General features: G+C 36.8%; 6 protein-coding genes, 3 long non-coding RNA genes and 1 pseudogene across 11 annotated transcripts; 5 read left to right on the forward strand and 5 right to left on the reverse strand.

The window, feature by feature from the left end:
- Positions 1-11296: 11296 nt before the first annotated feature.
- On the reverse strand, positions 11297-16389 carry LOC130465930 (uncharacterized). Of its 2 annotated transcripts, XR_008925952.1 has the most exons (6): positions 16143-16389; positions 15814-16053; positions 15420-15521; positions 15170-15314; positions 13854-13941; positions 11297-11561 (listed from the first exon to the last, which is right to left on the reverse strand). It is a non-coding gene; the product is annotated as an uncharacterized lncRNA (long non-coding RNA). The 2 variants fall into 2 exon arrangements; XR_008925951.1 differs by lacking the exon at positions 15420-15521.
- A 1953-nt stretch (positions 16390-18342) lies between these two features.
- Positions 18343-19373, reverse strand: LOC110793742 (pentatricopeptide repeat-containing protein At3g26630, chloroplastic-like; annotated as a pseudogene).
- A 6270-nt stretch (positions 19374-25643) lies between these two features.
- LOC110793743 (protein FAR-RED IMPAIRED RESPONSE 1-like) lies at positions 25644-27200 on the forward strand. Its single transcript, XM_021998645.2, has one exon. It carries the CDS (start codon positions 25644-25646, stop codon positions 27198-27200), a length of 1557 nt encoding a protein of 518 aa, XP_021854337.2.
- Positions 27201-27497: 297 nt separating this feature from the next.
- Positions 27498-28151, forward strand: LOC130465423 (protein FAR1-RELATED SEQUENCE 5-like). Its single transcript, XM_056834172.1, has one exon. It carries the CDS (start codon positions 27498-27500, stop codon positions 28149-28151), a length of 654 nt encoding a protein of 217 aa, XP_056690150.1.
- Positions 28152-52071: 23920 nt separating this feature from the next.
- Positions 52072-55220, forward strand: LOC130465424 (protein FAR1-RELATED SEQUENCE 6-like). Its single transcript, XM_056834173.1, has 3 exons — positions 52072-52125; positions 52604-54308; positions 54547-55220. Exons 1-3 carry the CDS (start codon positions 52072-52074, stop codon positions 55218-55220), a joined length of 2433 nt encoding a protein of 810 aa, XP_056690151.1.
- Positions 55221-69783: 14563 nt separating this feature from the next.
- On the reverse strand, positions 69784-70406 carry LOC130465931 (uncharacterized). Its single transcript, XR_008925953.1, has 3 exons — positions 70377-70406; positions 70216-70288; positions 69784-70120 (listed from the first exon to the last, which is right to left on the reverse strand). It is a non-coding gene; the product is annotated as an uncharacterized lncRNA (long non-coding RNA).
- Positions 70407-84825: 14419 nt separating this feature from the next.
- Positions 84826-85590, reverse strand: LOC130465425 (uncharacterized). The gene has a single exon (XM_056834174.1). The coding sequence runs from the start codon at positions 85588-85590 to the stop codon at positions 84826-84828; it is 765 nt and encodes a 254-aa protein (XP_056690152.1).
- A 4649-nt stretch (positions 85591-90239) lies between these two features.
- On the forward strand, positions 90240-100048 carry LOC110790474 (nudix hydrolase 16, mitochondrial). 2 transcript variants are annotated; one of them, XM_021995265.2, is made up of 4 exons: positions 90253-90730; positions 93561-93675; positions 98312-98395; positions 99483-100048. In XM_021995265.2, exons 1-4 carry the CDS (start codon positions 90660-90662, stop codon positions 99735-99737), a joined length of 525 nt encoding a protein of 174 aa, XP_021850957.1. In that variant the 5' UTR covers positions 90253-90659; the 3' UTR covers positions 99738-100048. The 2 variants fall into 2 exon arrangements, with proteins under 2 accessions (XP_056689363.1, XP_021850957.1); XM_056833385.1 differs by lacking the exon at positions 98312-98395 and having other exon boundaries at positions 90240-90730.
- Positions 100049-109450: 9402 nt separating this feature from the next.
- LOC130465932 (uncharacterized) lies at positions 109451-111789 on the forward strand. Its single transcript, XR_008925954.1, has 4 exons — positions 109451-109589; positions 109712-109950; positions 110599-110663; positions 111616-111789. It is a non-coding gene; the product is annotated as an uncharacterized lncRNA (long non-coding RNA).
- A 3878-nt stretch (positions 111790-115667) lies between these two features.
- Positions 115668-135113, reverse strand: LOC110790475 (E3 ubiquitin-protein ligase KEG). Its single transcript, XM_021995266.2, has 16 exons — positions 134093-135113; positions 128250-128612; positions 127899-128129; positions 127568-127693; positions 127155-127491; positions 126865-127022; positions 124939-125096; positions 123985-124103; positions 122554-122688; positions 121815-121939; positions 121157-121261; positions 120841-121074; positions 120069-120402; positions 119793-119981; positions 119410-119715; positions 115668-117289 (listed from the first exon to the last, which is right to left on the reverse strand). The coding sequence occupies exons 1-16, from the start codon at positions 134812-134814 to the stop codon at positions 116075-116077; spliced, it is 4857 nt and encodes a 1618-aa protein (XP_021850958.1). The 5' UTR covers positions 134815-135113; the 3' UTR covers positions 115668-116074.
- Between the last annotated feature and the right edge of the window lie 9066 nt (positions 135114-144179).

Genomic DNA, 144179 nt, shown 5'->3' on the forward strand with positions numbered 1-144179 from the left:
AGAAAAGGAGTATGTCCTAGATGAGGCGATGCCCGAAGCTCCTGGCGACGGGGTCACTCAGGCTGCCCTCAATCGTTGGATTGATGCCAACAAGGATGTGAAATGTCTAATGCTCGCCACCATGAGTGCGGATCTGCAGAAAACGTTCATCAACTCAGATGCTTTCACAATCATCAGTGAGTTGAAGAACATGTTCCAAGATCTGGCTCGAGTCGAAAGATTCGAGACTCATAGGCAAATTCTTGAGACCAAGCTTAAGAAAGGCGAGCCCGTAAGTCCACATGTTCTCAAAATGATTGGACTCATTGAGAATATGAGTCGGCTGGATCAGCAATTTTCTCAGGAAATGGCTATAGACACCATCCTCCATTCTCTTCATAGCGGGTATGATCAGTTCAAACTGAACTACAGTATGAATAGTCTGGACAAAACGCTCACTGAGCTTCACGGTATGCTGAAGACCGCTGAAAAGACGCTCAAAAGTGATAAGCAGGATGTGCTTATGGTGCGTGGGGGCAAGTTCAAGAAATCTGGAAAGAAGAGGAATGCTAAGAAAGGTGGCAACAAGGCCAGCCCAACTAAGCAAACTGGCGCCAAATCTGCAAAGAGGAAGGTCAGTCAACCCACTTCTGAATCCGAATGCTTCTACTGCAAGAAGAAGGGGCATTGGAAGAGAGATTGCTTGAAGCTAAAGGAAGATCAGAAGAACGGAACAGTCGTTCCATCTTCAGGTATTTTCGTTATAGACTGTATACTTGCTAATTCAACTTCTTGGGTATTAGATACAGGTTGTGGCTCACACTTATGTTCCAATCCACAGGGACTAAGAAGAAGTAGAAAGTTAAGCAAGGGAGAAGTCGACCTACGAGTGGGAAATGGAGCACGGATTGCTGCATTAGCCGTAGGAACTTACTATTTGTCGTTGCCCTCCGGGCTAGTTTTGGAACTGGAAGAATGTTTCCATGTTCCAAGTCTTACTAAAAACATCATTTCAGTTTCTTGCTTAGATGCTAAGGGATTTTCCTTTATAATAAAAGACAATAGTTGTTCGTTTTATTTTAAAGAGATGTTTTATGGATCTGCTAGATTAGTCAATGGACTTTATTTATTAGATCACGACAAACAAGTATATAACATAAATACCAAAAGGGCCAAAAAGGATGATTCAGATCTCACCTATCTGTGGCATTGTCGATTAGGCCATATAAACTTGAAACGCTTAGAAAGACTTCAAAGAGAAGGAATTCTAGAACCATTTGACTTAGAGGATTATGGTAAATGCGAATCATGTTTACTTGGCAAAATGACAAAGCAACCTTTCTCTAAAGTCGGAGAAAGAGCAAATGAACTATTGGGTTTAATCCATACAGATGTATGTGGACCAATGAGTACAAATGCTAGAGGTGGTTTCAGCTACTTTATCACTTTCACTGATGACTTCAGTAGGTATGGTTATGTCTACCTAATGAAGCATAAGTCTGAATCCTTTGACAAATTCAAGGAATTTCAGAGTGAAGTAGAGAATCAATTAGGCAAGAAGATTAAGGCACTGCGGTCTGATAGAGGCGGTGAATATCTGAGCTATGAATTTGATGACCATCTGAAAGAATGTGGAATTCTATCAGAATTGACTCCTCCTGGAACACCACAATGGAACGGTGTGTCAGAACGGAGGAACAGAACCTTGCTAGACATGGTCAGGTCAATGATGGGTCAGGCCGAACTTCCATTAGAATTTTGGGGACATGCACTAAATACAGCTGCACTCACTATAAATAGAGCTCCGTCTAAAGCTGTCGAAAAGACTCCATACGAATTATGGTTTGGAAAGCCTCCAAATGTGTCTTTTCTTAAGATTTGGGGATGTGAAGTATACGTCAAACGATTAATTTCAGACAAACTTCATCCAAAATCTGACAAATGTATCCTTGTGGGCTATCCAAAGGAAACAAAGGGGTATTACTTCTACAATACATCTGAGAACAAAGTGTTTGTTGCTCGAGATGGTGTCTTTTTGGAGAAGGATCACATTTCCAAAATGACAAGTGGGAGAAAAGTAGACCTCGAAGAAATTCGAGTCGAACAACAAACTCTAGAGAATGCTCAAGATGACATTCAGGATGAAACTCAGAGATCTTTAGAAGAATCTGGTGAGAATCATGGTCAATCTAGAAATGTTACCCCGCGTAGATCGCAAAGATATAGATCTCAACCGGAAAGGTACTTAGGTATTTTGACGAACGAGAGCTATGACGTTCTATTACTTGAAAGTGATGAACCTGCGACTTACAAGCAAGCTATGACGAGCCCTAGCTCCAAGCAATGGCAAGAAGCCATGCAATCTGAATTAGACTCCATGTCTGAAAACCAAGTATGGGATTTGGTCGATTTGCCAGATGGCTACCAAGCCATTGGAAGCAAATGGGTTTTCAAACTGAAAAGGACAAGGATGGGAAACTTGAAGTTTTCAAAGCTAGATTGGTTGCAAAAGGTTACAGGCAAATCCACGGTGTGGATTACGATGAAACCTTTTCACCAGTTGCAATGCTAAAGTCTATTCGAATAATGTTAGCAATCGCTGCATATTACGATTACGAAATATGGCAGATGGATGTCAAAACTGCTTTCTTAAACGGCGTTTTAACAGAAACTGTGTTTATGACACAGCCTGAAGGTTTTGAGGATCCAAAGAATGCTAAAAAGGTATGCAAGCTAAAGAAATCAATCTACGGATTGAAGCAGGCATCCAGGAGCTGGAATATACGTTTTGATGAAGCGGTCAGTGACTTTGGTTTCATCAAGAACGCAGACGAATCTTGTGTATACAAGAAGGTCAGTGGGAGCAAAATTGCTTTCCTAGTATTATATGTCGACGACATATTGCTTATCGGAAATGACATTCCTATGTTGAACTCTGTCAAGATTTGGCTTGGGAAATGTTTTTCGATGAAGGATCTAGGAGAAGCACAGTACATATTGGGCATCAAGATTTACAGAGATAGATCTAAAAGGATGATTGGACTTAGTCAAAGCACTTATATCAATAAGGTGCTTGATAGGTTCAAGATGGCGGACTCCAAGCGAGGCTACCTACCCATGTCTCATGGAATGACTCTAAGCAAGACTCAGTGCCCAAAAACACTTGATGAGCGTAGACGAATGAATGGGATTCCATATGCATCATTGATTGGTTCAATAATGTATGCTATGATATGTACACGCCCGGATGTTGCGTACGCACTCAGTGCTACGAGCAGATACCAGTCAGACCCAGGAGAGGCGCATTGGACTGCTGCCAAGAACATTCTGAAGTACCTGAAAAGGCACAAAGATGACTTCCTGGTCTATGGTGGAGATGATGAATTAATTGTTAAAGGCTATACGGACGCAAGTTTCCAAACCGACAAAGATGATTTCAGATCACAGTCTGGGTTTGTCTTCTGCCTCAACGGAGGAGCAGTAAGCTGGAAAAGTGCTAAGCAAAGCACCATTGCGGATTCTACAACTGAAGCGGAGTACATTGCTGCACATGAAGCAGCAAAGGAAGCTATATGGCTAAGGAAGTTCATAGGAGAACTTGGTGTAGTCCCCTCCATTAAAGGACCAATAGCCCTGTATTGTGATAATAACGGAGCTATTGCACAGGCAAAAGAGCCTAGACACCACCAGAGAGTCAAGCATGTACTTCGTAGATTTCACCTTCTACGAGAGTTCGTTGAAAGAAAAGAAGTCGAGATAAGCAAAATTGGAACTGATGACAACATATCAGATCCATTAACTAAACCTCTGCCGCAAGCGAAGCACAACTCGCACACTGCAGCTATGGGAATCAAGCATATTGGAGAATGGCTTTGATGTCTCTGTTTAATGTTTTAAAGTTTTAGAGTTTAAATCTTTGTAAAACATTATTGGTTAATCATTCACAATAAATGAAAGGAATTCATTTTTCCATTTAATTCGTGGTTTATTAAATGATGAGTCCCTTCAACTTGACGATATATTCAAGATAGACTGTCAGGACCAGTCCTGTGACTAAGAAATGTCTATCAAGTGAACTTGAATGTCAAAGGTTGAAAATGGTCCCTAATCGGAGTTTTCTATAAAATTGGACGCATAGAAAACGTTAGACGATTAGAATGCAAGATGACTAGTAGTTCTGTTTCTTGAACTATGTGGACATGGCAATGTCATAAACATTTGCATAGATACTTACTTTGGGAAGACTAGTATCGGACAAGACCTATGAAACTTTACTGTAAGAGATGAAAGTCTGTCATAAGTAAATTTCATTAAATTATTAGACACTAAATCCTCAATACCTGAGTGATTTGAGATTACTTGTTTGAGAACTGGTTGCTTTGACGTTGACCAACCGTCGCACCGTAAAAGGAGGCTATAAAGGCAACGCTCAGGTAATCACCTATCAAACGAAGTCTAATCTCAAGATCGCAAGATTGGGATTGTCCTCCCATAAATCGGGATGAGATGCTTAAAAGTTGTACAAGGCCACTCGGAGAGCTAGAAACTGTGAAATGCATGGCCGTGCTCGGATGAATCATAGGCTATGATTATCTGTTTATTTGATCAGTTGAACTCTGAAACCGAGGAACACCTCTGGACATAATAAGGATGACAACTCTTACCTTATGTTCAAGAGCAAGCATCGAGCGACAAAGGAATTAGGAAATGCACACTTGTCCCTAAGGACAAGTGGGAGACTGAAGGAAATAATGCCCTTGGTCCAAGTATGCATTCTATGTTAAGTCTAATAAATGCGGTTCAGTATTAATTAACAAGTTAATAATTCAGTGAGATCAAGTGAGCTGAATGCCTAGCTAGAGGCCGCTTCAGTTCAAGTGGAATTAATGATATTAATCCACAGCTTACTCTTGACTGAACCCGTAGGGTCACACAAATAGTACGTAAACGGATCAAGTATTTAATGGCATTAAATACTCCATCTATGAATATTCGGAACCGACGGATCTTGGTTTCAGTGGGAGCTAAGATCGTCACAGGCAAGAAATGAATACTCCGGAAACGATGATATTGCCGGAAACGGAAATATGGATCGTATCGGAAATATGAATATTATCCAAGTCGTAGATGTTGCCGGAAACGGAAACATGGTACGTATCGGAAAATATTATTGGAAATGGAAATATTACCAGAATCGGAAATATTGCCGGAAACGGAAATATTGTCAGAATCGGAAATATTGCCGGAATCGGAAAATAATTCCGGAAACGGAAATATTAAATATTTGTTCGAAACGGAAATTAATTCCGGAATCGGAAATATTAAATATTGTTCGTATCGGAAATAGATTCCGGAAATGGAAATTTAATCGGAAGCGTATCGTACGAATTAGCATCGGACGAGGCCTGCCGGACGAAGGCCCAGCACGAAGCCAGGCCGTCGCCCAGCAAGCACGCACGCCACAAGCCCAGCGCGCGCCAAGGCCACGGATGCGTGGGCCTTGCTGCGTGGGCTGCAGCTCGCACGCATGGGCAGTCCTTGTGGCTGCCGTGTGTGTGTGAGTTTGTGCTCATGCGTGATTCCTGAATCTGCAAGAGTCAGTGTATGATTAAATGTCTATTCCTAATTGGATAAATTAATTAAATAGAGTTCATGTAGGATTCTAATTCCAATTAATTCGCATCCTACTAGGATTACGATTCCTTTTCCATAACTCTATAAATAAAGGCCTAGGGGTCATAATTTATATACAAGTTTCAAAGTATTCAAAAGTGAGTTTTTGAGAGAAAATCAAACACACATCTTGCTCAAAAGTGCCGAAATTTTCTAGTACCTTAAGGGCGATTCTAGTTGGTCAATCTTAAGGCGGATCCGGACGTGCTGTGGACTATCTACGGAGGGACGACACTTGGAGTCCTAAAAGACTTGTTCTTGTTCGGTTCGGGCGCAGCTAGGGAGGGCACGCAACAAAGAGTATGCATCTAATTATGCTATATGATTATGTGTAAATAATATGTTTCCTGGGTTAATGGTTGTTTCCGCATGATCTATGTAAATGTCATATGTATCATAACCTAACATAAAGGTAATCATGTAACCCTTTTAATGTGTATCCTTTTTTCATAACTAGTGGTCGGGGCCGCGCGCGATGCGCGCGGTATGCTTAGGAATAATAAAGTTGGTATCAACTTTGTTCTAATGCTATATATATATTTGTACTAATGATATCTAGAGTGACAAGTTGTATCGACTTTGATTAATTTATTACTGCACAATATATGATATGTCATTTGTTTGCTATGTTATTAGTTTTTTGGAGAAAATAAAGGTGTAAAATTTGGATTTAGTTATCTATTTAGTTAAAATAGAACAATGCTCGATTAGTCGATCGTATTTGTTAGGTTAAAGAGTTTACATTAACATACAATAAAAAAATATTTGTATTTCATTGCCTGTGTAGAAAGAGCAATTAATTTTTTATCTTGACATAACAACAAATATCATTTCCAACTCTTAAACTTGAATAATAAATAAGTAAATAATGTTCTAAGCCATTTTCTTGTCAAATGTTGTTTATATACAAATTAGAGGAATATGTAGATAAATTCGAGAGTTACATCCCAACAATTAATACATTCTTTCGACATCACTCTGTAAATAGATTCCCTTTACACCTCTTCATCACAAACCAACACCTATCCTAGAAATCCATAAATATAGAGCTAGATCTACTAATTTCTCTATCGTTCACCATGCCTCTTGACAGTGATAAATTGACACTCATTCAGTTTTGAAGCAAGAATAACAACTACCTCCTCGCAAGACATTAACAATGTTGCAGCGCTTTAATCTTCACCCTCATGACTATGTTTTCTCACTCTGTGGGACTCATTGTCTTCTCCTTGCCACAATTGTTTGTTCACCTTGAGCCTTCATGCAAAATTTAGTTATTATAACCAGATGCTTGAAAGCCCAAAGGAATAATTAATAAACAAAGGGTATTTTTTCTTGCGAACTTTGAAAAATGCACTTGAAGTAGAATGTAAACCAACCTGATAATGAACACACTCAATTATTTGACAACATATTGAGGATCTATCAATAAATTTGGACTAAGTACTATATTAATGTTCTTCAAAACTGTCTTCATCCCTTTTTCCCTCTGCTTTCATGCGCACTCTCTCACAACTACAACCAATGTCATTTAAATATATCATCAAATGCAAGTGAACCAAAAAAATCTAGTTTAGAGACTTTAAGCGCGCAACTACCCCTCTAACTTGTTCTTTAACAAACCTAGATGAAATCCCTAGCTAATTGCAAAACCCCAATCCTATATTCCAGTGAGAACATTGGTCATAGATGATAATAATCACCCAATGATCCTTAATTTGAACAAAAACCAACCAACAAGTTCCATAGATATCAGCAATAAGACTCAGTAATAGACATCAGAAGATCCAAAGTAAAAGAATAAAGCATATTATCTACATACCAGGGAAGCAAACCCGCCATTTGAAAGATATAATTAATATCCTAGTTCATATCGCCTAGCTAAATAAGTCCCCTGACCTCTTTTCAGTTGTTGCCAAGTAAACATGCAATAAGTGAAGTTTCTGCTACAGAGATCAATATAATTATCAAAAGATACCTTATATTCAATTAGCTTTCTCTCGTCCTCCTTCTCAGCTCCATAGTCCTCTGTGAGACAGTTATCGTTGTTTCTTAGTCATAAGTGTACTCTAGTCGCAACATACGTTTGAAGATCTGGAGATGAATCACCTGTGGTTCAATCAAGTTATACAATAGGTTTCCTCCATGGAACATCAACATTTTTAGTATTGAATATCTAGTTGTAACGTTGTTTGTGTACTTCTGTAGGAAGCCTAAAGAAAAATAATGATAAAAGAAATAGATGCTCAAGATTGGGAATGAATACTCGGTATATGGTTAGTTTTGTGTGTCATTACATGCAAGCATTATTTTAACTAATACTGCATACCTCAGTTTATTGCCACAAGCAATCTGAGACTCATTCCCCTAGATGAGTTAATACTTCGTATGTCTTTTTACCTACTCATCATGTCGCGCCCAAAACCTAATCTTTACTTTATCACTTAAGTTGAGTCGCACAGAAAAATTGGTCAATTCATCAGATTAAATACAATTTGGACAAATACAAATCACACTCCTATATGTTTTTTAAGGTCATTGTTTCACTAAAATTGTTCCATTCATCAAAACAAAAATATGATTTTGATTTATGTCTTAATTGCTACTTTCTCTGACTATTGTAAATCAACAACAATAGGTAAAATTCATCAAAAAAAATGGAGAATTTTCATAGAAACAAAAGATTGATTAATACCCAAACAACAAAAATGTCACACTTTATTGGGATTTCAACTACTTTAATGACATCAGGAACAATGGTTGCATTACCATCTACCAGCATCGAGCGCATCAGGCAATATGAAATGTTTTTCTTAATCACCATACAATATCAAATCCTAATATCCACTTTTATAGGAGAGAGAAAACCCAATTTAAATTCTAACAAAGAAGAAAATTGTTTAATTAAAGATGGTGAATTAAAACCCAACTTGCATGTCTATGAAAAAAAGAATTCATGTTTCGTTTGCCACTTAGACAATTTTACAAACAGATGGTGGGCATCGAAGCGTAAACAAAGTGGAACACAATACTAATCAGTCCATAAATTACTAACCTGGAAATAAATTGCTATGGATGACAAAATCAAACCTGAAATTATCAAACAAAACAATAAAACGAAATTAAAAAAAGAGGTTAAAATTAGATGCAAACGCCATTTTTGAGCTGTCAATAATGTGAATTTATTTTGATTAATTTGTGTGGATTAGAGAACTGGAAAGAAAATCTTAACAAATCATCATGCGATTAAGCGGTTTCTTTTAGATGAGAGTAAAAGTGAAGAAATAGAGAAGTGATGACTACATAGTACAGAGAGCTGAGAGAGAAGAGATTGGGAAAGAAAAGAGAAACGGCAAAAGGGCAGCTGGGGATGAAAAAAATAAAAATAAAATGTACTCACACGTGGGAGCTGACACAGCCAACTACTGTTCATAAGCTACAGTACTTTAGCTCCCACTTTTAAAGGTTAAAGATACAAAAGGTAATCTAACTACACAAAGTTACCAAAAACTAGGTAAAAGTTACTCCGACATACAATAAATTTATTGTACACCAGATGCTTGCAAAAATTTTAAACTTTTTTTTTACTTTCCGGTTTTCAATTTTTTATTACCCAGATATGTACTTAATTATGTGATAAAAACGTCCTTAACATTGAAATTTTTAGTTGTTCATGACCATAAATAATTTTTAGGTTTAAACAATGAACCTTTGAACAAACGTTTACACGTGTACATGGATGATGTTTATTAACTTACTCGACCAATCTACAATTGGCACGTGTACATGAATGAGACAAAAATTAAAAACCTTTTTTTCAAGCTAGCTTGTACATTTTAAAAATTACAACTCAAAAAATAAAAAATAAAATAAAGAAATTTATTTTTCAAACTCATACAAATAGACATCCATTATGATATATGTTCGACAAATATTTATTTATGTGGTATATGAAAAAGACAAGCAAAATATGAATGCAATTTAAATTTTAAGTTCATGATTGATAAATAATAGCATCTTGCCTAATTGTTTACTACATAACTAAATTCCTTTCGATCTTTTATACATACCGTGCATTTCTCTTTCTTTATTATACTTGTTATTTTTTTTTCATCCTAAAAAGATTGTTCCATTACGATAAATGCTCATGAGAACTACAACTTTATTCTCACGTAATATTGATTTGATCCTAATCAGTTTTATCTCTTCTCCATTCCATTCAACCAACTCTTAATACATCACTTTTGGTGCGTGAGTAAACAATAAGGGACAAAAAGAGTAGTTTTTTCCCTCATTTGCAAGACTATTTGTATTGCAACTAAGTTACTTACGAATTTTTGATACCTTTTCTAAAAATATTTTTTCTTAATATAGGAAAGTTTTGTTTTTAATTTTACAAAAAAAAAATTAAAAAAAAATTATAATTGGTTTGTTTAGAGTCTCACCAATGGCAATTAGAATCTCAAGTAAGTCCCAAAAAATTAGATATTATGACTCACCATTGGAGATATAAAAGCATTTATGAAAGGTTTTTGAACCTCAATTAGAGGTTCACCAATTACTATGCTCTAATTGAGATATTAAATTATTCAAAGAAAATGAAATGAGAGCAGAGAGTGAGGACAATGAGAGAAGAACTGTATTATTAAAATGTAAGCATACAAAAAATGAAATATAACTCATACTTTGTATTAAAATGTTACCGTTTATAGTAATTGTAACTAATATTAAAATACAACCCGTGTATTGTGTTTGGTAAAAAAAAACACATTACATAAGAGAATTGGGAAAGGGGGAAGAAATAAAGACAATAGCATGTTTCTAGAGTATGGTAATGTTAAATGTTCTTGGGCTCTCTCCTTAGCAACATCTCTCTCAACTTTTTCCTAGGAATGGTCTAGAATTTTGCTTTCCACCCTTGAAAATGCTTCATGTACTATGATACTTTTTCCGTCCTTTTTTATTCTTTACATAATTTGTTTTGGGTATCCCCTTTCAATCTTTACGTTTTGAATATTTCCTTTTACTTCGTACATTTTAACATAAATGCATGATTCAATAATCTGTCAAAATTTGTGCCAATTGATTATTTTAGAAAGTTCAATTTATTTTGGAATAAATTCATCATACTTTTTCCGTTTAGTGGAAAAGTATATAAAGCATTTGTATTGGTTGTTAAATTAATTGTGGGATTCACTAGTGGAAAAACTACCTGTTGAGGGGGGCATTTTGGGCTTATTGAGGCGAACATTGCCCGCTTCGACAGACGGGGCTTCAACAGCTCACTGAGCTGTTGAGGCGGGCTTTGTTCGCCTCAACAGGCACTCTGTTGAGGCGGGCTTTCAAAAGTGAGCCTCAACAGCCCTAAACCAAAGGGGAAAAAAAGGACCTGTTGTGGGGGGCATTTCAAAAGCCCGCCTCAACAGACACCTCTGTTGAGGCTCACTTCTTAAAAGCCCCCCACAACAGACCTGTATTCTTGGCACCATAATTCATATGTTGTTGAGGCGTACATTAAAAGCCCCCTTCAACAACATTAATTTTTTTTTCCAAATTCTTTTAAAATATAAAATAGGTAGCAATACCTAAATCTAGATATATACTCCATTGAGTATTGAAACCTGTACACCAATCAATACCAGAATAGCAAAGGTATGAATCTGCTTATTTTTAATAAATAAATCATTACATTAACTTCATTTATAGTAACCCAAGCGTATAGTACGTACGTTTGCAATTTTAAACACCTAGCTAGTCTAACAAATTACAACTAATATTAACAAATAAAGACAAAAGGCTAGAGAGCTAGTCTAACAAATTTCTCTAATCCGGCCACTTAGCTCCCTTTAGATCATGCATTATAAACCTTAATTAAGGCAGTGTTGAATTTCTTCCAATCGACTCGATCCCTGCAAGATGGAAGGAAAATATACATGAGTACCAAAGTTTACACTCACGATATTATCTTTACATTCCACTGAAGCATAAAAACATATAGTTGCAGACTATAGAGATAATTAAGTTGTTGAAAACCATGCAGCTAAACATGTACTTCTAATTGCTCTGTGAGCATTCAAGTGTCCACGAAAGCTGATGCCTGTCAAACCATGATTAATTAGTTGGTGGAACAGCTCTAATTTAGACAGATCTAATGCATATTAATCATGTAATAAGAATCAAATGAGTCGTTAGGTTCTGTAGTTCAAAGTTGATAGCGGAAATGTCATTTTAGCTCTAAACATGACCTATAACGACATAATGAGCCTTAAATGTGCATAAATAGATTCGAATGAGTTTTAGCTAGTTAAAAATATGCATATTAGTCATGTAATAAGAATCAAATGAGTCCTTAGGTTCTTTAGTTCAAAGTTCGGAGCGGAAATGTCATTTTAGCTCTAAATATGACCTATAACGACCCAATGAGCCTTCAATGTCATACATAGATTGGAATGAGTTTTAGAAAGGTAAAAATATGCATACTAATCAGTTAATAAGAATTAAATGAATCCTTAGGTTTTTTACTTCAAAGTTGGGAGCGGAAATGTCAGTTTAGCTCTAAATATGACCTATAACGACTCAATGAGCCTTAAAATGTGCATACGTAGATTGTAATGAGTTTTATAAAGTTAAAAATATGCATAATAATCATGAAATAAGAACTAAATAAGTCCTTAGGTTCTTTTGTTCAAAGTTGAGAGCGGAAATGTCATTTTAGCTCTAAACATGACCTATAACAACCCAATGAGCCTTAAATGTGCATAAATAGATTCGAATGAGTTTTAGAAAGTTAAAAATATGCATATTAATAATGTAATAAGAATCAAATGAGTCCTTAGGTTCTTTAGTTCAAGGTTGGGAGCGGAAATGTCATTTTAGCTCTAAATATGACCTATAACGACTCAATGAGCCTTAGAATGTGCATATGTAGATTGGAATGAGTTTTATAAAGTTAAAAATATGCATATTAATCTTGTAATAAGAATCAAATAAGTCCTTAGGTTCTTTAGTTCAAATTTGAGAGCGGAAATGTCATTTTAGCTCTAAACATGACCTATAACGACCTAATGAGCCTTAAATGTGCATAAATATATTCGAATGAGTTTTAGAAAGTTAAAAGTATGCATATTAGTCATGTAATAAGAATCAAACGAGTCCTTAGGTTCTTTAGTTCAAAGTTGGGTGCGGAAATGTCATTTTAGCTCTGAATATGACCTATAACGACCCAATGAGCCTTAAATGTGCATACGTAGATTAGAATGAGTTTTAGAAAGGTAAAAATATGCATATTAATCATGTAATAAGAATAAAATGAGTCCTTAGGTTCTTTAGTTCAAAGTTGGGAGCGGAAATGTCAGTTTAGCCTAAATATGACCTATAACGACCCAATGAGCCTTAAATGTGCATACGTAGATTCGAATGAGTTTTAGAAAGTTAAAACTATGCATATTAGTCATGTAATAAGAATCAAATGAGTCCTTAGGTTCTTTAGTTCAAAGTTGGGAGCGGAAATGTCATTTTAGCCTAAATATGACCTATAACGATCCTATGAGCCTTAAATGTCATACGTAGAGTCGAATGAGTTTTAGAAAGTTAAAACTATGCATATTAGTCATGTAATAAGAATCAAATGAGTCCTTAGCTTCTTTAGTTCAAAGTTGGGAGCGGAAATGTCATTTTAGCCTAAATATGACCTATAACGATCCTATGAGCCTTAAATGTCATTTTAGATCATATGCAATTAGAGCCGAAAACCTGCCACTCTTGTTTACAGGTGGTGCAGGTCAAGAGAAGGGGCTAATCAATTTAAAGAAAGTGGAAGAAGCTTACAGAAGACATAGGACGAACATATTCAGCATATGCTTACTTTTTGGAAGCATAAATATTGTTTCCTGGTGTACTTGTTACTATGTTTTAAAGCTGACTTTAGAGAGAGAGTTCAATAAGTGATTCCAAAGAAAGAAAATTAGGAAAGGAAATGAGCGGTTCTGGTTCGTACATTCAGAAAACTTAAAGTGACTAACAGATAATCTATCAACCAAAATTTGATGATGATATATATGAAACCCGAAGTTTCTCATACTTCCTTGGACTGACTGTGCTGTGAAATTGCTAAAGTTAAAGACAATAACGAGCTAAGTGAATAGATTCCTCACTGTAACAACAATCTGTTCTAGCTAGTTCTAATCAGGAAGTGTCCTTACCTTGATGTCTGGATGAGTTAAAATATACTCTCCAAGGAGATGGATCTAGAGTGAAACCATTAACACCGCTTCCAGTACTCAAAACAAGCTGTAAAAACAACAAAAACTGTGATGTTTTAACCACCTCAATAAAGAAATAAATTAGAAAAAAGAAAGAAAACAGGAGGAGGCTGCCACATAATTTGATTTCTACAATTTTGCAAATTCAAACAGATAAAACAATTCAACACAATGACGGACCAAGCAAGTACGAAGGAAACAGTTAGCACACAAAATGATAATATTTTTTTCCTTGATTTGTTGCCATAGTTTACCAATCTGCTATAGTTAGCACCACAATACGTGGGCATAGATCACCGACAGTATATCTTAAGATCAGCTGAGGCCAACCTGAACTTATCGAAAAATGGACTATATTAGTGTTAAGTTAAACTGAACTAATTGGAATTCAACTGAGCAAAAGTGAAATTCTAAAGACCGTTACCACTACGGCACTACCTGACAAGCAGAATTGTAGCAGTTATTAATGGTTGTAAACAGCCAAGTAGTATAAGTAGAGGTGGAGAGGAAAGAGAAAGTTATTCAAAAAATTATAGAGAGTTAAAGAGACTTGTCACCTAATCAATCGAATTCCCCTTCTCCTATTTGTTTTGTTCAAAGTTGAGGCACGCAGATCAGTGCACAGAACTGCACAGTTCTGATCTGAGTTAAAGAGCCAATCAACCGAATTCCCCTTCTCCTATTTGTTTTGTTCTTGGTCTCGTTGTTTAGCCTTGTATTTGGGTGTTGCTACCGTGGTTCTTGTGTCTGCAGGAGAGAGTAAAGCTAGGGCTTTACACATTCTCAATCCAGAACAAGGGGAGTTTCTTTCAGATAAAATGGGTTAGAAAAAACATTCTCATCAATCTCTTCATTGCTCTCAGTTCTTCACCTATCCTATATATTGATTTCAGAGTTCAAACATTTGGAATTTCCTGAACACAACTTGTATTAAATGGCCTTTGCATGTCAGACTCAAAAACGGCTTGTAGCATAATATTCATACACATCAATAGATTTATGATAAGGTCAATTATTCACAGCAGCATATTAGTATTCACAGCAGCAGCAAGACCAGCAGATTAGTATTCAAAGCAATAAATTAGCAACATATCAGTAAATCACAACAGCAGCAGCAAGACCAGCATATTAGTATTCAGTAGCAAGACCAGCAGATCAGTATTCACAGCAGCAGCAAGACCAACAGATTAGTATTCAAAGCAATAAATTAGCAAATCCAGCAGACTTGTAATTATGGAAAAATTAAAGAACTTTACCAAATCCATGAAGATATAAACGCTTCCATCTTTGTGTCTAAACAACCTAAGTAAATAAATACTCGGTTGTAAAAAACTTAGCCCATTGCTCACGAACCACATCTATTTCCTCATCGGTATAAGGCGCATTTCTTGGAGTGTAAGCCTGAAATAAGTAACATGATAAGTAATGCTACTTGTAAATTAAGAATTCTACTACGTACAAGTACTAGTATTAGTAGTTCAACTAACATATGGTAAAAGAACGAACATTATCTAACCGCTCATCAGAGTTATGGTGTAACGTGACTATTTCATGCATGAACTTCATAATGTAATAGCCACACTCGCGGGCGCCGACTTGTTGAGCACACTGATTTGGAAACAAATCATAAATTACATGGGAATGCATGAAATGCATCGTGAGTTCTACGACACTCACGAATCATGAGCATTGAAGCAGACGGTTGGAAAAATCAAAGCAAAAGCCTCTGTTTGGGGAGGGGAGTACATGGGATTTTGTCTTCTTAGGCCAATACGGTGGGGATTCAAAGACAATGCATGCATTCTAATCATGAAATCCCCTGATAGTTTTGCAAGAAAAAAAAGGGTAACAATTAAGAAATATAGACCAAAAACAAAAAACAAGGAATCCCCACACTTACCGTCACTGAGGACCAACACAAAATCACTATCCATAACTGTTGGTATTCTGTGTGCTATCATCACAACTGTGCAGTCCCTGAACTCTGCCCTTATTAGAGTCTGGATAAGATTATCTGTCGCTGTATCAACAGAAGCAGTGGCTTCATCAAGAACAAGTATTCTTGCCTGCTTAAGCAAAGCACGGCCCAATGAAACAAGTTTTCGTTGTCCCACACTCCAATTTTCCCCATTTTCAAGCACTTCATGTAAAGCAAAATAAAATTTGGTGTAAAAAAGGCTAATTATGAATAACAGATCATAGATACTCTCAACGTATATGATTACAGACCTGGTGAATCAAGCTTTTCGCCTCTTTGACGAAGAAGGGCTCCAAGCTGCGATTTATCAAGTGCCTGCACCAGATAAAACATGTATTTAGAATAGCACACAAGTATATAAAGTTTCAGATTCCTCGAGATTCTGCTTCATGATATACAGCTATGTAGGAAGATACTATAATGGACCTAGAAATGAAATTAAACAGTGAGCTGAAAAAGGATACACACAATATTCAACCAAAAAGAGAACTCGTTGAACCTGGCAATACTAGAGCTTGTTGCACTTGTAGTAAAACGCAAACAAAACAGGAATATGTTTTATCTATCTAATCCCAAAAATATGCTTTTGGAAGGAACAATATGCAAGGTTCATCAACAGCCAATGGAAGCAAAGTATTCAATCAATAATTCAGCAATGAAAGTTCCCCTTTTTATCCCCGGTTCAATATTTTTTTCCCGAAGGTCCAAAACTGGCAGTAACTAATGAACAAACTATAGCACATCTTGTTAGGACAGTAGGATGTTTCTATAGAAGGCCACTAAATGAAATGTGTTGATCATTCATTAAGCTTCTGTTGGAAGCTGAAATCTTAGTAAACGGATGCACTATATTTCTATCTTTTGGCATCTTATATATCTGGAAATGTTTCACATATGTATCAGTTAGCAAATGCCTATATACAGTAACCTTACCAACAATACAAGTTACAAGTTTACAACCCAAATCTATAGGTTTTTGTTTGTTGACCTTCTAGCCTATCATATTGTACAATTACTCTAGTGCCTCAAATGAGTCTCGCGCGTAGTCTGTTCTGATGGGTCAGATGACCCGCGTTAACTAAGTGGTTATTGTGGCTCGCTTATATATGCCCCCTCAACAAGGGGGCTACAACAGGGGTTTTTTCCACTAGTGATTCTTTCTTTTAATAAAGAATAAAATTAGTTTAACTTTATCCAAAAAGATAATAAAAAATTGAATACATTATCGAAAAACGTAATTTTCATTGTTTAATTAAACAAATGATGAATCTTTACCGATGTTATTACTTTGTATTTAGTTGTTAAATCGTGTGTATGATGCCAAACTTAAAGTTTTAAAAAACAGTGGGAGTAGTTAAATGCGTTGCATGGTTTTTTTTTTTTTTTGTATGTAGGGTAATGCTCATTAAGTTAAGACTAATACTTCAGTTTTATTTTTTATGCATTTCATAATTTTTCATTTAGGTGTAATATTTTTTAAAACTAGTGATTTGGTCGCGCGCGTTGCGCACGATATGCCTTGGAAAACTAATATGACGGTAATTTGGTATAATTCTCTACATGTATTTATAACACATTAAGTCCTAATTTTCTTTATCTATATACCCCGGGTTCATGATCCTCCAAGCCTTCCATCATAGGAAGTTCATCAAAAAATTGAATATACACCGGGTCGGGATGTCAGCCTGGATGGCATTATATAGTTCATGAAATCCATGCTTGCAGGATGAAGTCACCAAAAAACTTTACCTATGTACAATTGATTTGTTTTGCACCCCAGAAAAATGTAACCTCCATACTAAGTAGATGTTCGAACTATCTTCTACTTTCTCCTCTGTTTCTGGATACAAGAAGTGCATGTCATCATGTAAAGGTTGCATTATCTAATGATGGCAAAAGCAGATCATAGCTGCAGCCAGGAAATGATATATGCTGACTGATATGATCTACATCACAAACTCAACTAAATTATAAGTTATGATCACAAATGTGTTGATATAGTTAAATTGAAATGCTTTCACCATTCATCAACCAATAATAATGATCCAAGACATTGATGCTGCTATCAGATAGTTTGAGTGATTAAGTCATTTAAACTATTTCCATGTTCTGAAATCACTTTATAATCAAAATTCTATTTCCTAAGAACATCATTGTTTGCCGATTAGTTACACATACACTACACAACACTACTACCACATAATCAACTTGACTACAAGCATGCACTAATTCCAGCCAGCTAAATTCATAATCATAAATTAGAAGCTAGAAGCCAATTGTATGTTGCTGGTCATTGACATGGTACACACACAAGGCATTCACCAATGAAACATTAGGCCACTCTAAATATATATGGAACTCATCTAGCATATAGGCTTTCCTAAAACATCAAAGCTCCAATCCTCAGTACAAACCTTTGACCACCATATGATCTGGTCTTGACGTTAACCTTTACACAACCCCCAACTCAAACATACAAACATAATTCTCTAAAACAAGAACAATACCACACACTTCAGTCATAAATTTAAAGTAATTTAAACCTTCATCCACTCTATCTGTTTAAAAGCAACCACTCGATACCCCAACAAATGTTATTGAATCAGGCATTACCTTTTCCTCCATCATTTCCTTAGAAACTGCCAATGCCTCCTCCCCATACCCGTGCACACCGAAGCTAGATCATGGAAAGCTAAGCTCCTTATTTCCATCACATCAAACACTTTCCCCGCCTCTTCTAAACTACCACACTTACTATACATATCAATGAGGGCAGTCCCAAGGTAGACACCCAATTGAAACCCATTATTCAAAGAATAATGATGCACCCAATCCCCTAAGTTAAGACTCCCCATCTATGTACATGCTCTCAGCAAGCTAACAAAAGCGAACTCATTACACTCCTTCCATCTGCATCTTGGAGAACAAATCCAACGCCTCTTGGGGCCTTCCATTCGACACATACCCATTAATCGTAGTAGTCCAATAAATCACATTTCTAACATGCATTTGATCAAATATTCTCCTAGCACAATCCAACTCTCAAAACTCAATCAAACCCGAAACCAGTGTATTCCAAGATACAACATTTCTCACAGGGATTTTATCAAACACCTTGCGTGCATAGTCCAAAACCCCACATTTTACATACATGTACAAAAGGGTATTCTTAACAAACATATCATTACCATAAAACCCAGTTTTAACAGCAAGATCATGAACCTCCTTCCCCTTCTCGACATTCAAAGAAGAGGAATAAGCTTTGATCACGAATGGAAAGGTGAATTTATCAGGTGTAAGGCCGACGCAGATTATAAGATTGTACAAGGTGAAAGACGGAAAACGAGAACCATTGATTATATGAGATCTGATGATGAGATTCTTGGTGAAGGTTGAAGGAGACTGAATATGTGGAAAATTGAAGTGGTGTAGTTGAGATTTCCATAGGAAGAATAAAGGGGGAGTGTTGATAAATTCAACATTCAAGAGCAGAAATTTGTAGGTTCCATTTTAGAGTAGAGAGAGAGTTTCAATGAAAGGAAAGGTGGGATAAGGAGAAAGAAGGGAAGCACTGAGCACGTGAGAATAAGAAACAAATTTTTGATGTGGAATTCACTGTTCACAAGCTACACTAAACGATCCTCCCACTTTTTTAAAGAGTAAAGATCTCTTTATGGAAGTGAGTATGTGGTATTAATTTTCCTAATTTATTCCATACATTAGTTTTTATTTATATTTTCCATGTAATACTATTTAATTATTATATTAAAAAACATACAGAGTAATACCTTTTAATTAAATGTAACTTTCTTTATACATATGGTAATTTGAATAAAGTTTATTACAGAGTATTTACTTAAGTTAGTACATTTTTATTGTGTATAAGATGTAATTGAAGATGGGGTATGTAAAATGTCATATTCCGGAAGGAAAAAAGGGGTTAGAATGAGATGTACTCCGTATGTCAAGTTATTGGGAATGAGGTAAATGGAGGAGAAATATGAAAGAGAAGTTGTTTTATGTTTGACCAAAGTCAAGAATGCAGATGGTCTAATACAAAGTACATATGATTATGTACATGAATTAGTAATATCGTAAGTTAAGATCATCAAACTTACAATTACATCATACCTATATACTTCCTCCATTTTTTAATAATTGCACCATCTTGGTTTTAGCACTATTCACATAATCTTATATAGTTATTTTTTGTGATTTATATGTAAGGAAAGATATATTCATGTGGGATCTTGTTAGATTCATCTCGAAATATATACTTTCAAATTATCAAATTTTAATAATTTTTGAAAATGTATAATGAGAGATATTAGTGATTAAATTAGTGCATTGGCAAGCGTGAAATCCCAGATGGTGCAATTAAAAAAAATGGAGGAAGTATATAATTGGACTAGGGAGGGAAGGAGGAGAGGGAGGAGGAAGGGAGGGGATCTATCCTACAAGACTATGCCTATAAAATAAGGTTATAAACACGAGAAAATCTTTAATTAAAAAAAATATAGATTTACTCTATATTCTCGAAAAAAAAAACTCTTTTTAGATAGACTTATATGCAGTTATTTCATTAGGTTAGTATTTAACTTTATTAGTCATACGAAGCATATGCTTATTACTATAATAATCTTCTCTATATATGCTTGATTTTTATCTCTATTAGGACTTCATTTATGTTTAAGATTTACTTCAACAATACAGTTACTGCGTTACATAATTAACTTAATTTTCTCGAAATCAACTTTTTTTTACTGAATATTATATTTTAAGGTGAAAAAAAAAAATCAGAGCCTAATATGGACGAACTCAAGGGAAGAACATTATTAAGTATTTAACTTAAATAAAATTAAGTTTTATTTCGTAGATAATTCGAATTAATTAGGTTTAGAAAAGATAAATTCAAATAAGCATTTCAAGTTTAGGAAAATAAGTTAACTTCACGAAAAAAGGGCTCCCTAAGTTCAATTCTTAACTAATATAAGTTTCAATAAGTTTATATATATTTAACTGCGTATACATAATTAACTTAAATATTTTGGAGAGCATTCGGAGCACAATGTAAGATTTAAATGTCATCAAACAATAATATTATTTTAGATATATTAAAAAAAATAGATAAATAAAGACCCGATAAAAGAAAATAAGAGATAAAGATAAATAAAAACCAGTAAAAGACAGTAAGAGAAAAACAAAAATAGATAAATAAAGAGCCTATAAAAGATAATAAGAGATAAATTTTGCTAGGATGTAAAAAAGATAAATAAAACTCAGTAAAAGATAATAAGAAAAAAATAAAAATGGATAAACAAAGACCTGGTAAAAGATAATAAGATATAAATTTTGAAATTTTTTAAAAGATAAATAAAACTCAGGAAAAGATAATAAAATAAGAATAAAAATAGATAAATAAAGTCCCGTTAAAGATAATAAGAGAAAATTTGTGAAATTTTTTTAATAGATAAATAAAGACCCGTTAAAACTGTTATACTAATTGATTATATAAACATTCACTGTTATAACTATTGCTTAAAGTTGAAAAAAAAATCATAAAAAAATGAATTTAACCCATGCATCGCACGAACTTTACATCTAGTTAAGTATAATTCTTGTGAAAAGAATGCACGGATGAACCCTTGAAAAACATGTGGATAAAAAAATAAATAAAGAGGTGAATGTTTGAATAATAATTAATGGGTGCATAGGTATGCATCTATCTCTAGATGCATATGAGATAAAACACACTATTATATACTTCCTCTGCTTTTAATACTCCTCGCAACGTTTGTTACTTTCACGCATGCCAATGCACAACTTTGTTCATTTATATCTTAAATTCTCTTTATGCAAAAATGATAAAAAGTTGATATTTTGAAAATACACATTGAGACGAATTTAAAAAGATCCCACATGACTATGTTTTATCTTATATAAAAAACACCATGAATAGTCAAAGTAGATTATATAAATAGTGTAAAAAATCCAAACGTTACGAGTATTAAAAAACGGAGGAACTATATTATATGCCCATTTTTCTCTCTCCTCTAACCTCCCCATTCTCTCTCATCAAATTACATATTTCTCTCTCTTTAAACCTCCAATTTCACTCTGATGGATTCCACGTCAACGGTTGTTCATGCAATTCCGACGGATTCATAGACGGATCCGTCAAATTTCTGGTCAGATCTGTCGAATTTCTGGTTGTATCTACTGAATTTTTTATTTGGTCTGTCAATTTTCTGATCCAATCTGTAGAATTTTTTATTTGGTCTGTCAATTTTCTGATCCGATCTGTAGAATTTCTGGTCGGATCTGTCGATTTTTTATCGATTCGGGCGAATTTTTAATCGGATCCGTCGAATATCTCTCTCCTCTCTTTACGCCAATCCATGTTTCTTTTTGTGAAATTCGTGAGTTTTCTTTATAAATCGATCTTTAATTTGCAGTTATTCGATGTTCATTTGCTGCGAATTCGTGTTTAATAATTTGTTAGTTTCATCACCAAATTTGATTGTGATTTTAATTTACATATTGTCGTTAATTGATTTCGTGGTTGGAGATGTTCAAATTAATATGTGGATGTTCATTTTTTTTTTGAACAATAATTTTATGTTGCGATTTTAGATCTATCACCATGCATGTTTAATAACTTGATATTGTTGTTTTGTTGGTATTGTGGTTGGGATTGTTGTTCTTGGTGGTTGTGGTAGTTATTGCTGAATATTAATTCTGAATTTGTTATGTTCAGTTTATAATTTATCATGTTCAACTTATAAAAGATGATGTTCACAAATAATAACACTTTTGTGTGATGTTCATTTTTTCAACTTTCGTGTTCAACTTATAAATAATCATGTTCAACTAAATTCAACTTATAAAACTGTGATATGTTCAACACTTTGGTGTGATGTTCTTTCTCAAGTCTTATGTTCAATTTATACAAAATCATGTTCAACGAAATTTAACTTACAAAACTAATACATGTTCAATACTTTTGTGTGATGTTCAGTTTCTCAAATCTCATGTTCAACTTATAAAGAATTATGTACAACTAAATTTATAAAGAATTATGTACGACTAAATTTAACCCATAAAACTATGATATCTTCTACACTTTGTGTGATGTTTAATTTCTCAAGTCTTATGTTCAACTTATACAGGATCACGTTCAACTAAACGACATGCAACAACATTAATAAGAAAGCAGTATACCACCAAACAACAAGCCGAAAGCATTTTTTAAAACAAATATTCATTATTCTTTACTAAAAGATTGTGTTCAGATTGTATAAGCATGTGTTCATTACGCTCTACTAAATATCAAAATTGGCACTGTCTAAATATTGTCATGTTCAGTTTATAACTCATCATGTTCAACTTATAAAAGATGATGTTTATAAAAGATGATGTTCACAAATAAGAACACTTTTGCGTGATGTTCAGTTTTTCAAGTCTTATGTTCAACTTATACAAAATCATGTTCAACTAAATTCAACTTATAAAACTAATATATGTTCAATACTTTTGTGTGATGTTCATTTTCTCAAGTCTCATGTTCAACTTATAAAAAATTATGTACAGAATCATGTTCAACTAAAAGGCAAGCAACAACAGTAATAAGCAGATGTTCACTATTCTTTACTAAAAGATAAAAAGTGGCGTTGTCTAAATATTGTCATGTTCAGTTTATAATTCATTATATCATGTTCAACTTATAAAAGATGATGTTCAATTTATAAAAGATGATGTTCACAAATAAGAACATTTTTGTATGATGCTCAGTTTCTCAAGTCTTATGTTAAACTTGTACAGAATAATGTTCAACTAACAACGTTATGATTTTTCTACAGAAAGGAAAATGTTAATATGAATGCGCCAACAATAGAAAAAAAAAACGATTTAGAAATGGAAGATGTGGTATTAAGAGAGGCTGCAAGAATTGAAGAAGAATTAAAGGCAAAATCAACAAGAAAAAAATATGCAAATAAGGAAGCAGATAGAAAGAGAAGAGAACGGTGTAGCGAAAAAGTGGAAGCCGAAAGGAAGGAAGCAGAAAAATTAAAAGCATATAGAAAGATAAAATAGGCAGCAACAACTAAAATAGAGGAAACAGATAGAAAATAAATGACATGTTCATTTTTTCACCATGAATGTTCACTAAACTACTTTAAACGTTCATTTGTTTGTTTCGTATGTGTGCTTGCAGCTTAATCAAATAATGAGATTTTTTTTATGTTTTTTTGGAAAACAAGTGTGATAAAAAAAATTAAATTTAAATTTAAAACTAAAAATAACTTTAAAAAATTAAAAAGAGAAAAAGAATATTGCACTAAAAAGGAAGACTGAAACTTCTAAAACGAAACATTTGAAGCTCATATGCATGCAAAATTGCATGCATACCTATGCAGCCAAAAATTTGGGAATGTTTGAACTCCAAAAACCAAACCGTTTTGCGGTTTAGCCCAAGAGTAATGGTGGCCCACAAGTTAGAATAAGTCTTGATTGATACTCCCTCTGTATTTATTTAAGGGATACACTTGCCTTTTCCGACCGTATTTATTTAAGAGATACACTTGCTATTTTTAGTAACTTATTAACTACACTATCTAATTAAATAATATATCTACAACCAACCCCACCCCCCACTGAGGATGTCTGAATCTATAATTATTATAGATTGCAAAACCTATAATGGCAATTAAATAATGGTATATATTCATATGGTACAATTGTGGGGCTACTAAACTGAGAAAATAAAAGCAAAATGGTATATTACTTGGCGCCAACTGAAATGCTAGAGAGAGTGAAATTTTTACCAATTGCGCCAAAGTTCCGTGAAATTTTGTTGGCAGCAAAACCAAAGGTTCCCACTTCCTCTTTCATTTGTTAGTTCTTCATTTTAGCAGTTCTTCTTGTTCCTTCCTCCAAAAATTTGTTTCTCTTAATTTCCGCGATCCAAAAAAAATTATTACAAATTAATTTTCTCTACTCCAAATTAAAACAATTACAAATGAATTTGCTCCAATTAAAAACCATTTATTAATTCTACCATTTATTAATTCTACGAAATTATTTTGTCCAAAATCTTGAAATAGTTCTTCATTTGCAAATGGGCACTGAAATAGTTCTTCATTCGCAAATGGGCACTTAAACGGCATCCAGATCCGGTTCAGTTTCCGTTATTCCTATTAATTTAAATCCAGAGCTGGGTTGGGTTTGGACACTTAAAGGGCATCCAGATCCGGTTCAGTTTACAAGCTATGGAGGGAAGCAGGACAGTGGAGGGAAGAAGGAGAAGATTACAACTAGACGAGGTAAATTTGCAATAATTTGAAAGATTTTCATCTTCCTAGAATTGTAAGTTTACAAGCATGAATGAATCATTTTAGGAATTTAATAATTAGGGTTATGGTTAATAAATTTATTGATATGATTTGCTTTGGAACATAATCAGATTAGGAACACAATGAAATTAGGAACTGAAATGAAATAGTTTTAAAGCATAATGATGTATTGTTACTCTATACGATTGAATTATGATGAATGAACGATTTTATTAATGAGTGATTATACGATTAATGATTTATTATTACTGATTAAACGATGTTTGATACATTATACATTATTATTATCGAGTTAGGATGTTATTGTTACTGTACCAAACTATATACATTTATGGAATATATATAGTTTAGTACTTCTGTTGTTTATTATGTTTAGTCAGTAAGTAAGTTGTGTTGGTAATGAAGGTTGTTGATAATCAACTGGATGAAGATTCTTTAGATGAGCATTGGGATTTACTTGGTGATGAGGATGATGAGGTTGAGGGTGATGAGGGTGATGAGGGTGAGGGTGATGAGGGTGATGAGAGTGATGAGGGTGATGAGGGTCATGAGGTTGATGAGGATGTTGATGAAGATGTTGATGATGGGGTTGAAGATGGTAATGATTACGAAGTAATTGATGATTATGATGAGGAACTGGATGCAGGTGATGAATTGGATGAAGAAGTATTTGTGGAAAATGATGATGACCTTAATGAGGATACGGAGTTGGATGAGGTTGTTGGAGATTTAGGTAATGGGGAAGGTGGAGAAGGAAGAAGTTCTGCAGTTTATTGTACCCCTATTAAGAAGACAAAAGGTACAAATGGTCCGGTCATGGCGACCCTTGTTGTTGGTATGAGTTTTAGTAGTTGGGAAGCTATGAATAACTATTATCGTTTGTATGGGGAGCAACAAGGATTTGGTGTAGTTTGTGTTGGTGGAAGTATATCTAGCAAAGAAAGGAAAGAAAGTGGCAAAGAAAGTGGGAAATCAAAATCCCTTAAGAGCTATGTATGGAGGTGTGAATGTTATGGGAGAACCACTTACCGGCGCGTGATTAATGGGAAAAAAGTGACTTGTTTTGAAGAACCAATGGTTAAGAAGAAGTCGAAGAAGTGTAATTGCCCTGTGATGTTGTATGGTTCTCGTACCAATGAGAATAACTGGGTTGTGAAGACTGTTGTAAACGAACACATGAACCATAACCCTACGCCAAGCAAGTCTAATCATATTTCGATGTATAGGGTGAAAAAGATTACAGATGTCTTATTGAAAAATATGGAAAATGATCATGATTCAGGGACGCCGGTTGCACAGATTTTCAACAACTTAGCAGGAAGAAGGAATGGGGTTGAGAATATAGGATTTTTGAAGAAAGATATTCATAATGTTTTGAATAAGAGGATGAGACTGGGGCTTAGGGATGGTGATGCTGCAGCAATGATCAACTACTTAGATAAAATGACCAAGGATAACCAAAACTTTTTCCATCTGCACCGGTTAGATAAAGGAGGAAAGTTGCAGGACGTAATGTGGGTGGATGCTCGTAGCAGAGCGGCGTATCAGTATTTTGGTGATGTTGTATGTTTTGACTCGACCTACTTGACAAACAAGTATGAGTTTCCGTTCTCAAACTTTGTGGGGGTAAATCATCATGGGCAAACTATATTGTTAGGATGTGCGTTATTGTCCCTTGAAAATGCAGAGACCTTTGTGGGGTTGTTTAGGGCTTGGTTGTCATGTATGGGAGGAAAAGCTCCAACCGCAATAATGACTGACCAAGATGCAGCAATGAGGAAGGCAATTCGAATAGTGATGCCAATGCCACATACCCGACATCGGTGGTGCATGTGGCACATTATGCAGAAGTTCAGCCGGAAACTTGGTTCTCTTACAGATTATCCCCAAATTAAAGTGGCGTTACAGAATGTAATCTACAACCGTTTATCACCAGAAGAGTTCGAGGAAGGTTGAGCTGAAGCAATTAAAAAATATAAGCTGGAGGTATGTGTTGATGACACAAACAAGGACATAAACAAGGACACAAAGCAATGCTCTAAGTGGCTTCAAGGTATGTGTTGATATTATCAGTTTCAGTGATGCTCTGCTAATCCGTTTGGTATAATTACTTTATATATTTGGTACTTATTTAATCAATGAATCATACCATAGGTAGTAACAGTAGTTTAATTGAATAAGTAGTTTAATTTCCTGGAGGACACAAAATTGTTCATAGTGTATGTTAAATTGAATATATTTCATAATTTGTAAATGGCAGTTCTGTACAAGCAGAGAGATATGTGGATACCGGCGTATGTCAAACATATATTTTGGGCAGGGATGCAGACGACTCAGCGGGTTGAAAGCATAAATAGTTTTTTCGACGGGTACCTGAAGAAGAACACGAGATTCTATCAGTTTGCTCCTAGATATTGCAAGGCCATGGAGAGTAGGGCGAATGATGAAAGAGCTGCGGATGTGAATTGTAGCCGTTTTACAAGGCCTTTGGTTGGGGAGTTTGCGTATGAGAGAAAATGTCATAAAGTATATATGGATGCGAAGTTTGTTGAAGTTCAGGTCCAGTGCACACGGGTATGTTATGTGACCCCTGTTAGTAAAAAAGACATTTCTGATGTAGAGGTAGAGCATACCGTCTCCGATAGAGTGTGGATATGGTCGAAGTTTTTAAAAAAGGAAATATCTTTGGGTGGCCCTAAGCGTACTTATGTGGTATTGTTCAACAAAGAAACCTTATTTGGGAAGTGTGACTGTAAATACTTTGAGTGCCACGGCATTGTTTGTAGGCATATAATAAAAGTGTTAGACATGGAGAATGTGGTAACAGTTCCTGCATCATACATTATGGATCGATGGAGGAAAGATATTCAACGTAAGCACACCCTTGTGAAAGGTAGCTTATCATGATCCTGAGAAAACAGAGGAAATTAATCGGTATGACAAAATTATGAATGCAGTAGAACCTGCTGCTTTACTTGGGTCCCAGAATGAGCAAAAACTTGATATAATGCTTGAGATGGTTCGGGATGCTATGTTACGGATGGATGTAAGTGACGTAGTGACAGCAGAAGTGGCCGATAATGAAGGCGGTGCAGCATCCGTCCTTAACAGAAGGGGCAGTGACGGACCACCAACGCCTGGGTCGGTTAATACACCGCCTAATAGTTCTGGAGAAGAATGCCCTTGTCAGTCACCACCCATTCTTGCCAAAGATCCTGTTCCGCGAGGTGGGGTAAAGGCTCATAGGCCTCGTGAGAAACGTTTTATCCCTCCTGGTGAGAATACAAAGCCAGCTAAAAAGCAAGTACGGAAAAACAGGAAAGGCGTGGCTGAAGATGCTCCTCCTGAACAACCTGCTACTAATCCTCCTGTACCTTTTAAACAACCTATGGATCCGGTAGCTATGAATCCTGATTACACCGGGCACCAAGGAATAAAGTACGGTAACGCACAGAACAACTTCCATCCTGGCTGGCCAAATCAATTTGTAAGTTCCTGACTGCGCAACATATTGTTCTATGATTATTTGTTGTTTGTTGTTTGTAAGTGATATTGTCTTGTCCCCTCCCCAACAGCAGGTTATGGCTGGGTATAATACGGTGAATGTAGTGGATCCGCAACATCAAGTTGGAGGAAACAATGTCCGTGCTTGTGTAGGTCAGATGAGTGGGACTCTTATATATCCGCAACACAACTACAACAATGGAGCACCCATGCAAAACTATCAGGTGATTTTATTCATCATGTATTATGCAGTATTATGAACTACTTCACGTTTTTTAGTCAATGACTTAATGCACTGATTCAGGCATCTGCTACTAGAGTAGGAGGTGGTGTTGCTACAAATTTGTTTCCACAGTCTCAAGTTCGCATGTCCGTCGGTGGGATTCGTATGTCCCAAGATGGGGATGATTTGATAGGGTCTCAAGATCCATGTGTTATGCCCCTGTCACAAAACACGAGTGGAGTTCAAATGTCCCAAATATCTTCAAATGTAGGTGGTGTTCATATGTCACAAAACCTAAGCGGACAGCGAATTTTTCATATGTCACAAAACCAAAGTGGAACTCAAATGTCCTAAAACGCAGGCAACATTGGGTACTTCACCAGCAACGTAGGTGGAACCTTTGAAGGATCCGGAAATCAATTTATACAGGGAGGCAATGGTAACCACAATTTTCAAGGTACTCCAGGTTTTCAAGGTGACGGTAGTGACAGAAACTATCAACGCACAGATAATATCAATGCTTTGCTGGAAATAAAAGCAACCAGGTTCAACGCAACGGAAATCATACATTTCATGGAAGTCGTACTCCTATATTCACACAAGACCTATTGAGTTGTCATGACTTGACGAAGAACTAATACAAATAAGACTCAAATTCAGAAGTCCTCTCAGAAGTTCTGTTATACCTTAATAAACGTTGTAGTTGAGTTGTCTAATATTTGTGATTATGTACCATTCTGTATGAATATGTAAGTTTAATTGTTGTTTGGTTTAAGTGTGTAACTGTACCATTCTGTATGAATATTGTACGTTTAGATAAATGTATGTGAGACTAAGTACCTGATTTTTTTACTCAACACGTTTTTGACTGATTGAATAAAGTAAAATTAGCAAGTACAATGCAAGTGGATGAGGGTAAAATAGTCAATGTACAAGGAAAAAGATGAGGGTAAAATAGTCAATGTACAAGGAAAAATTTTCCAAAAAAGGAAATGGTGCAGTGTTTGTATATATCGTGTTAACCATGTATTAATACGTTGATGTTGTTTAGGTAAAACAATTAGATAGATAACAATAATAATTAAAAAAAATCATAAAATAAAATTCATTCAAAATCAAACACTAATAAAAAATAAAATAAATAAAATTCATTATCCAATATTAGAGCGTCATGTAGGGAATCTAATGGTTTCGGCCAATGAAAAATAAGATTTTAAAATTAATTTTGAATTAAAAAAGTCGAGTGCCACGTAGATAAATAATTAAATGCCACGTATATATTTTAATTCATTAATTAATTTACAATATTACGCATATACAATTTCATCAATTATTAATTTTTTACATCTAAATGAAATTTAATACAAAATCAAAAACTAATTTAATCTAATACGAAGTATATAAAATTGGTATATACATAACAATTTAATAGAATCCATGCATCGCACGGGCTAAAATCTAGTTAGAAATATAATAAGATGGTAATGAGAGTTATTTTTCAAACTCGAGGTCTAGGGAAACCACCAAACATTGTTGTATGATTTTTGGTTGTCAATAATATCGCGTAAGCATTATCGTTCTACGTGGCATATGAGCGTAAGCATGATCGTTCTACGTGGCACCCTAAATATCATAACCCTAAATGACCAAACGTCACAGTACATAGTACCATGTCTTGGCTTCACGCATACCAAACCAATCTTATGTTTTATTGGAATATAATAACTATAATAACATGAAAGTTGAAATATTTATGTTTTTTAATTCTAATTTTTTTTATTTGTAATGTTTGTTTGTTAAACCCTAAATTACCAAACTGTTAGGTTATGATACATATGACAATTCATAAATCATGCGGAAAAACCATAAAGCCAGGAAAACATATTATTTACACATAATCATTTAGCATAGTTTAGATGCATACTCTTTGTTGCGTGCCTTCCCTAGCTGCGCCCGAACCGAACAAGAACAAGTCTTTAGGACTCCAAGTGTCGTCCCTCCGTAGATAGTCCACAGCACGTCCGGATCCGCCTTAAGATTGACCAACTAGAATCGCCCTTAAGGTACTACTTATTTTCGGCTAAATGGGCAAGAGTTATGGCTGATTTTTCTGCTTAAAAATCCTAGCTTTGAATACTTGAAAAACTAGGCCCTTATTTATAGAGGTATGGAAAAGGAATTGGAATCCTATTAGGATACTAATTTATTTAATTAGAATCCTGCTAGGACTCTATTTAAATAAACTTTATCTAATAGGTTTAGGATTTAATCTTTTATCGAATCCCGATAGCTTTAGGATTCGCACACGAGCATCGCACGAGCACCGTACACCCGCGCAGGCCTTGCGGCCCACGCTGAGCGCACAGCGCTCGGCCCATGCTACTGTCCGCGCGCGCCCATGGCTTCGGCTGGGCCTGGCTTGCGCTGGGCCTGGTCGAGGCTTTGGCGTGTGTTGGTGATGCGTGTGGCTTGCTGGGCGATGGCCTGGCTTCGTGCTGGGCCTTCGTCTAGCGAGCCTCGTCCGATGCTAATTCGTACGATACGCTTTCGATTAAATTCCCGATTCCGGAATTTATTTCCGATACGAACAATATTTAATATTTCCAATTCCGGAATTAATTTTCGTTTCGAACAAATATTTAATATTTCCGTTTCCGGAATTATTTTCCGATTCCGATAATATTTCAGTTTCTGACAATATTTCCGTTTCCGGCAGTATTTCCGATTCCGGCAATATTTCCATTTTCGATAATATTTTTCGATACGTACCATGTTTCCGTTTCCGGCAACATTTATGACTTGGATAATATTTATATTTCCGATACGATCCATATTTCCGTTTCCGGCAATATCATCGTTTCCATAGTATTCATTTCTTGCCTGTGACGATCTCAGCTCCCACTGAAACCAAGATCCGTCGATTCCGAATATCCATAGATGGAGTATTTAATGCCATTAAATACTTGATCCGTTTACGTACTATTTGTGTGACCCTACGGGTTCAGTCAAGAGTAAGTTGTGGATTAATATCATTAATTCCACTTGAACTGAAGCGGCCTCTAGCTAGGCATTCAGCTCACTTGATCTCACTGAATTATTAACTTGTTAATTAATACTGAACCGCATTTATTAGACTTAACATAGAATTCATACTTGGACCAAGGGCATTATTTCCTTCAGTCTCCCACTTGTCCTTAGGGACAAGTGTGCATTTCCTAATTCCTTTGTCGCTCGATGCTTGCTCTTGAACATAAGGTAAGAGTTGTCATCCTTATTATGTCCAGAGGTGTTCCTCGGTTTCAGAGTTCAACTGATCAAATAAACAGATAATCATAGCCTATGATTCATCCGAGCACGGCCATGCATTTCACAGTTTCTAGCTCTCCGAGTGGCCTTGTACAACTTTTAAGCATCTCATCCCGATTTATGGGAGGACAATCCCAATCTTGCGATCTTGAGATTAGACTTCGTTTGATAGGTGATTACCTGAGCGTTGCCTTTATAGCCTCCTTTTACAGTGCGACAGTTGGTCAACGTCAAAGCAACCAGTTCTCAAACAAGTAATCTCAAATCACTCAGGTATTGAGGATTTAGTGTCTAATAATTTTAATGAAATTTACTTATGACAGATTTTCATCTCTTACAGTAAAGTTTCATAGGTCTTGTCCGATACTAGTCTTCCCAAAGTAAGTATCTATGCAAATGATTATGACATTGCCATGTCCACATAGTTCAAGAAACAGAACTACTAGTCATCTTGCATTCTAATCGTCTAACGTTTTCTATGCGTCCAATTTTATAGAAAACTCCCACTAGGGACCATTTTCAACCTTTGACATTCAAGTTCACTTGATAGACATTTCTTAGTCACAGGACTGGTCATGACAGTCTATCTTGAATATATCGTCAAATTGAAGGGACTCATCATTTAATAAACCACAAATTAAATGGAAAAATGAATTCTTTTCATTTGTTGTGAATGATTAACCAATAATGTTTTACAAAGATTTAAACTCTAAAACTTTAAAACATTAAACAGGGATATCAAAGCCATTCTCCAATATGCTTGATTCCCATAGCTGCAATGTGCGAGTTGTGCTTCGCCTGCGGCAGAGGTTTAGTTAATGGATCTGATATGTTGTCATCAGTTCCAATCTTGTTTATCTCGACTTCTTTTCTTTCAACGAACTCTCGTAGAAGGTGAAATCTACGAAGTACATGCTTGACTCTCTGGTGGTGTCTAGGCTCCTTTGCCTGTGCAATAGCTCCGTTATTATCACAATACAGGGCTATTGGTCCTTTAATGGAGGGGACTACACCAAGTTCACCTATGAACTTCCTTAGCCATATAGCTTCCTTTGCTGCTTCATGTGCAGCAATGTACTCCGCTTCAGTTGTAGAATCCGCAATGGTGCTTTGCTTAGCACTTTTCCAGCTTACTGCACCCCCGTTGAGGCAGAAGACAAACCCAGACTGTGATCTGAAATCATCTTTGTCGGTTTGGAAACTTGCGTCCGTATAGCCTTTAACAATTAATTCATCATCTCCACTATAGACCAGGAAGTCATCTTTGTGCCTTTTCAGGTACTTCAGAATATTCTTGGCAGCAGTCCAATGTGCCTCTCCTGGGTCTGACTGGTATCTGCTCGTAGCACTGAGTGCGTACGCAACATCCGGGCGTGTACATATCATAGCATACATTATTGAACCAATCAATGATGCATATGGAATCCCATTCATTCGTCTACGCTCATCAAGTGTTTTTGGGCACTGAGTCTTGCTTAGAGTTATTCCATGAGACATGGGTAGGTAGCCTCGCTTGGAGTCTGCCATCTTGAACCTATCAAGCACCTTATTGATATAAGTGCTTTGACTAAGTCGAATCATCTTTTTAGATCTATCTCTGTAAATCTTGATGCCCAATATGTACTGTGCTTCTCCTAGATCTTTCATCGAAAAACATTTCCCAAGCCAAATCTTGACAGAGTTCAACATAGGAATGTCATTTCCGATAAGTAATATGTCATCGACATATAATACTAGGAAAGCAATTTTGCTCCCACTGGCCTTCTTGTATACACAAGATTCGTATGCGTTCTTGATGAAACCAAAGTCACCGACTGCTTCATCAAAACGTATATTCCAGCTCCTTGATGCTTGCTTCAATCCGTAGATTGATTTCTTAAGCTTGCATACCTTTTTAGCATTCTTTGGATCCTCAAAACCCTCAGGCTGTGTCATAAACACAGTTTCTGTTAAAACGCCGTTTAAGAAAGCGGTTTTGACATCCATCTGCCATATTTCGTAATCTTAATATGCAGCGATTGCTAATATTATCCGAATAGACTTTAGCATTACAACTGGTGAAAAGGTTTCATCGTAATCCACACCGTGGACTTGCCTGTAACCTTTTGCAACCAATCTAGCTTTGAAAACTTCTAGTTTCCCATCCTTGTCCTTTTTCAGTTTGAAAACCCATTTGCTTCCTATGGCTTGGTAGCCATCTGGCAAATCGACCAAATCCCAAACTTGGTTTTCAGACATGGAGTCTAATTCAGATTGCATGGCTTCTTGCCATTGCTTGGAGCTAGGGCTCGTCATAGCTTGTTTGTAAGTCGCAGGTTTATCACTTTCAAGTAATAGAACTTCATAGCTCTCGTTCGTCAAAATACCTAAGTACCTTTCCGGTTGAGATCTATATCTCTGCGATCTACGCGGGGTTACATTTCTAGATGGTTCTTGATTCTCACCAGATACTTCTAAAGATCTCTAAGTTTCATCCTGAATGTCATCTTGAGCATTCTCTAGAGTTTGTTGTTCGACTCGAATTTCTTCGAGGTCTACTTTTCTCCCACTTGTCATTTTGGAAATGTGATCTTTCTCCAAAAAGACACCATCTCGAGCAACAAACACCTTGTTCTCAGATGTATTGTAGAAGTAATACCCCTTTGTTTCCTTTGGATAGCCCACAAGGATACATTTGTCAGATTTTGGATGAAGTTTGTCTGAAATTAATCGTTTGACGTATACTTCACATCCCCAAATCTTAAGAAAAGACACATTTGGAGGCTTTCCAAACCATAATTCGTATGGAGTCTTTTTGACAGCTTTAGACGGAGCTCTATTTATAGTGAGTGCAGCTGTATTTAGTGCATGTCCCCAAAATTCTAATGGAAGTTTGGCCTGACCCATCATTGACCTGACCATGTCTAGCAAGGTTCTGTTCCTCCGTTCCGACACACCGTTCCATTGTGGTGTTCCAGGAGGAGTCAATTCTGATAGAATTCCACATTCTTTCAGATGGTCATCAAATTCATAGCTCAGATATTCACCGCCTCTATCAGACCGCAGTGCCTTAATCTTCTTGCCTAATTGATTCTCTACTTCACTCTGAAATTCCTTGAATTTGTCAAAGGATTCAGACTTATGCTTCATTAGGTAGACATAACCATATCTACTGAAGTCATTAGTGAAAGTGATAAAGTAGCTGAAACCACCTCTAGCATTTGTACTCATTGGTCCACATACATCTGTATGGATTAAACCCAATAGTTCATTTGCTCTTTCTCCAACTTTAGAGAAAGGTTGCTTTGTCATTTTGCCAAGTAAACATGATTCGCATTTACCATAATCCTCTAAGTTAAATGGTTCTAGAATTCCTTCCTTTTGAAGTCTTTCTAAGCGTTTCAAGTTTATATGGCCTAATCGACAATGCCACGGATAGGTGAGATCTGAATCATCCTTTTTGGCCTTTTTGGTATTTATGTTATATACTTGTTTGTCGTGATCTAATAAATAAAGTCAATTGACTAATCTAGCAGATCCATAAAACATCTCTTTAAAATAAAACGAACAACTATTGTCTTTTATTAAAAAGGAAAATCCCTTTGCATCTAAGCAAGAAACTGAAATGATGTTTTTAGTAAGACTTGGAACATGGAAACACTCTTCCAGTTCCAAAACTAGCCCGGAGGGCAACGACAAATAATAAGTTCCTACAGCTAATGCAGCAATCCGTACTCCATTTCCCACTCGTAGGTCGACTTCACCCTTGCTTAACTTTCTACTTCTTCTTAGTCCCTGTGGATTGGAACATAAGTGTGAGCCACAACCTGTATCTAATACCCAAGAAGTTGAATTAGCAAGTATACAGTCTATAACGAAAATACCTGAAGATGGAACGACTGTTCTGTTCTTCTGATCTTCCTTTAGCTTCAAGCAATCTCTCTTCCAATGCCCCTTCTTCTTGCAGTAGAAGCATTCGGATTCAGAAGTGGGTTGACTAACCTTCCTCTTTACAGATTTGGCGCCAGTTTGCTTAGTTGGGCTGGCCTTGTTGCCACCTTTCTTAGCATTCCTCTTCTTTCCAGATTTCTTGAACTTGCCCACACGCACCATAAGCACATCCTGCTTATCACTTTTGAGCATCTTTTCAGCGGTCTTCAGCATACCGTGAAGCTCAGTGAGCGTTTTGTCCAGACTATTCATATTGTAGTTCAGTTTGAACTGATCATACCCGCTATGAAGAGAATGGAGGATGGTGTCTATAGCCATTTCCTGAGAAAATTGTTGATCCAGCCGACTCATATTCTCAATGAGTCCAATCATTTTGAGAACATGTGGACTTACGGGCTCGCCTTTCTTAAGCTTGGTCTCAAGAATTTGCCTATGAGTCTCGAATCTTTCGACTCGAGCCAGATCTTGGAACATGTTCTTCAACTCACTGATGATTGTGAAAGCATCTGAGTTGATGAACGTTTTCTGCAGATCTGCACTCATGGTGGCGAGCATTAGACATTTCACATCCTTGTTGGCATCAATCCAACGATTGAGGGCTGCCTGAGTGACCCCGTCGCCTGCGGCTTCGGGCATCGCCTCTTCTAGGACATACTCCTTTTCTTCCTGCATAAGAACTATTTGCAAGTTCCTTTGCCAGTCAAGGAAGTTTTTCCCGTTCAACTTCTCCTTTTCGAGAATTGATCGAATGTTGAATGAATTGTTGTTTTCCATATTTAAAACTACAATTGAAAAGAATAAACAAATAAATAACCATTCACAGTTTCTCTTAATAAACTTAAATTCTAGCATACATGCATAATTCAATGTTCATTAAGCATTTTATTCAAGTTATGTGTTCCGGCAGGTGTGAATAAAATGATTCCAAGATCCTAAAATCATTGAAGAACTAAGCACAGTTTGTCGACTTAATCCTAAAACATCTTAGGTAAGCAAAAGCCTTTTGCTAATAGTCTAGAAACTATTCTTGGTTGATAGGTACGTCTATGAACTTATTAGGTAAACCTATCGATTTTGCCACGACATAAAAGGACTCCTTACTTATATCGTTGAGTTTCACCAAAACTAACATGTACTCACAATTATTTGTGTACCTTGCCCCTTTAGGACCAATAAGTAACACCTCGCTGAGCGAAAACTATTACTAGATTGATGTAAAGGATATCCAAGCAAGTGTATATTTTGGCATGGCACCTTTTAACTCAATTTTTAAGTTTGGAACTTAAGGCTCTTACTATGTTGGTTAGATTTTAAGTGAACTAAAATCCTTAATCATGCAACATAATCAAGCTTTTGATCTCATGCATTTTAAGACATATTTAAAAGCAATAAATAACTTAAAACATGCATAAGATAAATGTGATCTAGTATGGCCCGACTTCATCTTGAAGCTTTAACTTCAAAGTCCGTCTTGAAAATCTCCGTGGGAGGCACCATTTTCTTCAAATAGGATAAGCTATAATTAAAACTACGGATATTTCATGAAATACCCCTGAGTTTTGAAATAATTCACCAAATGCCCATCAAGTTCCAATAATTCACCAAATACCCCTGACAATTGACTTAATTCCCCAAATACCCTTACTGATAACGGTCCGTTAGTCCGCCGTTAGCCTAGTTTCATAATTCACCAAATTCCCCTTGTTTAAAATTTTTTTCACCAAATGCCCCAAACTTAAAAATAGTTATTCTGATGTTTAACGGCTAGTTTTTTCATTTGAAAATTAGTCGTTGCTTATTATTTGCTTATGCCTTCTTGATCCATTGAAGTCGTGATAATATCTAAAAGCTAATTATGAACAAACGTAGTAAGAAGAGAAAATAATAATGTTGATTGTGTGTTTCACTCAATACAAAGCTACGCAATTTATAGGTATCAAAATAACAAACTAAGCCTTACAATAAGGGAGAAAGATACTTATGAAAAGAATCCAAGCATCAAAGAAAATCAATGTTCTGATTAACGAGTGAGATATCTTGAAATGAAAATTTGTACATTAAACCCAAGGCATAATCCAAAGAGAAGCTAGTAGGAAAACTTATTCCTGATTTACAGCTACGATGCCAATTATGAGCTTTGGATCTATTGATGTCACAAGGAAATTTTACAAGCATCGACTCATCGTACACAAATTCAACTCAACTGCTTCAACCCAGGGACGGGAAACACTTGAGGAGAATCTCAGAACCTGTTTCGAGCTCCTGTTCTAATATGGTCAGTGGAGGAGCCAATCTCATTATTTTCCTTTTCCAACAGTTAATATTAACAATTTAACATTCCCGAATTTCGACAAGCATCAACTAGCGGGCCAGCTTGTACATCCAACTCTATACCAATAATAAGACCCTGCCCTCAGACTTCTTTCACATGTTGGTTGCCTCCCATTTTCTTTGCTAAGAGTTCTCTGAAGTCCTGACCTTTCTTTGCTAAAAGTACATGCGTGCTCTCCTGAGTCCTAAGTTCTTCATGTCCATCCCAAACCATGACATAAATAGGATTAGCCTTTCTTCATTTCAAAATCAAAGTAAGATGCCTTGTATTGACATTACAGTATCATCTTTTTCTTCATTTGCTTCAAGTCCTATTGCATCTTACTGTTTCCCCTATTTTCAGTACTTTCTCCTTCGTCTAAGCTTCCCCTGTATTGTCCTTCATGCTGCTACCCCCTGTTTTCTTTCTCAACTACTCCCTTGCACCACCTCAGATTGATGCAAGGATCACACTTGTAGTACAACCTTTGTGGATTGAGTGTTGTATCGGAGGTTCGGATGACAAATTTCCTACCACAATAGCAAAATTGGTTAGGTACTCTAATATATGTGGACTCATTGTGTGTGGATGATGATTTTGAAACAAAACTCATGACACAAATCTAATGAAATTAGCAAAGGAAAGAAAAACAACATCTAAATTACAAGAAACATTCAGAAAATGGGTTTTTATAGCCAAGCAAGACCAACAGCTACTTTTCACACGAAAAAACTAGCCGTTGGATCATCAGAATAACTATTTTTAAGTTTGGGGCATTCGGCGAAATAAGTTTAATAATAGGGGTATTTGGTGAATTATGAAACTAGGCTAACGGCGGACTAACAGACCATTATCAGTAAGGGTATTTTGGGCATTAAGTCAATTGTCAGGGGTATTTGGTCAATTATTGAAACTTGATGGGCATTTGGTGAATTACTTCAAAACTCGGGGGTATTTCATGAAATATCCGTTAAAACTAATTACAACTATTTGATGGTACGCAGACCATATTTGAATTGAAAAACAACTTTGGTACTTTAGACCAATTACATTCAAATTAATGGTACGCAGACCATATTTTCTATCCTATTTGGGCCATACTAGTCACTTCATAACATGCAAAACAGTACATATACAATACATACCATTCATCCATTCAATATCATGAATGGCCCACATAGCTGGTTAGTAAAACACATCATGCATCACGTAAACATTTGCAGCAATTAATCAAGGGCACCAATAATCTACAAATTATTCAGTCCTTATTAATTCTAATCAAGTTGTTTTAACCTTAAGGATTTGTAGACCTAATCAAGAGTTTATGACTAAAAAGGGCTCCCACTTAAACCAATAAATTCATATGCTTTACTAATTTTAAACATAAAAATGTATTCCTAGTCTAACCGGAAACATACAAATTTAATTAAAATTTAAAGCTCATATAAATTTATAATTGAATCCACAAAGTTTAATTTAATTTCAGTCGTATTTAAATTAATTCATGATTTTAATTTTAGTAAAATAATTAGAATAAATAAAATTTATTATAATTACAATATTCAAAATTAAAATCCAAGAAAATAATTTAAATTATTAATTTTAAAATTAATTAAAATTACGTAAACTGAAAATTTCAAATTAAAATTTCAAAACGATCTAATCGCAACGCAACAATCCCACGCAACGCACGCCCATGGGCCACACGCACACAGCCATCGCTGGCCATGTGCGCGCAGCCCATGCGCTGCCTCGCATCGCTGCTGCTCACCATCGCAAGGCATCACGCATGGTGCTCGCTGCGCGCGCCAGCGCTCGACGCACGAGCATGCTGCCGCAGCCCATCGCTGGGCGCAACACTCGTCGCACGTCGCAACACGCACTCGCACGCCATCGCTGGGCGCAGCGCTCGTCGCACGCGCAACAAGCGCTCGCACGCCATCGCTGGGCGCAGCGCTCGTCGCACGCACAATAGCGCTCGCACGCCATCGCTGGGCGCAGCGCTCGTCGCACGCACAATAGCGCTCGCACGCCATCGCTGGGCGCAGCGCTCGTCGCACGCACAACAGCGCTCGCTGCGCGCGAGCGATCGATGCTTGGCGCAGCACTCGTGGCACGCGAGCTTACGCTCGCTGCGCGCGAGGCTCCGCACGCTTGCGCGAGGCAGTGCGCGCTGTGGCGCAGCTCGCTTGCTGCCCACACGCGACTGCTCGTGCCTTGCTCTCGCCCTCGCCCATTCGCCCATTGCACACAGCCCACGACACAAGGCAGGGCTGCTGCCTTGTGCTCGTGCACCATGGCCTTGCTCATTGCATTTGTACCGCATGGGCGACGAGCTGCCTTGCATGTCGTCACATGCCCGCACTATACAACACCCCTTAAGGGTAACACGTAGCGTCCATTGCTTTGTGCGTGCAAGTTATATGAGCGAATCGCATAAAAATTTAAAATTTATATTCAAAATTAATGACAAATTAATAAATAATATTAATTTCATAATTTTAGGGCGAAAAATCGAAAATTTATTATTCAATTGATTTCCGATTAACATGGATTCAAGTCTAGGTCATAAAAATTTAAAATTTAACATAAATTTATAATTTTTATGGTGGTTTTTAATCATAGGCATCTAATTAAATTATAATTAATTATGAAAATCAAATTAATTCTAAATTATTCTAATTTTCAACAAATTAATCATAATTACAAATTAGATTGCATAATTAACAAGGCTAGGCATACAAATTTGTTAAACATATACAGTAGGTCAATCAAAAATTCAAGATTTATCAACAAGAATCGCAAATATTTAATTTAACATCTGAAATTTACGAAATTTTGCATTCGAAAAACTAAAACCTCCGAAAAGTCATAGTTAGGCTTCGAATTTGAGAATTCTGGGTTCGGCCGAAAAATAGTAGTTTTGTCAAAATTTTAGAATGCCTTTTACATGCGGAATTGACACAAAAATCACTCGATTTGGATGAGTAACGAAGAAACTGCCGAAAAACTGCTTACGTATAATTAAATAAACTCAATTTGCAATTAATTAACAATTACGAAAATTAATCACCCCTTTTAATTCTTGCAAATTTGTAATATTTAACCATGTTCATGAAATTTAGATTATGAAAATAATAAGAGGTTCGTGATACCACTGTTAGGTTATGATACATATGACAATTCATAAATCATGCGGAAAAACCATAAAGCCAGGAAAACATATTATTTACACATAATCATTTAGCATAGTTTAGATGCATACTCTTTGTTGCGTGCCTTCCCTAGCTGCGCCCAAGGACTCCAAGTGTCGTCCCTCCGTAGATAGTCCACAGCACGTCCGGATCCGCCTTAAGATTGACCAACTAGAATCGCCCTTAAGGTACTACTACCTCCGTTCCTAAAAGTTCTTTACGCTTTCCGTTTTAGTCCGTTCCTGAAAGTTCTTTACACTCCTACTTTATTCCATTTTTACTCTTATTTGGCCCACCATAACTTACCCACTCACAATACTTTAATATTATTTTTCACCCACTCACATTGTTGGACAATTTATAGCCACTCATTTTCCATTTGTTACCCCACCATCACATGTTCACCAAAATTCCTTAATTACCGTGCAAATAGTAACCGTAAAGATCATTTAGGAACGGAGGTAGTACTTATTTTCGGCTAAATGGGCAAGAGTTATGGCTGATTTTTCTGCTTAAAAATCCTAGCTTTGAATACTTGAAAAACTTGTGTATAAATAATGACCCTAGGCCCTTATTTATAGAGGTATGGAAAAGGAATTGGAATCCTATTAGGATACTAATTTATTTAATTAGAATCCTGCTAGGACTCTATTTAAATAAACTTTATCTAATAGGTTTAGGATTTAATCTTTTATCGAATCCCGATAGCTTTAGGATTCGCACACGAGCATCGCACGAGCACCGTACACCCGCGCAGGCCTTGCGGCCCACGCTGAGCGCACAGCGCTCGGCCCATGCTACTGTCCGCGCGCGCCCATGGCTTCGACTGGGCCTGGCTTGCGCTGGGCCTGGTCGAGGCTTTGGCGTGTGTTGGTGATGCGTGTGGCTTGCTGGGCGATGGCCTGGCTTCGTGCTGGGCCTTCGTCTAGCGAGCCTCGTCCGATGCTAATTCGTACGATACGCTTTCGATTAAATTCCCGATTCCGGAATTTATTTCCGATACGAACAATATTTAATATTTCCGATTCCGGAATTAATTTCCGTTTCGAACAAATATTTAATATTTCCGTTTCCGGAATTATTTTCCGATTCCGATAATATTTCCGTTTCTGACGATATTTCCGTTTCCGGCAATATTTCCGATTCCGGCAATATTTCCATTTCCGATAATATTTTCCGATACGTACCATGTTTCCGTTTCCGGCAACATTTACGACTTGGATAATATTTATATTTCCGATACGATCCATATTTCCGTTTCCGGCAATATCATCGTTTCCGGAGTATTCATTTCTTGCCTGTGACGATCTCAGCTCCCACTGAAACCAAGATCCGTCGATTCCGAATATCCATAGATGGAGTATTTAATGCCATTAAATACTTGATCCGTTTACGTACTATTTGTGTGACCCTACGGGTTCAGTCAAGAGTAAGCTGTGGATTAATATCATTAATTCCACTTGAACTGAAGCGGCCTCTAGCTAGGCATTCAGCTCACTTGATCTCACTGAATTATTAACTTGTTAATTAATACTGAACCGCATTTATTAGACTTAACATAGAATGCATACTTGGACCAAGGGCATTATTTCCTTCACAAACTACACAGTATAAAGTACCATATCATACACGCACGCGATTCGTGTGAGAGTACATTTGACCTCTATGTTATAATAATATCATTCCGTATCTCTCTTACTTCGTATCACCACTAATGCGCCCTTATTAGAAAATAAGCTCGTAAAATCTTTACCATGTGGTATGTTATATTTTCAGTATTAGAGTATTTGAAAGGTTTAATTATTCGAGTATTTGTCTTCCCACCCTTCTTAAATTCAATTTGATATTATATTTTTAGTATCATACTTAGCCCATATGTTACATTTATTTATGTTTAGTAAATATTTTTTAGTATTTATGTTTTTTAGTAAATACTCCCTCCGTCCCGGAATATTTGAAACTGTTTGACCGGCACGGGGTTTAATTCATTATAATTGACTTATTATTTAATTGAAAGGTAGGTAGTAGTGGGGTATTTTTTTAATATAGATAGTGGGATGTGGTGGGGGGTCGTGAATTTTCTAATGTTTATTTAGAAGGTGGGGTAGTAATTTAGAAGGTGGACCATGGTGCACATAGACCATGGTGCACCTTCTAAATTCACAGGTATATAATTGAAAGAACATCTGGTTACGAGAAAAGAACATGTTATAACAAAAAAGTGAAATATTATATCGCATGTTCTTTTGCTTATGCACATATGTTCTTTTGGTGCACCATGGTACACCATGCTCTATGTGCACCACGGTCCATAGTCCACGGATTGGTAGTAGGGTTGTTGGTGGGCCCTTAGATAAAGGTAAATAATAAAATATTATGTAAATTTCCCATTTTTAGAAGCGTTTCAAGTAATCCGGGACGGCCCGATAAGGAAAGCGTTTCAAGTATTCCGGGACGGACGGAGGGAGTATTAGACAACGATGTTAATTGAATTGGACAACCGTTCCTTTATGGAATAGGGTTTAGGGTTCAAGGGTAGTGTAGACGTCTACTTTGTCCCCATTCCCGAAAGGGAAGGTTCGATGTAAACATAAATCTCCACTTGGCAACGCATTCCTCCTATAAAAGAACGAATATCAATTCCCCTTTCATTTCAAGCAAAACTGCTATTTATGGAAACCTGCTAAAAATAGTAACTGTTTTACTTATTTAATTCTTGTTCTTTAATTTCGTGATGTATATTCTGTTTTGAGGGTTTTGTAGGCAATCAAATTAACCCTAAATTAAATTAACCCTAAATTACCATACTTCACAAAACAAAGTACCATATCATTGCCTATACGCATACCAAACTGTTTTTTCATGGTGTTTTTTATCACTGAGTACCATACATTGCCTATACGCATACAAAACTGACACTTATGGTATTTTTATATCATTCTGTACCATATCATTGCCTATACGCATACCAAACTGGACACGTATGGTATTTTTATATCCTTGCCTACAATTTTAAATTTTTATACTTCGTATTTTCTTTTCTTTCTCCTCTTCATTTGACGTTCAACAATCAAATTCTTGCTACTAATGTTCATGTTCATTTGACTACTACTTCATGTTCAATTGACGAATACTCTACTATGGTAAAACGTACTGTTAGTTGAATTTCAATGCTACCCAACAACGTTGAAAGTGGGTTTGTGAGATATTACAAAACAACGTTGATGATTACAATTATAAGGCATTAGTATTCGCAAAAAACATTAGTCTCCGCAACATCCAAAAAAAGATCTTAGTATTCGCAAGACATTTAACCCAAAAATACTTAATGTTTCAAAAACTTTTCAACTTCATTACTGGTAGATGCAGATCAGTGACAATGGGTCGCCATAATCTCCGGTAGCAGAGGGCGGCATGAGTTGTAGTCGGAATTCAAATGGGACAAAAACAGAGATTGACGAGCACTCCGAACATCACCCTAGGCGGTACAATAAAAATATTAGTATATAATACAATGTTAACTCACGAAATCGTACTTATTTTTGGAACAGATTAATAATACTCACGATGTTAATGGATTTCAGAAACGATTCTGCAGTCTCTCGAATTGCAATGAGCATCACCACCCCGCATGCACGACTGAGAAATAACATAACATATTACATGTTCAAACCCATTAAATTATTAAAATCCACAAGTATAGACATTAATACCAAGTTACCAAACCACTAACTTGTCATTATAATCGGGAAACTTTACAGAATCCACTGGCCAAATACCCATTTGATTCGGTTTCCAAGCTGGGACTGCGTTGAACTCCTTGTCATTTTCTTGCAAAACATAATCCAACGCCGGAATCTGGAAATTTAAAAGAATAGTCAATGACTGACATTGAATAATTACAAGAATTTGGAACCCTAAATTCCTACATATCTATCCTCCAGTCCATATACCAATTTCTTTACTTCCTCAGAATGCTCGCAAGCGGGATTATTAAACATGCTGTCAATGAACCATATCTTCTTGTCTTTCAATGCGAAAGCAACACACCACCAGTGTTCATTTTGTACAACTGGAACATAAACCTGGACCATCATATTACAAAAATATATAACATCTTAAGATACAGTAAACCAGTGTTTATACATAAGCCACAAAACCAGATATTTATTTATGTATATATCATTACTATGTGTAGCTTGTTTACTCCCTATGTGTTAGAAGAATTTAAAAACCTCATATGTTTATTTATTAATTAATTAATGTATCACATACACACAAACACCATTATGTTTCATACTATGTTTCATACAAGTCAACATGAGTCAACTTTGGTAAAAATATCATACCACAGAGATATCTGAAGAAACCACCTTCCTAAGGGGCTGCGACCACTTCTTCAACAAACCCGCATAGGTCTCCCTTGTGTTCAGCTTCTGATACTATAAATCAATATAATTAAAATGGATTGAATACCCAACACAACAATCAATTATGTATTAGTATAATTAAATTGTCAAGTATAGAACGTACTGAAAAGGAGGAGTCCAACATGATTCGTCGGGAAGAGTTCGGGTAATCAGCAGCCCATTCCTTGTTGTATAGATTTGCTATGGTCCGAACATACTGGGAATTAACACAGGCTCTAGGATTAACAACTGAATAGCACATCCTCTGACTAGCGTCATTCCCATCACATTCAATCAACATAGCTCCCCTTGAAAAACAATTAACAATCATTATTATACATTTCTTTCAAAGAAAATTAAGAAATTAATACAGTAGAATAACATACTCTGTCTTTGTTTTAGGGTTGCAAGACTCCACGTATTTCAGAATTGAACTCTCAACCTCATTCAGGGGCTCCTGTATGAATGCTTGTGTACGTGTTCGGATTGAACTGGGAATTTTAGCTGGTTTACTAGACCTTCCACGACCACGTGTGTTGGGTGGTGCATTTGTTTTACTGATCACCATCAGAACCTTGTTTTCTAGAGCCAGAACAATTTTTGTATTGCCTTCCCCAGAACCTTGACCATCTGCACTATCACGTTGTTCCTTGTCCTCACTCGGCGGTGGTTTCTGATTGTCACTGGGAGTACCAGTACCAGAATTAAGGTCCATCACAGGTGCCGTTCCACCAGTACTACCATCACCTCCGTCACCATCTTTCTTGTCCTTTTTTAGATGGCCATCGTCATCTTTCTCTTCATCATCTTTCTCTTCATCATCTATCTCTTCATCTTCTTTCTCTTCTTCTTGTTCGTCATCCTCCTTGCCTGTGTTCATATCAGCAGGGTTTGGCACAGCATTTGCCAGAGGCACCAACTTTGTCCCTACGCCAGTAGTGTCGTTGTTGCCAGCAGTATCAGTTGGCACATACACTTCAACAGACACTGCTTCAGCAGGCTGAGCCATTGCAAAAGGCACTGTCACAGGCACAGAGACTTCTGAGGGCACTTGGACAGGGATGGCTACTTGCACAGGCACAGGCACAGCCACGGGCACTTGTGCAGGCACATGCGCAGCCGCAGCCGGGATAGGTTGTACCTCTGAAAAAGAAGGAGTGTCAATACTAAAATCCCCTACATAATCAAGCATACTCATAAACGAATTTCCCATTTCACCTCGAAACTGTTCACTAGCATAAAAACCAGGATCACGGAACACCGGAACTTTTTCAGATTGCTGCCTTAAGAACTCAGAGAATCCGGGAAAATTTGGATTTCCTGAGGGGTGGAAACCACCCTCCGCAGAAACCTTTTCACGCAAACCCACCGTTGTGTGTACGTCTTCTTCATCACCAGAAACATCGTCAAAAACATGAACTAAGTCTACGTCTAACAGAACGTTTTTAACACACTTATTAACAGCCACTTGCTCCCCATTCACATCAACACGCGCATGATCGCTGATTACACGCTCACTACTGCCAGAAGTCTGCGTACATTGCTCAGGTTCCTTGGCCCCCAGTCTGCGTATAATGATCTGAACACTGCTTCGGAGTTCTTGAAGTTGTTGAAGTACAGGGGTAAGCTTTTCCATAAACCTAGATTCCACATGAGTATAAACCTACAGTACAACAACATTCACAGGGGTCACTTATGGTGTACTGTACACATAGAATACTTTTTTTCAGTACTATTTCAACGTGGTTTGGTACACATAGACTAGTAGTTCACAGTGGTTTGGTACACATAGACTACTAGTTTTCAGCATACAGAAACTTGACTGTACCCAAGTGTTCAGGGGAGTTTACTGAAGTATTTCTCCACCTTCTGAAGTCTTCATTCGCTCTTTAAGACCTCATAATAATACTTTGGGGGATTCTGCATTCCTTAAATAAATTAACTATCCATTCATTGTCATTGGACTACAGAATCCCCCCAAGGTATTATTATAAGCCTCAAGATAGCTAGATCCAGAGATATTAACGCAATTCGGAATCCTGCCTAATAAGTAATAAGCATACCAGTTCTAAATAACAACACAAGAAGACAGGTAATGAATGCAAATAATTATACCAGTTCAGCAATCTGTTCAGCAACCTCTTCTGCTATTGGTTGTTTCCCTTCTTTACCAAAAAGTGGATGAGGTTCTGAGTACACAACGTCATCAAGCGTCTGGTGAAAAACACATGAATTTAACAGATTAACTAAATAACTAACTACATTTCATTTATAAACTCAGGTGGATGGTAACAGATTACACACCATCAACTTCCCATAATCATGGGTGGGTTTCCTATCTTGATATTTCACCTTGTCCACTTCCTCTTCAGTCCAGACTTTAAGTCTTGGGAACTCTCCCCACCGGACAGGTTGCCGACACAAACGGTCAAGGTAGAATATCTGCACAACAACGGAAAGAACGGAATATGTGCTAAAACAAGTGGAAATATATTTTGTGCAGACACATAAAATATTTGCAAATACTCCAACACATTCAACAACAGATAAAAAACAAAACTACAGCTCTTACCAGCAAAAACAACACACAGCCACCCGTCCCGGCAGCATATCCCTGAACTTCAAACTTCCTCTGGCAATTAACGGCGTACTCCAACAGCCATTTGTGACAAAATTCACACCAATTATACTTATCGGCATCCTTCGCAACGCATACAGCCCCGAGCAGTTTGGTGGACATGTTGCCACCGTCAGTGGAAGGACACAAAATCTGTCCCAGCAGCACAATCATGAAGTTCTCCATGAACTCAGTTCTTTGACGATGATTTTCCAGGGGTTTTATCTTACCCCCCTCGTCCAAGGGACCTTGCAAAGCACGGGTTGAGTTTGATATACCTATAAATGTCTTGCTGTTTTTTGCATTTTTCTCACCGTATTTAACAGCAATGTCATGAGCCCCCCCAGGGTTGGGCAAATCATCAGCGCTTTCCGGAACAGGCAGCCCGCTGTTCTTCATTCCAAAAACATATTCCCAATGGGCAGGGGTGATAGGCATGAAATTCCCGTCACCACCAACAAGAAAGCTGTTGACTCCATCTAACCTGGTCATCAGCCAGTAGCAAAGCTGCCGCGGAAGCTTCGATATTTTCAGCTCCAAAAGTCCACCAAATCCCATCTTTTTCACACAGTCCTTCCTTGTTTGATCAAACCCAGCTATCAACTTCGAGAACGCATCGGTGCGACAAATAACACTTGGTTGCTACAAAAAATGGATTTATTATAAACACACAAGACAAACAGATGAAACATACCCATCCAACAACTACACAAACACTAAAACATAATTTTATACTTTACGCTCACAATTAGCCATTTGAGTGGCAACTACCAAGTCATGTTGTCTCGCATATTCACCCCTTGACATCCGCCGTGGGGGAATAGGAACCTGTTTCAACACAAGTTCATAACCAAATTAGTATATCAAATGGGGTATATAGTAAAATTTAAAATTTTTAAGTCACTCTACTAACCCGCAGAAAATCTTTCTTTTTCGGCCCTCTCTTTTGTTTCACGGGACACTCTCTTTTCCCTCCCTCTGTTACTCCTCCCTGTCTTATACGCCCACTTTCCTCAACCTTCCTACGCTTATTCTTCTCCAGCACCATCTTCTTCACAACTTTCCCCCCCTCATCCTCCTTTTCAACCCTACGCCTCTGCCTCAATAACTTCAAACGCTTCAATAACATCTCTTCTTCATTTGAATTCCCACCCCTAACAGTCTTCCCTGGATGCCTTAACAACTGTTCCTCCTCATAACCAGCATCCTCTGCATACTCTTCCACATCATCTACAGCAGCACGCCGGCTCTTAACATACAATTTCTTATTGTTCTGCTTTCTCTTATTTGACTTACCACCACCTTCATCTTCAGAATTTGTAAAATCATCATCATCTACATCTTCATCTTCCACTCCTTCATCCTCATACAGAGAATCCTCACTATCATCCCCTGACACAACCTCATCAGATTCATAGTGTTCTTCGTTTTCTTCATTTCCGGTTCCGGTTCCGGTATACGCCTCTTACGCTTACTGGTGCCAGCTTCCAGGGGTTGGCTACCAGCAGGCACAACTTCACTAACAGCAAAATTCTGCATCAAAAGCATCATATGCCACAGTTAAGGATTACACTACATCATACACTCCAAATTTAGACTTACACTGCATGATATATACACTCCAAATATAGAATTACACTGTGTGGGTACAACCCAAATTTAACAACTAATAACACTCACCCATGGTTGTTTGGCTCCAGTGTGTCCCTTTTTGAAAACCATCCTGAAATAATTTAGGTAAATAAATAATAAGATTAAGAACAGTACTAATTCAACATTCCTTTTAGATTGAATACCAAACTATATACAACTTTCCATTTAAAAAAACCACCATGTACCAAATTTATTATTTGCCACACATTCTATGTGGTTTGAACTCAAGGCAGTCACATACTCAATCAATTTTGAACAATACATTCGTAAAATACATAATAATACAAGTTCAACACCCGCCCTTTCACCAGAAAACAACAAATATTTAAATTCAACACCTGCCCTTTCTTTACATTCACCAAATATGATAAAACCGGCCCCAAAAAATTACAATATAATATCAAATTTGATAAATTCATACTCCAAATCGAACATTCTTTATCTAAACCCTAAACCCCAAAATAAATTCTTTGTATTGATTCATGCATCTCCAAAACATAAAACCCCAAAAGGTTGAAATTATTTGATTAACCCTAACTAAAACACACCGGTAATTGAAAAAAATTATGAAAACATTCCAGCATGAATTGATGAATTACCCAGAAACAAACGAATTTCTAGCAAGATAATCTACCCTAAAATAAACGAAACCCTAAACCAAAAAAAACAAACAATTCTTCATCAATCCAAACCCTAACTTCAACAAAATTCAGCAAAAATTCCCAATTATATACAAACTACAACAATGAAATCAAAAAATTACGGAATTAAAATGAAATATTTCATCTTTACCTGGAATTGAATGAAGGATTAGTCTTCGCTCCAACGAACTCGCCCAAACTTCAAGCTTCGTTAAACTCGCCCAAATTACTCAAATTCGAAAAAAAGTAAGTTTAAGAAAATCTGGGAGAAAGAAATCGTGGTGTAGCAATGGTGATTTTGGAGGAGATGAACAATCTTGCGGGAGAAGGAGTGTTTTTACAATTACGAAGGTGAGAGAAAATGAGAGAGTAAATGAAAATGAGATGAAAATTACGAAGTAGGTTTTACAATTACTGCTGTATTTTTTTAATTCAAAAAAAAAAATTGAATTTCAAAATTTTGGAACAGAAATGTAGAGAGAGAAGCAGAAATAAAAAGGAGAAAGGAAAAAAGGTGGGCCAAAGCACAAATGGTACTTGAAAGTACCATTTTACCCCATTATAGGTTTTGCAATCTATAATAATTATAGATTCAGACTTTCTCCCCCCCACTCCCTAAAATGACGAGAAAGTCTTGGACTATACCTACTAGAGGCTTTAAAAACTATACCAAGAATATAATAATAATAAACTTTAAAGTGGGGCAAAAACAACAGAAAAAAAAAAGGAAACCATGATATTACCTGGCGCTAACTCAAAGTTAGTAAGAGAAGTAAAATTTCGTCCAAAGCGCCAAAATTCCAGTCCAATTGTTTGGCGGCAAAAACAAGGTGAATTGTAATCCACATATTCTTCTTCTTCATCAATCTGATACAATCAACCATTTCTGGAACTCAAATTTCTCAAATTCCCTTAGATTCGTGATGAGGGTTTGTCACAAAAAAATCCCAAAACAATCGATGGAGGAACTCTTGATTTAGTCTCCTCGAATTCAATAAATCTATCGATAACCGTTCTGTGAGTGAACTCTGTGTTATCAATGGTGAATCACGCTGTGGGCGGCGGAAGGAGAAGATTACAGCTAGATAATCAGGTATGGATGAACAAATTAATTATATTTATGTTTCCATACACAACAGATATTACATCAGTTCTTTCTTGTTAATTATTGTTATTACTAATCAATAATAGGGTTTAGGGTTTGGGGTAACTGTAAATGTGTATTATTAGGGATAATTAGTACATACATAGTTGAAACATTAATTAAAATCATTTCGTTGGTGTACGAGTAAATGAATTGATAACTAATATATAATAATGATGACATTTATACGCTCTAAATTTGATGGAAATTATTTTCAGTGTTTGTACCAAGTAAAACCAAACTTGATTAAAAAGTGTAAGTTGGTATAGGAAAATTAATATGATCTAACTTATTTGGTATTGTTTAATCATATCAATTTTATGAATATTGCAATTTGGTATAGTGTTTGTATTGGGTGAACAATGTGAATTTGGTATTAGATTATTTTGATGTGCTATTGGTAACTTAAACTTCCATGTTCCCCAAGGCTGATGATAGTGAACTGGATGAAATGACATTCCAAGTGTTGGGTGAACAATGTGATATATCTAGTGATGAAGGTGTTGATGAAAGTGGGGATGATTTAGCCGATGAAAGTGGTGAAGGTGTTGATGAAAGTGGTGATGATTTAGCCGATGAAAGTGGTGAAGATTTAGCCGATGAAAATGGTAATGGATACAGAAATGTGGATGAAGAAGACGCTGAAGATGAATGTGGTTATGAATCTTATGATTATGATAGTGGGGATGATTATGATGAGGAACTGGATGTGGGAGAAGATTTGAATGAGGAAGTTTTCATGGGTAATGACGATGACCTTAAAGAGGATAATGATGTTGATGCTGAAAATCAAGCTGAAAATGATGTTGATGGAGAAGAAAATGACTCATTAGTAGGAGAAGGTGTGGGTAATGCTGTAGGACAAGGTAGTGGATTGAAAGGAAATATTTCTGGAGTGTATACAACCCCTACAAGGAGGAGAGAAGGCCCTGCATTAGCCAGCCCTGTAGTTGGAATGTCATTTCCTAGTTGGGAAGGTATGAATAACTATTACCGTTTGTATGGGGAACAACAAGGATTTGGTGTAGTCTGTGTAGGGGGAAGAAGTTGTCCCAAATTAAAACAAGAAAATGGGAAATCAAATTCCCTAAAAACTTATGTGTGGAGGTGCGAGTGTTACGGAAGAACCACTTACAGGCGCATGGTCAATGGGAAAAAAGTGAGTATGGCCTTGGATCCACTTGTGAAGAAGAAGTCCAAAAAGTGTAATTGCCCTGCTATGTTGTATGGTGCTCGTGAGCAGGATAATAGTTGGGTGGTGAAGAGTGTTCTAAACGAACACGTGAACCACAATCCAACACCTACAAAGTCTAATCATATATCGATGTATAGGGTGAAGAAAATTACTGATACAATTTTAAATCAGATTGTAAATGATCATGATTCAGGGGCGCCAATTACACAGATTTTCAACAACCTAGCTGGTAGACGGAACGGGGTTGAGAATATTGGGTTTACCAAAAAAGATATGCATAATATTTTGAATAAGAGGATGCGATTGAGGCTTAGAGACGGAGATGCTGCGGCAATGATAAACTATTTAGATAGAATGACCAAGGACAACCAAAAAATTTTCCATCTGCACCGCGTAGATAAATCAGGGAAGTTGAGGGATGTTATGTGGGTTGACGCTCGTAGTAGAGAAGCGTATAAGTATTTTGGGGATGTGGTTTGCTTTGACTCGACCTACCTCACAAATAAGTATGAGTTGCCGTTTTCGAACTTTGTTGGGGTAAATCACCATGGGCAGACCATATTATTAGGATGTGCTTTATTATCCCACGAAGATGCAGAGACATTTGTGTGGTTGTTTCGGTCGTGGTTGTCCTGTATGGGGGGAAAAGCGCCAGCAGCAATGATGACTGACCAAGATGCTGCAATGAGGAAGGCGATTCGGATAGCAATGCCAATGCCACAAACTCGACATCGCTGGTGCATGTGGCACATAATGCAGAAGTTTAGCCGGAAACTAGGGTCGTTGAATGATTTCCCCCAAATAAAAGTTGCGTTACAGAATGCCATATACAATAGTTTAACTCCTGTTGAGTTTGAGGAGGAATGGGCGGTTGCTATCAAAACATTTAAACTCGACACAAAGGAGGAGACAAAGAAATGCTATAAGTGGCTTGAAGGTATGTTAATTTCCAAAATTTTGAATTTCATGTGCTAAGTAGATGTACCAAACTCCGTTATTTGTGTTGTTTGGTACATATTTTTGTTGTACTCCCTTATATATATAAGAAGTTGGTACTTCAAATTGTGATTTATGAAAATGCAGACTTTGTCTCTTACATTTTGGATCCCTAGCAAGTTTGTACAACCAGAGAGAAATGTGGATACCGGCTTATGTGAAACATATATTTTGGGCAGGTATGCAGACTACTCAAAGGGTGGAGAGCATAAATAGTTTTTTCGACGGCTACTTGAAGAAGAACACGAGGTTGTATCAGTTTGCTCCAAGATATTGCAAGGCAATGGAAAGTAGGGCGAATGATGAAAGAGCTGCGGATGTGAACTGTAGTCGTTTCAGTAGACCGTTAGTGGGTGAGTTTGCTGTGGAAAGAAAGTTTCAGAAGATACACACAGACGCGAAGTTTGTTGAAGTTCAGCTACAGTGCATGCGCGTATGCTATGTTTCCCCCATAAGTTCGAAACCGATTTCTGACGTGGAGGTGGAACACCTTTTATCAGACAAAGTGTGGGTGTGGTCCAAGTTTCTGAAGAAGGAAATATCCTTGTCCGGTAGAAAGCGTACATATGTTGTACTCTTCAACAAAGAAACGTCAGTTGCGAAGTGTGATTGCAAACACTTTGAGTGCCATGGCATAGTGTGCCGGCATATAATCAAGGTACTGGACGTGGAGAATGTGGAAACAGTACCTGCCGCTTATATTGTTGATCGTTGGAGGAAAGATATCCAACGTAAGCACACCCTTGTCAAGGTTGCGTATCATGATCCAGAGAAGACTGAGGAAGTTAAGCGATACGACAAAATTATGAATGCCATAGAACCGGTTGCTCTGCGTGGTTCCCTCGCAGAGTAAAAAATGGACATTGTTATTGAGATGATTCAGAAAACTGTGCTACGTTTGGATGAGAGCGATGTACTTACATCAGCAGTGGGCGATAACGAAGGCGGTGGTGCTGCTTCTGTTGGCAACAGAAAGAGCAGCGATGCTCCTCTAACTCCTGGGTCTGTTAACAAACCTCCCAACAGTTACGGGGAGGATACACCATCTCTATCCCCACCTGTGGTTGTTAAGGATCCTGTTCCACGTGGTGGTGTGAAGGCCCACAGGACTCGTGAGAAACGATTCCTTGCTGCCGGTGAGATCAAAAAGCCTGCTAGAAAGCAAGTACGGAAAAATAAGGACGTTGTTGCGGAAGAAGTTCCTGGACCGAGTCTAGCGAATACCAACATACCAGGCCAAAATAATCAAGGTTGTATACAGAACAACTACCATCCTCGATGGGGGTCCAACCAAATTGTGAGAGCTGATTTATCCTCATCCAATTCTGTTATAAATTTGACAACATTGTGGAGTGTGTACAGAGTATAATGTTTGTTGTGGTTTATGGTTTCAGGGTATGCATGGTCAGCTTCGCGGGAATGGAGGTGAATTGCAACAACTCGTAGGAGTTCAGAACGGTCGGGAACCTGGTGGGCATATTTTATATCCGCAACACAATTTCATGAATGGTGCTCCCCTTCAAAGCTTACAGGTGAATTGTAATGTTAATATGAATTTTCTTTTGTGTGTAGTCTGTTTTGGTGTAAACTGATTCTGTGACATGTAGCCGCAGCCATCCGGTAGAGTTTGTGGAGGCGTTGCTACAAATTTGTTTCCAGTGGAACAACAACAAATCCGCATGTCAGTGGGGGGGATTCGTATGTCCCAAGAGGATGTAATGCTCTCTCAAGATCCATGTCAGATGGTTTTGTCACAGAACATGAGTGGTGTGCAACTGTCCCAAATTTCTCAAAACCAAGGTGGAGTTCAAATGTCACAAATCCAATGCGTGCGTCCATTACCTCAAATGCCGCAAAACTTGAATGCCTTGCAAGTATCGCAGAACGCAGGCTCCCTAAGGTATTTTACCAGTAATGTTGCTGGAACTTTCCAAGGTTCTGGAAATCAGTGCATGCCGGGCGTAAACCAGAATTATCAAGTCCATGGAAATCATACGTTACAAGGACACATAGATCATCCAAATTACCAACACACAAGCAATAATGTGTTTCAAGGTAATCAGTGCTTTGTAGGAAATACCAGCACTCAGGTTTACCAAGACAATGTTTCACGCAACCCAATTTTCACCAAAGACCTCCTTAGTTGCCACGACTTGTCAAAAAATCAATACGTAATTCATTTGATAGGGTACTTGTAGTCCGTAATAAGTTGTTGATTATTTATATTTAATTTATAACACTTGGTAATAATGTAACATTGTATAACATTGTTTATTAGTTGTTAAATTTAGAGTTCGTGAGATAGGTGTTGTTCGGCCTACATTTAGTGTCTGTCTATAAGGTGTCTGCCTATAAGGTGTTTGGTACAAAAAGTTTCTTAGATGATGGTGTAATTTAGAGTTCGTGTATAAGATGTTTGGTACACACAATAATAAATAGTTATTTGGTTGTCAACCTATCGGTGTAATTTAGAGTTCGTGTATAAGATGTTTGGTACACACAATAATAAATAGTTATTTGTTAAATTTAGAGTTCGTGAGATAGTTGTTTGGTACACAATAATAAATAGTTGTTTGTTAAATTCAGAGTTCGTCTATTAGCACTGACAAATAATTGTCCTTTAATACATTAAAACGTAGTTTAGATACAACACAAAGCACCTAGTACATGCCGAGATACAAGCCGAGAGATATTAAAGTTTAGACATTAGACTAATACATATTAAAGTTTAGACATTAGACTAACAGACATTAGACTAATAGACATTAGACATTAGACATTAAGCCGAGATACAAGCCGAGATAATCGAACCCACATGTAAAAATTGTGGTTGGTTGTGTTGGTAATAATTTTCGCTTAGTGTAGTTAATAACCTACTTAAAATAGTGTCAAAGTTGTTGCTGACACGACTTTCATCGTCTCCTTCTTATAGGTCCAACTTACGCGCAAGGGGTTGCTTCCGGGGCTTGAAGACTGGCTGCTCAACATAGATCATCCAACATTATTAGTGAAATATAAAAAGTGAGAACACAACAACAAAAGAATTAAAACTACAGTTGTAAAATTTGGAACAACATATTCGGTTACCAAATTTTACACCAAGGACTATACTATTTCCTTTTCAAACTACATATTATATTTAAACGGGGACTATACTTTTTGGATATCAAACTATCGTTGTTGGTACCTAGTAAGTAACCAAATTTTACACAAGGACTATACTAGTTCCGTTTCGAACTATCAACAATATATTCGATTGAACCAAATGAACACAGGGCCTGTACTATTTGGTTGTCAAACTAAGAAGTTGTACGTAAACAAATTTTGTATTAATAATGTTGGTTGATTAATATGCAAGAGGATATCCTAATATAGTCAGAAAGCAACGAAACTAGTAATTAATTACAGACATTTAGAGGTTGAACTAACCTTTGCAATGAGTTTAAACAGGGTCATTGGTTCTAAGTTCTCTTCGATGAACTTAACGACAATTTCACAGAGTTTCCAAATAACTACCACCCCACCACAGTCACGCAGGTTCTGGAACACACTGCATTTATAATTACCTGGAAGTCGATGAACAAGTTGCTTGCAATGTTGCCAAGTAATCCTAGCTTGTGTTATAACCAGGAGCGAGGGTTTATGAGCTTCATAAAGCATTTTGAAACCCTTTTCGAAAGAAGGCCTCGCCATGGATCTGGCGTTCCAAATAACAACCACTGTTCCCCTCGGGAAAAGGGGGTGGTAGTCCCCGTAGCCAATTGTATCTCCTTTAAAACTAATATCGACATACTCGCGAGGCCATCTCCAAAAGGATCTTGGTGTCACATTGATTTCCACATAATGGAAAAAGGCGTCAATGCTCGAAACGTGTACTGCGTCCGCGTCCGACGACATGAACAAGTGACGGTTGAAATCGGGGAAGCTAGAAATTGGTAGATTATCTATGTCGATGCCTGGGATGGGGTCTACTATTGGGATCAAAATGTCTGGGTACAACTGGGTAGACCCAGATGCTCTTAACTTCCTTGATGTCCAATCCAAGAATGCCCAAAATGCCAGATGTAGGTCTTGTTGGTCTTCAATTAAGGGTCGGTGCGGCGGCAAAGCGACTCCATCTGGCATCGCCATTAAATCGCATTGGAAGCTTTCACGATCATAAGACTTCCTCAACAGCTTGTCCTTCAACTGGTTTCTTAAGTCAAATCGGATCGCGTCACGTATGTACACATTACGGTGATAGTCTTCGCCGTCAACGTAGAACAACGTGTTATTGTAATCTACTTCTGGAACCAACTTAGAAGTGTATAAGGGTTTGAAATAGATAATATTTTTTGGATTCAATAGGAGAGTGGTCCTGCTATTATTACCCACTTCAATGTTGGCGATCTGTGAAGTAATAGATTTTCCTTTGGATGAGTGTTTGTGTTTTCGTACGGCGCTGAACATGGTGGAAGGATTAAATGTTGGGGAACTGTTTGTTTGGATGAAATGAACGGTAAGGGGTGGTTGAAAATGGTTGGGTCTCCCTTAAAAAGAACATATTTACTTGCACATTTATTTCATTTCCATTTCCAACCACCCAAGCCAGTAATTATGAATTTCAATTTGACGTAAAGTTGGTACACCATAACTGTACTAAACAACAGACGATCATGAAACTGGTACACCTTATTGTAACAAAATAAGATCATCTGAGTATGTGGTACACTTTAGTGTTATTTGGTACTAAAGAAGAATGAATTTTGATGTAATATGGTACGCAGTTGCAATTTTAAAATGGTACTTTTTAATACTAATGTGTACTCGGTAATAATTGTTAGGTACCTTTTTAACATGAAATTGGCACCATTCTAACATGTATTTGGCAGGTGTAACTTGACAACTTCGAGAAAAGAGAAGCGTTAGGGAAGAAAAGTACCTCAAACGTGACGTTGAACAACGCGTCTTCTATCATGAAATCTGCTTCTTTGTACGAGACGTAAAGCTCATTCACACGCCACATAAGCACCACCCCTCCACACAGATCAATGTTGTCGAATACGGTACTGTCGTACTTTCCCGGGAGGTTATTTATAAGTTCCTTACCGTCGTTGTTGCTGATCCTAGCTTCAGTTACAACTATGAGAGATGGGTGGTAGGTTGCAAAAAGTGAGAAGAATGTTTCCCTGAAAGAAGGCCTTGTCATAGACTTGGCATTCCACACAACCACAATCATTCCGCGTGGGATCATCGTTGGGGGGACTCCGGCGAACATCTTTTGCCCTTCTACGCGTATTTCCGCATACGCCCGTGAAGGCTTTGAAAAATTCTTGTCCATGACTCCCACTACCAGACTAGAGAAGAATTGTTCCACCCTCATAACGTGGATTGCGTCTGAGTAGGATGCAATGCATATCCGAGCTTCGAAGTCGGGAAAATTATAAATGGGCAGATCTTGAACATCAATATCTGGCTTGGGGTCGATTATTGCAATAAGCTCGGAAGGGAACAACTTCCAAGATATTTCGTCTGCTAAAATGTTGGAACACCATACTAGGAAGGCCCAAAACCCCTGATGTAAATGGGGGTGGTCGGTAATTAGAGGACGGTGTGAAGGAGCAGGTCCTCCTTCGGTTGTAGCCATCACTGCACACGGGAAAGCATCATGTATGTACGGGGTGTTTGTCATCACCGCTGTAAGTTGCAACTCCAAATCTGACTTTATTGCCTCTGGTACGGTGAATTCCGCTTCAAATTCTTCGAGGTCGACGTAGTAGCTAGTGGTGTTATAGTCTACCTCAGGTAAGTTTGATGCTTTTGGCTGGTCGAAGTAAAGAACAGATGTTGGGTGAAAAATAAAATTTTGAGATGGCCCTGAAACCTGGTTTTGGGCAACCCTACTAGAAATGGACTTCATCTTCTTCATGCTGAAAATCTGGTATAATGATGAAGTGATAACTACGGCTACTCAACTACGGCTACTCACTGAAGTTGAAAATATTTGTAAGAGGTAGGGTTGGAAGTTAAATGTTGTTAAGAATTCTCAAAAGGGAGTTTGTACCTATAAATACGAAGTCCCAGTTTAGGGTTCTGAACAGGTAGTTGTTAGCATTTACTTTTACTAACATCTTTGGTAGTTGTGTATTAAATTGGCCCTTACATTTTTATTACAATTGAACGACTAGTTTGGTACCCTAGTTTGGTACCCTTTTTAATTCATTGATCATAATTGGTACAACAGTGTTTACTATTTATATAGCAAATCCTATATAAATAATGTTCAACTACATTCGTTATAAATGTGGGTTAATTAAACCTTTTAATTAGTTGTGTGGTACGACCCCAATTGAATTTAGTCAATTAACAATTGAATTTAGTGATTCAGTTGTTGACAACGATTTGAGTGTATGGTACTTTAAAGTAAACCGTTTGGGTGAATGTATTATTCCGATTGGTAAATTAGGGTAGTGTAAGCCATTCACAATTTTGGGCAACATTAGATTTGTTAAAAAGGACCTTTTATAACCCAAATTTTGCGAGATACGACCTTATATAATGTTTTTGTCAAATCAGACATTTATGTAATTTTTTTGTTAAATCACACCGTTATCACACCCAATTTTCCTCCTAATTTATAAGCTGTAAAACCTAAAGTTGAAAAAAAAAATCAAAAGAAAATCAAATATGAAATTCAAGACTCGGGAAAATGAATGTCCTTAGCCAACGTAAGCCACGTGTGCTGCTCACGTGCAAGTCAATGGGCGCCGGGAAAGCTCAGACAATGCCGAAAACTTCCTTTTAGGTCCCTTAAGGTGTGTTTTCACAAAAAAAATTATAAAAGGTCCTTTCTCGCAAAATTTGTGTTATAAAAGGTCCTTAAAGGTCCTTTTTATTCGAACAAATGGTAAATTAGGGTTATCCATTCATACATAATATGGGTAAAAATAAATATTTGGACAAGTATTTGAGTGTTTGGTACGTATAAGTATACATGTTGGTACAATATACTCTCGAGAATGGTAAATTAGGGCTAGCCATTCATACAAGGAATTAACAATGGTTTTAGGAATATATCTTACTAGATTTATATGTTTTTACAATGGTTTTACTAGATTTATATGTTTTAGGAATTAAAAATGGTTTTATATATTTTATATGTATTAGGAAAATATATTTGATATATTTTATATGTTTTTTAAAATGATAAATATTACCAAACATAATAATCTTATACTTTGTTCTATTCATAGAAAAAATCGCATCAGGATTTGACACGTGAATTGATACGTGTCATTCCTGGTGTTTGTTTTAATATGATTATACGAAATTTAAAATATTTATAAATAACATATTCCCGAATGACCCGTTATCGAATACACGATTTGACCTAATATGAATCCGAACCCGTTGTAGTCATGTTTGATCAAATACACGATTATGTTTTATGGTATGTGGTTTAGTGGTTGCTAATATTAATATTAATAGTCATTTAAGTTCTGTTGGATTTATTTTTATTGAATTTAACCAATTTTAGTGGTTGCTAATATTAATAATTTGTTTTCAGATGTTGGGGTACCAATCGGTTGCGCACGTTGTACCATACAATAAAGTCCCCTGATATTTTTAGCTCAAAGTAGTTCAAATTCGGTGAGCGGGAAAATTCCCGCCCAACATATCCCCTACAGTGAAGTGTGTCGAATACGCTTCTACATACGTTTGGCACTATATATTTGAACTTGATTTTGTAGAATAGTATGTTGCAGAAGAAAAAAAATAAAATCCATCCTTCCACCCAATTGTCATAATGTCAAGATGTTCGACTGGCCACACGTCTCCTGCCGTCAATGTTGGTGCGACCGCCGGCCACCGGATTCTATGGTGTGAGACCGTAATGTGCCCAACGTGTACCAATTGTATTACCGAACTCCGCATTTCGCAGAGTACATCAAATCCGATGAAGCTGTATTACAAGTGCCGATTCTGTGGATGGTTTCAGTGGGTGGATGACCATAACTTAATTAAGGAAGACGATATGGTTCCTTCATCCCTAGTACAATTAGGGTTTGATGTAGTCAAAAATCACCTAGCTAGAATTGAAAAACGTCTAGATTTAGTGTTCCGAATTTGTGTAATATGCCTATTTGTAGTATTTGCAAAGTTGTTTTGGTAATTTGAATTTAATATCCCGATTAATTTGTGTAATCACTTATGTAAATCGTGTTCCGTCGGAATTGAATCTATTTATATTTCTTTATAATTATTCTGATGGGAACACTGGTTTTATTAATACAAACTCCATATGAGATTCGAAGCACATCAAAGACTAAATTGGCAAGTAAATAAAAAACTAAACGTTTACTAACCCGGATTTCATTCATACAGCCTTCTTTTTGCTTTGCACGGGGATCCTTGTATGACTGCCTGAAACATTAAATAAGTATACAAACAGATAATTATGTAAGTACATAAGGGTATACTAAACTATATCTGAAACCTACATTTGGTACCCTTTTTGTTATAGACCAAGGTATACTAAATTATACCTGAAAATCTAATTTGTTATATAACCTACAAGGTTTGGTATTACATGTCTGGAGGAAACTTACATGGAACTTCAACCCCACTAGATGATTCACTTCGTCGGGGAAGCATGAATTGGTAAACATTCGTTGGGTAATGGAAGGTTGAATGTCTTTAACACTCCAGAACATCACAACACCGCCCGCACGGCCGGTTGGACCAAACACATCGTGCTGGTATGCCCCAGGTAATTTTTGGGCAAGCAACAACAGGGGGGCTTCACCAATTCTGGACTCAGTAATTATAGTCAGGGCTGGGTTGAGTTTCTGAAATATCTCATTGAAGTGTATCATAAACGAGGGTCGGGTCACACCCCTTGCATTTCATATAACAACCACCAACCCCTTTACTAGCAACGCCTTTGTTAGCTGGCCAGAATACTGGTCTGTAGCACTTACTTGTATTTGATGATATCTCCTACTTCTTCGTTTGACCTCGTGGTAGAACACATCTAGGTCAACAGATTGTAGATGCTTTGAAATTCTCATGACATGTAAGGCATCAGTATAAGAACCCATGAAGATCGGAGTTTTACGGATAGGGACCGCATATATGGGTGTCTGGTCTATGTGAAGAACCGGACGTGGGTCGATAAGCGCAAGATAATTTGCAGGGATGGCATCAAACTCTTGCCAAGCTTCCCACTCGATGTACGACAACAAACCACCGTGAATGATCCCTGTAGAATCGTCTGGGGTGGGTAAATGGTAAGGATCAATCCGTGGTCCTTCTCTTAACATGAACGTACCAGGGAACCCGTCCCTGTCCCATGTTTTTGAAAATATGGCTGCTCTAACCCATTCGTTAGAAATGGGGTTGTAATCATCATCTTCGAGTAATTCGTCATATGTTTTAAAGAACATTGTATTGTTTAAATCAATCTCCGGTTCCGTACCTTTCGAAGGGGCGAAGTACATTGAAACACGGGGATGAAAGTGAATTTGTCGTGTTGGTGACATTTCATGCGACACAACTTGTTTAAGAACATTCTCGTGGGGAGAATTATTCTTGTGGGGAGTGGTAGAATTATTATTATGGGGTGTTTTATTCATCTTCAATTGTACGTGGAAAGAGACAGACAACCAAACTAAGTGTTTGTTATGCAAAACTGAACTTTCTGGTTTGTCTGAGATTGTGTGGTTGTGATGTTGTTATCAAATTCAAGTTAAGTGTACTATAAGCTGGTTTTCATTATTATGAGTAGGTGTTCTGCATTTATAAGCATTAAGTGAACTATAAATTTTAAATACATTTTAAAGTACAAAGGTACAAGGGGTTATCCATTCATTCTGTCAACATTCATACCAATATGGAGAGTTCATTTAGTTCGTATAACTACATCTATCATCCCTTCATTTACTTGCATTTACCACACCCACCAAACAAATACGGATACCCTAAAACCCTAAAAGAGGTATCCTCCTTTAAATAGTTAAACCAGAACTCCAAACTCCTAACTGCAAAACACAAACATTTCAAACCTTTTCATACGGCATAAGAGGTCACTCAATAGGGGACATACAACGTCCAGGTAATCTAAGTTTATCTACTGTAATTGTTTAAATATCTACTATTCACAGCTTACCTTATTGTCAAAGGTGGAGATTAAACGTGAACATTAACTTTAATGTTGTTCGTTCATGGTTCCACCTTTTGATAGATCACCATGTATCAAATTATGCATTTTAATTTAATTTGTCTGTTGTTTTGGGTTACACATATTTGTTTTCGGACTCATATTTTTTTTTTACAAGTAATAATTCAAAAAACTCAAATGTATAATTGTGTACTCATACACCATACACACACTATTATACCCAAAAGTGTTTCCCCGTTTAAATATGTCGTTTGGTACTAAAAGTAAATACATTACGCAAAGAGTCTGGTACATGTAAGTTATGTGAGGTCTGGTACATATAGAGTTTGGTACATGTAAGTTATGTGAGGTCTGGTACATGTAGAGTTTGGTACATGTAAGTTATGTGAGGTCTGGTACGTATAGAGTTTGGGTTCGGTACAAGTATGTTATGAGGGGTCTGGTAGTGTACGTTGTCATATATAATTAAGATTTTAATACAAATCCGTTCGCTGTTATTTAGCTAAGATTTTAATATAACTCATTGTAGGCCATGGCTTGGAAAGGAAAGGAAAAAGTAGATAATGGTATGGAAGAGGGGCAAACACCGAGAGGAAGGCGCTATACAGCGAGGGAGAAAGGGAAGGCTAAGGCAATAGACACTGACGACATAATGGCCACTTTAGCTGAGTCAGGTGAGCGGGATGTGAAAGACGTTGTCGGCATATTCACGGTACGCAGTAGGGCTAAAGGTCAATTCTTCCCACACTTACTTGCTGCGGTTTCTAGGCACGGGGATGATGCAATTGGGGGTATATTATTTAACCCTAAATGGCCCTTTTTAACTCCGCTTAAGATTATCAGTGCACGACGTTTTAGGAAAGAAGCGTACTGCTTTTTGTATTACTTAGTTGACTCCTACAACATGGCATTTAGCTTTAACTTGCACAAGCTGAAAAAAATATTAATGAAGTGCATGGAGAATAAGCTATTCTATCGCTATCTGGTGAAGTTCTTTGAGCTCTTTAAGCCTCTCCAGTATTGGTTAGATGATGTTGTACATAGGTTAGCAGTGCATGAAAAAGAGTCTGGTCATTTTGGACTTTTGGTGCTAGGTCGCAAATATATGGGATTCACTGAAAGGGAAATAACGTTCGACTGGATTAATTTTGGAATGTTTGATCTTTTTTACTACTTACAATACGATGATTGTAAGTATTTGAAGTTTAAGAACGAAATGATAGACATTAATGGGTTAGACACAATGAGCGAGCTTGATTTGTTACTAGAAAATCCGTTTTACTCTGAACATAATTATCCTGAGTCTTACGAAAGGCAGATGGCATTGGCAAATGCAATGCGCTACACGGGGAAATGGTACTTCGATGAAGAATACATGAAGCATGTTGTGGAGGATTCAGCTGACGAAGAAGATAGTTCGAACAGCGACGCTAGTGAGGAGATTTAAAGACTATCATCGGCATTCGATTCATCGTAAATGATATGTGTTGTATTAAATAGTCCCCAGTCTCTAGTACTATTTCTTCTTATGCTTAGAAATCCTTATGTTATACTTCATGTTACATAAGAGACGATTTGTATTCGTATGTTTAGAACTTCTTATGTTTAGAACTCCTTATGTATTCGTATTGGTAACCTTGTACTAAATATAACTTCCCTTATGTTGTTTTTGTTATAGTCTCCAATCTCTAGTACTAATTTTTTTTAACAGAAAGGGTAACATAGTCTAGTACTAGCCGGTTGGTAGTTAAAGGCAGTTTCATTATTTTCATTATTATAATAATAAAGGGTAGTTATTTATTTCCCCCGATTGGTAGTTAAAGGCAGTTTCATTATTTTCGTTATTATAATAATATAAAGGGTCATTATTTTCATTATTATAATAATAAAGGGTAGTTATTTATTTCCACATTATTGGTAGTTAAAGGCAGTTTCATTATTTTCATTATTAGGGTAGTTATTTATTTCCACATTATTTGGATAAGGACGGACCCAGTGATCGTCTACTATAAATAGGTCGGACTACGCCACGTTTTAAGAGTGCATATTTAGGAGAACACATTTGTTAGAAAAACGAAAATCAAATGGCATCATCCGCAAACTCAAGATGGTCTAGCGTCCCGCGTAGACCCACGGCGGAAGAACGTGCAATGGCAGAAATTAATGCAAAGGTTCAACAAATCAAGGACGCGAAAAAAAATCAGCGTGAACACATAAAATCAACAATGATAAGAATGAGGTGGGAAGGGAATAGTCGGGCTGAGACCCTTTTCAAGGATTTGCTACAGAGCTATGACGATGTGGAACAAGGCGTTGATGAAATGAACAAGGTAATGGAGAATGGGATACGAAATTGCAAAGAACATATACATCGATTGAAATCCATCCAACGTCAGTTCTTCACATCGCTTCACCAGGCGCTGCGTATTGGTGGTCATGGAGATCTATATGACCATATGAAAGAAATCATTGAGCAATATGATGACGCAGAACAAAGGGTGATTGATCTTAATATAGGAATTGAGCGTATCAAGTCCCCTACACTTGCTCCGTGAGACAATACATTGCTTTGGGAGTGCAATTTCGTATGTTTGCTAAAGTAAGGTGTGACGCATTATAAGTTGTACATATTAATAGTAAGTTAGTGTGACGCCAGTGTAAGTTGTAAATATTATGTTCAAATTTGTCATATTGTGTGACGCAGTGTATTTTGCACACATTACTAGTATTTTAGTGTCTCTTTGTTTATGAAATTAGCGTTTGAGATGTTTGTAAGTGTGTCTTATGATAATAAATTTATTATATTAACATTAGATAATAAATTTATCTTTTCATTGCACACTAATTTTTCCATTAAACATGTATTAATTTTAATATTAAACATGTACAACTAATTCTAATATGTATTAATTTTTAACATGTACAACTAATTCTAATATGTATTAATTTTAAATTTCTGGTACCTATGCAAGGCTTATTCATTAGTGCAGTGCAATTATTGTCTAGGCGTGTTTGGGTAGTAATTAGGGCACAATTATTAACTAGGCGTGTTTGGATATTCATTAGGGCACAATTCTAAAAAAAAAAGTAACAATTTTCAATACCATTTCGTATACCCAAAACGTATACCAACTAATTTAAATTTTCAAAACGACCATCTAACTCCCCTACTATCGTATGACGTACACCATCGAATCAAGGGAGTTTGGTATCTATAAATACCAAATACCATACTTAAACCACCATTTTCCAAAACCCATTTTTCCCTCCAAAACACCTTTGTGTAACCACATTTTCTCCTCTTCAACCACCATGGCTTCTTCGTCTTCAAGCTCGGGAGGTACCCCAATTCCCACTCCTCCACACACTCCACCAGAGGACGTCCTTACTTTCGAAGAACTTCTCGAGCATTATTGGCAAGTGTTTGAAGCTGAGGGCATTCATGAGGAACACCCCGACCCGTTGCTCCACCTACACGCTGAATTGGATGCCGATTTAGCAATTCTAGATGTTCCCCTAGGTGTTGCTGATGATCAGGAATTGGATGCCAATTTACCAATTCCAGATGTTCCCCTAGGTGTTGTTCCGGAAGTTGGTGCAGTGAACGTCGAAGAGGCGATCGAGGATGTTGATGTAGTGAACGTCGCTCAGGAGATCGAGGACGTACTTGAAGCTGATGTTGAACCTGATGCTGAGGAGATCGAGGAGGTTGTGGCTGAACTTGAAGCTGATGTGAACATAAGACCGAGAACTCCTCCTCAAGTGAATGAAAAAAAACGAAGGAGAGGAGATGAGACACCTTCCCCACCACCACACCCGCAAGGAAGAACCTGAATATGTTGTTTAAGGAGGGAAGATGCTTATTCAACAATACGTTGTTATCTGTTGTTTAAGGAGTTTATCTGTTTTTTTATGTTATGTGATTTATGTTATGTGATTTAAAGTTTAAGTTTAAGTTTAAAGTTTATCTGTTGTTTAGATGTGAATTATGGTGTTTGGTCGTAAATTTTAAATATTTTAATATATTATGGTGATTGAATGAACGTCATACGATAACCCTATTACATGAACGACTAACTAAAAAATCGGAAATTAAAAAATTACAGTTACATATTTCAGTTAAATATTTTTGTAAATACATACATTTATTTGGATTAACTTACAGTTATTTGGATATCATTACAGTTATTATACACTTAAACTAACTTACATATAATTACAGTTATTTTGGATCCAACGTTACAATGCATCCAACGTATAACTAAAGATTAACTCAAATCAAGGATGCCAAAAGACTAAAAGAACAAATGGAGAGACTAAAAGAACAAGACAAGTACCTTATTCAACAATAACATTGATAATAATAAAAAGAACACAACCAAGAGAACAAAGGATAAATAAAAAGTAAGAAGAAAAATAACACAATAACATAAAAACAACAAGTTATGAAACACAAATGAAATTGAAAATAATAAAAAATAAGAAAACAATATAATGAAAGAACAAATTATGAAACGAAAATGGTCTATTTTTCTACCATAAAGAAACTTTTCTTGTAATACGAGCATATATATAGAGGTAAAACAGTCCTTTTATGAAAAAAATCGTATTTACATAATCAAATTCTTCAAAATCAATCAGCGATTTCAATGAAATCAACGTGTTGTTACATAATTTGATTCATTAAAATCATCAAAAACACCAAAACTCGATTATTACAAAAACTAAATCATCAAACACACGATTATTACAAAATCAAATTCATCAAAACATTATTTGCAGAAGAAGATAATCGATTTAATTTGATGTTGAAGCAGAAAAATATATATCGCAAGAAGAAAGCAAATCGAATAAATAACGCAAAAAACAGAGATGAGAAGACTAGAGCCTTTAATATTCTTTTGTTCTAGGGTATTGTTCTTTTGTTCAAGATAAATGTTCTTTTGTTAAACACGCGCGTTATATGTGTTTTTTATGTCGTTTTATTTCAGGTGCACGCATTGGGTACCAACTATACATATATGACTTTGGGTACCACAGCTATAAAAGTTAATATTGTACCAAACCTATATGACATTGGGTACCAGGCTAATAACACATTTTCACACCAAATCATAAGAAGTTTGAAATGAACACAACTTGTAGTACACGAACTAAAAACACAAATGTAAAAGGGATCAACACCAGCGAGTGTTGGGGGTAACAAATCATAAGAAATTTGACTAAACCAACATTTAAAGGGATCAACTTGTAGAACTTGACGACATTGCAATATAGAACAATGTCGTTAAAATATTACACACATATATTGGTGCCAAAACTACAAAATATTCCATCCCCTTTAACCAAAATGCATAATGTAAGGGAAGTATTGGTCACCAAACAACAAAAGCACGGTATAGTTCATACGCAACCGATAAACAAAGTTGATGATTAAACACTCGAACTAAAATAAACATAAGTTCATGACACTAGACTATTATAAATCAACGGCAATGGGTAGCAATTATCTCCGGTATCAATGGACGGCAAGAGTTGTAGTCTGAATTCAAATGGGACAAGAACAGAGCCTTCCGGGCAGCGCCTATCTCCCCCTGCCATGGAAAGTAAATAACCAGTATGTTATGCTAAGTGTATTTTAACATAACATTATGTTCCAATCAACAAATTTGATTAACATAACACTTACCACATGCATTGACTTTTTGAAAGCATTAGCAGTCTCCCGGATCGCCATAAGCATCACAACCCCGCATGCATGACTGTGTAGGAGGAATAGCATAGTTAATTATATATTAAATGTACACAACTGAGGGAAAATAAACTAAGGGGATATCAACGGCCATATACTTGTCATTATAATCAGGAAAACCAACAACATCTAGGGGCCATTTCCCCATTTGCTTAGTCTGCCATGCCGGGGATGCGTTAAACTCCTTGTCAGTCTCCAGTAAGACGTAGTCAACGGCAGGTATCTGGAATTTAAAAAACTGGTTAAATGAAGCTAAAAACACTATTCAATAATGTTTACCACCGCAAAAATTAGTAAGGACTACAAATCTCTAGTCCGTATACCAATTTCTTTAATTCCGCAGAATGCTCTGCAGCGGGATTTTTATACATGTTGTCAATGAACCATATCTTCTGGTCTTTGAGTGCAAAAGCAACACACCACCAGTGTTCGTTTTCGACAACTGGAACAAAAACCTGTAATTTACAAAGTCTAATATCTCTTAAACCTGTCTTCATTCAGTAATAACAATGACACATAGGTGATGAGATATGGACTAACAAAACAGGTACACAATATAATGTTTGGTATTCAATATACCAATTCCTAACGACTTTTGGTACCAATACGGAACAACACCATCAACTGTTTGTATCAAACCTAAAGACAATGGGTCCCAATCACATGCCATGTGAACGTTTGGTACCAATGAATATGGATAATAGTCACATGCATGATGATGTTTTGGTTAGCGATCATGTGTTAAGTCAACATGAGTCAACTATTGCGAACATACAAAATATCTAATAATGAGGGATGAATAGTATAAGATGGTAATACCACAGAAATATCCGAGGAGACCACCTTCCTAAGTGGTTGCGACCACTTCTTGAACAACCCAGCATATGTTTCTTTCGTCTTTAGCTTTTGATGCTGCCAACATAGGATTTAGCATTCAATAAACTGGATCAAACATAACGTATATTAAAGACCTAGTTTTAGTACTCACTGCAAACATAGAGTCAAGCATAAGTCTGCGACAACTCTTTGGAAATTCACTAGCCCACTCCCGGTTGTAGAGATATGCAATTGTACGAACATACTGGGAATTCACATAGGACCTGGGGTGAACAACCGAGTAACACATCTGCTGGTTTGCGTCGTTCCCATCACATTCAATCAACATAGCCCCTCTGCAAAACAACAACGATTTAGTAGATTTCAACAAACAGTGGGGTAATTGTCATCTTTTAGAGAATCGAACATACCCTGCTTTCTTTTTGGTGTCGTAAGCCTCTACGTACTTCAAAATAGAACTGTCTGCCTTCGTCATTCTAATACCTAGTCGTTGACGAGCTGTTCTCATTGCTATTGCCTTCTCACTAGGCTTACGGGATCTCTTTGTCGCAGTGCGGGGTTTGGGACTAGGTTTAGGCCTCGCTGCCTTTATTCTTGTTCTCACCTGACCATCACCACCTGGTTCAGCTGTTAGGTTATGATACATATGACAATTCATAAATCATGCGGAAAAACCATTTAGCCAGGAACACATATTATTTACACATAATCATATAGCATAATTTAGATGCATACTCTTTGTTGCGTGCCTTCCCTAGCTGCGCCCGAACCGAACAAGAACAAGTCTTTAGGACTCCAAGTGTCGTCCCTCCGTAGATAGTCCACAGCACGTCCGGATCCGCCTTAAGATTGACCAACTAGAATCGCCCTTAAGGTACTAGAATTTTCGGCACTCTTAGGTAAGAAATATGGCTGAATTTTTCTCTCAAAACTCACTTTTAATACTTGAATTAATCTCTCAAAATATGTGACCCTAGGCACGTATTTATAGAGTTATGGAAAGGGAATTGGAATCCTAGTAGGATGCGAATTAATTAAACTTAGAATCCTACAAGAACTCTAATTAATTAATTTATCCTTTTAGGAATAGGAATTTAATCATATACTAATTCTAATAGTTTTAGGAATCGTGCATGAACACAAACTCACACACACACGGCAGCCACGATGGGCCGCCCATGCGTGTGCGTGCGAGCAGCAGCCCACGCAGCGAGGCCATGGCCTTGGCGCGCGCTGGGCCTGCCTTGCGGTGGGCCTGGGCGCTGCCTTGGCTGGGCGCGCGTTTGGCTTGTTGGGCGATGGCCCGACTTCGTGCTGGGCCTTCGTCCGGCAGGCCTCGTCCGATGCTAATTCGTACGATACGATTCCGATTAAATTCCCGGTTCCGGAATTCATTTCCGATACGAACAATATTTAATATTTCCGATTCCGGAATCAATTTCCGTTTCGAACAAATATTTAATATTTCCGTTTCCGGAATTATTTTCCGATTCCGATAATATTTCCGATTCTGACAATATTTCCGTTTCCGGCAATATTTCCGATTCTGGCAATATTTCCATTTCCGATAATATTTTCCGATACGTACCATGTTTCCGTTTCCGGCAACATCTACGACTTGGATAATATTTATATTTCCGATACGATCCATATTTCCGTTTCCGGCAATATCATCGTTTCCGGAGTATTCATTTCTTGCTTGTGACGATCTCAGCTCCCACTGAAACCAAGATCCGTCGATTCCGAATATCCATAGATGGAGTATCTAATGCCATTAAATACTTGATCCGTTTACGTACTATTTGTGTGACCCTACGGGTTCAGTCAAGAGTAAGCTGTGGATTAATATTATTAATTCCACTTGAACTGAAGCGGCCTCTAGCTAGGCATTCAGCTCACTTGATCTCACTGAATTATTAACTTGTTAATTAATACTGAACCGCATTTATTAGACTTAACATAGAATGCATACTTGGACCAAGGGCATTATTTCCTTCAGTCTCCCACTTGTCCTTAGGGACAAGTGTGCATTTCCTAATTCCTTTGTCGCTCGATGCTTGCTCTTGAACATAAGGTAAGAGTAGTCATCCTTATTATGTCCAGAGGTGTTTCTCGGTTTCAGAGTTCAACTGATCAAATAAACAGATAATCATAGCCTATGATTCATCTGAGCACGGCCATGCATTTCACAGTTTCTAGCTCTCCGAGTGGCCTTGTACAACTTTTAAGCATCTCATCCCGATTTATGGGAGGACAATCCCAATCTTGCGATCTTGAGATTAGACTTCGTTTGATAGGTGATTACCTGAGCGTTGCCTTTATAGCCTCCTTTTACGGTGCGACGGTTGGTCAACGTCAAAGCAACCAGTTCTCAAACAAGTAATCTCAAATCACTCAGGTATTGAGGATTTAGTGTCTAATAATTTTAATGAAATTTACTTATGACAGATTTTCATCTCTTACAGTAAAGTTTCATAGGTCTTGTCCGATACTAGTCTTCCCAAAGTAAGTATCTATGCAAATGATTATGACATTGCCATGTCCACATAGTTCAAGAAACAGAACTACTAGTCATCTTGCATTCTAATCGTCTAACGTTTTCTATGCGTCCAATTTTATAGAAAACTCCGACTAGGGACCATTTTCAACCTTTGACTTTCAAGTTCACTTGATATACATTTCTTAGTCACAGGACTGGTCCTGACAGTCTATCTTGAATATATCGTCAAATTTGAAGGGACTCATCATTTAATACTAAACCAAGATTAAATGGAATATGAAAATACATTTCATATATGATAAATGTTTAACCCCATTGTTTTACAACCATGGGCCTCAAACCCATCTTTAAAACAGTTCATGGAATTCAAAGCTATGCTTGATTTCCAGTGCTACAATGTGAGTGTTGCTTCTCACTTGTTGCATAGGTTTAGTTATCATGCTTTGCCAATCTTAATATCCTTTTCATCGAATGATATTCGAGATAGGATGATAAGATCTTTTGAGTTTGTTTATTATGTGATCTAGTCTTTCTTACTTCGATAGTGGTTCTACGCATTTTGCAATGAAGAGCCATCAAGTTAGCAGACATGTGATCCACCCAAGTTCAATGAAGAACTCATTAATATAAACAATTCTGTTTTATTGCTTCTTAGGCAATAAGTACTTTTACTTCAACTGTTTAGGTTGCTAGTGATGCTTTGTTTGGATTTACTTATCCAAGCAGTTCACAGACATGTGGAAGACTTTCCAGCTGTATCTTAGAACATAGAAATTAATATTTTAATTTCCCACGCAACAACTCATGGTCTCCAATCCATGTTGCCATTTCAAAACACGATGCTCTATAGCTCGTCCTTATCAATGGTTAACTCCAAAGGGTCTTGCTTGATCCTTTGCCAGTGTTTATGCGTGTAGCATCAATATTTAGCATATCTTTATTTCCTTGAATCAAGAACTATTCTTATGTACCTTTTAAAGTACCATAAGTATTCTTGATCTCAATCTAGTTGATCTTCACTTAGATCAATAGAGATTGGCATATGTTCGTCATGCCTAAAGTCATACGATACGTTTTTGGCGATCCTCATATTATATCATACATGATAAACTCTTTTGCAGAATAATTCTCAATTGAATTCTATTCATGTAACTTTAGCTTATCTAGTTTCAGTAGATACTAAATTCGGCTAAATTCTTTGACATATAATATAGGTTATGAATCTCATTTAGAATCTTTGATGTTTAACTTAGTAAATGCTTATACATAGTTCAAACATCCTTTACTTAGATTTATTCACATGGGTCGAATATCTCCAATGGAGACTTTCGTGTTTGATTTAGTAAATGCCATTACTTAATCCAAAACAATATCATAAGATCTTTTAATACCCAGTATGTACTAAGTTTCGCCTTGGTCCATCATTGATGAATAATTTCAAATCTAAGTCATTAGCATTTGAATGTTATTTCACAATAGAGAGATATGTGTGTGATACACATAGGACCAATTAAGTTTTATGTACTCCCACTAAACTTCTTATATATCTATAAGAATCATGTACATTTTATGAAACTAAAATACTTATTAGCTTCACTAAAATACATTTCTAATTCCCAATTGCTTGCTTAAATCTGTACTTAGATTTTATAAGCTAGCTTTCCTTTTCAAGCATTTATTTGGATCTACAAATCCTATGACATACCATGTACATAGTTTCTTCCAACATTTGACTGAGGAAGATGTTTCGTCATCCAATTGCCATATGTACCAATATGCAATCATTGCTTGAATTATAGACTTAAGCATTACGATTTTGCACGAGGTTTTAACACAATCCACATCGTGAATTTGCTTGTAACCTTTAGCAACTAATCTAGCTTTGTGTGTGAACACAATTTCATGTTTGATGGTTTTTTATCCTTAAAACAAACTTGCAACCAATAGGTGTGAACCTATTCTTGCAAATCAACAAAATTTCAATTTTGTCATCAAAACATTGAGTATGTTTTATGGCCTTTAACCAATTAAACATATAGTCTATATATAGCCTCTAACCATTTTAGGGAATCTATATTTTGTCATAGCTTTCTTACAAGTCACAAACTCATTAATCTATATGATAATAGTTTGACTGCAAGTTGTAGGTTTCTTCACTATTTAATAGAAGAATCTCATAGTTTCACTATCTAATAGAAGAATCTCATAGTTTCAGTGACTTGAATTCTATGCCTACTTGGGTATAGAACATCAAACAATAGAATATCAACAGGCACTTTGAGAGTCCTTTGAATATTCTATTCTCCTTGAAGCACTTGTAAAGTCTTCTAAGAGATGTCTATTCTTTAAAGCCACTTCTAAAGTCCTTAAAGAATAAGTTCGGATTTTCTGAAGCACTTCGAAAAGCCTCCGGAATGTCCGTTTATGTTTGTTGTTCGCCTCGAAGACTTTCGTTTCGAGGTCTATTTTCTCCCACTTGTCATTTTGGAAACGAATCTCCAAAAGGACATCATTTCGAGCAAACAAACATTATGTTCTCAAAAATTCGTGGTAGAAACAATACCCTTGTGTCTCATTTGAATAAATCATAATGAAACATATATCTAGACTTGGGCCTTAGTTTGTTGAATAACAAACACTAAGCTCCCACTGAGTTTAGCAACTCTTTAGATATATTTAATTGAAAAGATATCCTGAAATTACTTTTCAATAGCTTTGACGAATTTGGTTTAGTTTGGTGGTAGTTGAGCATTTTGTTTTAGAAATTATAGGAAAAGTTTTTATGATTCATCATTAATCGAATCAAGTACCAATTGACTTCGATTATTCCAACTAAGATATGCCATATCTTATGGACCTAGATTGTGAAATTACAACACACAATCATTGATGATCATATTTGGTCTCAAGTAATCATCAACATGATCTAACCTAGATCTTTATGATTTCTTGCCAAGTGGATTTTATACTTCTGAATCTTTGAACTAGCCAAACAGATTCAACTTATATCACATTTGAGTAAATAAACCTATATTCACTCAAATCCATGTGAAATAATAAAGTCATAAAATCTTTCTTTAGCTTTGAACTCTATTGTCTAGGCGTTCTAACAATAGTTCATATCTTTTGTTACTTTCAACAAGTAAGACTAGTTGTCTTAAAATGATCTAGAAATCAATCAACTTTTAAAAGTCCATCAAAATAGAGCTTATGAATGTTAACTTGTTGATATGGTCTAAGCAACAATGCCAAAGATTAGTGGAACTCAAATCAAGGGGTTGATTTGAACCTAGTAAAGTTCTTTAAAGAGTTGTTTGTTTTAATCAAGCATATTGACTCAACCTGTAATTGACCATTTCATTCAAATAAACAAACAAACATTGTTTTTGTTTTTCTTGAATGTGAGTCTTTCTGTGTTTGAAGCAGAAATTTAGGTATGCTGATTATGGAACAAAATAGCCATTAAGTTCCAGCCTTTGAAAGGACTTAAAACAAACTTAGATGACCCTACAATTAATGTAGCATTGCCATGCTTCATTTCCCACTTGTAGGTCATTAGTGTATCCTAGATTCCATTGTTTGAGTTATTACCGAAGTAAGAACCTCAATCGGTATATGATACCAAGGAAGTTTGATTGCTAGGTCACTTCTCTTTAAACATAAACTTATAGGTAGAAACGGAATCGTAAATTCCTTTCATTTGTTCCTCGTTTTCCTATTTCTTGTACCCTTTCTTATAGTCTTAAGAATTCAATTCTTTAGTGTTGACTTTTATACTTTGTTAGACATGTCTAATGTCACCCCAACAAGGTTCTTATTTAATTTATGTTGAATATTAAGTTTCAACTAGATGATCTTACCAGAAGCTTCTAAAGTTCTCTAAGCATCGATCTATTCGAATGTCTAGGGACTAGACTCATTCGAGAATTAAATGGACAAAGATATTAGGTTGTTAATCATTGGTAAAGCTGAGCGTATTAAACTCAATGCTTTATGATCTCAAAACTACAGTGTATTTTGAATTCACAAGCACCAATTGGTTTGCCATTCGACTTTGATATTCGAAAACAACCATAAAAGTCGCTATAAGAAACGTACATTTTAAATTGCTCACTTTCTCTCATTTCCGTGAATCGTTCTTGGATTCACTACCAATCGAGGAAATTTACTGTTACCTTTCTAAAAGGATTTATTGCAGTGCAAGATATTTAATAATAAACAATAATTAAAACATACATTGAAGCATGCAAAGTCTAAACATTTATCATGAATAATAACTTGAAAATGAAAGCAATCATGCAATTTAAACAAGTCATTAGCATTTTATTCGAACTATGTGTTCCGGCAGGTGTGAATAAAATGATTCCAAGACCCTAAAACCATTGAAGAATTAAGCACAGTTTGTCGACTCAATTCTAAAACATTTTAGGTAAGCAAAAGCCTTTTGCTAATAGTCTAGAAACTACTCTTGGTTGATAGGTACGTCTAAGAACTTATTAGGTAAACCTATCGGTTTTGCCACGACATAAAAGGACTCCTTACTTATATCGTTGAGTTTCACCAAAACTAACATGTACTCACAATTATTTGTGTACCTTGCCCCTTTAGGACCAATAAGTAACACCTCGCTGAGCGAAAACTATTACTAGATTGATGTAAAGGATATCCAAGCAAGTGTATATTTTGGCATGGCACCTTATAACTCAATTTTTAATTTTGGAACTTAAGGCTCTTACTATGTTGGTTAGATTTTAAGTGAACTAAAATCCTTAATCATGCAACATAATCAAGCCACAATCTTATGCATAATTAAGACATATTTAAAGCAATAAATAACTTAAAGCATGCATAAGATAAATGTGATCTAGTATGGCCCGACTTCATCTTGAAGCTTTGACTTCAAAGTCCGTCTTGAAAATCTCCGTGGGAGGCACCATTTTCTTCAAATAGGATAAGCTATAACTAATTACAACTATTTGATGGTACGCAGACCATATTTGAATTGAAAAACAACTTTGGTACTTTAGACCAATTACATTCAAATTAATGGTACGCAGACCATATTTTCTATCCTATTTGGGCCATACTAGTCACTTCATAACCTGCAAAACAGTACATATACAATATATACCATTCACCCATTCATTATCATGAATGGCCCACATAGCTGGTTAGTAAAACACATTATGCATCACGTAAACATTTGCAGCAATTAATCAAGGGCACCAATAATCTACCAATTATTCAGTCCTTATTAATTCTAATCAAGTTGTTTTAACCTTAAGGATTTGTAGACCTAATCAAGAGTTTTATGACTAAAAGGGCTCCCACTTAAACCAATAAATTCATATGCTTTACTAATTTTAAACATAAAAATGTATTTCAAGTCTAACCGGAAACATACAAATTTAATTAAAATTTAAAGCTCATATAAATTTATAATTGAATCCAAAAAGTTTAATTTAATTTCAGTCGTATTTAAATTAATTCATGATTTTAATTTTAGTAAAATAATTAGAATAAATAAAATTTATTATAATTACAATATTCAAAATTAAAATCCAAGAAAATAATTTAAATTATTAATTTTAAAATTAATTAAAATTACGTAAACTGAAAATTTTCAAATTAAACATTCAAAACGATCTAATCGCAACGCAAACACCCTACGCATTGCACGCCCATGGGCCGCACGCACACAGCCATCGCTTGGCCATGTGCGCGCAGCCCATGCGCTCGTCGCATAGCTGCTGCATCTCCATCGTAAGCCATCGCACGCTGTGGTGCTTGCTGCGCGCGCGCCAGCGCTCGACGCACGCGAGCCATCGCTCGCTGTGCGCGCTCGCCAGCGCACGCTGCGCGCGCTCCATCGTTCGCTGTGCGCGCGAGCCATTGCTCGCTGTGCGCGCGACATCGCTCGCCATGCGCGCGAGCCATCGCACGCGATCAACGCTGGGCGCAGCGCTCGTGGCACGCGAGCTTGCGCTCGCTGCGCGCGAGGCTGCGCGCTCTTGCGCGAGGCAGTGCGCGTCGTGGCGCAGCTCGCTTGCTGCCCACACGCGACTGCCTTGGCTTGCCTTTCGCCCATGCCCATTCGTCCATAGCTCGTGGCCCACGACACAAGGCAGGGCTGCTGCCTTGTGCTCGTGCACCATGCCTTGCTCATTGCATTCGTGCCGCACGGGCGACGAGCTCCCTTGCTCGTCGTCGCATGCCCGCACTATACAACACCCCTTAAGGGTAACACGAAGCGTCCATTGCTTTGTGCGTGCAAGTTATATGAACGAATCGCATAAAAAATTAAAATTTATATTTAAAATTAATGACAAATTAATAAATAATATTAATTTCATAATTTTAGGGCGAAAAATCGAAAATTTATTATCCAATTGATTTCCGATTATTATGGATTCAAGTCTAGGTCATAAAAATTTAAAATTTATCATAAATTTATAATTTTTACGGTGGTTTTTAATCATAGGTTTCTAATTAAATTATAATTAATTATGAAAATCAAATTAATTCTAAATTATTCTAATTTTCAACAAATTAATCATAATTACAAATTAGATTGCATAATTAACAAGGCTAGGCATTCAAACTTGTTAAACATATACAGTAGGTCAATCAAAATTCAAGATTTATCAACAAGAATCGCAAATATTTAATTTAACATCTTAAATTTACGAAATTTTGCATTCGAAAAACTAAAACCTTCGAAAAGTCATAGTTAGGCTTCGAATTTGAGAATTCTGGGTTCGGCAGAAAAACACTATTTTTGTCAAAATTTTAGAATGCCTTTTACATGCGGAATTGACACAAAAATCACTCGATTTGGATGAGTAACGAAGAAACTGCCGAAAAACTGCGTACGTATAATTAAATAAACGCAATTTGCAATTAATTAACAATTACGAAAATTAATCACCCCTTTTAATTCTTGCAAATTTGTAATATTTAACCATGTTCATGCAATTTAGATTATGAAAATAATAAGGGGCTCGTGATACCACTGTTAGGTTATGATACATATGACAATTCATAAATCATGCGGAAAAACCATTTAGCCAGGAACACATATTATTTACACATAATCATATAGCATAATTTAGATGCATACTCTTTGTTGCGTGCCTTCCCTAGCTGCGCCCGAACCGAACAAGAACAAGTCTTTAGGACTCCAAGTGTCGTCCCTCCGTAGATAGTCCACAGCACGTCCGGATCCGCCTTAAGATTGACCAACTAGAATCGCCCTTAAGGTACTAGAATTTTCGGCACTCTTAGGTAAGAAATATGGCTGAATTTTTCTCTCAAAACTCACTTTTAATACTTGAATTAATCTCTCAAAATATGTGACCCTAGGCACGTATTTATAGAGTTATGGAAAGGGAATTGGAATCTTAGTAGGATGCGAATTAATTAAATTTAGAATCCTACAAGAACTCTAATTAATTAATTTATCCTTTTAGGAATAGGAATTTAATCATATACTAATTCTAATAGTTTTAGGAATCGTGCATGAACACAAACTCACACACACACGGCAGCCACGATGGGCCGCCCATGCGTGTGCGTGCGAGCAGCAGCCCACGCAGCGAGGCCATGGCCTTGGCGCGCGCTGGGCCTGCCTTGCGGTGGGCCTGGGCGCTGCCTTGGCTGGGCGCACGTTTGGCTTGCTGGGCGATGGCCCGACTTCGTGCTGGGCCTTCGTCCGGCAGGCCTCGTCCGATGCTAATTCGTACGATACGATTCCGATTAAATTCCCGGTTCTGGAATTCATTTCTGATACGAACAATATTTAATATTTCCGATTCCGGAATCAATTTCCGTTTCGAACAAATATTTAATATTTCCGTTTCCGGAATTATTTTCCGATTCCGATAATATTTCCGATTCTGACAATATTTCCGTTTCCGGCAATATTTCCGATTCTGGCAATATTTCCATTTCCGATAATATTTTCCGATACGTACCATGTTTCCGTTTCCGGCAACATCTACGACTTGGATAATATTTATATTTCCGATACGATCCATATTTCCGTTTCCGGCAATATCATCGTTTCCGGAGTATTCATTTCTTGCCTGTGACGATCTCAGCTCCCACTGAAACCAAGATCCGTCGATTCCGAATATCCATAGATGGAGTATCTAATGCCATTAAATACTTGATCCGTTTACGTACTATTTGTGTGACCCTACGGGTTCAGTCAAGAGTAAGCTATGGATTAATATTATTAATTCCACTTGAACTGAAGCGGCCTCTAGCTAGGCATTCAGCTCACTTGATCTCACTGAATTATTAACTTGTTAATTAATACTGAACCGCATTTATTAGACTTAACATAGAATGCATACTTGGACCAAGGGCATTATTTCCTTCATCAGCACCATCAAAATCTTCAGGATTGGAACCATGAACAGCACCATGGTCCAAACCTTCACCCCCGCCCCTTGTATTCTCGGTCCCATCGGCACCCGGACCCTCTGCATTATCTGCACCTTCAGCTTCACCCGCAACCGGACCCGTTGTACCACCATTTGCTCCTTGGTTCTCATCATCATCATCACCAGGTTTATCTTGATCCGCGGTATTACCAACATCTTCTTCATCTTCGTCACCTTCCTCGCCATCTTCTTCATCATCTTCCTCGCCATCTTCTTCATCACCTTCCTCGCCATCTTCTTCATCACCTTCCTCGCCATCTTCTTCATCTTCGTTTTTGGGGTCCTCCAAAACATCATTTTGTGGCTCCACAAAATCATTTTGTGGTGGCTCTTCTACTGGGCCCTGGGGGTCTGCCTCTTGCTGCACAACAGGCACCACTGGCCCTTCTTCTTGTGGTCCGCCTTGGTCTCCCTCGGTATGACCTTGCTGGACAGGCTCATGACGTGGCTCTTGTTGTGGCTCGTGTTGCGGCAGTGCCTCCATAGGCTCATTCTGCATGGCCTCCAAGTGCTGCACTAGCTCAACCACTTGCTGTGGGGGGGCCTGCTGTGGGGGTCCCTTCTGCAGTTGCTCTGCCTCCATAGGCTCATTCTGCACTAGCTCAACCACTTGTTGTGGGGGGCCCTGCTGCACTTGCTCTGCCTCCTCCATAGGCTCATTCTGCACGACCACCACTGCTGGAACATGCAGAAACTCAAACACGGGCTGCTCCACAGGCAAGGACTGGTAATTCACAAACACATTTTCTTCACCTCCCAATGGTTGTTCCACTGTGTGTTGCACATTGTCTGTTTCATCCTCCTCCAGTACAATGACATCTAACTCACTCAGGACCTTGTTGACCGACTTATCCACCGCCATTGGCTCACCATCCACGTTAATATAAGCATTATCGCTGATTTGGCGATGGGAACTGCTAGCAGGGGAGGGATCTTTTTCAGCAACACCAGGGGAGGGATCTTTTTCAGCAACACTTTCCTTTGCCCCCAGCCTGCGTATGATTACTTGTTCTCGTATCACGGCACGGAGGTCTTGCAGTAAGGGGGCCATCCTTTCCATAACCTAATACCAAGGTCAAACAAATAGGACGCTTTAGTCTAATACATTGACACAATATTATTAATAATGAACAGTCTATAAAAATGCAAATAATACCGTTTGGTACACGTTCAGTATTTACAAATATATTCTAGTTTCTATTATTTGGTACACAGTCCGGTGTACCAAATTTCTTAACCACCATGACACTCATAAGTCTTTCATCTGCTTTAAAAGACTTCACAATAATACTTTGGGGGATTAAGCAGTCCTTAAATGAAAGAATCACCATTCTTTCATTGTCATTGGACTACAGAATCCTCCCAAGGTATTATTATAAGCTTTCTGAAGCTACACTTGTACACTTGTATATCGTCCTTCAAACAACAGCATATATTTAAGAAGTACTAATAACAATGTCATATTTAAAGCAACAAACACCACATATATTTAAGAAGTACTAATAACAATGTCATATTTAAAGCAACAAACACCACATATATTGATCACAGGAGAATACACACCGATAACCTCCCATAGTCTTCAGTAGGCTTCCTATCATGAAGTTTCACCTTCTCCACTTCCTCCTCAGTCCAGACTTTTAGTCTGGGGAACTCGTCCCAACGGACAGGAAGCCGACATAAACGATCTAGATAAAAAACCTGCCAGAAATGGATAACTAATTAAAACATGCCAGAAAAGGACTACAACATACAACACTTATAATGCACATACTTATTAAATGTCAATTTCAGGAGAGCACTCACCAACAAAAACAAAACACAACCACCAGTCCCAGCCGCATAACCCTGAACTTCTAGCTTCCGCTGGCATGTGATCGCGTAGTCTAGCAGCCATTTGTGACAAAACTCACACCAGTTATACTGATTTGCGTCCTTTGCAACACATACAGCACCTAGCAGTTTCGTCGACATGTTTGCACCATCAGTAGAAGGACAAAGAATCTGTCCCATTAGCACAATCATGAAGTTCTCCATGAACTCAGTCCTTTGACGTTGATTTGCGAGCGACACTAAGTTGCCGAGCTTGTCCAAGGGACCTAACAACACGCGAGTTGCGTTGGATATCAGTACTGTGGTCTTGTTGTTTGCAGGGTTTTTCTCACCATACTTCACTGCATACGCTAGAGCTTTTCCAGCCGGCAAATCAGAATCCTTTTCAGGGACGGGAAGCCCGCTGTTCCTCAAACCAAACACATCTTCCCAATGGCCAGGTGTGATCGGCAACACATGCCCGTCACCACCTACCAGATAACTGTTGACTCTGTCCAATCTGGTCATCAGCCAATAACAAAGCTGCCTCGGAAGCTTGGATATTTTCAACTCCAACAATCCTCCAAACCCCATTTTTTGCACACAGGCTCTTCTAGAGTCATCAAATCCAGCAATGATCTTTGAGAAAGCATCAGTGCGGCATATAACACTCGGTTGCTACCAACATGCCATTAAGTAAGTCAGAACCTAACATAATATCTGCTTCACAATCACATAATCATAATCTCAAGAATTAAATTACCATATACCTTGCGATCGCAATTAGCCCTTTGGGTAGCAACTACAACATCATGACACTTGGAATATTCACCCCTAGACATTGGATGTTGGGGGATTGGAACCTGATCAGAGGGTACAACAACATATTATTAAACAACTAGTTGATACTAATTTAATGAATACATATTAAAATAACGGTATAGATGTCATTCATACCCGCAGAAACACTCTCCTATTCTTGCCTCTCTTAGTCATTCCCTTATCTTTAAGAGGAGACTTTCCTTTTCTACGCTCTTTATCAACAATCTTACCAACCTTTTTCTTCAGCAACAACTTCTTCTTCACAGGCTTCCCCTGTTCTTCCTCGTCATCAGTATCCCCACGACACCTCTTCCTAATCACCTTCAAATGTTTCTTCCTCAACCCATGTTGTTCATCTTCTGGGTACCGCCTAACATTTTGGCCTACATGCTTCGGATGCTTCTTCCCCACTCTACGGACATCAGCTTCTCCATCTTCCTCGTCATCCTCTTCATCATCATTTCCTTCATCCTCTACATCATTAGCTAAACGCCTGCTCTTAGCATACTTCCTACTGCGCTCTTTCATCTTCAACTTAGCACGAGCATCAACTTCAAGATCATCATAAAACTCATCATCCTCCTCTACAACAACATGACGCCTTCCTTTAGCATTACCCGTTTTCCTGCCCTGATTTTTCAACTTACACTTTACACCAACATCATTTCCCCCCTCATCCTCATCCTCATCTACATACTCTTCGTCGTCGTCTTCTTCTTCGTCCTCTAATTCCTCACCCTCCTCTTCATATGGTGTATCTTCACTATCATCCCCTGATCCAACAAGATCTTCCTCGTACTCTTCATCATCTTCATAAATTTCCGGTTCCACATACTTCTTACGGTTACTAGTGCCGGGTACCTGGGGAGGTTTATCCTTAAAAACTTCATTCATTGCAAATTTCTGCTAATATACGAAAACAAATTCCATGATTACGTAATGCACAAACATATTCATGATTTTTTAATGAAAAGACATATACAATATTAAGTGATACCAACCAAAATATTATATGGCTATCATAAAATTATATAAACAACACTTAACAACACTCACCCATTGCTTATTTGATCCGGTGTGACCATTTTTGAAGACCATCCTGAAATTACAAGGGGCCAATAAAGTGAATAAGAAACTGAATAACAAACTAACAATTACTTCAGGATTTTGAACTTTCAGAACAGCTAGGCATTACCAAACAAATACGACACTGAATAAGAAGCAACAGATGAACACATAACCAAAACATAACAAATATAAGCAATATTAAACCCTACGTTTGGTCAATTTATATAACAATTCAATAAACGAGTAACCATGTTTTGGGATATTCATGACAAAATACACAAACATTAACATATTTTAAGAACATTTTGACCAACATAAGCAGAAATCAAAATGACAATTAAAGAACAATTTTTGTACCTCGGGATTATTAATCAAATTTATTATAACAGAACCCACTCCAAACCATCTAATTAATACGTATTATAACTATAATTCAGATAAAGATTTATGACTACAAATTCATTACTAACTTGAATCAGATAAAGATTATTTAGTACAGAGTACAAAGTCATTTCCAACTACAATGTAAAATTGCATGCAAATTTCCAAACTATGTAAAAAATCAACACTTTCTATATTCCAGAAATCATACAACTTGCATAATAATCACCAACTTATATCAGAATTGCATAAAAATCATACCAAATCCAGAATTATAAACCCTAATTATATTATTGTTAATAAAAATCAGATTTTTACCCAAAATCGAAATGAACCCTAGATTATAACAGCAGAATACCTATACAATATTCTTCAATAAAGATTAACTCTTTACCTGAGATTTCGCAATTCACCAACTTCCTCTCGCAAGAAAAAACTTCAACCTCCTATCAATTATATAGTACGGGACGGCAGTTAAGAAGTGCGGCGGTTTTACGGCAGTTACGAAGTTGTAGAATGGGAGGCGGTTAATCGATTGATGATTCCGAATTTGGAGGGAGAAGAAACGAAACGAGCGGGAGACGAACTGCAAGAACTGAAGCTTCCCAGGTAAGTTTTAGGAGAGAGAGTGAAAAGTTGGGTGTTAAATTTTATTACATCAGTTATTACAATTTACAGTTGCCAACAATATTTCCCCAAAATAATTAAAAGGAAAACAAATTATATTTTTTGAATTTTGAATTTTGGACCAGATTTTTAGAGACAGAATGAGAAATAAAAGGAGAAAGAAATTAAAAGTGGGCCAAACAACTTCATCCCCTTGCATTTACCTTTATACCCTTGGTATAGTCTTCAAAGACTCTAGCTGGTAGAGTCTCAGAAACCCTCCTAAAATGACATGGTCCCTTTTGTTTTTCTTATTAAAATCTAATATATATATATATAAAGGGGAGTTTTTTGGAGAGCATTCGGAACGCCACGTAGGAATGTCCAGTCACAAAATCATTATTAATATATTTTAATTAATTAAAAATAAAGATAAATTAAAACAAAATCATTATTAATATATTTTAATTAATTAAAAAAAAGGATAAATTAAAATTTCCATTGGATCAAAGTTTCCGTTGGAATGTTAGGTATCAAAATCTTACTTTATGTTAAGAATCCTAACACCATAAGAGTGCTAACACCTAAAAATTTCGTTAGAATGTTATTTACATTTACATTAGAATTTTATTTACATTATAATTCTACTTGGATTAAAATATAATCATTATTAATATATTTTAATTAATTAAAAAAAAAAGATAGATACATAATATGATAAAGATAGATTCCAACAAAAAATTATCTTACTTTTCTTTTACCTTTTTGTATATATATACATATAAGCTCATGGCTACCAAAAATCCTACTTCAACAATCCACAAAAACTCACGGTTGATGGTATAATTTTAGTTAATTAGGTCCGTGTAGCCGTAATTAATATACGAGCACACAATTATATACTGAGTATTTTCGTTATTATATAATGGTATACGAAGTAGTTTGCATGGTTCAAAGGAACCTTCATGTGTTTGAAGCTTTCATCTTAATAGCCTTCACAATTTTAGTTGAAGTTGCGTTATAAATGCCGTGACTTGAATTAGAGTTTATATGAAGTATAATCCTAAAACTGTGCTGATGATTAATAAAAGTAAATTGGTTCTCTCCTTAATTGCTTGCATTTCCTTTTCCTTTAAAATACTATAGAATTCCCTTAGCTTCAATTAAGGAGGAAGACTTTGGCCAAACTCCTCAATTGTTTCATTTTTTCAATTCTCCTCCTACCTTCTCAGATCCCTCTTATTCTTTAGATGTTTAGATATCTGGATATTTCCTTTTTTAAGCAAGTCCATTATGTTGGAGATAAACAATTTGTATTTGTTTAAGCACTGTAAAGAGAGAACAAAAACAAATTCAAGATCATGTGCTGCATATATAAACTAATGCTGCAACAATAGGTTTTCCGTATATAAGATGTACACTACAAAAGCAAGGTGAACTCTACCCTAATATCACACATAAAACCGTTAATCACAACCGTGAGAGGTGATGGATGAAAAGAGGTAAACAAGTAAACCAATACGTAAACACAATTTAATTTTAGCCTAAACGGTAACAACTTTAATTGATATAGTTTAGGCTACACTTTAAGCTATTAACAACGTTGTTTTTAATAGTTGGCTCCAACATATTATACTAAACCAAAATAATGGTCAGCCTGAACATAAACGAATCTAAATTTGGGGTCTTATACTGAAACAATAGTCGAACTATTAAAAATAATGCATGGTGTGATAGCTTCTAATTAATTTTTAATAAGTATTCACTTCTCTAATGTATGGTGTGATTATGATCCAACTTTTTTTCCCAGTTTGGATTGCGTTTTTCAGTTGGAATTTGAGTCAGATAATGCTAATACTTTTTTAAGGAGTCTATAATTAACATAGTATCATTATTATCTTTAAAATATTCCATATGAAAAATGTTCTAACGAAAATTTATCATATTCTATCTCTTCCATGCTTTATATTCTATATATGTTACCCATAATGATAAGATAAATATTATAAAAGATGATAACTAAAATAGCATTCTAATTATCTTTAAAATACCCCATACGAATAAAATATCCTAACGAAAATTTATCATATTCTATCTCTTCCATGTTTTGTACTACGTGTAAATTATCCATAGTGATAAGATAAATATTTGAAAAGATGATAACAAACAAAATGATAGTAGATTTTCAACGTAAATTTATCCTACGTACTTCTACTTTTTAACATAATAGAGTTTTACTTACATTAAGCCTTTGATATTCGTAACATAGAGTGTAACCCGTGATTTAAACCCCTACAAGACTACAACTCTTCAAGTGCTAGATGCGAATAATTAATTCAAATGACAATTACTAATACATTATTATAGTCGTATACAGTATTTAAGCACGACATTACCAAGAAAACAACAACTAATGTTTCAAAGCTGGTAACAAGTAGGTAATGACAATTACTTTACTAATACATTATTATAAAAGTGCGATAACATACACATGATATACGATTAACTTCTATTTTTAGATAATTATCAAGCATGTAATAGAGTTTTATTTATATTAAACGTTTGATATTTGGATCAATTCATATCATAAATTTTAATTATGATAATTATTATTAAGTATTTAATAGAGTTCTAATAGCATCACATGAATAACTAACTCGAGTTTTTCCATTATTGAACTAACCATTTTATAAACTCGGTTTTTCTATGAGACTCTTATGCATAAACATTTTCAATGTTAAGAAAATATTTATATTCTAACTTGAATAGGGATCTATTTTAACTTTCTATTATATGTGTAATTTATAAAACACCTATTTATATATGATAACACATGTTGTAATGATTTGGCGGGTTTATTTAGAAAAATGATCTAGGAAATTCTTTAAATTGTTTTTTAACAAATAATCAGACATTACAGTTTCTATTTTTCATGTTTGCCAATACGTATTTTGTATCACTTTAATCTCTAATAATACATTAGACAAAATAATAACATTGATATTCTTAATGTACCCATAAAAATGGATCAAACAAGACCCTACATGAATATGTTTTTTCTTAAGTATTGGAAAGAGTTTAGTAGATTCTCTTCAATTATGAATACCGTTAACATTCGAAAGTGTAACATTAGAGGCAAAGGGAGTAGTTGTTTTAGTTTGTTATTTATCCATAGTAATAACTAATAAGAGTTAAAAAAATAAAAGTACAAATTGGATCTCACAATTAAAATAAAATAAAATAAATGATTAACGCAATTCTTGATCACAATAGTAAGTGAGTATAGTTCTAAGAACGATTAACAAATCATATTTAAAAAAAACCGTGCATCGCACGGGCTTAAATCTAGTATCTACTAAACCCCACTTGTTTTATTACTTTATTTCATTCAATTCGTTTTCTTAATACGCGTGCTCGACCAATTGTATCTCTTAAATAAATACGGAGGGAGTAATAAGTAACGAGTATGGCCCACAATCTAGACCCACGAACCCAACATCTGACCCAACCCACGTGGGTTTGACCCACCATCTTCTCCCGGTCATCGCCCAGTTCCTTCCCTCCGATCCGCTGTCACCGCCTTCTTCTCCTCTCTTTCTCTTTCTCTCTCCTCCGTCAATTTTTTTCTGCAGAAACTTCTTTTGACCCACATCAGGAAAAATTTAACAAAATTCTCACTTTTCTTATCTTAATAAATAAAAATTTGGAGCCAATGTTTGTTGATAATACAAAATACCCAAAACCCACAACAAAAAATCAAGAAAATTCTACAGATTTTTTGTTTATAAACAAATCAAGTCAAATGAAAATTTTCATGTTTCTTTGATTTTGGGCATACCCTTTTGGTTGCGTAAAAATACCCAATTCTTTGATTTTTGATTAATACAGAGTTTTTATATTTTTTGAGCATGTCTGATTTGGTGGCCCGCACGGGTCGTCTTCAACAAAGATATAATGATGGCTGTCGCCTTGTTGCTGGGTATTCTCCGTCTTTTTCCTTTCATCTTAACACTTTTTTTTTTGTTATTTACTGTCTTTTTCTTATATTGGAATTTAATGATTTTTTGTTCTCCGATAATGTGAAGTATGTTTTTTGTTGATTTGATGTGTTATTCTTATTAAATTGGATGATGATGTGGGATTTGTTTTTGTTTTTGCCATTGTCTTTTTCGAAATGTTGCTGTCATAGTTTTGTAGGTCAATTTGGAGCAGTGACAATTTCTTTTGTTGGGGGTTTTGGTGTTGATTGTTCTAATTGGTGTCAATGTGGGTATTTGTTTTCGTTGTTTTGCCTCTTATTGGTTGTTTGGAATCCCATCTTTTGTTTTTGAACCGGTCAGACGATTTGCAAGGTGTTTTATTGTAATTTTTTGTATGTGGCTGGCAGATTCTTGGTTGTTTTAGTTGTCAGCTGAGGAACCTTAGCCTCAGTTGAGCAGGTCAGTCGGTTTCGTGTTATTTTATTGGTTTGCCGGGAGACCTTAGTCTCAATCCGAATTGGCCATAGTAGACACAAGTTTTGGGGTTCTACTTCTGGTGTTTGGGTCTGGTCAACTTGTACTCTGGTGAGTGGATTTGACCCCTTGGTCACAGCCCATTTGATCTCGATTGTGAAGTTGCCATCTTAAGTCTTAGTGTAGTTATTGAGTCTTTGTCACTTATATCCTAGGAGAAGGATTAGTTGTGAGTTTGAATGAGATCGAGGTTATCACGCTTAGGTAAGTTAGGTTTGGGTACTTGCTCTTGAAATAAAGAGTGTGGCTGCTGCAATCAAACTACAACAACACATGCAATTTCTTTGGTAGTTTAGATGTATAAAACTTACCTCTAATTAGCTGAAATTTGTAAGCATTAGAGGTTGGTAGAGAACATGTTTGCAAAATAAGAAGTACGGGCTACTCCATATTAAATAAACTGTTCTTAAATAAAAGGTGTTATTAGTTAGGCATTTTCTAAAAGGTTAATAAAAACAGTAATAGAAGAATGGGAGATTCTTTCTTTTGAGGTTGTTGTATAGTCGGAGTGTCGGACCCATGAGATAATAACATACATGCCTTTTCCTTAATGTTTGTGAATTCTGGGAGGAGGGATTTTTATACTTGCTTTTTGATTTGGTGATCATGTGAAATTGAGGGCCAGCCCTCCTCTTAACAAGAGTGGAAAAACTACTAAAAAAGGATTTATGAAGTGGGCAGTAGAGCCCACAGAGTTAAGTTTTCATGACTTGGTTGATGACTTATGCAAGACTACTTTGATAAATATTGATTGTGGAACTGAATCTTCTTGTTAATCCGCAGCTTTCATTTGGTGATAAATGCATTGTTTTGGGTTTTTACTATGATAGGGACGAGACTTTTTCTTGCAGGACAGAAATATACTAGTGACTAGCGACATCTTCTGACATACTTCCTCCGTTCTTTTTTAGATGACAAACGTGACAAAAAAATGTGTCATTTGATAAAGAACGGAGGAAGTAGTTAATATAGCAATTTAAAGTGCTAATCAGTAATCACAATATTTTGGACTACACAGCTAAACTGGCAAGTAAAGCGGAGAATTAAATACAACAGTTTCATCAGTCATCACTACTCCCTCCGTCCCTTTTTTATTGCTCCATAGCCAAAATTCACTTTATTAAGAATTGGGTGTAAAATGTGTACATGAGTTGATAAAGTGGTTCCATGAGGAGAGAAATAGAGAGAGAGCATGCGGGAAAACTTTCCATTTAAGGTGTGGAGCAATCTTAAAGGGGACACCCCAAAGTGGAATCACAAATTCTTATTTACAAGTAGTGTACAATGTTAACTCAAAATGTTAACTCAAAATGCTTAAAAGTTACCCTTATATATGTAAAAATTATCTTTTTCTTTTAGTGATAAAACTTTCATTTTAATATAAATTATTTCTTCAAAATTTTAATCATTTAGCCCTTTAAAATGTTTATCTATCAACATTTTTTTTATAATATAAAAGTTACAAAAAACTAGGTAAAGTTACAAAATATTCGGTGAAAGTTATGTTGGTGTACAATAAATTTATTATACACCTTGTGCGTGCAAGACCTTTTGAAGAGGAGTATGGGGAAAACAAAAAGGGATGGAGGGAGTATCTTTTATTTTTCATACCGCATGTCAGTAATGCTACAATATTTATAAGTGCACATTTTCTTCCAGTTGTTCAGTTATTCTTAGTTAAATCGTGCAGTTACAGCCAGAAATGCTCCGGTTACTTGTCAGTTATGTCCATTAGGGTTAATTTATTTTAGCTTTCAGAAAGCCAAGTAAAAGCAACATCATGAGAGTGGTAGGCCAGTCTGTTATGCAAATTGCTTGTTAGCTCTTCTACTCCACCACCTAAGCGTATCTGTTAAAGAGGCGGGCAGCAAGTTGGGCCTAACAAGCAACCATTAAGAATGCCCCAATAAGGATCTAAGTATCTAACTCTTGGCAAGGACTAGTTAGACTAACATATAGTTTCAATGCTCTATGGCTTTTTATTGTTGTATTATGGGGTTTTCAGTGTTTGCAATTTTACAATTTGTGGTGTACAAAGAAGTGAATGGTAGATAGAGATTCTTAGCCATTTATGATATTTATTTTTCTTCTTGTTGCATTCAGTGGTTTGTCTCTAATGGTTGACGTTTCCCACTGAAGGTTCAGGCCCCTAGAACTTACTACTAATGTTCTCTAATTCTCTTATCGTGATGATTTTATTGATGTACATCTACATGTGTTTTGTTTGAGGTGTCTCAATGTAGTCAAAGGGTATTGTTAACCTGTGGTATCTGATTAAGCAAGATTTTATCGCAGATGTATACCATTCAGATATAGAAATGGTGAGGACAGTAGTAATGATGACTCAGAGAGCAATATCGAGGTACTTATGATCAATTCGCAAAGTGGTCCAGGTCTTCTCTTTCCTAAGGTATTTAGATTTTCTTTTTCATTTTAACTTCAATAATTTTGGCATTAGTATTGTGCTATTATTGTAATATTGGCATTCTTTTCCATGAATTATGATCATATAATCTGCTTGGGAGGTCAGTAGTTACATAAAAGACAAAACATTTCTAAATTAAATCATCATCTTTAGGTACAATAACTTTTAGTTGTGGCTACTATTTTGACCATTAGATCGTTTATCCGGAAGATGGGTGAAGCTTTCACTCAAAGATTGATTTTCTGTTTTAGGCACCTGGTTTTGAAACCATTGGGCATTGGAGAATATCCAAAAAGTTCATGCTTTCTTGTGTTTAGGTTGCGTTCAATTCACCTGATTTCCACTTATTTTTCCTGAACTTATCTTATCTGAACTTAACTGAATTTATCTGAACTTATTAGAACTTATCAAAACTTATTTTAGTTATAAATTGTATTTGACCAACCTTTATTTTTCCTGAACTTATCTTATCTGAACTTAACTGAATTTATCTTATCTGAACTTAACTGAACTTATCTGAACTTAACTGAACTTATCTGAACTTAATTTTCCTGAAATAAGTGCAAATAAGGTGAACAGAACAGGGCCATAGTGTTAGCATAATAACCTTTGTACTACTTAAAGGTAAAGATTCTTATGCTCACAAGCTCGTAAAGGGCCTTTTGAAATCTTTTTCTCCTTCAACAACAACAAAGCCTTAGTCCCAAAATGATTTGGGGTCGGCTAATATGAATCGTCGTAGGAGATCGTCATTGTCACCAATCAAACGGAAAGGAGCAGGAACTAAAAAAAAAAACAAGAGAAATTGGAATTAATGAAAGTAAGATAAGAGAAATATATATATATATATATATATATATATATATATATATATATATATATATATATTATAGAAAAAGTATTGTAAGAGATAATAAAAAATAAGTAAAGTTTAAAATAAATGAATAAGTAAAATAAGTACATTTCAAAATAGCATGTAAAATTAAAAAAATTAAAAAGAATTTTAAAAATACAATAAAAATTAAAACGCCATATTTTCCTCAATCCCAAGAAAGCTCATATCGTGCTCAATCACCTTCCCCCAAGTTTTCTTAGGTCTTCCCCTACCCCTTGCAATTCTATCACTTTGCCACCCTTCTATTCTCCTAACCGGGGCATCACTTGATCTTCTGCTTACATGTCCTAACCATCTTAAACGATTTTCAATCATCTTAAACTCAATCGGTGCAACCCCTACTTTCTTCCTAATAATCTCATTCCTCAAACGATCCTTTCTTGTATGCCCAAACATCCAACGTAACATGCGCATCTCCTCCACATTCATCATGTGCACTTGACAATGTTTCACTGCCCAGCATTCCGTGCCGTATAACAAAGTCGGTCGAATCGCCGTGCGGTAAAATTCTCCCTTCAATCTTTTGGGGCATGCCTGAATCACATAGGAACCTCGTGGCACATTTCCACTTCAACCAACCTGCTTTGATTCTATGGGCTACATCGCCATCCAATCCTTTTGGATAATAGATCCTATATAACGGAACATTTCAGAGCCTTGGACAATTTTCCCATCTAAGGTAATCGCCCATGTCTCTCTATCTTGGACTCCACTAAACTTACACTATATATTCCGTCTTGTTTCTACACAGCCTAAAACCCCGAGATTCCAAAGTTTGTCTCCGTAACTCCAACTTACTTTCCACTCCTTTTGTTTCATCAATCAACACAATATCATCTGCAAACATCATGCACCAGGGTATACCATCTTGGATTGACCTCGTCAATTCGTCCATGACTATAGCAAAAAGAAACGGGCTAAGTGCGGAACCTTGATGCACTCGAATCGTAATGGGGAATTCTTCGGTCTTACCAACACTAGTTCTCACACTCGTGCTAACTCCCCGATACATGTCCTTGATGATATCAATATACTTCCTCGAAATTCTTTTCCTACTTAATGTCCACCAAAGAATTTCCCTTGGTACCTTATCATACACCTTCTCCAAATCAATGAAAACCATATGTAAATCCTTCTTCTTATCCCGATAATGAATGTGCTCCATAGTCGATCTCCCGAGCATAAATCCAGGCATAAATCCAAACTGGTTCTCCGAAATTTTCACGGTTCTCCTCAATCTTAGCTCAATAATCCGCTCCTCAATCTTTGCTCAAATCTTTTTCTCCTTCTTGAGAAGAAAAGAGGAGTTTCTGATTTCGACGCCATTTCGATGTTCTGTCACAACCCCCCCCCCCCCCCCCCACTTGTGCTAGATCTTCAATCCTACCGATCACTTAATGTCTCCTTATTCCTTTTTCTTTCCTTTCTTTGCACCTTACCAGGCCTGCCTCTGTTAGTGCCTTAATTAAGCATATTATTGCCTCCTTTTTACTTCCTTGGAGGGAAGGAAATATACTTTTAGTTTATTTCTCTTCATGAACGACCCTCTTGTATTGAGATTTTGGTGTTGTTTTTTAAATTTGGGCTTAGTTGCAGACTTGCAGCGCCTCCTAACCTTATTATCAATTGCTTGAAATTGACCTGCTTTCACTTGCATTCTCCCCCTAGAATGTATTCCTTGTACAAACAAGTCTTTTTTGTTTATTCCCTTCTAAGCAAGGGAGAAACATGTTTTCCTCGTTTCTAATTTGATTGTGACATCACAAGTTGCAGTAATTTTGAAGCTTTTGGGTTGGATGCTTGTTACATGGACTAAAAAAAACAAAACAAATACTACAGAGCACTATTTGGTTGTTGACCAAGATGCTTTCAACATGTTTAAACGTGTTAAATCAGTTGTGGCACTTTCTTACATATTATAGACCTATAGTTGTAAGTTACTAAAGCAAGTCGAGTAAAACTAAATTTTTCCCCTTCAATGAGTACAGTAAGGTGTTTCACATAGCTTTTTAAAGACAAGTAGAGTGCTCTTTAAGATCAATCATTCCTAATTAAGATCAATCTTTCCTAATTATATTTCTTCATTAGAGTAGAGTCGTTATCATCACTCTCCACACGAAAAAGGAGAATAAAGGGAGAATTGGTTTTAATGAATAGTTTCTCTTGATTTTGTAGTTCCTTTGTTGCATGTATATGCCCTTTTTAATTTATTTTGGGTTTAGAAATGAAATTCGTCTTTTAAACTCTTGCTACAAAATATTGTGTATTAGAGAAGTTGACAAAATTATGACGCAATAGAGGGTTTTTTTTCCGTTGAGTGGACTTGATGTATTGTTATTGTTATTTGAAACATCAAATTTTTAAATTGTTTGAGATACTTTTACTGAATATGTCCCTGAAAGAAGAAAAAATGCCACCAGGGATAGATATCGAGAAAAGATGAATTATATTGAAAGCTAATTCCTTGAATGTGACATGGGGAGAAACTTGTCTGCATCTAGAGTTGTATACTAGTCTTAAGAAAGGTATTCTTGAATTTGAGAAGAAGAAGAAGAATTTTAAAAACATGAATATCTAGAGAAAGCTATAGAGAATAAGGCTAAAAGGTTGCGACATTTACTTCTTTTCATGTGTATTTGATGAGAACTTGATTCTAGAAACTCAAAATTTATTGTTTTCTTGGAATCGATTTATCCATGAAGGCATGAACTTGCTTTTGCATGTAAACTTGAGTTAGTTCACATACACTGGAGGAAATATGGAAACCCCAAATTTATGCGGAATACTCTGTTAAATCAAATTTATGCGGAATATGGAAACCCCAAATTTATGAGGAAATATGGAAACCCCAAATTTATGCGGAACATTTTAGTTAAAAAAAGGTTATAATTCTCTTGATTTCTTGAACTGAAGTTGAAAGCATAACATTTATTTATTTTCATATGATTTCTTTACTACGACACTTCCTTGAGCTTCGCTCAACACTTGCCCTCCTAAATGTGTTTAATCTTATTAAATCTAGAATATCGTTTGACTAAACAAAATTGGAATCTAAACCTTCAGTGTGTGTTTGTCTACAATATCCTTAGTTTCCCATTTCTACTTTTTACTTCTATTGCAATTATCTTCCTTACCAAAATTTCCTTGCACCACAATTTCAAACTTTTCATACACATTTTAGTATGCCGATATTCTTCAATCATATCAATCTTCTCATTCTGCCTTTCTCTGATGAACTCATCTGACACAAGATCTCCTTGATTTCTATTTTTGTGCGTTTTATGGATGCATTTTCTCTGGACATTGTGTTATCTCAATGGCAAAAAGATGTCTCAAGAGGATATTATACAATTTCATCAGTGAAACTATCCAGTAAAAAAACATTGAAGATCTTTCACGCACTACTCTACTACATTCGTGAAAAAAGAGGAAAAAACCCTTTCATGCATCTTCTCTTTTTCTACATGACTAAACACACACCTCTGCTGTTAATTCTCCCTATTTATCGTCCTTACATGTCTGTGTAATCCTGCTAAAACACGAACCATATTTACCCAATTTAATCTCATACTAAATTCTTTTTTTGAAGGTTTTCTAAATACGGCCTCCTTTACTTTTAGTTTTAGTTTGGATTGCTGATTTTGTTTAACTATGTGTGCATATAATGCATTTTATTGCATATTTTATCACAATTTTAAAATACACCGTTTACTGGTTTTATATTAGGGAGGGTGGGAAAATGATGAAACAGTTGAGGAGGCAGCTGTAAGAGAAGCAGTTGAAGAAGCTGGAGTAAGAGGAGATCTTATGGTATGATCTTTCTGCTCTCTCATTTGTTTTGAAATGTCTTAACATCCTTTGGAGTTCTGTCAAATGGGTATCTTGAATCTGAGACTACAATCTTCTGGAGCGCCAACAATGTGTTTGGTAACTTTTGTTTGTAATTGCTGGAAGATTTAGTTTATTAGAAGGGGACTAGAATGGATCTTTCCAATTCCCTGCCCTGCCCCGTTCCACAAATCTACATCCAACGAAAGGAGAACAAACCGTCACTATCCTTTTACCTCCTCTTCCCTTTTAAATCCTAAGATAAACACTGTAGAGAGTAGAGAAGGTTTCTCTTTGAATCATGAGAAGAGGCTGCTAGATTTTTATCGTCATTCACTCTTTAGATGATGTTTGTAAGTATCTTTTGGAGATTGTGTTCAAATAGTACGCTACTACTGTAGACGCGTTAATTACTTTCCCCCCTCTTCCTTCATCTAACGGTTGGTGATATGTGCTGCCATTTATTTCTGACAAGGATAAGTTAGATGGAGAGGGGCTGGTGTGAGAAGGCTAGATAGGAATTGGGTGCATGGAGAGAGATGAATGATTTCTGGATTTCTCTCGTCTTCACACGGCTACTGATCTTGTATGAGATTACATTTCCCTGTATGCTTCTATGAAGTTTGTTCTACTTTTCCCGCTGTTTATGGAACAAGGTGGTTTACCAATGATCTTGTATGACTGTATCCTTTTGATGCTTGTTTGATACAAGTACAGAAAATCCCAGCAGAGTCAAAAAGGAGTTTCACCCCATCCACTTTGATATTTGGTTCAGCTACCTTCTTCACCTACTGTTCCCCCAATCTGTATCTGCAGACAGGAATGCATGTGTTTTTGTGACATTTGCCACCATTTTTAGTTCACCAGCCTTTATAGTTTGCATACATGCTTAATAGTGGGCTAATATGCTTAAAAGTTCACCAGTTTTTTTCAACTTGCATCTGTCTCACTTGACGAACATGATCAATGATGTATCTTTGAGAATGTAGCAAAGAAAAATGATATAGAAAACTGGGAATTAGTTCACTTGCAACTTTGTAGAGTTGATGCCTTATTCTCTTCTGTTCAGGATCTACTTGGGTACTACAAATTTAAAAGCAAAACTCATCAAGATGAATTCTGCCCCGAAGGATTGTGTAAAGCGGCTATGTTTGCTATGCTAGTCAAGGAAGAACTTGAGTCTTGGCCCGAGCAAAGCACGCGAAGTAGATTCTGGCTTACTATTCCAGAAGCAGCTCAGAGTTGCCGCCATGCATGGATGAGAGTTGCTCTTGTTGATGGCTTCCTCAAATGGCATGGGGATAAGCTTGCAGAAAGAGATTGATGTCAAGTCTTCAAAAAACGTGGGAAATAATTTGTAGAGGCAACATTTGTTGAATGCAGTTGGTAATTTGTCGCCGTTTATATGATGGCCATTACCAATGCTCAATCTTGCACAGTTGAATACTTTATTGTAGTTTCAGTTCCATTTCATTATATACCTGAATCTCCCATATTTTGGTATTAAGGAAAGATTGTATGTTTTTGTTTGTAGTTCAATAGGCCGATTTAAAAATATGTTTCCAGATTGGTTAAATGAGAGTTATCATATGGGCAGTCGAAAGGGGGTCACATATACGAGCTTACTATTTTTTACTTAATGGTCTTAAGACAGGCTATTATGTTGTGAGTTTTGCTCTAGTTCGTCTTTCGATCCGATTCAATTTTTAGGAGTGAGGGTGTGATACTACGATCTGATAGAGGTGGTGAATATATGAACTGTGAATTTGATAACCATCTGAAAGATTGTGGGATCTTGTCAGAATTGACTCCTCTTGGAACACCATAATGAAATGGTGTGTCTGAACGGAGAAATAGAACTTTGCTGTCTGGTTCGGTCAATGATGGATCAAACCGAACTTCCTATAAAATTTTAGGGACATGTGCTTAACGCAACAACACTTATACTGAATAGAGCTCTGTATAAAACTGTCGAATAGAATTTGTATGAGTTATTAATTGGAAAGCCTCCAGAGGTGTCTTTCAAAAGATTAATTACTAACAAATTTCAATTGAAATTTGACAAATGATTCTTGTGAGCAACCCAAGGAAACAATGATTATTTTTGTGTGGACCAACAATCAATACTTTTATCTAACTCTTTTTACATACATAAGGACATTTATTGTTAATATAATGACTATAATAAAATTAAACACAAAATTTCTTAGATATAGTAACCCTATGTTTTTATAAGAGAATAGTAACTTCAAATCACAGTATTCAAGCACAACATGTATCAACGACACCAATTTGATATTCTTTTTCATAATAATCCTCATAAACATGTCAAAATAAATTAGGAACAGGTTGTTGACCTTTTCTGGCATGGTCCGCAATATATTTAGTATGGACCGGATTCATTTAAGAATTAAGGGGCATTACTTAATTCATCTGAGAACAAGGTGTTTGTTGCTCGAAATAGTATCTTTTTGGAGAGACCACATTACCAAAATGACAAGTGGGGGAAAAATAGAACTCGAAGAACTTCGAGTCGAACAACAAACTCTGTCGAATGGTCAAAATGACTTTCATGATGAAACTCAGAGAACTTTATGATGTCTTGTGAGGCTCAAGAAACAGCTAAATTTGTTACCCCGTGTAGATCGCAAAGGTATAAGGTTCAACCAGATGCATACTATGATATTCAGATGACTAAAAGCCATTAAATTCTATTGTTAGAGAGCGATGAGCCTGCGACTTAGAAACAATCTATGACAACTGACAAGCCCTAGCTCCAAACAATGGCTAGAAGCCTTGAAATCTGAAATAGACTCCATGTTTGAAAACCAAGTATGGGATTTGGTCGATTTATCAGATGGCTGGCAAGCCATAGGAAGAAAATAGGTTTTCAAGTTTACAAAGGACAAACATGGAAAACTAGAAGTTTTGAAAGCTAGATTGGTTGCAAAATGATACAAGCAAGTCCACGGTGTGGATAATGATGAAACATTTTTACCAGTTGCAATGTTGAAGTCTGTTTGAATTGTTTTAGCAATCGCTTCATGTTACGATTATGAAATATGGCAAATGGATGTCAAAATTTCCTTCTCAAACGGAATTTTAACAGAAACTGTGTTTATGACACAACTTGATGGTTTTGACGATCCAAAGCATGCTAAAAAGGTATGCAAGCTTAAGAAATCCATTCCTGGATTAAATCAAGCATCAAGGAGCTGGAAAATAGTTTTGATGAAACCATAAACAAGTTTGGCTTTATCAAGAAAGCAAACGAATTTTGTGTATACAAGAAGCTCAGTGGGAGCAACGTTGTTTTTCTAGTATTGTATGTCGACGACATATGACTTATTGGAAATGACATTCCTATGTTACTCTGTTAAGATTTTGGCTTGGGAATTGTTTTTCTATGAAGGATCTAGGAGAAACATACTATATATTGGGTATCAATATCTACAAAGATAGATATAAGAATTGAATATGATTGGATTAAGTCAGAGCACTTATATCAATAAGGTGCTGACTAGGTTCAGTATGGATGACTCCAAGAGAGGTCACCTTCCCATGTCTCATGGAATGGTTCTTATCAATGCTTTGTGTCCCAAAACACATGAATGAGAGAAAGAGGGTGATTGAGATACCATATGCATCATTGATTGGTTCAATAATGTATGATATGATAATATGTACACGCCCGGATGTTTTGTATGCACTCAGTGCTACACGTAGATATCATTCACACACAGGAGAGGCACATTGGATTGTTGTCAAGAACATCCTTAAGTACCTAAAAAGGCATAAGGATGATTTCCTAGTTTATGGTGGAGATGATGAATTGATTGTAAATTTCTATTCGGGCGCAATCTTCCAAACCGACAAAGATTCTTTTAGATCACAGTTTGGGTTTGTCTTCTACCTCAACGGAGGAGAAATATGTTGGAAAAGTGCTAAGGAAAGCACCATTGCGGATTCTACAACTGAAGCGGAGTACATTGCTTCGGATGGGGCAACAAAGGGAAGTTGTTTCTCTTCCAAAGTTCATCGGAGAACTTGGTGTAGTCCCCTCCATAAAAGGGACAATAACTATCTATTGTGATAATAACATAGTTATTGCCCAAGCCAAAGAGCCTAGACACTACTAGAAAGTCAAAAATATATTTCGTAGATTCACCTTCTACGAGAATTCGATGAAAGCCAAAAAGGCTAGATAAGTAAGACTGGAAATGAACACAACATCGCAGATCCATTAAGTAAACCTCTTCTGCAAGCGAAGACAACTTGCGCACTGGAGCTATAGAAATCAAGCATGTTGGAGAATGGATTTGACGTCCTTTAAATGTTTTTAAGTTTTAGAGTTTAAATACGTACTTTGTAAAACATTATGGTTAACCATTCATAGAAACGGAATAAATTCTTATTTCCATTAAGTGTGGTTTATTAAATGATGAGTCCTTTGAAACACCCTAATAATTCCTTGCTTTTATAAGACTACTTTCTTGCCACCGTGATATTACCGCCACCGTGATAACGGTTAAGGCTAGTACCAAAATTTCGCAGCGGAACTAACTAACTTCCAAAATATAATATAAATATAGTTAATGGCCTCCATTACAACTTGGAACCATAAAGGCCCAAACCAAAATTCAACTTTTTAAAAAAAAGTCCATTAACTACGAGTAATGTCTAACATTTATTAAGTAAAGTATAAAACATGCAAATAAACTCTCAACATCCCAATCCCGAATGTTGACTTCACTTGCAAGTCACTTTTAATAGTCCTGCTTAATATTTAATACTCACCAACAACACAAGTGCAATTGATGGTTCATCGGGTCATTATGGAATAGGTAATGACCAAAAACACATGAACTCACGTAATCAGCAAAGTTGAGTACTTATAAGCTAAAGCAAAGCCTAGAAATTAATCATGCTTCACTCCAAATAATAACTAACTTCCAAATGCAAAAGTAACATCCATAAAAAAATTCAACAAAACATGACAGGACATGACATGACTCTTGACTTTACAATTTAATTAAGATTGGAATAAGAATCGAACGGTTTTCTTTCCTCCTATGTCCAAAATGGACTAGTGTTGGGAGTCAACCAACACTAAATAAAATAATAACTTGTGTCACAATATAGTGATGAAATTTCAGCGCATAATAAAATGATACAACATCTTGTATTACAATTAGGAGTAAACGACACTGAGACCGAGTACTACCCTCATCGTTCATACTCGAGGTGCATACGTTATTAACTTTACGTTAATAATATTTTATTCAAAAGGTTGACTCAATACTCAATTAAATAAAAAAATCACCAATTAAATCAACAAAATTTCTTCTTTTAATTTCCTTTAAGACTTCAAATAACTCTTTACTCTCAATTATATATTCCTTTCTACTCCTTCTCAACATGATTATATTAACATGTGAGTCCCGTCATGACCAAATTAAAATGAGCTGAGGTTTGTGTCATGAAGACACGAATAAATCCTAATCCTTTCCTCCTTCTCAACATGATTACATTAACACGTGAGTCCGTGCCCCTAGACACTTCATACTTTATGCTCTCCTTGAATGCTTGACATTACGCACAAACATAAACAAACCTTAACATGCTTGACATTACGTACAAAGCATAAATAAATTATTTGCATGCATATAAGTAATACATATATAAATCATACTTGGATAACATGCTTGCTCAATCAATTCAACAAACATAAACTCTTAAATAAACATGCTTGTCATACAATCAAACATGAACAACATTCAAGTAACATGAATCACAAATCAGCACATACTTAACATGTATATACGTGGATATTAGGTTAGGCCTATACTTGTACGTACCTTGAGTACTTAATTAATGGGGCCACCTTGTGATTCAACTCTATTCAATTAAAAGTCTCCTCCTATAATAAAATAAGGGAAATTCTCTTGGTAGCATTATACTTTTGTAAATTTTCGTTGGTAACAAAATTTCCGCCACTTTCTCTAAAATAGCACTAGTAATCTATGTTTTCTCTAAATTAACATTATTTCACTTATTTTGGCATAATTAACCAATCTACTACTAACTATGATAAAAGATCGGTAAAACTACCGAATAACCCTCCCTTTAGAATAGCCAATTTCCTCAAGACCATCACTAATCATTCATTAATTGCAAAACCACCTAGTTTCAATCTTCCTAGTGGCTGCCAACAATGGATAAAGCTGGTAACTTTCAACTTTTGATAGATCATTCGTCTTTACTGAAGAACAATTTTTTTTTTTTGTTTAAACACTGTAAATGTCCTATTGGAGAAGAAGGGTTTAAATTTGCAAATAATTTGGTTATTCGAAGTTAGTTTAATTTTTTGATTTTAAGGTGTTCACCGGTGAGGTTGAGTACAGGAGAGGAATAAGTGGTGACAACAGCTCCATGAGGAAAAAGAAAAGCAGAGGAGAAAGAAGCAGAACAACAACAAAATCGAACCGCAACAACACCAACAAGAACAATTCAATAACGACCATCAGTGACGACCCCAACACAGCTTCGTTAGCCAGGGACGGCGACGACTCCAAGAGCCCAAACATAAGACGCAGCGCGCTCTTGCCGGAGATGAATGATAAAATCAGAGGAAAAGAGGAGTTAGACAAGATGAATTCGGGATTATCCGAAAATGAAATTCAATATAGAATTGAATTTGAACATAACAGATGAAGGAGGAATAGAATTGAACAAAATTGGGTAAAGAAAATAGTTTAATACTACGTATGAGGAAGGAGATGAAGGGACTGAGAAGAACAACACGAAGAAGATAAACGAGAAATGAGGCACCGTTGGTTTTATAACCGAGAACTAGAATTTCAAATTATGTTATACTTCGTATTAGAGAGAACTTACATTACTAATGGTATTTTAGAGAAAAAGGAAAAAAATTTGCTACAAAAGAGAATTTGCAAAAGTACATTGCTACCTGAAGAGAATTTTCCATAAAATAATAACCTTTAATTAATCACATGTTCATTAAATTTTCAGCAACATATTTTAATTCTAATGATAAATAATGTCGAATAAAGTGTTACTATATGTCAAAATATGTATGAAAAATGTTACCTAATTATCAACAATGTGTTACATTAGTTTACAATAGTGATACATAATGTCCGATAAAGTGTTACTATATGATTGGAAAATGTTACTAAATATAAGTAAGTGTTACACAAGAAATAACAAGTAACATTTTCAAAATGATACTAATGATATTAAAACTGTTACATAAGAAGGTTTATAGTAACACTTTTAAAGGTGTTACCATACGTTATCCAAAGTGTTACATAAGACCTTAGGGAACATGGGCGGATGTATCACCCACTAAAGTGTTACCTATTGTCTATAATAACACTTTTACCACTTTATATAGCGCTTTTCAGGTGTTACATAAACTCAATTATGTACTAGATATCGCCTTAATTAATTAGAAATTACTTTTTTTAATGTAAATAATCATTCCAATTACTTCCTTGAACGCCTAACACAAACGTTTATTAATTTCATGCATAATACCATTAAAAATCGACAATTTAATAATTATAAAGCAATCTGAAAATTATAACCAATCCTCATAATTAAAATTGTCAATTAAGTATGCTAATCAATCAATCATACGCTTTAATTTAAAACCCTAATCAATAAGCATAATTAAAACCATTAAAATCATTAAAAATCCATGCTTTATTATTCAAAACAAGTCTGAAATTTCAATCTCCAATCATACTTTAAATCATCAACCATAAGGAAAGGCACATGGGCTAAGGCTTGCAGCAACACAAGGCTGACCGCACGCATGGCGGATGCCATCGCACAACCAAGCCCTCGCCAGCTCCCATTGGCTCGACGCCATCGCTGGCTGCTGCTGCATGTTTGCTTACTTGGCGCGCATGGCACGAGGGCATCCTTCGATGCCTCGTCGCCATCGTTGTTGGGCACAACGCAGGCTGGAAGACGTGCACGGCTCGGAAGCCATGGCACGCTGCCTCGACGCAAGCACTGCTGGGCGTGTGCAGCGTTGCCCCTTCACCTTGCTCGATCACTCCGCAAAGTAGACACTGCAAAGGGGTTGTCGCCGCGCGCGTGGCTCGTGCATTGCTCGCTGCCTTGTACCGCATGGGCGACGAGCTCCCTTGCTCGTCGTCGCATGCCCGCACAATACAACACTCCTTAAGGGTAATAGTTAGCTTCCATTGATTCGTGCGTGCAATTTTGTGAACGATTTATAAAAATCAAAACTTTTACATTTAAATTTAACGACAAATTAATAATTCATAGTAATTTCACTAAATTTAGGCGAAAAATCGAAAATTTATTATTCAAATTAATTTCCGATTACATATATTCTTAGGGATTAAAATCTAGGTCATAAATTTTAAAATATTTCAATTTAAACAAATTTTATGGTGGTTTTTAATCATAGGATCCTAATTAAATTATCAATTAATTATGAAAATCAAAACAAATTCTAAATTATTTGAAATTCAACAAATTAATTATAGTTACAAATTAGGTTGTATAATTAACAAAATTAGACCTTAAAATTGTTAAACATATACAGTAGGTCAATCATTATTCAAGATTTACATACAAGATTCGCAAATATTTAATTTAACATCATAAATTATAAGTTTTGCATTCGAAAAACTAAAACCTCCAAAAAGTCATAGTTAGGTTTCGAATTTGGGAATTCTGGGTTCGGCATCAAATCTTTGATTTTTGTCAAAATTTTAAAACGTTGTTTACATGCGCAATTCACTATAAAAATATAATATTTCGACCATTATTGACAAAACTGCCGAAAAATCCTGCGAACATATAATCAAATAATCGCACCAATTAGCAATCAATTACATCCACGAAATTAATCACCCCTTTAATTCATTGCAAATTAATAAAATTTAATCCATGTTAACTATAATTGATTATGGAATTAATTAGAGTCTCGTGATACCACTGTTAGGTTATGAATAATACAATAATATAATTAATGCGGAAAAATCATAAGCCAGAATCCAAATTAATTGCCACATAGTCAATTAGTATAATTTAGGTTACATACAATGTGATGCGTGCCTTCCCTAGCTGCTCCCGAACCGAACAAGAACAAGTCTTTAGTGCCCCAAACGTAGCCCCTCTGTAGAAAGTCCACAGAACGTTCGGATTCGCCTTAGGTTCAACCAACTAGGATTTTACTTAAGGTTTTATGTATTCGGGATAGGTTATTTTATGTTTTTCCCTTGAACACAAAGTAAGTAAAGAATATGATTTTCAATGTTGAGATGTGTATAATTATGAGGGCCTAGCCTCATATTTATAGGGTAGGAAATAAGGAGTTTGAGTCATACTAGGAAAAGAATTACCAACCCTACTAGGATTGAAATTCTTATCCAATTAGAATTGTAACTTTAATTAAACTCTTAATTAAACCAATTCTAGTAGGACTAGGAAAACTAATACTTAATCTCAAAGTTACTTGGAAACTAAGTAATCAGACTTTTCTTGGAGCCCAAGACGAAGCAACCAACGAAGCCACGATGGGCCACGCTGGTGCGCGTGCCAGCCTAGGCCCAGCCGCAACCGCAGCTGGCCAAAGGCCCAGCGCTCTGTAGCCTTGCCTTGGCGGGATTGCTTGCTTGGCGGGCTGCATCGCTTCTGCTGCCTTGCTTGCTGGGCGGGCTGCTATGCTGCTGCTGCCTTGCTTGCTTGGCGCGGCCCACTGTGCTTCCAGGCCCATCGGCTGGGCGCTGGACGCTGGGCTTCGTGCTCAGCGCTTTGCGCTCGGCCTTTGCTTGTCGAGCGATGGGCCGGCTCGCTTGCCGGCTTGTCGCTCGTCGAGCTTCCGATTCGTTTTCCGATTCCGGAATCCATTTCCGTTTCAAACAAATATTTATCTTTCCGTTAATATTTTCGATTCCGGAAATAATTTCCTTTTCCGACAATATTTCCGATTCCGGTAATATTTCCGTTTCCGGCAATATTTCTATTTCCGATAATATTTTCCGATACGAACCATGTTTCTGTTTCCGGAAACATCTACAAATTGGATAATATTTATATTTTCGTTATGAACCATATTTCCGTTTCCGGCAATATCTTCATTTCCGGAATATTCTTTACTTTGCCTTTTGACGATTTCAGCTCCCCCTGGAGCCGAGATCCGTCGTTTTCGAATGATCTTAAATAGAGTAATTAATGAATAATATATTCACTTAAATACTTGATCCGTTCACGTACTATTTGTGTGACCCTACGGGTTCAGTCAAGAGTAAGTTGTGGATTAGTATTTATTAATTCCACTTGAACTGAAGCGGCCTCTAGCTAGGCATTCAGTTCACTTGATCTCACTGAATTATTAACTTGTTAATTAATACTGAACTGCATTTATTAGACTTGGCATTAAATGCATACTTGGACCAATGGCATTATTTCCTTCAGTTGTTTCTACTTTCTTCCCTTTTATTAGGATATGATGTTTGCTGCTAGTACGGTTGTTGTTAGCCGGGAATCGTCATTTACCAAGCGCTACCGAGGTTGGTAAAATATTTCCTTCCCAAATATTTCTTGAATTCGCAGTCTTTCATCCCTCTCATCAATGCCAAGACGACTATTTCTTGCTACAGTTTTGGGATTGTGATCGTGTAATCCCCCGTAAATTTATAAATTTTATTAATATATTTTAACATGTAATTAATGATATTTAAATGAAATTGGTGAATTTTAGTAATAAATATATATTTAATATATATTTATTTTATTTAAATGCATTTTTTAATATTTTAATGATTTACGAAATCTAACATTTTTAGAATCATACTTCGAAAAGAATTTAAAATACGAAAACACTTTTGAATTTAGAAAATACTTCTAATCGGTTTTGGATACAAACACTCTTAAAATTGGAAAAGGAATCCTAATCCTAGGACAACTAAAATAGCTAGCCCAAATAAACCCCCTAAACCCAAATTTTTACCCACAACTAATTCTCTCTCCCTCACTCAAAATCACGTGAAAGTGTGAAACTTCTTCCCTCCTCCTTCACTTTCACGTAAACACACCCTCAACCTCCATTGCTGCTATTGTTTCACGCCGCCACCGCACACCTTCCGGACCACCGCCGTCCTCACCGACGGTAATTCTTCTCTTCCTCTCTTGCTCCGTACTGTGTGCTTCTCCTTCGTGTTTCTTGTCCTTTCGTTTCCTTTTCCGTTTTATCTCTCCTCCTCACTCGGTGTTTTCGGTTTGCTGAACCAGCCACCACTGTGGACCACCTAACACCTTCGTCGTCCCCTCCACGTTGCACCGCCACCTGCACCGCCGCTGCTGCGCTGCAGCCATCAATTCTCTCCTTCCTCTTTCGTTGCTTGCTACCACCCTCGACAACGACCACAACCACCCGCGACCACCAACACCAGTCGCGTCGCCCAACCCGCGACCACCTGTACTGCTGCCGCCGTACCTCCGCCGGCCAGCCACTCTCTCTCCTTGTTTTGGTTAATCCTTTACCCTTTTATTTAATTAATTTAATATTTATGTTTTAATAATTTAATTAGGGTTTTCATAATTTAAATTATTAGTTTTGATAATTTATATTTAGAATTCAGATTATATGTTGATATTAGAAACTAATTTGTTTTCAGATTTGTTAATCATGTTTAAGTTAGGATTTTAATTATGTTTTATCAATTTAATTTATGTTTTCTTGAATTAAATTTATGATTTTTATGATTAAGTTATGAATTTTTAGATTATATATGTTGTTTAATTAGTAACTTAATTTTCAGATTATATAATTGAATTGAAATAGGAGTTTTAATTATTAAAGCATGGATTTTTAAGGTTTTAATGGTTTAAGATGATTATGAATTATTAAAGTTATGATTTTTATGATTTTGGGCATGTTAATTTGGTTTTGGTGAAGTTTTAAACGATTTTATATTGCTGGAAATTTTAAAAAGGGTGTTTTATTGGAGTTTAGAACGATTGGGGATCATTGATTCAATAAGTATTATGATAGAAGATTAAATATCCAAGTTTTGATATTGGGGAAGGTTCTGAATATGTTTAGGATGTATTTAGAATACTTTATTATTGTTGTGAACGATTAGAAGTTGATTGGGAATCTTTGTTGGTTGTTTTAGGCGGAGAATTCTTTGTAGGCGACCCTTGAGATTGTTATAGTAACCTATCAATTTGTTTACACAAGGTACGTACATACCTGTGTGCTTGGAGATGTGTGTTATTATTGAAACCATATTGAATTTGTCGACGAACTTGGTTATGTTAAAATTTACATGTTTAATATTGTTGGATGAACATGTTGAACATATATTTCGTTATGAGAATTATAACATGTTAGTATGGATGATTGATGCAAACATGTTGGTTGAGAACACTAGATTATTTTATATATATTGGTTTAGATCAATTGATCGTTGTTCCCTTTTAGCTTTTCCCTACTTTATGAGGGCCGAGGACCTTGTTTAGTAAGTTGAAACCTTATATTGTTAAAGGAAAGGTTGAATTAATTGGAATGAGTTCTTGATTTATACCTTTGTGATCACTTACTTAATTCCAAGATAAAAACAGTTGTGATTAATTGTTGATTGTATGAATTATGTGATTGTTGAGTCATAACAAAGTATTAATCTGTAAATCATGTAAAGTGAAACTGAGTAGCAATAACTTTAGACTGTGCACGTCTGAAGTGACAGACAATCAGGAGTTGGGGTCATAGGTCGCCTATGGCTTTTTCTGGGGCCGGATTGATCACCGGTTCTATTTCAGTCAAAAGTTCCTCGATATCGCAGGTCATTGGGGTTACGGAGTCGCGCCCGTACCTCGTCTTCCTTAGTGAAGGCTTCTAATAGCAACTCGGTCCATTGACTATTTCAATTAAAATAATGTTAATGATACAAAGGTTTAGTTCAGTCAAATATAGTCTTCAAGTCAATATGTTTTGGTTATCCTTACTTATGTTGTTATCCTTACTTATGTTTTATTAGTATCATGTTATGGTTGTTCGTTTAATAGAATCATGTTAGGATTATTATTGTTTTAGTATGTAGTAATCAGCTTTGCTGATTACGTGCTTTGTTTGTGTGTGTTGATCATGGCTATGCCTTATTGATCCTGTGATGACCCATTTTGGTGAGCAGTCTCTAAGGATCAATAAGCGTTGTCCATCTACAGGTTTGAAGATGATGCATCATTGGGAACGGGATTAGAGAGCTTGTATTTATTTTGTTTTGCTAAGTGACTTGGGTTTGTTAAATTGGACCTTAAACTTGGCGCACTATTTACATTTCCTTATTTTCGTTGATTGGTTTTTGGGATTAAATTCTGTAATTGATTATTTATAAACCTAAAGTTAGTTTTATGTTTTCCGCTGCAAAATTCTGAATAAGCCGTTACGTTTTCACATGGGCGATAATGCCTTGATAATTCTCTATAGTTACATTTATTAAAAAGTTATTTTAGAAAAGAGGGAATTGTCGGGGTGTTACAGATCGACTCGTTATTGAACCTGGATAAATAATCTCTTAGTGATTCTCTGTCTCTCTGAGTTATCGCCATGAACTCTCCAGACGAATTTTTTCTTTTCTTCCGACTAATGAATCTGCGTGTGAACTCTATTTGCAACTGTGAAAAGTTGTATATTGATCCGGCCGGAAGGCCTTTGTACCAGTTGCTCGCTACTCCAGATAGTGTGGAAGGGAACACGTTACACCACATCTCGTCTAAGTCAGTGTAGGGCATCATATGTTGTTCAAAGGTGGTGCAGTGGTCTTCTGGGTCAACAGTACCATCATACTTTGCTGTTGGCATCTTTAACCTTTTCATGGGTTCCTCTAGTATCTCCTCGCACAAAGGAGAGTCCTTTGGCCGTATGGTTTGTCTGACAGGTAGCGGACTGTGATGGACTATTTCTCCGCCGACTGGTCTGCCGGCTCCCCTATCTGATCCCTGCTCCAATGTCTCCAAAAGGTTCCTGATCGGCAGCCGGATTCTTTTGTGGAAGACCCCAGTCGACACTGGTTCATCCTTCTTGGCTGACCTTTTCGACGATTGTAACTCGGATAATGCGTCGATTACCGCTTTTTCTACTGTTAACTGATGGGGTGTGAATTGGGAGAGCTGAGACAATTGAGGTTGCGGGGTTTGGAGGTTCTGACTGGTTTCTCTGATTGGACGTTTAGGCTGATTGTGATCCTCGCTGACGATAAGGGCGTCCAGGGCCGCCTGTGACTTGCTTGTTATTCGAGGTGCCGACGACACCACATGGAGGCCGGTAGTGATTGGGGTGATGATTGGTTCGAGGGTTGGAATCTACTTACTCACCGTCTGCGGGACGCAAGCCTTGCTGGATGTTTCTGATGTTGTTGCCTTGGGTGTGAGCTTCTTACTCTTCTTCCCGGTATTCAATTGCATGATTTCCATTGTTTCTAAGAGATTATGAGTAGGTCGGAAGTCCCCTCCTTCTAGTGCCAATTGTTCCGGTAGTGTAATTGGAAAGGTTGGAGGACTTGACCTAGGATTGTATGTACCGTCTCCGATTGTGACCTGCACAGTAACATGGGTTAACTAGCCTCGGGGGTGGTCCGAGTATCACCTCTCCGATGCTTAAGTCAGTAATGCAGATTGCTCTGTATTTAATGAATTGTGGAATGATTGGTGAGTTTACGTACCTTTGGAAATAAATGAGGATCCACATATATAGGCGGGTGACCCGTACGGATAAAGATCCGGAAGATCCGTAGGACAGCGACCTGTATAGGCTTACGTGGCATTACCTACCTAATCAGGCCGACTGGACCTAATTAGGTTAGAATGCCGACTAGGACTAAAAGTCTCTGACCATTCTGCCCATAAGGGGTGTCCTGCCGGTATGACGCCCTTGTTGATCATATTGGTACTGATTTGGCTATGCCTAGGGGTTCTTTTCCCTTTTAATATTTGGAAGTCTCCCTCGCTACTAGGAAACTCTGTTTTACTAACTGTAAACCTCTTATTGAGAAGATTGTGGCCAGGATTAGAAGTTGGACACCTAAAATGCTCTCGTATGCTGGAAGATTGCAGCTCATTAGATCAGCGTTGTTTGTTATCCAGTTATATTGGTGCCAGGTTTTGTAATCCCAAGAAGTTAATGAAAGAAATCTACAGGATCTGTAGAGTGTTTATGTGGTCTGGAACAGATGTTGCCTCAGGAAAGCTCATGTTTCATGGGAGCAGATGTGTCTTCCCAAGATTTGTGGTGGTTGGAACTTGAAGGATTTGATTGTTTGGAACAAAGCTGTCATTTTGAAACATTGTTGGGCATTATCAATGAAGCAAGACAGGCTTTGGGTCAAATGGATTCACACCTATTATGTTAATCAAAAGATTATGGACCTTGGATATTCCTAATGGTTTAACATGGTCAATGAGGAAAATTTGGCATACTAGGGATATTCTGTCGAGTGCAGGCAATATCTCTCAGTTTATTCATGATGGCATGTTCAAAATTCAGAAGGCGTGCAAGCATTTGAGGCAAGAAGGCAATCATGTCTCTTAGAAAAGAATTATTTGCAACGAGAAAGTTAGTCCTAAAAGCACCTTTTTCACTTGGTTGATTGTCCAGAATAGGCTTACCACCAAGGATAGGTTGTTAAGTTGGAATCTCAATGTTGATGGGATCTGTGGATTATGTCAGACTCACAATGAGACTCTCTCCCATCTGTTCTTTGAGTGTGGATATTCTGCTGTAGCGTAGCTAGGGTTTTGCAAAAATGTGGGTTTGCCAGAGCTATTCAGACTAGGCAGGAGGAGGTCAAGTGGGCGGCAGCTAAACCTAGCAGAAGCAGCAGGAAAAAGAACAAAGTGGACTATATGGCTTTTGTGGACACTGGTTATGCACTTTGGCTCCAAAGGAACTCCAAAACTTTCACATCTAAGCTAGATAGTTGTAATTGAGTTGTAAATATAATTCTGCTTACCATAGCTTGTAGGTGTAGTGATGAGATGAAACTCTGTATTCTGTAGGTTTGCTTGGTTGATTCCTAACTAGGTTAGGGTCACCTCTTGTTTTGTTGTCCTGGTGTTTTGGAGCTTTGGTTGTAATTAGGGATGCAAATGAGTCGAGCCGTGTACGCCTTGTTCATGTTCACGTTCATTTAATTTAGGCGAGCTCGAGCCTGAGCCCGAGCTTTTAACCGAGGTCAAAAATTTGTTTAAGCTCGGTTCGTTTAAGAGATTTTGTGTTCGTGAACGGTTCATGAACGTTTCGTTTATTAATCGAGCCGAGTTCATAAACGAGCTTTTTCTTAAACGAGTTCTGCGCTTTAGAGTTTATCCCTTTGAAAACATACTTTTGAATATGCACTAATTTAGCCATTTAATTTCAAAATATTTTTATTCTATGATATTTTTTTTGAATCTTAAAATTAAAGTCAAAATACAATTTTATCTATAATAAAACAATTATGTATGAAAATTTTGATTATGAACGCAAATAGTCGAACTTGTTCATAAACATAAATAAACGAGTTGTTCATGAACTTAAATGAACGAACACAAGTATGTTCACGTTGGCTCATTTATTAAACAAACGAACATGAACGAGCCTTAATCGAGCCAAAAAGCCAAGTAATTTATTGAGAATCTCGACTCATTTGCACCCTTAGTTGTAATCCTTATTCTTGGTAAAGAACAGAATCTTATATTTGCCAAAAAAAAGAAAAAACTCCGCCGAAGTGCCGAACGTATAAGAGCGAGCCCTAACCCAGCACGCCATTTGTGGGGAATTGTACTTGTATTTTCTCAAGACTACTCGTTATAACATCTCCATGTAAATGTTAACTCGGCCAAAATGCCAAACGTATAAGAGCGAGCCCTAACCCATCACGCCATTTGTGGGGAATTGTACTTGTATCTTCTCAAGACTACTCGTTATAACATCTCCATGTAAATGTTAACTCGGCCAAAATGCCAAACGTATAAGAGCAAGGCCTAACCCAACACGCCATTTGTGGGGCAATTGTAGCGTTAAAGATGGTTCTAGATTGTGTCTGCTTTATATCGTGTTTTCATGTCGACACTTTGGCTAGAAATAATGGCCCTCGTGTCGTGCCACCAAATTCAAAGGGTGCGCTTTAAGGCACCATCTAGGCATGGAGAATTCTGGAGTCTTGTACAAGAACCACATAAAATTATCAAAATGAAACACCCAACACAAGAGAAGGCTGATAACTTGATCATGGCAACTAATTTGTACAAAATTTCAGTACCTCTATATAAGTATATATATTTACCCTGAAGCTCAAAGGGACTATTTGACATAAAACAATGCAATACAAATGGTATACTGCTACTTCTTGCCCCATGTATTTACCTAGTAAATAACAGTGAAATGAGCCCGAGCCCACGCCCACGCCCACTGATCAACCATCCCCTCTTTATTAACAATAACTTCGGCCGATAATCCCATCATCCATACAATAAATACATGCTAATGAGCATATATACTGGATGATGCACGGCATTAACAGGATATTTGAACCACTCCGAAAAAATTGAGGGGCCAAACTTCCAAAACCTGCCTGTGATAATGATTTGAATTGCTACCTTCTCCATGGTTTTCTAGGTTTCATCAAGTACTATATCAGCAGGGTCTCCAATCCATGGTTTCCCTTCTCTCCATCTAAACTTTATCCTCAACTTCCCGTTAGCGTCAACCCCCACCACTTCTCCCTTGCTTGCATGAGTTTCCATTCCCCAACCCCATCGCGGGGCCACCAACCCTTCTCTAATCTTTACCTTGTCCCCAACCCTAAACTGCCTAATTTTTTCCATTTCTGATGCTTTACAAAGCCAAAGCCTTTCCAAGAAGCAAAATGCCACCCAAAGCTGCCCATCGTCCATGCGGTGTACCACACCAATGCTGGAAGGAGTCACCTCTCCCCATTGATGAGTTGGGTTTGTTATTGATTCCTTAACCTTAACCCAATCTCCAATATGGATCTCCTCTTCCTCAACCACCTCAACTTCAGATGGGTCTAGCATCCAAGCCTTTGAACCCGTTGGTGTATAAATTCTCAGCTTGCCGTCTGCATCAATCGATGTTATTGTCCCAACACTAGCATGACTATGACCTGACCAGCCAAACCTTGGTTGGTTGATTGAGAATTTTACTCTTACTTTTTGTCCAAGAAATAGCTTATCAACCTTTTCAAGATTAGAGATGACTCCCATCCATTTTTCCTGCTCTCCACAGAACCCAACAGAAACAGTTCCATCCCATTCATCACCCTCATATCCTAGTCCCTGTACTACCCCTATACTGCCGGGCCCGATAGATTTCCAATCTCCAGCACCATCCTTCAATCTCACCCACTCGCCCACATTAAACACTGCCTCAATCTCCAAGTCAGCAGGGTCTGCTTTCCATAGCCCTGGCAACCCAAAAAATGCAACTCTTATTTCTCCATCAGCATGAACACTGGTAATAATGCCTCGAGAATTCGGATTGGCTCCTCTCCAACCCCATCTTGGCTCTGCTAGTTCAGCACGAAATTTAACATACTGCCCAACCTTGAGACTTGGGATCTTCTCCATATCTGTGTCATGAGCATGCAACTTCCCTTTACGAAAGCAACAAGCCAGCTCTAAATAACCATTATCTTGTACACTATGGACAACTGCTACACCTTCCTTTCCTATACTGCTCCAGTCATAACTTGGTCTAGCTCCGGAAATGGGTTTTGATCGCACCCAATCACCCACTTCGAACCCTGACAGACAGGCAGCATCGCCAGAGGAAACTCTCCACAGGCTGGATCTGCCAGCTACTCTCACCTGCACAGATACGTTAAGTTTTAGATCCTATGATATATAGGTTAATAAGGGACCAGTAATAAACGAAGGCTAAATGTTGGAAGCATAACACCATTTTTGTAGAACCATGCTCACTCAATCAATCAATCAATCTGTACTGAACCTCTCACTAAAATTATCAAATGTCGAAGACTTGATTTTGAGGAAGTGTATAACTGTAGAAGCAAAGTGTTAAAGAAGATGCAAAAGTCAATTTTTAGTTATCATAAGTTTTTTCTTGTACTAAGTTCCCACCTAAATAATTATTCAGTGGGGGAAAACAAAAATATGCACAGAATAACCCAGGGGTTCTCAACTGAGTTAACGTGGAGGCTATACAGGCACCACATGTCATGGTGAGTGGATCCTGTAGAACCTTCTTGGGCTTTGATTGTAGGGGATATTAGGGTGGCAACTACCTGGGTTTGACCCTCATAAACCTCAAGTAGTTTCCTTACTGCTTTGAATAGAAGCCTAGATTTTATTATTGAAGGGACAAACCTTAGTATTGGAAGCATGAGCAGTGGTTAGCGAGCTTTTTCCAGGTCAAGAAAGTTGGACCACAGCTCCACCAGACTCCCGGGTCATCTCACCCGAGCCAGGTACAAGATCAGGGAGACGGGAGGATGAGTCGCAGAGCTCCACTGGACCACTCGGGTAAATACCACCCAAGTCGGGTGTGAGATTAGAAGGCAAGAACTGGAAACTATTCTCTTCCACCCAACCACTCGGGTCGATTCACCCCAAGTCTGCAGCAGGCATTTTTAAGCTTCTCTTTTGAATTTTAATGATTTAATCTTGAACATTCATTTGTAATCCAAGGGCTCATTGGAAGTTCGTTAGGTTAACATTAAGTAGTACTCCGTAGCAACCGCATAAAAGGAAGAGAGTCATACTGTTGTTAGAACAGCTTCTGCCTGTCATTAATTTATGAGATTTCTCTCATTTGCATCTTTGTGAGATTCGATCTTTGTGATTACTCAATCTTAATAGTATTAACTAAAGATTGAAACCCTTTATTTCTTAAATGTTGCAATTATTTAATCAATGTCTTTTCATTGATTATCCCCATAAACACAAAACCCCCCAAAAAGAGTATCTTGGACAGCGGAAAGTTTCTGAAATGTGAAGATTTGTTGTAGATATTCGATAATGATCAGTCCAGACAATTGACACCAACTTCCTTACCTAGCTCATATGCCAAATTCACATCACCAAGTTAAGCATACCATTGGCGCTCATTATGCCCATTTCCACATTCACCATTTAGATTTGTGGTATTTTCTACATTGTTATTAGAAACTTGACGAATACCTAGGAACGTCCAGAACAAGAAAATTTAACAAATAGTAGCAGACAGAGGAAGTACAGTTAATGGAAAGGCTAAAGATCTCTGGCATGAATACAGTAGATTCAAAAGATATGTATGTTTTATGACCTCCATCTTTCATGACTTTTTCTTGCATAGTATCTATGATGCTAGTATACAGTACTCCGTAATACACAAAACACTAAAATTAGGATACTAGTATTTCAGTAAGACTTTCTTATACATACCGCAACCCTTTTAGTTAGAAGTACCCTTTTCTGCTATTTATTATGTGAAAGCTTGGAGAGGCTTTCAATCAATAAACAATAATAATCTATATGGGAAATGTGATGAATATAAGACCTATGACCTTTTCTGTCTTGGCCTACTTTTATATCATTCTCACGAGAACCTTTCTGAATATAAGGGTTCAACTTCACAGGACCACCTAATCTCAAAACTTTCAAAACTCAACCAGCTACTTCTATCACGTCTGCAAGTGTCTTCGTATGGAAAAGATAACACCATAAATCCAATTTTAGGAATACCTTAAATTGCAACCTCCTCTCCCTAACCCCCCAATCCTTCTCAACATGCTTGGCATGCTTTCAAAGTAGCACATATATCAAAGACCACGAGTTCAAAATGACATTGTAAACCAAGACACTGTGTGAAAAGGTTTAACCCAATAGCAAGGCAATAGGGTTACAGTCCTTATAAAGCATCCAGTAATTTGATCTCATAATTATTACAGTCAACAAGAACAAATTAAAAATGGAAAAGTAATACTCACATTTAATGTCCCATCCATGTCAATTCTCACAATTTTCCCGACAGTAGCTGGAGATTCGTTAGACCACCCAAGCCGTGGCACCGAAATAGATTGCATCACATGAATCTCTTGCCCAACTTCAAAAGGAGCCACCTTCTCCATATCAGTCACAGAACAAGAAAAGAGCTTGCTTCTAAAGCAAAAGGCAACACCCATGTCACCATCTTCCTCCAGGCTATGGATAACTCCAATGCTATGTCTGTTGACATCTTCCCATCCATATTTGGGAGAGGAGACCGAAGCTTTAACTCTAACCCAATCCCGTACCTGCAATCATTCAGTAAGGACTGAAACACTGGTTGCTAACTGTCAAGTGCAAATCATTGCAGAGGAAAAGATGCTACCTTATAATCCTCCACTTTTTCCATGTCAGCGGCATCAGCTTGCCAAGGAATTGGCCGGTTGGGAATTTCAATCATTAAGAGGCCATCGCTCTCTATTTCACTTATTCTTCCCACACTATGATGAGTCTCGCCCCCCCAAGCATATCTTGGTTCTGCAACAGAGCGTTTAACACATACTCGGTCGCCAATCTGAGGAAATAAAAAGTAAATCAATAAACAATTGAAACACAATAAAGCACAAGAATAGAAAAATCCACATCTAAGGAAGATACTTACCCTGAAAGGTTCAACATGCTCAACCTCTTCTGGCTCACAATGCCACGGATTTGGAAGGTAGCTTAGTTCTAGCAACAAACTACTATCAGGTCTAATACAGTATACTATACCTATGCTGCCTGGTGTGACAGAACCCAAGCCATGTTTGGCCGTGGTAAGAGATGGACGTATACGAACCCAATCCCCAACTTTGTATTCTTCTACTCTTTCCATCTCTGAAGGATCAGCCTTCCATCCCCTAGAGGCCCCTGGAAATCCAACCCGCAATATCCCATCATCATCAACACAAAGTACAGTTCCTATGCTGTCACGTGAGTGGCCCCGCCATCCAAACCTAAAACATAACATGACACTTGTATTGAGGAGTACAGCCAAAGAACCGATTATTTTCATGTACTCCATAAATCAAGTCTTGAAAATATTTGCAACAACATAAATGTAAGAAAAATCTATTCCCTATGTGATTTTACTAAGGAGTAGCTGTTTCATTTTGACTTAGCACATTTTCGAATGCATAAAATACACCATTAGTATCTTTGACTATCCATCAGTAAAAATAATAAAAGTTGATATTTTGAAAATATACATTGAGATAAATCATAAATCCAATAACATTAAACATTTGACTTAATATATTAGGGGGGGGGGGGGGGGGGGGAAATGGTCAAAGTAGGACATGTGAATTGTGGCAAAAGTTAAACAGGTACAACTATTAAAGAACAGGAGTACAGGCTAAAACAAAAGTAACACCTTATCATCTAAACAATCTAACCTTGGTTCCTTGACATCTTGCTTAAGTTTCACATGCTGTCCCCTGTCAAGTGGAATTACTTTTATAACTTCATTCATCAAAACACGAGCCTCTCCGGTGCAAAATGATATTATCAGATGATCCTTGTCAGGGATACTCTGTACAAAACCAACACTTTTCTGTTTTGCACCTTGCCAGCCATACTTTGGAGCAGTGACGCTTCTTCTAAATTTCACCCAATCACCAATATCATAGCTACATTTAACAATTAACAGACAGGTTGAACAACCGGAAGGGAAGAAAACGACAAGTGTTCATGGAAGTTTATTGTGCTCACATTGTAGGAGACAGTTGTACCCCCTTATCCAAAAGTGCCTCCATCAGATCTTCAGAAATCCATTCTCGAGGAAGGGCGTCTAGAAAATCTTTTAAGGTCTTACCACTGCTATCCATCACATAACACGCAACGCAAAAGTTAGAACTCATAAGTCATAATGCATATCCTTACATTGTTCAGCTTTTACCATACTATGATATTAGTCTGAACATTGACACAGTGAAGAAAACTCGACTATATCCAGTTTCTACTTTTGCCAATAAATACTCCCTCCGTCCCAGAATACTCGCCCCACTTTCCTTATAAAGTCGTCCCGGAATACTTGCCCCGTTTCTATAAATGGCATATTTTTGCTAATATTATATTGTTTCTCTCACTTACCTAAGGTCCCATTTGTATTCCTAATATCTAAAAAACCATTCAAAGAATCGGAGGTCCCACGCATCTCCCACTAACTATATTTAAAAAATACCCCACTATCAACTACCACCTAATTAAATAATAAGTCAATTAAACTGCCTTAAACTTTGTGCCGATCAAATCGGGTGAGTATTCCGGGAGGGAGTACCATCAGTATACAACACCGGATAAGGAATAATAAGTTAAAATAGCCTGGCAACACAATCATAGTACTGAGAATTAAGACAATTATACATGCCTGTGGTTCCTCAGATTAACAGCAGCATCTGGACACTTAAGCATATGAATAATCCATTCGAGATTTTCACGAATCATCTTAGCTGCATCAGCTGCTATGTGGAAAGCATTATCACCTTCATCATCCTGAAGATACGAAATACTAGTAAGATAAAGTAGCACAAGGAAACAAGATCCAAGAAACCGGATAGGATGAGAGCATGAGAGATGAGACATTAATTGAGGAAGAAATTGCAATTCCTACCCTACCTCAAAAGAAAATTGTCCGCACTAAAACTTTGGAAGAAAAAGTTACAGGCAATTGAAGGTTTAAATTGTTATATTTAATAAGAAAACAGAAGTTCAAAATTATTCCATAGCAGTTATCAAGGTTGCGAGGATAAGGTTCCTAGTTCGGATTGGAAATTATACCTTATGATCAGGTATTCAGATTATAGGATCAAACAAGGTTCATCAGATCATAAAAACACTCTTTCAACAATATTATTCAGGTTATAGGATCAAGCAAGGTTCATCAGATCATAAAAACACTCTTTCAACAATATTTACAGTTACGGAAAGATTCTATGAAGAACATTTTTTTGTCAAGAAACATCTTAAGCTAAAAGCCTAGAAACTTTTCTTTGGGGAGGGGGGGAGGCAGTGGATAACTAGACAAGTGTAAGTGTAAAACACGTGTAGTCAGTAGTCATCACATAGTAATCTCTAGTAATATTCTTGTAGCAAGAGGTGAGTGAAACCTGGAAATTATAGTCAGCTCCAGCCGACAGAAGCAGGCCTATGCAAGATTTTGCACCTCGAGCCAAAGCCACATGAAGAGGTAATGTATTGTGCGCATTACGAATGTTGACATCAACTCCAGCATCCAGAATAATCTGCCCAAAAAAAAAAAAACATATGAGCAAGTAATGCAGCTCTGGAATGATTTACCTTTTATTGTATTCTGCCCTTATAAGAGGTTGTGCAGCTTAGGAATTATATTTAGTTGAAACACGTTGTCCATGCTACCTTCTATTTTTATATGAATAAAAAAGTTATTAGAACTTCAGATAGGGTAATACAGAAGGAGGACAAGGTATCCTCACAAAGAAACTGCAAATAATTACTGGTGTATCTCCCCTATTGCATAATTTGTGAAAGCCTCGGCCACTTAAAGCTTGTAAAGAAGCTGATAAAGTCACTTCATTGAGTAGCAAAGAACGCGGGGCAGCAACACAATTAAAGACCTGACCATTTCTTTTCAGCTAAACACACCACAAAATTGCCATCACGTAACCAAAGCAACTTCTTCTTCTCCGCCTACCAAATCCTACAAATTGAATAAGATGCCACTCGTGAATATTTGAAGAGCACATCCAAGTCTTCCCTTTATACACCGAAAAGAGTCCTCTCCAAAGATAATAGCCAGTAGCCAGTTCACAGTGAAGAATAACATGTTAGCAAGACTCACTGTTAGCTCCGTAAAGCAAGCCTATATCTCGTAAGATAGTCAACTTCGGTTAACACTTGTGGAGCATAACATTTGTGTTGATCATTCCCAAAGCTAGCGTCCAAACAAAAGCTCTCAACATAAGACGGACCTTCACTTGCCAGATGAAAGTTGCTAATGGAAATGTGGGATATTAGGAAACGATTCAAACAACTAAGGGAAGACTTACAAGAAAAAGATCCTAAGAATATCCTAGCCAGACTCTAAAATCCGCCATGCTACCTTCTACTCCCTCTGTCCCTTATTGTTTGCCCCATGTAGTAAATGCGCTTTATTAAGATATGGGTCAGTGAAATTGAGAAGAGACAAAAGTGGTGGGCCAAATGTATTTTATGTGAGAGTAAGTTGTGGTCCAATGATCATTTATAGTAATGGGACAATCTTTTAGGGACGGACAAAAATGGCAAATGGAGCTAACAAATAGGGACAGAGGGAGTGATATATTTTTTTAATCCAAATTTACTATCTAAACTAAATAAGTGTTGTCTTTGCTACCATTTCCTGCAAGTAGCATTAAATCAGTACGGTGGCAGGGATCCAAATTGTTTCTCCCTGTGACCTATTTCCACCACAAGTTTTAACGGTTGCCTTGCCAATGATCAAGGAATATTACCACCATGATTTTTCCTTCTGGGTTAGAAGCACAAGAAAGTCATTGAACGAGTACTTGAAAAATTCTCACCTGCACCAGCTCCACATCATTAGCCATAGCAGCTGTATGCAAAGAAGTTCTCTGTTGAGCATCTTGAGCAGTTGGGTCAGCTCTAGCAGAAAGCAATAGCCGCACCAATTCTCTTCCCTCTACAGCATAGATAATTCAAATCAATTTAGAACGTATTTCATTGTAAGGTCCTCCAGAAGAATAGCAGAAACAAAACCATGCAACAGATTAAATACGTCTGTTCTTTCTTTTTTATCCTTTTTGGGGGCTTGGGGTGAGTCATAAGAGAAGAGAGAGGTGAACAATAGAAACACAAAGTAAGCTTACAATACTGATCTTCTAAAATTGAGCGGAACTGGTGGTGCCACTAGATGTAGAAAAGGGGAAGGGAATAAATGATGCATAGCATCCTTCTAAAATAAAGAGCACTTCCATTAAATGAATTATCAGCAGCAAATAGACCTAACACTCAATTTGTGGAGAAGGATGAAAAATAAATGCTCAAGTTGGACGACAAATGAGATATGGACACAAGTAAAGAGAACAATACCAAAAACAAAATGCAGCAAACAGTTAACAAACTGAGGAGAAGAGAACTCGGAGAACAAAACAGCTTAACGTAGAAAGGCATGTGATTGGAAACAACTCATCTCAAAAGCTCACACCAAACCGTTCTCTAGTCTTATCAAGCTCACAGCTCAACGAAGCTCCACCAAATATAATACCCTACCCATCATCAAAATGCATTATTTAATTTTTTAATAAAAGCAATGGGCAACACAAACAATAATCAAAAGGTAAGACTGGCCTGTAAATTCTTAAAAGATCATCTCTATTAATCAAAGTTCGTAAAACAGAAAGATCGTTAGTAGAAGAGAAAAGCTACAACAAGCCTGTTTCAGAAAGGTAGCCGCCATGACTGGTTAATCATATGAGCAATATTCTAACAATTATGGGGAAGGGGAATCAGTTCACCTATTTCGTGGTCTTTCTTAGCGGCTGCAGCCATACATAAGGCTGTGCCAACAGGGCTTGGTATATTTATTGCAACAGCTATCTCCTCAGTGGTAGCAACTTTAATCCATCTTCTCACAACAGCCACATTCCATGTTGCTACACAAAGGTGCAAGGGTCTGTGACATGACTGTGTTAGTTACAAAGATAGAATACATATGGATGAATATATTCTTAAATGACGCAGCACAGGATCAAGCAAAATGTCCACCGCATGCATACATGATACTCATTGCAAAGTAAATCTGCCATATTTTTCCATTTTAACCAGGAGAAGGATTGTATGTATCATGTTTTTTTGTCCCACTGTTGTAATTTAGAATTCTTATAGAAATCCACAGGTAGTGCAAGTTGACTTATGAATATAGTTGGTAAAACTAACAGTGAAAACTTTGGTAGCAATCAGGTATTCCTGTGCAACTAACACAGGTCAAATTTACTCCTCAGTCAAATATAGAATTCATTACTCCCAACAATTTCCAAACATGTTATCACGGAAAGCATTAAGAAGGCATTATCCGAAACAATAGAAACGAAATTATAAATATAGGCAGAACTAAACAAAAGAGAAAGGTAAATGATCCTGAGACTATAGCACATGCCTCAAAACTTACAAAAGCCTTGGAGAAGAGAACATAAGGCCCAGTAACCTAAACAATAAGATTGCTATCATTTTCTTAACCTCCAACTGCACCAACATATAGCTGGAGGAACCATCTTCCACACTTCAATAACTTGAAATTAGAAATATTTAAGTGGTTGAAACCTCACACAATCAAATAGCTGGTTATCCACCAAACCCCATCAACATTAATGACTCACCAACCCCTCCTTATTTTCTTTCCTCAACAGGCGATCCAAGCACAAAACCCAACTAATTCAAGCAGACTAAGCAACGAGCATAATGTATAAAGTCCAACATCCAAAAAATGTATTAAACCAATAGCATAATACCAAGCCTTCACGTAAATTCTAAGAGACAAAAACCCTTGTTAAAACATGACGAATAATCCTAACCTTCTCCTCCACAGGAAATGGGGCTTTTATATGCTTCTCCTACACCATTAGTGCCACCTGACTTTTTAAGGATTCTTCTAAAACGTACAATAAGCCTCATAATTCAGAGGTCGCAAAGCAAATAAAAAAATCTAGAGTAACATCAATAAATTTTACGTATCCACAATTAAATTTAAACTGCTTAAATTGTCTTCACTTCATCCATTCCAGGAACCAAGAGTAAAGGCTATTTTGAACACCTTAGTTACTTAGTAACACATGTGGTCGCTCGCTTCACAATTCCCTCAGAAGAGAAATCATGTCTTACTCCTGTTGGCTATACAAGTGTTGTGGGGATTATGTTACGGGAAATGCAACAATTAGACTTGGAACCTAAGAGAGTGATGTGAGAAACGAGTGCTAGAATGTTTTACAAGTACAAATGAAGCCACTAGGTTCTGCCTTTATACTGACAGGCTCGAGTCATCTTCCTGGAACATTATGATGTTTATAGGAAGAATCGTAGTTTTAAAGTGAGGCTCTCCAAGGCAGAAGACAACATGTGACTTATAACTAATGATGAGTACTTGCAAGAACATGCAAACGTTGCACAAACACACCTGATTTCCATGCAAGCTTTTTATTGTGCTTATATGTGTTTACGTATCCAGAACGATGATATGCTCCCCCTTCCAGCCCTCCCCCAACTGAGTGCTTTTGTGCTTAAAAGATTTCATGATTATATTATACCTATATTAGTGTATCCCAATCCTATGTTTAGGAACATCCATTATACCAAGTACGTTTTCATGCAAGTTAGACTTCAGCCTTTGTTACTTTTAAAGACATGCGTGAAAGAAAAATTGAGCAGCACACAACAGATATACATACGTCATGTCCTTTAAATTCCGAACACTCATTGATCTAGAACCCCCGTGTTCCAATATAATCAAAGCGCAGTCGGTATATTTCTTCGTAATAGCTCTGTGCAGCACGGATTCACCTTCATCATCGACAGCATTAGGATCAGCTCCGGCTATTAATAATTCCTGCCACAGTGAAATAAAATAGCATATAGGAACTCCAATCAATCTAGAAACCATTAAACAGAAAAGGAAGAACAAGCAAGCAACTGCAATAAGTATAGCCACAGTATATTACGAAGATCATTGAAAACATACGCGCATGCAATCAGGTTGACCATGGTATGCACAAACATGAGCTACAGAAGGGCCACATCCTTCCCTCAATCTAGATTTCACATTCGCATTTCTTCTTATAAGGGCACGAACACACTCAGGAGATCCAGCTGCCAAAGCAAAGACAAGTGGAGGATCCCCATCTTTGTCAAGAATATCTACATCGGCCTCCTTGTACTCCAAAATAGCGTCAACAAGTTCGACACTCCCTCTTCTACAAGCAAGGTGGAGAGCAGTCTGCCCATCATTGTTCTGTGCTTCTAGTAATGAAGATACTGCATTGCTACCAGCTCCTGATGCAGCTTTCGCAAGAAAGTTTCTGCAAAAGCAACTTTAAAATATCAGATACAGAGACAACAATGCCATTTGAACCACACAATCAGCAGTGCACCAACCTTACACCATTCAAATCCCCCTCAGAAACCAGTCGATGCAGTTGATTAGGGTTATAGGGATACACCTCCAAGACAGATGTTGGGGAAGGCTCAATCAAGTTCGTAGTGGAACATGCCTCCACGTCGCTGAAAAATTGCCAGTTTTTATGAACGCAAACAAGACGATAGACCGAATCAAGGAAAAGGAAACAAGAAAAGTACCAAGAAATGTACATGAGCAATAAAGTTGCAGGTGCACACACATACAAATAAAGGAAGGGGAAGTGACAAAATAAGGTTTACACACTACTACTAATAAGGGAACCAGACAACAGAATATGAAATATCTTACTTTTCAGGACTTGCAGGAGGGCTTCGAGGCAGTGATTGTAGATGACGAAGAAATATGGCTAGCATTGCACTGAAAGTGGGCCGCTTAGATGGTTTGAACTGTAAGCATTCCCCAATCATCTTCCACAACTCCCTCGGTATTCCCACACCAACTACACTAGCATATTGTGGAGGCAATTTTCGAGCCTTGACTACAGTACGATAAATTTCCTCGGCACTCAGACCTGCCCAACTGGATGCCAATAACAGGCGGTACACATATCATAAATCATTTTACGGTTAATTATAAAAGACCAGCATGCTAAAAAATCATTGGATAGAAAGTCAATCAAAATGGATACATGGTACATACGGAACAGTCCCAGTGCACATTTCGACCAAGGTGCAACCAAAACTCCATGCATCTGACTCTGCAGATATACCTATAGCCTCCTCCCAGAACAAGTTCAAGGACTTTTTCACTGGTTCCCATGCCTCTGGAGCTGTATAATGTGGACTAAGCATCGTGCAGTCCATACAAGAATGGATTATTGAGGAATCCCCTTCTGCTCGAGCTTTTCTGCATATTGGCTTTTTAAGGATTGCAGGAAGTCCATAATCAGAAACCACAGCATGACCGGTCACATCCAAAAGAATATTAGACGGTTTCAAATTCATACAAACAACACCAGCAGCATGAAGTTCAGCAACCCCTCGGGCAATATCTGCTCCATATCTGAATTTATCAAACAATCAAATATTTTTAGGTGACAACTATAATCTAATATAGAACTGTCCACACAATTAACACAAGCAGCATGAACACACCTAAAAAGATTGAAATGTCAATGCTATAAAGTTCCAAAATTCTACTATTTATCTAAAGGCTTCTGTTAAAGATGGATGTGGGCCAACCCGCCACGAAAAAAGCCCGGTCCGGCATAGGCATGAAATCATGGGTTGGGCCTGGGCCGATTTTTTTTGGAAAAAGTACAACAAGACATGGCACGACTCGACCCGCCACGACAAAGCACGCTCAATTTAGTAAAATTAGGCTTAGGCACAACAGCCCGTGGGCCAGACCCTGTTTTGAAATTTTCGGTCTGGCCAGCACGATGTAGAGTAGGCTTGGCGTGGTCGGGCCCATTTACCCGATCCGGCCAACAGCCATCTTTAAATAAGGCTTCAGTGTTTTAGATTTAGTTTTTTTCTACTTGACAAAAAATCCAATATGTAATCAGCAACGCCACATCTCTTGTCTAGCTAGAATTAATTAAATGTATTGATGGGTTCATAGAAATACTCCCTCTATCCCAAAATGCCGGACTTATATGACTCTTGAGAAATATTGAGGGTCTTCAATAAATAAAAGGGATAAAACCAATGTATATTACAGCGGAAAGAAGGAATGATGAATTGGTGGCTAGGTGCATATGTATTTATTCAGAAAATAGGACAATAAAGGGGACCAAAAAAAGTGGTAAGGAGGCAGCTTTACCAAGACAGAAGAAATTATGTTCAGTAATTTCCACCAGTAAAGTTAGAATGATCTGTGATCCTCAAAACTATTCGTCTTTATATCCATGTTTCCCAAGTTCTTAAATCTTTCAGTGATGGTCCATCTCTAACACAAATTCCCTATTCTCTTCTAATTAAAAAATAATATTAGTTGAAGTCCTTAAAGATACAGTATTAAAAAATAAAAAGCAGTTTCCATCAGTAATTATCAGAGTAGGGTGAAATTCAGTAAGTCCATATTACAAATACAATTAGTTTACTAAGTAAAAGTAATTTAAATTTCATGAAATCAGGTGAAGAAAACAAGGCCTAAGTGCACCCGAAACAAACAAAGAGGCATGGTTTATGTTGGAATCTTCCAAACTCAGACTCTGACCAATTCAGAGCTGCAAACTTGGAGGTGGAAATTTTTTTCAAAAAATATTTTTAACATATCAAAGTGAACCAACATAGGAGATGTTCCATAGGAATGTTTTGGTTGGGGCGAGGCCGCCAATCAACTTTTCATCAATAATCAATGAATCAAGTCCATGGCAAAGTCACCAATCAACTTTTAATCAATAATCAATAATTTCAATCAACTAAAGAGAAAATGCATGTTGAGAAAAAGATCTATTAGTGAATGAACTCAAGTCTTCTCTTTACATTGAATATAGTAAGATTGTTTATTCAACTCTTCTTATTTCAAAAATAATTTTTGTTGCAAGTTTGTTAATATCGAGATGTAGCCAATGTAACTCTTGCTATAAGGATAAAGAGAAAAATATGGGGAAGAAAATATATTCTTCCCCTGTAGAGATGAAGACCTTTCGTCTATAGAAGATAAGTTTCCAAAAATAACCTTGCCAAATAATACGAATGATAAAGTAAAGAACAAAGTACAAAACATCAATCATGAGGAAAGTTAATTTTACATCTGGGCGAAACAAGCACAATGAGAATTAAATTGAAACATTTGTTGAAACCCAAAGGATAGTAACTTATTTATGCAGTCCCAACTTGAAATGACAATGATCATTTTTAAATCTATCCAACAATAGTGAATACATTCTTTTCCAAGGACCCTTCCACTTAACTCTTTCAACTCATGTATCATAATTCGTAGGTGCACTAAACTAAACAATTTACAAACCCAAGGCACTTTAAAACAGTAAAGACTTTTTTGTCCTTGTCATTTTGAGACCCCCCCCCCCCCCTCTTTTTATACTCCCTCTCATAGCTTATGTTACCTTGGTTCTTGACAGGATACATATCCAGTGTCTAGCTCGTCAGAATTTGAAATTTCGAATCTGAGAACATTCCTGAATTTGGAACGTAAGTTGACACAGCATATACATTCAATAAATCCAAAAACTTCCATTTGCCTACACGCACAAGCCCAGAGATGAATTGAGAAGTAGTTTTAATCCAACTCGGTGAGAACTAAACAACAAATTGACTTATTAATCTAGGGACTACGGAAAACTCAAAACAGCACTAGTACAAAAATCACTTAGGTACCGTCCTATTCACCAATTTCACTTATATTATTTTATCTTAATTTATTGGCCCTGAATTTATCTTATCTTATACTTTCTCCTTCTTTTTTAGTTGACACACTTTACTTTGGCACACGTAGTAAGAATAGGTGACAAAGGAAGGTAATAGACAATAATATCCCTACCCACTAACGTACTGACCATCTACACACATTCCCACTTACCCATGTGAGGGTGAAATAGGAAATTTACATTAATAACATTTACCAAAATAAGAAGTGTGTCAACTAAAAAGAAGATTCCCAAACATGAAAGTGTGTTAGCTAAAAAAGAGCAGATGAATTATTATCTTATCTTATTACCCTTTCTCTTAATTATCTTATCTTATCTTATCTTATCTTATACGGTATTATCTTATCTTATCTTATACGGTATTATCTTATCTTTTCTTATCTTATCTTATTAGCCCTTATTGAAAGTTATAAAAAGGTGTCATTTGAACTTATTGATTATTGAAAGTTATACTTCCTCCGTTTGTTTTTACTCGCAACGTTTGTCACTTTCACACATGCCAATTCACATCTTTTACCATTAATATATTTAATTCTCTTTAAGCAAAGATTACAAGTGGATATTTTGAAATTACACATTGAGACAATCTAACAAGATCCTATATTACTATGTTTTATTTTACATATAAATCACCAAAAATAGTCAAAGTGGAATATGTGAATAGTGTAAACAGTCCAAACGTTGCGAGTATTAAAAGACGGAGGAAGTATTATATTATATTATCTTATATGATATTATATTATCTTATCTCAACTTATTGGCCCTTATTTTATCTTACATCACTTATCTTATTAGACCTAAATAAGTAAAAATAAGGTGAAGAGAACAAAGCCTTAGTCTCTCACCCTAGCATTTAGCTAAAAGAAGAGGAAGTCAAAAGCAATAAGCACAACTGGAACTTAATAGGAAAAGAGAGGAGAGAGACAAGACAAATAAGCAAAGTCCCAGAGAGAGCAGACCAAAAAAAACCATCATCGCTAGAGAATACCAAATATAATCCAGCCATTACGATTGTGTGGTGTCATGGTTCTTTATATGGAATATCGAAGATTTCTGCATAATTGGAAAATGTAGGGGTTTTCCGCTCAAACAAAAACATGTGAATCTTAATTTAACCATACTTTTTATCTAATACATAAGAAAAGGTTATGATGTTGATCTTGTTGGTTACATTTTGGTGTGTATATTAAAAATTATCAACTTATCATGAATTTAATAATACACAAGTGAAGATATTAATGATAATAAGTTTCTGATTCTTTTAACCAAGTGTTTGAAAACGCTGAAAGGCGCACTATCACAATAGGGGCCTAGAGCCTAGGCATGAAGCAATTCTTATTTCTTAACGTGAAAGATAAAATTATGCAGCACCACCATTTTGTAAGCCACGTTATACCTTGTTGAAAAAGACTTGCCCGTGCCACTGTCGGCGCGCCTTTTCAAACACATTCTAGAAAAATGTTTCTAGATCTTCTGAACAAATTTGTATGGCTTGATTTTCCTCATCAAAAGCAATAACATCCTATAATAAAGCCAACCAAGACATAGCACTTGGGGATGGCTTGGAGAGTTGAAGACATGCTTTTTTTATTATTAAAACTCTAAGAGGGGAATACATTAAGAGGACAAAGTTTGGCAGAGAAAAGAGTTAGCGAAATTATTTAGTATCTCCTCAATTGGACGTAGCCTCAAAGCCCCAGCTGCCTTTGCTCATAATGACGCTAATAAAGTTACTTTATCACATAAAATATCTCGATTAGAAGCAATATCATTGATCCATTATGCTCAACCACATGGTACATAGGATAGCCAATCATGGCATTTCACCAGAGCACCTTCTCGTCTTTTCCCTTCCAAACTCCATAAATCGAATTTGCAACCAATCCTTTAATTTCAAAGAACCCAATCCTCTTAATGCGCCCTAGAATGTCTCCCTCATAGACAATGCTTGAGGCAGTGAACATTAATTTGATTTATCTCTCTTCTCCCCATTTACTCTCTTCAATTGATTACCACACCCAACTGTAAGATTAGTAATAAATGATTACGAATCCAGACATACGTTGTGTAATTATAACACAAGCATGTCCAGGTTTCAGCCCAAGTAACATTTGTTAACAACCAGATTGTTGTTCACGCTGTCAATGATGACTGCCACTTTAACTTCTCCTTTTCCCCCACTGTAACCAAACCCCAACAATACAATAACTCAAAAAATGACCAAAATAAACTAAGTTGGCCAATAAATTGGTGAATTCCATCATTCTTTCAACAATCAGGCCATGACTGTTTGGAAATGTTCCCATCAGTTATTGCATAACAATTCTATAGACTCCCAAAATTTGCCAGCCCCATATTGCAGTTTGTGCTCTACCATGAAACTCACATTTTCTACTTTTAAATGTCCTTACGACTCCAATGAGATTTACTTGACAGTGAACAACTCTAGATGATCACATTCAACCCTAATGCGGTGCTATCAAATACATTAGCCATTGACTTCTGTTACTGTTTACGAAATTGAATAACTTAGCTATAGTCAGAATCAGAAATCTCCCATTTACATTTCCCACAACCTGTACTTACTTTTTTTTTTAAGGTAATAAATGTTGTTTTGTGAAGAAAAGCAGGAAGAGGATGGTGGCTAACAGAAGCAATGGCAGTGAGAGAGAGTGCCAACGGATGGTGGAAGGGGGTTGACCGATATAAAAGGCCAAATTTAGAGGTTAGGATGAATTTCATGAAAGGTTCCGTGCATTCAATACACTTTGTCCAACATTCACAGTCTGATTATTTGTTTGCAATACTACTTTTCACGAAATAAACACTCATAAGTACTTAAAAGACAGTGATAACTTCAGTAACAGCACTTGTCAGCCTACAACTACAAAACCACCCAGTTTCAAATTGTGTTCAACCTTACCCCTAAGGCCCTACCTGAAACTAAAACAGCCGACTTTCAACTCAAGCTTAAGGTCCAAATCTCAAATAGGCGAGTAATCTAGTTTCAATTAACACACAATTCAGGACAATAACCAATTCATAATCTTTTGGCAGTCTAAGTATAAATCCAATTATAAAAATCATGAATCACAATCAGAAATCGCCACAAACCTAATAGAAAGCCAAGGAAAAGAAAGATTCGAACCTGAGAATTTGCTCAAGTGTCAACCTTCCCTCATTGCGCTGCATAGCTGATTCAAGAGAGCCATGACACCTATCCATTACAAGACTAAGAGAAGTATCCACCCCCCTTATAACCCCATGAAAGGTACAAACATTCCTACACCATATCGCCGCCTGCCTCAAACTCTCCAACTGATTCTGCACCCACATCACATCCATATCTTCAGTAATCCCCACCTTCCTCACCGCCACCTTATGCCGACACCGGCCCCCAGAACGCGCCCCTCCCGCCAGTGTAGCGGTCCACATTTCCACCCCCGCCCTCTTCCCATCCCCAATCCTCTGCAAAAATTTCAACTCCCCATGACTCGCCAGCTCGATCACCCCGCCAACAGAGCAACCCCCAGAGCTCGATGCACTGGAGCTCCTCCTTCGATCCTCCTCGTACTCCTCAAATTCGTCATTTTCAACGTCACCATCACCGTCACTGACGTCATCATCCGAAGACGAGTTTCCTGTAGCGGTGACCGCGAGGAGGGCGAAGTTCTTCCGCAGCGCGGAGACGGAGTTCCCCACTAGGGTTACATGGCGGCAGCGGGGACAGGAGAGAGAGTTGTCAAGCGAGGAGGCAAACATCCGGGACAGACACTCCTTGCAGAATCCATGGCCACAATGGAGTAGCAATGGAGCTCGTTCCTCATCATTGTACCGCGTGTGGCACACCGAACAACACGGCACTTTCATCTCAACAGAAAGTTCTTGAAACCCACAACACAAAAACCAACAAAACAAAAAGTGACAAGAATCCAAATTTCGAATCAAAATTAGTCGGTTTGGAATCGCAGATCTAAAGTCGAATTCGAGGTTCGTAGATCCACGATGGAAGATAGATAGATTGGAAATTCACAGAAATCAAATGTTAAATACAGAAAGGTATAGATTTGTTGATACTACTGTTGTGGTGATCAGGTAGTAGAGAGAAGTAGTAGAGAAAATTTGCAAAGTTTAGGAAGACAAACCATCCAGAGAAGAAGAGAGAGAAATGTTTGAAGGGGGTTTTTTATTTATGTTTTTATTTTTTATTTCTTTTCTAGTGTTTAGGCCCGTTACTTGCGGCCCAAATGATTTTGTTGTAAATGGATATATTTGTTGGTTGGTGTTTTTGAATTAGTATTAGTAATTAATAATCTTAGGTTGGTGGAGATTATAATTTAATGGGGGGGACAAAGTAAGTTTAATAATTATGGTTACTTCATGGTCTTAGATTAGGTGGGAGTGTATGTTCTACATGATGTTTACCCCTTTTGTTTCCATAACTTTGTGTGGGGTTAAGTTTATGTCAAGGGTCATTTTGTTCAACTTAGAAAAAATAAGTTTCAGATCCAATAAATTTAAATAAGTTTTAATATTAATATTAATATTAATAATAATTATTATTATTATTATTACAAATCAAATGCTAACAAATTCAAATATTTTACAAATAATTAGTGGAAAGCCGAGATACAATCTGGGCCCCCACTCCTCTGGCTATAGCAAAGCCTATCCTGGTGAAAATATGAGCAGCAGCACGAGTCCCAATGTCCTGAATCCTAGAAAACTTTTGAATTCGCTTCAGCAACGCAACAGCATCCTTATCCAGCTCCCCCAAAAAAGAGAAAAGGAACGGAAGAAAGCCATAACCAATGGCCCTGCAACGTGCTATGTACTTGACCCGCTTCCGAATAGCCGCATCAGTCACAATCCGGCCCGGGACAAAGCTAGACAACCCATATTGTGTCAAAGTAGAAGATCCCGACAAGTCAACACACACATCACAATTATTATTATTATTATTATTATTATTATTATTATTATTATTATTATTATTATTATTATTATTATTATTATTATTATTATCAAGTTCCTATAAGTTCCAATAATTTCAGATAAGTTTCAATAAGTTCAGATCATATAAGTTTAGATAAGTTCAAGTCAAATAAGTTAAATAGAACACACTATAAGATTTTCATAATATGTTACTGAATTACTATTGGTTTTGAGCTTATTCTTTTAAGATGATAATATTTATTAATCCTAACATACTCCGTAGTGAGAATGTGAGCTTTTGAACGTGGTCACTCGATAGGTGGTATTCGATTTTGTCACTTAAATTAAACTATGAACATCCGCAACCTTGAATTGGATTATGAGAAATCACATGTGTCAAGTAGATGACCGTCTAGATGTGTCAAACGCACTTTAGCATTTTTATCAAAAACATATTTTATTATGGATTTATTGTGAGTTAATAAGAAAGAAGCAAAAGTTTATATCTGATATAAGTGAGATACAATACAAACTTTTTGTTATGCAAGTGTATTACTCGTATCTTTAGGAAATGTAGAGCAAGGTATTTATAGCCAAAAACTCTTACTATTCATACCTAGTAGTAGCTCTACAATTGTTGACTCTTAACACTCCCCCTTGAATGTCAGTTTAAGCATGATGCCCGTTGCCTGCTTTATAGAACCCAGTGGAACCAAAAACTACTATTAGGGGATAAAAGTTTGTGATTATATGCTTTGACATACTACCTCATTAAAAACCTTGTCAGGAAAAACCCATTGGGATAAAAACTTGATCGAAGGGAAAAAGAGTGCAGTGCATATAATACTCCCCCTCAATTTAGCTCACGAAGACGACGAATTCCAATTTTATGTACCAATTGCTCAAACCTCTTTGAAGGAAGAGATTTGTTAAAAAAATCTGCAAGATTGTCACACGATTGAATCTATTGGACGTTTATCGTTCCTTCTTTCTGGAGATCGTGTATGAAGAATAACTTTGGGGATATGTGTTTTGTTCGATCGTCTTTGATGTACCCTTCAGTTACTTGTGCGATGCATGCAATATTGTCTTCGTAGATGATGGTAGGATTTTCTGTTATTGAGTGCATCCCACATCCTTCTTGGATATTACTGATCATTGACCTGAGCCATACACATTCTCGTCCAGCTTCATAAAGAGCAATCAATTATGCATGGTTTGATGATGTAGCTGTCAGTGTTTCGTTGATTTCCAAGACATTGAAGTACCTCCATAGGTGAACAAATATCCAGTTTGTGACTTGGCCTTCTGTGGATCATATAAGTATCCAGCATCTGCATATCCAATGAGAGTAGCATCTTTTCTTGGTTGATAGAGTAGACCAAGATCCGATTTTCCTCTTAGATAACGGAATAAATACCTTATTCCATACCAATATCTCTTTGTTGGCGAATTGCTATACCTGGCTAACAAGTTCACAGAAAAAGCAATGTCAGGTCTAGTATTGTTAGCTAAATACATTAAAGCGCCAATTGCACTTAGATATGGTACTTCAGGACCAAGAATTTCTTCATTTCATCTCGAGGTCTGAATGGGTCATATTTCATATTCAAATATCAAACGACCATAGGGGAATTCATTGGATGTGCTTTGTCCATGTAAAAGCGTTTTAGAACCCTTTATGTGTAATTTGATTGATGGAAAAAAATCCCCTCTTCCAAGTGCTCAATTTGTAGTCCAAGACAAAATATGTTTTTCCAAGATCTTTTATCTCAATTTCTTTCATCAAGTATTTTGCAATTTGTTCAAGTTCTCTTAGAGTTTCAATGATATTTAAATCATCCACATATACTGCAATGATAGCGAATCCTGATTGGGATCACTTAATGAAAACCCATGGACTTATTTGGTTGTTTTGGAATCCTTATTTTATAAGGTACTCACTAAGACGATTATACCACTTCCTTCCAGATTGTTTTAGCCCATAAAGTGACCTTTTCAGCTTTAAGGAAATAATTTCTTTAGGTTTGTGGTTTTCTGGTAATTTTTAGTCCTTCATGGACTTTCATATAAATGTCTGCGTCAAGTGACTCATATAAATATGCGGTCACCCCTTCCATTAATCGCATTTGCAGTTCTTTTGAAACTGTCAAGGTTACCAGAAATCTTAGTGTAGTTGCATCAACTACTGGAGAATATGTCTCCTCATAATCAATCCCCGGTGTTTGAGAGAAACCATGGGCAACTAGCCTTGCCTTGTATATTGTAACCTTATTGTTCTCATTCCTTTTTCTCACAAATACCCATTTTTGTCCGACATGTTTTACACCCTTTGGTGTAGTGGATATTTTCCCAAAAACTTCTCATTTTTCAAGGGATTTCAATTCTGCCTGAATTGCCTCTTTCCATTTTGGCCAATCATGTTTGCGACGACATTCATCCACTGTTTTTGGTTCAGGGTCATCATTATCAAATCTCAATTCAATTGCAACGGATTAAGCAAATATTTGATCTACAATAACATTTTTCTGGTTATAATTCTTGGTTGAAACATAGTTCATTGAAATTTCATCGTTATCGGCTTCTTTATGATTTTCTTCTTCCTCTTTAGGAGGATCTTCTTTATCTATTTTTTCCTCTTCATTTAGTCTTTCATGACCTTCTTTTGGAGGACCAATATTGATTTCATTTGTTACTCCATCAGGCCTCTTTACTTTTCTAGGCTTAGAATCTTTTGAACCAAATGGCCTTCCACGTTTGCGTCGTGCCTGAAGGAAATAATGCCCTTGGTCCAAGTATGCATTCAATGCTAAGTCTAATAAATGCGGTTCAGTATAAATTAATTATACAAGTTAATAATTCAATGAGATCAAGTGAACTGTATGCCTAGCTAGAGGCCGCTTCAGTTCAAGTGAAATTAATAATATTAATCCACAACTTACTCTTGACTGAACTCGTAGGGTCACACAAATAGTACGTGAAAGAATCAAGTATTTAAGTGAATTAAATACTCCATTTATGGATATTCAGAATCGACGGATCTCGGTTCCAGTGGGAGCTGAAATCGTCAAAAGGCAAATTATGAATACTCCGGAAACGATGATATTGCCGGAAACGGAAATATGGATCGTATCGGAAATATAAATACTATCCAAGTCGTAGATGTTGTCGGAAACGGAAACATGGTACATATCGGAAAATATTATCGGAAATGGAAATATTGTCGGAATCGGAAATATTGCTGGAAACGGAAATATTGTCGGAATCGGAAACATTATTGGAATCGGAAAATATTTCCGGAATCGGAAATATTAAATATTTGTTGGAAACGGAATTAATTCCGGAATCGAAAATATTAAATATTGTTCGAATTGGAAATGAATTCCGGAATCGGAAAATTAATTGGAAGCGCGTCGTACGAAATAAATATCGGACGAGCTTGCTAGACGCAAGGCCCAGCACGAAGCCAGGCCTGCGCCTAGCAAGCCCATGCGCGCAAGGCAGCAAGGCAGCCCGCCAGCATCGCAAGGCCCAGCCAAGCAAAGCGCAAGGCCAGGCCCAAGCGAGGCCAGCAAGCTGGCACGCCCACTCGTGGGCTGCAGCGCTGCTGGGCCAAGCCTTCTCCGCGCGCGCGCGCCCAGCGCCCCTCGTGGGTTGTACGTGCGTGTGTGCGTTGAGTTCGTGCATGCGTCGAATCCTTAAGCAATTAGGATTAGATTAAAGATTAATTTCCTAAAGCTACTAGAGTTAGTTGTTAAATTGAACATTAACTTAATAGTTTTAATTAATGTCTAATTCTAATAGGATTAGATTAATTGAAACCTAGTAGGCTTCTAGTTCCAATAATCCAACCCTATAAATAGGTGATGGCATTCACAATTTATAATCACCCAATTCAAGTATTCATATAGTTTAAGGTTAAAATTAAAGTTAATAATTTGCCACAAATTATATTCGAATAACTTAAAACCTTAGGTTGAATTCTAGTTAATTAAATCTAAGGCGGATCCGAACGTGCTGTGGACTATCTACGGAGGGACTAAACTTGGAGTCATAAACTTGTTCTTGTTCGGTTCGGGAGCAGCTAGGGAGGGCACGCTACAAATGTATGAATCCTAAATTATGCTAATTGTTATGTGGCAATTAACTTGGATTCCTGGCTTTATGGTTTTTCCGCATGAAATATATATGCTTTATATGTATCATAACCTAACAGTGGTATCACGAGCCTCTAATTAATTCCATAATCAATTATAATAACCATGGTTAAATTTTATAAATTTGCAATGAATTAAAGGGTGATTAATTTCATTTTATGTAATTAATTGAAAATTCGTGCGATTATTTAATTATATGTTCGTAGAATTTTCGGCAGTTTAGTCAATAATGGTTGGAATCGTATAATTTTATAGTGAATTTCGCATGTAAACGGCGTTTTAAAATTTTGACCAAAATCAAAGATTTGATGCCAAACCAAGAATTCCCAAATTCGAAGCCTAACTATGACTTTTCGGAGGTTTTAGTTTGTCGAACGCAAAGTTTGTAATTTTAAAGATGTTAAATTAAATATTTGCGATTCTTGTTTGTAAATCTTGAATCTATGATTGACCTACTGTATATGTTTAAAAAATTTAATGCCTAAGCTTGTTAATTATACAACCTAATTTGTAATTGTAACTAATTTGTTGAAATTCGAATAATTTAGAATTTGATTTGATTTTCATAATTAATTGACAATTTAATTAGGAATCCATGATTAAAAACCACCATAAAATTTGTTAAATTTAGTAAATTTTAAAATTTATGACCTAGAGTTGAATCCATGAAAATAACCTTGATCGGAAATTAATTTGAATAATAAATTTTCGATTTTTCGCCCTAAATTTATGAAATTAATATGATTTATTAATTCGTCTATAAATTTAAATTATAAAGTTTTGATTTTTATAAAAACCGCTCACGAATCTTGCACGCACAAAGCAATGGACGCTAAGTATTACCCTTAAGGGGTGTTGTATAGTGCGGGCATACGACGACGAGCAAGGGAGCTCGTCGCCCATGCGGTACGTATGCAGCGAGCAAGCATGTGGCACGCGAGCACAAGGCAGTAGCCCTGCCTTGCGTCGAGTGCTGCGACGTGCATGGGCGGATGGGGCAAGAGGCAAGGCACCAAGAAAGCAGGCCGCAGCGCGGACAACAAGGAAGCCTCGCCCAGCGAGCGCTGCCTCGCCACAAGCCAGCGAGCAAGCTGCTGCGCGCAAGCGTGGCTTGCTTGGCTTGCTGCGTTTGCGCGTGGCTGCTCGTGCCTTGCTGTGCGATCACTCGAGTGGGGCGATGCTGCCTCGTGGACTCGACGGGGCGTGGGCGAAAGCCCATGGCCTCGTCTTGACCCGATTGATACGCTTTAATTTAATTTTGATTTTCAGTTAGAAAAACGATTTTAATTAAATTTAAAATTCGTAATTTTATTTTTTCTCGGAATTTAATTTTGAATAAATTAATTATTATAAATTTTATTTATACTAATTATTTTACTAAAATTAAAACCTTGGTTACATTTAAATTAATTAATTTAATAAACTGAAAATAAATTAAATGATTCAAATATAAATTTTAATTAAATTTGTATGTTTCCGGTTAGACTAGGAAATACAATTTTATGTTTAAAATTAGTAAAGCATGTAAATTTCTTGGTTTAAGTGGGAGCGTTTTAGTCATAAACTCTTGATTAGGTCTACATTCCTTTAAGGTTAAAACAACTTGATTAGAATTAATAAGGATTGAATAATTGGTAGATTATTGGAACCCTTGATTAATTGATGCAAATATTTATGTGATGCATAATATGTTCTACTAACCAGCTATGTGGGCCATTCATTGATAAATGAATGGGTGAATGGTATATTGTAAATGTACTGTTTTGCAGGTTATGGAAAGTGACTAGTATGGCCCAAATAGGATAGAAAATATGGTCAGCGTACAATTAATTTGAATGTAATATTGGTCTAAAGTACCAAAGTTTTATTGCTTTAAATATGATCTGCGTACCATCAAATAGTTGTAATTAGTTTAAATTATAGCTTATCCTATTTGGAGAAAATGGCGCCTCCCATGGTGAAATTCAAGACGGAGTTTCCAATCCATTTTCAAGACGGAGTTTGAAGTTGAAGCTTCAAGATGAAGTCGGGCCATACTAGATCACAATTATATCTTATGCATGCTTTAAGTTATTTATTGCTTTAAATATGTCTTAATTATGCATGAGATTGTGGCTTGATTATGTTGCATGATTAAGGATTTTAGTTCACTTAAAATCTAACCAACATAGTAAGAGCCTTAAGTTCCAAACTTTAAAAATTGAGTTAACAGGTGTCAAGCCAAAATAACACTTACTTGGATAACCTTTACATCAATCTTAGTAATAGTTTTCCGCCTAAACGAGGTGTTACTTATTGATCCTAAAGGGGTAAGGTACACAAATAATTATGAGTACATGTTAGTTTTGATGAAACTCAACGATATAAGTAAGGAGTCCTTTTATGTCGTGGCAAATGAGATAGGTTTACCTAATAAGTTCTTAGACGTACCTATCAACCAAGAGTAGTTTCTAGACTATTAGCAAAGGTTTTGCTTACCTAAAATATTTTAGAATTGAGTGTAAATACATAATGTGCTTAATTCTTCAATGATTTAAGGATCTTGGAATCATTTTATTCACGCCTGCCGGAACACATAACTTGAATAAAATGCTTAATAAATGATAAATTATGCATGTATGCTAGAATTTAAGTTTATTAAGAGAAACCGTGAATGGTTATTTATTTGTTTATTCTAGTTCAATTGTAGCTTTTACTATGGCAAACAACAATTCATTCAACATCCGATCAATTCTCGAAAAGGAGAAGTTGAGCGGGAAAAACTTCCTTGACTGGCAAAGGAACTTGCAAATAGTTCTTATGCAGGAAGAAAAGGAGTATGTCCTGGAAGAGGCGATGCCCGAAGCCGCAGGCGATGGGGTCACTCAGGCAGCCCTCAATCGTTGGGTTGATGCCAACAAGGATGTGAAATGTCTAATGCTTGCAACCATGAGTGCAGATATATAGAAAACGTGCATCAACTCAGATGCTTTCACGATCATCAGTGAGTTAAAGAACATGTTCCAAGATCTGGCTCGAGTCGAAAGATTCGAGACTCATAGGCAAATTCTTGAGACTAAGCTTAAGAAAGGCGAGCCCGTAAGTCCACATGTTCTCAAAATAATTGGACTGAATATGAGTCGGCTGGATCAGCAATTCTCTCAGGAAATGGCTGTAGACACCATCCTCCATTCTCTTCATAGCGGGTATGATCAGTTCAAGCTGAACTACAGCATGACTAGTCTGGACAAACCCGCTCACAGAGCTTCACGGTATGCTGAAGACCGCTGAAAAGACGCTCAAAAGTGATAAGCAGGATGTGCTTATGGTGCGTGGGGGCAAGTTCAAGAAATCTGGCAAGAAGAGGAATGCTAAGAAAGGTGGAAAGAAGGCCAGCCCGACTAAGCAAACTGGCGGCACCAAGTATGAAAAGAAGAAGGTGAGCCAACCCACTTCTGAATCTGAATGCTTCTACTGCAAAAAGAAGGGGCATTGGAAGAGAGATTGCTTGAAGCTTAAGGAAGATCAGAAGAACGGAACAGTCGTTCCATCTTCAGGTATTTTCGTTATGGACTGTATACTTGCTAATTCAACTTCTTGGGTATTAGATACTGGTTGTGGCTCACACTTATGTTCCAATTCGCAGGGACTAAGAAGAAGTAGAAGGTTAAGCAAGGGTGAAGTCGACCTACGAGTGGGAAATGGAGCACGAATTGCTGCATTAGCTGTAGGAACTTATTATTTTTCGTTGCCCTCTAGGCTAGTTTTGGAACTGGAAGATTGTTTCCATGTTCCAAGTCTTACTAAAAACATCATTTCTGTTTCTTGCTTAGATGCTAAGGGATTTTCCTTTTTAATAAAAGACAATAGTTGCTCGTTTTATTTTAAAGAGATGTTTTATGGATCTGCTAGTTTAGTCAATGGACTTTATTTATTAGATCATGTCAAACAAATTTATAACATAAATACCAAAGAGGCCAAAAAGAATGATTCAGATCTCACCTATCTGTGGCATTTTCGATTAGGCCATATAAACATAAAGCGCATAGAAAGACTTCAAAAGGAAGGAATTCTAGAACCATTTGACTTAGAGGATTATGGTAAGTGCGAATCATGTTTACTTGGCAAAATGACAAAGTAACCTTTCTCTAAAGTTGGAGAAAG

The sequence above is a fragment of the Spinacia oleracea genome, chromosome 1 (genome assembly GCF_020520425.1).
Source record: "Spinacia oleracea cultivar Varoflay chromosome 1, BTI_SOV_V1, whole genome shotgun sequence".
Classification (NCBI taxonomy): Eukaryota; Viridiplantae; Streptophyta; class Magnoliopsida; order Caryophyllales; family Amaranthaceae; genus Spinacia; species Spinacia oleracea.

Bases quoted from the DNA above. Each gene is read 5' to 3' on its own strand.
- LOC130465425 (XM_056834174.1), bottom strand. From the start codon at position 85,590: ATGAATGAAGTTTTTAAGGATAAACCTCCCCAGGTACCCGGCACTAGT.
- LOC110790475 (XM_021995266.2), bottom strand. From the start codon at position 134,814: ATGAAAGTGCCGTGTTGTTCGGTGTGCCACACGCGGTACAATGATGAG. The intron at 122,689-123,984 runs GTGAGAATTTTT...TTTTTTGGGCAG, and splicing joins ATGATGTGGAGCTGGTGCAG to ATTATTCTGGATGCTGGAGT. The intron at 117,290-119,409 runs GTGAGTATTACT...GTATCTGTGCAG, and splicing joins ACATGGATGGGACATTAAAT to GTGAGAGTAGCTGGCAGATC.
- LOC110790474 (XM_021995265.2), top strand. From the start codon at position 90,660: ATGTCTGATTTGGTGGCCCGCACGGGTCGTCTTCAACAAAGATATAAT. The intron at 93,676-98,311 runs GTATTTAGATTT...GTTTTATATTAG, and splicing joins CAGGTCTTCTCTTTCCTAAG to GGAGGGTGGGAAAATGATGA. The intron at 98,396-99,482 runs GTATGATCTTTC...TCTTCTGTTCAG, and splicing joins GAGTAAGAGGAGATCTTATG to GATCTACTTGGGTACTACAA.
- LOC110793743 (XM_021998645.2), top strand. From the start codon at position 25,644: ATGAAGGTTGTTGATAATCAACTGGATGAAGATTCTTTAGATGAGCAT.
- LOC130465424 (XM_056834173.1), top strand. From the start codon at position 52,072: ATGGTGAATCACGCTGTGGGCGGCGGAAGGAGAAGATTACAGCTAGAT. The intron at 52,126-52,603 runs GTATGGATGAAC...ATGTTCCCCAAG, and splicing joins GATTACAGCTAGATAATCAG to GCTGATGATAGTGAACTGGA. The intron at 54,309-54,546 runs GTATGTTAATTT...TATTTTGGGCAG, and splicing joins ATGCTATAAGTGGCTTGAAG to GTATGCAGACTACTCAAAGG.
- LOC130465423 (XM_056834172.1), top strand. From the start codon at position 27,498: ATGGCAGTTCTGTACAAGCAGAGAGATATGTGGATACCGGCGTATGTC.